The sequence below is a fragment of the Xenopus tropicalis genome, chromosome 5 (assembly GCF_000004195.4).
Source record: "Xenopus tropicalis strain Nigerian chromosome 5, UCB_Xtro_10.0, whole genome shotgun sequence".
In the NCBI taxonomy this organism is placed as follows: Eukaryota; Metazoa; Chordata; class Amphibia; order Anura; family Pipidae; genus Xenopus; species Xenopus tropicalis.
Window position 1 is genome coordinate 10,603,126 of NC_030681.2, and position 137,356 is coordinate 10,740,481.

At 43.4% G+C, this 137,356-nt stretch overlaps 5 protein-coding genes and 2 non-coding genes across 10 annotated transcripts; 5 read left to right on the top strand and 2 right to left on the bottom strand.

The window, feature by feature from the left end:
* Window positions 1-1,157: 1,157 nt before the first annotated feature.
* Window positions 1,158-33,578, bottom strand: iars2 (isoleucyl-tRNA synthetase 2, mitochondrial). Its single transcript, NM_001127043.1, is given in 23 exon segments — window positions 1,158-1,513; window positions 3,254-3,398; window positions 4,356-4,546; window positions 5,601-5,746; window positions 6,083-6,189; window positions 6,548-6,679; window positions 7,104-7,229; window positions 8,044-8,146; window positions 8,750-8,858; window positions 11,051-11,147; window positions 11,559-11,661; window positions 24,399-24,559; window positions 25,235-25,386; window positions 25,637-25,727; window positions 26,023-26,192; window positions 26,748-26,863; window positions 27,127-27,217; window positions 27,575-27,684; window positions 28,286-28,335; window positions 28,642-28,790; window positions 29,626-29,785; window positions 30,442-30,564; window positions 33,371-33,578. Coding segments are annotated over 23 exon segments (2,979 nt in total). The 5' UTR covers window positions 33,566-33,578; the 3' UTR covers window positions 1,158-1,361.
* mir194-1 (microRNA mir-194-1) lies at window positions 17,685-17,764 on the top strand. The gene has a single exon (NR_049601.1). It is a non-coding gene; the product is annotated as a microRNA mir-194-1 (primary transcript).
* Window positions 18,655-18,751, top strand: mir215 (microRNA mir-215). Its single transcript, NR_049612.1, has one exon. It is a non-coding gene; the product is annotated as a microRNA mir-215 (primary transcript).
* A 2,559-nt stretch (window positions 33,579-36,137) lies between the features above and the next one.
* On the top strand, window positions 36,138-49,869 carry bpnt1 (3'(2'), 5'-bisphosphate nucleotidase 1). Its single transcript, XM_002936016.4, has 9 exons — window positions 36,138-36,244; window positions 38,535-38,662; window positions 40,013-40,117; window positions 41,365-41,472; window positions 44,342-44,390; window positions 45,715-45,806; window positions 46,111-46,308; window positions 47,358-47,463; window positions 47,993-49,869. The coding sequence occupies exons 1-9, from the start codon at window positions 36,190-36,192 to the stop codon at window positions 48,139-48,141; spliced, it is 990 nt and encodes a 329-aa protein (XP_002936062.2). The 5' UTR covers window positions 36,138-36,189; the 3' UTR covers window positions 48,142-49,869.
* Window positions 49,870-53,188: 3,319 nt separating this feature from the next.
* On the top strand, window positions 53,189-92,398 carry eprs1 (glutamyl-prolyl-tRNA synthetase 1). Of its 3 annotated transcripts, XM_031903113.1 has the most exons (34): window positions 53,189-53,425; window positions 59,922-60,006; window positions 61,173-61,272; window positions 63,803-63,959; window positions 64,327-64,442; window positions 65,355-65,449; window positions 65,563-65,689; window positions 66,068-66,260; window positions 66,766-66,937; window positions 68,311-68,544; window positions 68,633-68,717; window positions 68,825-68,884; window positions 71,428-71,538; window positions 72,505-72,641; window positions 72,875-73,082; window positions 73,500-73,612; window positions 73,976-74,093; window positions 74,756-75,118; window positions 75,828-76,052; window positions 76,808-77,047; window positions 77,459-77,698; window positions 78,406-78,656; window positions 78,854-78,905; window positions 79,023-79,232; window positions 79,335-79,407; window positions 80,129-80,208; window positions 80,301-80,402; window positions 81,079-81,234; window positions 81,927-82,124; window positions 83,500-83,673; window positions 90,894-91,054; window positions 91,231-91,309; window positions 91,752-91,816; window positions 92,060-92,398. In XM_031903113.1, the coding sequence occupies exons 1-34, from the start codon at window positions 53,230-53,232 to the stop codon at window positions 92,208-92,210; spliced, it is 5,127 nt and encodes a 1,708-aa protein (XP_031758973.1). In that variant the 5' UTR covers window positions 53,189-53,229; the 3' UTR covers window positions 92,211-92,398. The 3 variants fall into 3 exon arrangements, with proteins under 3 accessions (XP_031758973.1, XP_031758974.1, XP_031758975.1); XM_031903114.1 differs by lacking the exon at window positions 76,808-77,047; XM_031903115.1 differs by lacking the exons at window positions 75,828-76,052; window positions 76,808-77,047.
* An 8,393-nt stretch (window positions 92,399-100,791) lies between these two features.
* On the top strand, window positions 100,792-102,377 carry LOC116410945 (serine/threonine-protein kinase gad8-like). Of its 2 annotated transcripts, XM_031902640.1 has the most exons (4): window positions 100,792-100,911; window positions 101,024-101,454; window positions 101,575-101,697; window positions 101,968-102,377. In XM_031902640.1, the coding sequence occupies exons 2-4, from the start codon at window positions 101,191-101,193 to the stop codon at window positions 102,103-102,105; spliced, it is 525 nt and encodes a 174-aa protein (XP_031758500.1). In that variant the 5' UTR covers window positions 100,792-100,911; window positions 101,024-101,190; the 3' UTR covers window positions 102,106-102,377. The 2 variants fall into 2 exon arrangements, with proteins under 2 accessions (XP_031758500.1, XP_031758501.1); XM_031902641.1 differs by having other exon boundaries at window positions 100,792-101,454.
* A 21,923-nt stretch (window positions 102,378-124,300) lies between these two features.
* On the bottom strand, window positions 124,301-128,795 carry LOC116410913 (protein kinase C delta type-like). The gene is made up of 8 exons (XM_031902529.1): window positions 128,342-128,795; window positions 126,818-126,891; window positions 126,515-126,676; window positions 126,293-126,384; window positions 125,824-126,107; window positions 125,570-125,728; window positions 125,335-125,457; window positions 124,301-125,120 (listed from the first exon to the last, which is right to left on the bottom strand). Exons 1-5 carry the CDS (start codon window positions 128,784-128,786, stop codon window positions 125,906-125,908), a joined length of 975 nt encoding a protein of 324 aa, XP_031758389.1. The 5' UTR covers window positions 128,787-128,795; the 3' UTR covers window positions 124,301-125,120; window positions 125,335-125,457; window positions 125,570-125,728; window positions 125,824-125,905.
* Between the last annotated feature and the right edge of the window lie 8,561 nt (window positions 128,796-137,356).

Genomic DNA, 137,356 nt, shown 5'->3' on the forward strand with positions numbered 1-137,356 from the left:
CTCTCACTGTTTGGCTTCTATTGCAATATAATAAATATACACTCCGGGGGGTATTAATGTTTATAAAAGTAATGTTTAAGGAGAAAGAAAGGTAAAACGCTATGTAAATACAGCCATAAGCACTCACAGAAACGCTGCACTGACTTCTCTGTCAAAAGATTTCTTGTGTCTGTAATTCCTGTGCCAGAGACACGCAGCTCTCTGCTCCCCCCTCCCTCAAGAATGCTAAGAACTCACTCTCCCACTTAGGAATGTGAATCTGAGCCAATCAGCAGGAAGCTGACTCATAGGGGCACATTTACTAATCCACGAATCTGAATTACAAATGGGGAAAAATCGTATTGGAAACGAAAATTTCGTAAGATCGCAAATATCACGAAAATGCTTACGAAAAAATCGTATTAGTCGCGATAATATCGTATTGGCGATCCGAAAGTCGCAAAATTTTCGTACCGAACAATTGTAAACAGCGGTAAAACCTTTCCGATTATTTCGTGAAAATGTCCGAAAAAGTCGTGCGTCGTACGAAAAAGTCGTGCGGACGCCCGAAAAAAATCGGCAAAAATACACTCGGAGCGTTCGCATGACCGATCGAGCATTCGTGCTTTTGTAAATGTGCCCCATGGTCTTACTAACTGCGCATGTACACTAGGTCTTGGTGCAGGAGCGAGGCATTATGGGAACTTTCTTTATAGAGCTCAGCGTTTTTTTTTCCTATGAGGCTTCTGATCATCTGAACGGGAGAAATATGGGGAGACTTAAGGGCACTATTGAGAGAACTGAAGGTATGCCTGCAGCTTGAGATTAACTCTTTATTAGCCTTTCCTTCTCCTTTAACTTCCTGTTCAAAAACAATTACTTATAAAGGCCCACCCCCCCACCCCACAAAAAAATATGAGAATTTGCGATACAAACATGGGCGGAAGTAGATCCCCTAAGTCTCCTGTTGTCCCTGTATGTTACAGCCCAGGGGGAAATACCTGAACCAATGAAGAAAATGTGGGAGAATTGCCCCTGGCAGACATAGTGCTGCCCATGCTGAGCGTTCCCCTATGCCCCATGCTCCCACGGTGCCACCCTGCAGCCGACTCAGCACTTCCTTCCGTTGCTACGGTTCCACGCCCCCAGCAATACAGTGACTTTACTTTCCCATATGATAAAAGGTAAAGAACATGATGAATATTTATTGTAAGGCGACACATTACTCCCCATCCCCTCACACCATCTCCTTCATTTGAGGCCCAAGTAGAAAATATAGACGTGTGACTTTCCCCAATCCCTCTGTACAGAATTGCTATAGGGAGCGCAGTCTCTGCTTAAATACACTGTACATTGCCCCTATGGGCACGCAACACTTGCCCCTACTGAGTCCATTTGCCCGCGATGGCTTCCAGACACCTGGCACAGGGCGCTAGGGACGAGGCAGCCGTGTACTTCCTGCAGCGCGGGCAGCGCTCCTTCCTGCTCGGCTGAACCACCACTTTATACGCCTCCTCCTGACAGATGTCGCCATCTGGGGAAAGAAACAACACAGACGCTTACCCATAATGCAAAGGAACTTCATCTGCCCACAGAAGCGCTAGTCCTGTATCATCAAACTAAATACATATTTGCCAATGCACTGGTACAAGAGCTCAGCCAATGACAACCCTAGATGTGACCGGAGATGTGACCCCCCCCTATCAGCCAATGAATGCTCACAATGGAGGGAAGAGGGAACCATATACTGGTGCTTATTAGTTGCTCACAGACACAGGCAATTCAATTGATTGTGTTTATGCGCATTAACGCCCAGAACAGCGCCATCGAGCAGAAAGTAGAACTTTGTGTTCTTATAAGAACTCGCCCCCCAATACAGTGCTGGGAGCTCTGACGGAAAGAAAACCAATTACTGAGCTGCTACAAAATGGCGGAGCAAAGATTCCTTTAGAATAAATCCCAGCAGCTGCCTCGCCCTGTTCTGTACCCAGCCTAAAGCTGCCCATACACTGAAACACGGCTGGTAAGACCCCGCATTTGGCAAGGTGCCCAAAAAACAAGCGTATCTTTCCCCAATATGTCCATCTCTCTGGCCAACGATCGGATCACACTGACAGGATGCAGGCCATTGGGCCAAGGACCGTATCAAAGAGCCAAATCGCTCCTCCCCCTGACAGGATAGGGCTATGGGAGGGCCCCATACAGGGGCAGATAAGCTGTGTATGGGCACCTTTAGGGAGTGAGGGAAGCACCCAGAGAAGGCATAAGGGCACCCCTTCCCCCTGTGATGTATAAAGGAGCCCATACAGGGGCAGATAAGCTGTGTAAGGGCACCTTTAGGGAGTGAGGGAAGCACCCAGAGAAGGCATCATAAGGGCACCCCTTCCCCCTGTGATGTATAAAGGAGGCCATTCAGGGGCAGATAAGCTGTGTAAGGGCACCTTTAGGGAGTAAGGGAAGCACCCAGAGAAGGCATCATAAGGGCACCCCTTCCCCCTGTGATGTATAAAGGAGGCTATACAGGGGCAGATAAGCTGTGGGCCAAGGACCGTATCAAAGAGCCAAATCGCTCCTCCCCCTGACAGGATAGGGCTATGGGAGGGCCCCATACAGGGGCAGATAAGCTGTGTATGGGCACCTTTAGGGAGCGAGGGAAGCACCCAGAGAAGGCATAAGGGCACCCCTTCCCCCTGTGATGTATAAAGGAGGCCATACAGGGGCAGATAAGCTGTGTATGGGCACCTTTAGTGAGTGAGGGCAGCACCCAGAGAAGGCATAAGGGCACCCCTTCCCCCTGTGATGTATAAAGGAGCCCATACAGGGGCAGATTTATGCTGCCAATTCAAGTCTTTCATACCAATTCTGCAGCTTATCTGCACATGTATGGGGCCCCCCAATCTATATCTGGCCTAAAATTGGCCAGATTTCAATCGGGCAGGTTTGATTTTCCCATGGGACTGGGCACTGCATCGGCTCATTGATGCCGACTCGGCCCGACGGCCCCTATACATAATTCTATCGTTTGGCACTAGCCTGATATCGGCCACCTTCGGAGGGCACTTTGGGAGAAGCTCCACTCATTTGGCGACCTGACCAAATCCCAACGTGTATGGGCCCCTTAATGCTAGCGGCATGAGGCGTACTCCCCGTTGTGGGTAACACTGACCTTATCACTACTGACTGCGCATTCCCCATGGCTCTCATGTCCAAGTGTCCTTGGAACTAACTGCAGAACCTGATAGAGGGAATGTGCCCGATAATTATCTTTTCTTACCTTCCAAGTTGATAAGGAATGAGCCCTTCAAAACAGAAGCTTCTGGGGGCAGATCCAGGGGTAGGTCGGACAGGAGAGAGGTCTGGGAGCACATGAGGAGCTCATTCAGCTGAGACGTACAAGAGCTCGGTTCTTCCTGTAGGGTCTGCGGCAAATTCAACATAATTCTCACTGTCATGGTCACCACTTCATCTGGTTTTTTCAAGTTTAACTTTACATTTATATCTATACTATCATAGATAGTCCTGTTCTTCAGCATTTATATCCCCCCCCACTGGTTATAGACCTTTATATCACCCAACCCCCGGGTACAGACCTTTATATCTGCTCCCCCCGGGTACAGACCTTTATACCATCCAACCCCCTGGGAACAGACCTTTATCTCCCCCCATCCCGGGTACAGACCTTTATATCTGCTTCCCCTGGGTACAGACCTTTATACCACCCAACCCCCCAGATACAGACCTTTATACCACCCAACCCCCCAGGTACAGACCTTTATATCTGCTTCCCCTGGGTACAGACCTTTATACCACCCAACCCCCCAGGTACAGACCTTTATCTCCCCCCGTCCCGGGTACTGACCTTTATATCTGCTTCCCCTGGGTACAGACCTTTACATCTGCTCCCCCTGGGTACAGACCTTTATATCTGCTCCCCCCGGGTACTGACCTTTATATCTGCTTCCCCTGGGTACAGACCTTTATATCTGCTCCCCCCGGGTACTGACCTTTATATCTGCTTCCCCTGGGTACAGACCTTTATATCTGCTCCCCCCGGGTACTGACCTTTATATCTGCTCCCCCCGGGTACTGACCTTTATATCTGCTTCCCCCGGGTACAGACCTTTATATCTGCTTCCCCCGGGTACAGACCTTTATATCCGCTCCCCCCGGGTACAGACCTTTATATCCGCTCCCCCTGGGTGCAGACCTTTATACAACCCAACCCCCCAGGTACAGACCTTTATATCTAAGCCCCTGGCAGAATTGCCCTTCATCACTTTAGTCTTTCACCTTTTCATTACGACAGTACTGCTTTTTTTAGGGGACGTCATTTCCCAGTGAGAAGCTGAAGGAGAAGGGCAAGTTCCTTCACTCACCTCCATTAACTCAAACAGCAGGCCTGGATCAATGACGATGGTGACTTCATACTCAGCCGCATTCTTGCCTGGAATGGATCCAAGGAAAGCATCTCTGATGGAGCAGGCAGCCTCTATGGCTTCCACCAGGCCCAGCTTCTTCCAGACTGTGTTGGGTTTGATCCACCCCGTACGGAACGCGCTGTCCGATTCTTTAGGGACAATGGAAACAAACTCAATACTGACAGTGCTGAGAAAGTGCTGCTGTGTATGTCATACTGGTTCTACAGCCTGACAGGTACTAATATCCTTATAATAAACTCCACGACCAGCCAACCACCACCAACTTCATACCAAATCGCTCAGTACAGATCCATGAAGTGCCTGCTTTAAAGCAATACAGACATGGGAAAACATGTTTTTTTAAAAACCCATCGGTTAATAGAGCTTCTCCAGCAGAATCCTGCATTGTAATCTGTTTTTCCCATGGGGCTAGCCATATTCTTCATTTCCCAGGGTGCCACAGCCATGTGACCTGTGCTCTGATAAACTTCACTCACACTTTGCTGCTGCGCTGCAAGTTGGAGTGATATCCCCCCTCACCCCCAGCAGCCGATCAGCAGAACAATGGGAAGGGAGCAAGATAGCAGCTTCCAGTAGGTATCAGAATAGCACTCAATAGTAAGAAATCCAAGTCCGGCTTGGGACTCCTCCAGTTACATGGGAGTAGGAGAAACAATAGGTTAGCTGAAAGCAGTTCTAATGTGTAGCGCTGGCTGAAAGCTCAGACTCAGGCACACTTTACTGCTGCGCTGCAAGTTGGAGTGATATCGCCACTGTGCCTTTATATGGGCACAGAACCCCTCAGTGACTTCTAATATCCTTATCATTTACAGTAGGGGGTACATTATCCCTTATAATACATGAGTGATACTCAGAGTTCCCTGTATAACTCAGCCTGCAGCCTTGTGCCTTTATATGGTCACAGAACCCCTCAGTGACTGCTAATATCCTTATCATTTACAGTAGGGGGTACATTATCCCTTATAATACATGAGTGATACTCAGAGTTCCCTGTATAACTCAGCCTGCAGCCTTGTGCCTTTATATGGGCACAGAACCCCTCAGTGACTGCTAATATCCTTATCATTTACAGTAGGGGGTACATTATCCCTTATAATACATGAGTAATCGTGGAAGAGTGAGGGGGCGGCATTCCCTAAGCCACCTCAGGGCTGCACTAGGGGCTGAAACGCCCGTCGATACCTTTTCTATAGGGCAGGTACTGGAACACTTCCTCTGCCAAATGGGGTAGAATGGGAGCGAATGAGCGCACCACAACATCCAGCGCTTCCGCTAATACAGTCTGGCAGGAACGACGTTTGGGATCCTTCTCTTCATCACAATAAAGCCTGTGAGGTAAGAGCAAACACCATAAAGAGGAGTTAATGATGGAAGGATACTGCCCCCTTCTTGTCTCTTGCTAAACTAGAACTTTCAGCAGCCCCCAGCTTGACATCACAAGCTTAGAAATGACACAGCAACTACGTAGGTCACAAATTCATGTATAACTGGGCAGCACCCATTTAATCAATGGGGGGTAGTGACCACCCAAATGGCAGCTCCAAGGGCCCCGATATGAAATACTGTATTTCTGTATTATGTTCAGTTATTGCCTTGTCCGCCCGTCTGGTCTGTGAATACACTGAGTATAGAGAGAAACACAATTATACACACAATACACGTACCTGTCCTTTATGATGCTGAAGTAAAAGCTTGATAAATCCCGTGTGACCAGGGCCTCCAGCAAACGAACCACCTTCCCAAATTCATAGCCCTTGTAAGCGTCTGTAACCTAATGCAAAGGCAACATGAATGTCTGCACTCTGACTATGGCACCCTCTGTCTGTCCCTACGTACACACATCTGTCCCTACGTACAAACATCTGTCCATACAGTTACATCTATTCTCCCTCACTCTCTTTTCTACATTCTAAACATTCTCAGCGGCGCCCCCTGGAGGAACTCCTTTCAGCAGGACAATAGTGGAGTCCCACACATAATAAGCCTCATGTAAAGCTGAAATAAATGCCCTATCGGGCATTTATTTCAGCTTTACATATGGCTTATTATGTGTGGAACTCCCAGAGCGCTATATATGCAGTTTCAGTAGCCAATCGGAGAGGAGGAGAAAGCCGAAAGCATGCACGTACCTTGCTGCCGTAATCTTGGAGGATATGAAGCATGTACTGGTCTATCACATACATCTCAGTGCTGGGGACCGAGTCCCTCTCTGGAGTAAAATCCGATAGATTTCCCAGCATGAAGCGCAGTGTATTCCGCAACTGAAACATGGAACACAAGAAAACATGGGAACATGAATCAATTTAATACCAATTGCAAGCTTCTAGGATCAGCAACTTTTAACCCCCCCCCCACTCCTTAACCCTAGAGAGGGTTACCCCTCACCACAAGCAAGTTGGGTGACTGGACTATGAGTGCTCTGTACCTTACATATAAAATGCTGACTACAAGCCCTACAGCACAAACAACCTGTAAAATATATCCTTATAAATGGTGCTTAGTGATGTCATGTGTCACATGACCCCCGGAAACTTGTGTATTATAAAAAAAAATGTACCCCTGGTAAAAAAAAAAATATGATACCAGAAGTCATGTTGGGAGGTCTTGGAGAAATACTGGGAGGTCTTGGAAATACCAAGAACCTGCCCCAGAATCCCTTGCAATAACTTTCTGATCACTGCTCACCTTGTTGATATCATCCCGCGCAGAATTAAGGACAGCTGGACCAATCAGCACTTCAGTGAAGACATTTGACTCTGCCACCCACCAGCGCAGCACATCGGCGCCATAAGCAGGTTCATTAACCTTGTCCTAATAGAGAGGTGAAACATGTTCAACTTTCTGCTATGATATTTATGGGGTACTTTTTATTTCTAAATGACACTGTTACACAGCAAATAATTCCCTCTGCCATTTAACCTTTTATTCTTGAACCAACAAATGTATTTGTAGCTGTAATATTGGTGTGTAGGCGCCATCTCAGTGCCTTGTGCCTGAGTCTGAGCTTTCAGCCAGCGCTACACATTAGAACTGCTTTCAGCTAACCTATTGTTTCTCCTACTCCCATGTAACTGTAGGAGTCCCAAGCCGGACTTGGATTTCTTACTATTGAGTGCTATTCTGATACCTACTGGGAGCTGCTATCTTGCTCCCTTCCCATTGTTCTGCTGATCGGCTGCTGGTGGGGGGATATCACTCCAACTTGCAGCGCAGCAGTAAAGTGTGCCTGAGTCTGAGCTTTCAGCCAGCGCTACACATTAGAACTGCTTTCAGCTAACCTATTGTTTCTCCTACTCCCATGTAACTGGAGGAGTCCCAAGCCGGACTTCTTCCCATTGTTCTGCTGATCGGCTGCTGGGGGTGGGGGATATCACTCCAACTTGCAGCGTAGCAGTAAAGTGTGAGTGAAGTTTATCAGAGCACAGGTCACATGGCTGTGGCACCCTGGGAAATGAAGAATATGGCTAGCCCCATGGGAAAAACAGATTACAATGCAGGATTCTGCTGGAGATGCTCTATTAATTGACAGTATTCCTATAAGAACCCGATGCATCCCACTGCCACAAATGATCCCTTCCGCCAGGTTACACTTTGCTCTCAACCCCATACACACAGAGATACTCACTTGTCCTCCGTTAATAACAACATCGGGGTCCACTACGTTCCCTACTGATTTAGACATTTTCTCCCCTTTTTCACTGAGGGTGAAGCCATGGACGATGATATTCCTTGCGGGAAAAGAAGAAATCATTAAGATTCTAATGACCTTTAGCTAATGGGGCTCCCACAAAGGAGAGATATTACAAAGTTACACAATGTGGCACACTAACAGTGCCATACATGGTAAGCGGATCTACTCCCCATATTCCCACCTAAGGTGGATTGTTTGGCCCTGGGGTGCCTTCGGATCAATGACTTGATGTGGTCCCCGATCCGAAGGAAAAATCAAACCTGCTCTATCGAGATCCGGCCAATTTTAGGCCAGATAACGGCTGGGTAGGCCCGTCAGGGGTGCCCATACATGGCCAGATAAGCTGCAGAATCGGTCTGAAGGACCCCAATCAACAGATAAAGTCTGTCCGTGTATGGTCACCTTTAGTGATAATCTCTTGAGGGGAACCACGGAAGGTGACAGGTGGATACCACTTACCAACACTCACTTTAGTAGCCACCATCAGCTGAGAATTTTCTGTGTTGCTACAAGAAGCCGGACAGACTCCCAAGTGCCTTAGACCTAAGCCTCTGCCTATATTATTCTGTCATTGTCCCCAATGCTGAGAGACAGACACAAACTAGAGAGACTGCCGGGGAATGTGCTGGGAGTTACTTACCTATACGGTGCCTTATTCCTGGCGGCCACACTGGTGAGCAGCGATGACTGAAACCAACCTCCCAGCTGGTCCTTCCCTTCCATATAAACATCCGCTCTCTGCTCTCCATCTGTGGGACAGAACAACCACAATCAACATCTTTGTTGAAGTACAACTCCTGGGTCCTGGAAACTGCAGGGCAACAAGCCCCAGACCTATAACCTAGTGTAAAGTAACTAGTTAATATTCTTATAAGAGGCTATAAGAACTTGTCCAATTGGGCCCTTTTGGACACCCCCCTGAAGTAGCAGGGTCTGCTATCCTCTATAGTTTATATTAGTTGATTATTAATGTGTTAAACTGACAATAAACAGAGGTGATTCTGTGCCGAGACAGAATGTGTAAAGGAAAGCAAGAAGCGAAAGAGCGTAGGAGTTTTATTCCTTTATTGCTAATGCCTCGGCTATTTCCAGGTTATTACATCTCGTACTGACAGTTTGCACTGTGATGTCAGTGGCCAAACAGGTCTGGAGCAATGAACCCTGTCCTGATAAGGCGGCTAATTGGGCGAAAAACACATGACTAAACATTTGTGCAGAGCGATAATGTGACTTATTCATGCCGGCACGGGCGCGAGAGCGGCTCCACTTTATATATCATTCAAACATTCCACATATTGTGAGAATACAGACTGTATATAAAGGGCTGCGCAGAAAGTAAAGGAGTGGCCCAGCGGTGATGCCACGGGCGCGGGTTTCACTGTGTGTATCTGCCCCTTGGTGCCACAAATACATTCGGATATCGGTTGTACGTTTAAATGCAACAATATAAAACTCACATTCATTGAAACTGTAGGATAAAGCCCTAGAAATAACCAATGGGAGGAGGTTCTGAGCATGAAATAGTTACAGGCACCAATCGTACCAAAGTGGCTGCCATTTTAGATAATGATAATGTACAATATGGCTGCACTGCCAGTTTCTGGGCTCCCATTCAGACATTGTGATCAGGAGGGGGATATAAATGTCATGTTTGCTCCGTATCTGCGGCTCAGCACTTACATGGCAACAGATAGGGGGGTTGTAAAATATCTATTACCCTGTTAAAAATTAAGCACACAATGCGCTGTGTTTGCCTACAAACCATTCTGCTGAAGTGACAACTACTTAATGGCATGTTTGTTTTCCCTTTATAGCCCCGATGCACAGCAGGAGAGAGGTTACCAGAGGAACAATCCCATGGCCGACATACAGCAAGCTTGCTTATTTACCAACTATCAGCTTTCTGTATAAATGATATATTACACACCCTACACACATTGCACACCCTCACACACCCCTATGAGTAGGTCAGGTATAGTAGACAAGTACAATGAAAAATACATACAGGTGCCAGGCCTGGGATTCACAATAGGTCCCATTAGCTTGCCTCATGGCAGAAAGGCACAACATGTGATCCCAGCATTTACCCTAACACCCAAAACTGACCATAACGCCCAACACTGACCATAACGCCCAACACTGACCATAACGCCCAACACTGACCATAACGCCCAACACTGACCATAACACCCAACATTGACCATAACACCCAACACTGATCATAACACCCAACATTGACCATGACACCCAACACTGATCATAACACCCAACATTGATCATGACACCCAACATTGACCATAACGCCCAACACTGACCATAACGCCCAACACTGACCATAAGGTTACGGATTTATTGATGACACTGTATCAGCCAATCAGCTACAGGTACAAGAATATCTGGCACTGGATATAAGCTAAACATGAGCGACACAGCATGGCTCTAAGTGTGAGGAGGATATATATGATATGCCTCTGATAACAAAACCAACATGGCAGCTCCCATTCACCCATGCAAATGCTGGGAATAAAGACTGTTTGCATGCACACAGTGAATAGAGGATAAACTCTACTTTTATCCAGGTCATAATTCCCTTTAATCATTAATGGCACGATATAGGAAGAGCCATGGCAGTCTGCCCAACTAGTCGCATTTATGGTCCTTACAACACACAAAGTAAAATTAAGGTTCTTTACACTTTCTTCTCTTTACAACCGTGACATTTGCCCATTTATTGTACATAGGAGTGGCAATACATCCACATAGGGAGCTGCTTCATGATTTACTTTGTGTTCCCAATAGAGAGGCAGATGCTAAGAGTAGGCTTCAGCCACCACAACAGACTGTAAGCTCCTTGGGCAGGGACTCGCTGTGCCTGGAGAGCAGCGCCATATACACTCAATCATTGTTATTAGGAATAAAGATAATAAGTAAAGTTACCTACCTTCCAAAACATGGGCCCACGACGTTCCACTGTCAAACCAGATGTCCAACACATCGCGACCTTGCTCATAATCACACGCATCTGAGCTGCCTTCCACCTAGCAAGGAGCCAATGGTAAGCATAATAATAATAATATTTATTAGCTTTTTATACCAATACAGCGCCATCACCTGGCCTCATTCTGTAGCTGAACCCACTCTTCCCTAAGTGCAACCAATAGGCCGCTGGCACTTACAGCACTTTCCTTTATTACTGGGCTCCTGATGGAGGCAGATTTTTGCTGCCCCTTCCACCATCTATCCATCTATTCTATTGTACATGCCCTCCTTATAGACAAACAGCACACAGACCATATCCCATTGCCCGGTATTTATTTATAAAGTGCAAGTGAAACAGACACAGAAAGATGCAGTTTAGTGACTGGGGGTGAAACACAACCCCCTGGGGCCGGACATCAGGCAGGGAGGGTGGGAAGATGGCTGACAGGCAGAAGGCACAGGAAAGATACCTTTTGAAGGACGGCTTTGGGGAGCAATTCTTCTAGCGGAAGGGTCCACCACACATCCGTCCCGTGCTGCTCTACCAGGCTCATAATATGCCCCACGCTGTGCCTGTTGGGATAGACAGGTAAGAGATGTGGGGACAGACAGGTAAGAGATGTGGGGACAGACAGGTAAGAGATGTGGGGATAGACAGGTAATTGATGTGGGGACAGACAGGTAAGAGATGTGGGGACAGACAGGTAAGAGATGTGGGGACAGACAGGTAAGAGATGTGGGGATAGACAGGTAATTGATGTGGGGACAGACAGGTAAGAGATGTGGGGACAGACAGGTAAGAGATGTGGGGACAGACAGGTAAGAGATGTGGGGACAGACAGGTAAGAGATGTGGGGACAGACAGGTAAGAGACAGAATCACATTAATAGGCAAAGAAGGATCATTGTTTCATTAACTAAATAGAATGAATCATGAGAATGAAAATGGCTCCCTGTGAACTTGGAATGAAAACAGAAAATATATACATACAATATATACATACAATATATACATACAATACATACATACAATACATACAAACAATATATACATACAATATATACAATGTGCCTCTCAGTTTATCACTTTATTCTCATATAAATCAGATACAACAACCAAGATCAGGAGTAAATGGAGTTACAGTCAGTGAAGAGCAAGCTATTTACCTGCAGTAAACGTGATGTTTGTAACGTTACAGGGTGCCACACTCCATTGTGCCCATCTGTTTCCCTGCTGGAGGCCCCACATTGCATTTAATGAGGCGGAATTTCCCTAATACAAACAAATATTTAGGCACACTCTATTTGCCACTTTCATGCCTACAATCCTGCAGTACAGTAAAGGTGCCCATACACGCCAAGCGAGCAGATCTTCTCCCGATATCCCCACCTACGGGTGTGCGATATAGGGGAACGTGTAGGCTAATTCAATCATTTGGCCCTGGGGTAATGGGCCAGTCGGTTCGGGGACCGCATCAACGAGCTGATGCGGTCCCCGATCCGACTGAAACTTTTAACCTGCCCAATCGATATCTGCCCAATTTCAGGCCAGATATCGGTAGGGTATGCCCTTCGTTTCTGCCCCTACACGGGCTGATTAGCTGCCAAATCAGTCCAAGGGACCCATATCGGCAGCTACAATCGGCCCGTGTATGGGGACCTTAAGGCAGACATGCTGGAGACCAACCCTACATCAAGGCCAACTCCATTTCCCTGATGTCACAATACAATGGGGGGGGCAGGCTTTATTTTCCCAATACAAACATACCCTACATTTAGCCAGACTCCATTTTCCCCCCACAGCAACCCTACTCTGCATTTAGGCAGGCTCCATTTGATTGATGGTAAAACAACCCTATACTAACGCCAACTCCTTTTTACAGGTTCTTGTATGGGTTTGGAGAATTCTAGTTATCAAGTAACTCTATAGCTGGGCAAATGGCTGCCATATTGCTGTGTGACTGCTAACTGAGCTTTCATTAGTGAGAGGGCTCAGAATGGGGCAATGTGAGAGAGTACAGAGAGGACAAAATGTATAAACGTCAACTGATTCCGTCCTGCGGTAGATCCCCCCAACCCACTAAAGGCTTATATCTTGTACATACAGGCTTACATACATGTGTTCTGGCCAAAATATTATTGTAGGATTGTAGGCCCTTAGCAATGCAGGGAACTCTGAGTATTACTCATGTATTATAAGGGATAATGTACCCCCTACTGTAAATGATAAGGATATTAGCAGTCACTGAGGGGTTCTGTGCCCATATAAAGGCACAAGGCTGCAGGCTGAGTTATACAGGGAACTCTGAGTATCACTCATGTATTATAAGGGATAATGTACCCCCTACTGTAAATGATAAGGATATTAGCAGTCACTGAGGGGTTCTGTGCCCATATAAAGGCACAAGGCTGCAGGCTGAGTTATACAGGGAACTCTGAGTATCACTCATGTATTATAAGGGATAATGTACCCCCTACTGTAAATGATAAGGATATTAGCAGTCACTGAGGGGTTCTGTGCCCATATAAAGGCACAAGGCTGCAGGCTGAGTTATACAGGGAACTCTGAGTATCACTCATGTATTATAAGGGATAATGTACCCCCTACTGTAAATGATAAGGATATTAGCAGTCACTGAGGGGTTCTGTGCCCATATAAAGGCACAAGGCTGCAGGCTGAGTTATACAGGGAACTCTGAGTATCACTCATGTATTATAAGGGATAATGTACCCCCTACTGTAAATGATAAGGATATTTCAAATTATGCAGGAAAAAGGATGAATATATGCCTTTATTTAGTAACTATGGGTACTAGGTCTCGTTACAAATATTTTGCTAATTACTATATTTTTTTTATCTCTAAAATTTCTCATTGCTAATGTACAAAGATTAATTATAAAAGCTTTATTATTGATAAGAGAGCCAAGCAATAAAAGTTGTAGGACAGAGCTATTTTACCTTTGACAGATTAAGAACCAGTGATTCACACACACGAGGATATAACCAGATAGTACAGGCTGCAAAATAAACATTCAGCCTGAATATCAGTGCAAACCTACCTCTGTTTTTACAGTGGCACAAACACAGCGACTAAGTCAAAGGGCGACGAAGTAGGCTCTCGATTTTATATGTATCCAAACGAGATACAGTTATAGTTACTCAGCTACATTTTAGTGCTTAAAGGGCTGAAATGCCCTAAAATGTTCCTGCTGAATTGTGCTTAGTACAGGGGAATCCCTATGTGCCATAGTTTTATGGTATCTCTCTGTACAGGCCATGAGCAAACTTAGGGGGCTGTTCCTGCTGAATTGTGCTTAGTACAGGGGAATCCCTATGCTGCCATAGTTTTATGGTATCTCTCTGTACAGGCTATGAGCAAACTTAGGGGGCTGTTCCTGCTGAATTGTGCTTAGTACAGGGGAATCCCTATGCTGCCATAGTTTTATGGTATCTCTCTGTACAGGCTATGAGCAAACTTAGGGGGCTGTTCCTACTGAATTGTGCTTAGTACAGGGGAATCCCTATGCTGCCATAGTTTTATGGTATCTCTCTGTACAGGCTATGAGCAAACGTAGGGGGCTGTTCCTGCTGAATTGTGCTTAGTACAGGGGAATCCCTATGCTGCCATAGTTTTATGGTATCTCTCTGTACAGGCAATGAGCAAACTTAGGGGGCTGTTCCTGCTGAATTGTGCTTAGTACAGGGGAATCCTTATGCTGCCATATTTTTATGGTATCTCTCTGAACAGGCTATAAGCAAACTTAGGGGGCTGTTCCTGCTGAATTGTGCTTAGTACAGGGGAATCCCTATGTGCCATAGTTTTATGGTATCTCTCTGTACAGGCTATGAGCAAACTTAGGGGGCTGTTCCTGCTGAATTGTGCTTAGTACAGGGGATTCCCTCTGCTGCCATAGTTTTATGGTATCTCTCTGAACAGGCTATAAGCAAACTTAGGGGGCTGTTCCTGCTTAATTGTGCTTAGTACAGGGGATTCCCTCTGCTGCCATAGTTTTATGGTATCTCTCTGTACAGGCTATGAGCAACTTAGGGGGCTGTTCCTGCTGAATTGTGCTTAGTACAGGGGAATCCCTATGCTGCCATAGTTTCATGGTATCTCTCTGTACAGACTATGAGCAAACTTAGGGGGCTGTTCCTGCTGAATTGTGCTTAGTACAGGGGAATCCCTATGCTGCCATAGTTTTATGGTATCTCTCTGTACAGGCTATGAGCAACTTAGGGGGCTGTTCCTGCTGAATTGTGCTTAGTACAGGGGAATCCCTATGCTGCCATAGTTTCATGGTATCTCTCTGTACAGACTATGAGCAAACTTAGGGGGCTGTTCCTGCTGAATTGTGCTTAGTACAGGGGAATCCCTATGCTGCCATAGTTTAATGGTATCTCTCTGTAGAGGCCTATTCCTGTTCCTAACTGCAGAAATAAATCAATCTGCTGCCTCTAGATGTTATAGAATTCCCTGCTTCTCACTGACAGCTGAAGCATTAGATTTGTAGTTCAGCAACATCTTGCCGGAGTGCAGAAATATGTGTGAGGTTCTACAGACAAAGGAATGAATCATGGCGCGCACAGTGCAGTGGGACACAGCTACGGGGAGTGGTGAGAAGGGCCGGTAGGTGAATATGTTTATATAACAGTAAAAAAAGTGCACAAACTGGTTAATCCTCTATAAATGCCCTTATGTCACAGCAAGTTCATCACATTTTTGGACTTCTGGGGGCAGATTAACTAACACTAGCGAAAAGATTGTCTATTGTTTTCAGTTTTTCTTGCCAAGGATGAATGCACTTATTATTATGATTGGTGTAAATGTGTGACACTCTTTACGCACGTATTATAAGGGATAATGAACCCCCTACTGTAACTGATAAGGATATTTGCAGTCACTGAGGGGTTCTGTGCCCCCCATATAAAGGCACAAGGCTGCAGGCTGAGTTATACAGGGAACTCTGAGTATCACTCATGTATTATAAGGGATAATGTACCCCCTACTGTAAATGATAAGGATATTAGCAGTCACTGAGGGGTTCTGTGCCCATATAAAGGCACAAGGCTGCAGGCTGAGTTATACGGGGAACTCTGAGTATCACTCATGTATTATAAGGGATAATGTACCCCCTACTGTAAATGATAAGGATATTAGCAGTCACTGAGGGGTTCTGTGCCCATATAAAGGCACAAGGCTGCAGGCTGAGTTATACAGGGAACTCTGAGTATCACTCATGCATTATAAGGGATAATGTACCCCCTACTGTAAATGATAAGGATATTAGCAGTCACTGAGGGGTTCTGTGCCCATATAAAGGCACAAGGCTGCAGGCTGAGTTATACGGGGAACTCTGAGTATCACTCATGCATTATAAAGGATAATGTACTGTATATTAAACCTTGTGTGCACAGAATAGCGCTACAATCAGCAGCAGCACAATACAATAAGAGTGCAGGCAGGATACAATGGATCCATAAGGGCTTACACACCCAGACAAGTAGCTGGCAGCAAGCGAATGCCCTGGGTATATATATATATATATATATATATATATTGTACCTCCACTCAGCGCGCTGAATAATTTAGTGGCAGAGCTGGGTGCCAGATTTCGATTTAGAAGCCCTGGGAGAGGAGAACACTCATCCCTTTCCTGGAAGTTATCAGGCACAAATCTGCCAGCTCCTATCTCAGTACCAGAGTCCACGGAGAGGCAATAAGGCCCTTGTAAAACTTTGCCCTGAGCACATAAACCATATCAGGGAGCTCGCATTACGTGTCATTTGCTGCTCTCCGGGCACTTAAAGCGACGCGCTGATATAAGCTTCCGTCACTCCAGCCAATCGCTCGGATATCGGCGGGGGCCCCTGGCTATTTAGGGCGTTTATCTGGGGCAGCGGGCAGAGTTAAAGCCCATTACTGGCAGATGGAGACAGCAGATCCTGGGTCAGGTTTCTTTCTCTTTCCCTGAACTGCGGGTAGGTGTGACTGTCGCCTGGCATTGGGCACGGCAGGGAGAGCGCGGGTAAGCAGAACGCACGGCTCACTACTCCCGGGAATGAAATGCAATAGGGTGGGGGCTTGCAATTTAATAAGTCAGGAATTTCCCCTGTCGGTGGGGACCCCAGCAACCACATGGTCTATTGAGTGTAGGAGCAGCGCTGTCCTGGGCACAGAGGGGGAAGAAAATGCAGCCTTTGGGATGTTGCTGAACTACAATCCTCACATAGTTGATATCATTCTTTTACTAGTTTGGAGCAGACATGTCGGCAGCTGCTTCTCTCACACACACACAGGCATAATTTTACTTTCACTTGCGCTACAAAGGGGCTGATCCCTTTTGGAAATGGTTTAACCAGTTGGCTGCTGGATCGGCACTGATTAACCCATTGCCCCGGCTCACACCTTAGCTACAGGGCGTTCCCTACCAGCAAGGGAGCCTGCAGCACGTGACCTGCTCCTTTATACCCTTCATTTCTGATTGATCACCTTTTTCAGGTGTGTCCCGGCTCCTGTGGAACAAGCACCGAGGCATCGGAACGTGGGGCCTAAGCGCAGGGACTCGGCGGAAAGGTGCGGGGAGTAGAAGAGCCTATAGTGTGTATCAGGTGTAACAGCAACTCCATGTGGACTTGTCCGTATTCCAGTGGAGATGCTGTTACTTTTGATGGGCACTTACTGACCAGTGACAAGAGGAGGATTCAGTGAGCCCCAAGCTCTGCGCAACGTCTCTCTGTAAGTTTCTACTTCCCTAAGGGCCTCTGTGTATTGTATAGAGAGGGGCTGCCAGGGGTACCCAGGGCAACAAACCCACACCCAGCCCCAATCCCCCCTAACTGGCCTTCAGGCTGGGCCCCCTTAGCCCATAACAAGGTTACAGATATATAGAAACATTGGGGTAACAGTCACCCTGCTATAGTTCCAGGGGTACCCAGGGCACAAATAAGCACTCACCCCAAATCCCCCCCTAACTGGCCTTCAGGCTGGGCCCCCTTAGCCCATAACAAGGTTACAGATATATAGAAACATTGGGGTAACAGTCACCCCGCTATAGTTCCAGGGGTACCCAGGGTACAAATAAGCACTCACCCCAAATCCCCCCTTAACTGGCCTTCAGGCTGGGCCCCCTTAGCCCATAACAAGGTTACAGATATATAGAAACATTGGGGTAACAGTCACCCTGCTATAGTTCCAGGGGTACCCAGGGCACAAATAAGCACTCACCCCAAATCCCCCCCTAACTGGCCTTCAGGCTGGGCCCCCTTAGCCCATAACAAGGTTACAGATATATAGAAACATTGGGGTAACAGTCACCCTGCTATAGTTCCAGGGGTACCCAGGGTACAAATAAGCACTCACCCCAAATCCCCCCCTAACTGGCCTTCAGGCTGGGCCCCCTTAGCCCATAACAAGGTTACAGATATATAGAAACATTGGGGTAACAGTCACCCTGCTATAGTTCCAGGGGTACCCAGGGTACAAATAAGCACTCACCCCAAATCCCCCCCTAACTGGCCTTCAGGCAAGGATTGAGTTGGGCCCCATAGCTCGGAGGCCAATGATCTAACTGGTAACCAGGAGGATGACCTATGAAATGACAGCCACTTCCATACCAAACATGTCTGTCATTTCTGTAGGCCAATATTCTGATTGCTTTGTTGACGGCAGAGAAACACAGATATATTATGAACATTAATCTGACTTTATACAGTGTGTTTGTATTAAGTATCAGTATCCAATGGACAGTGAAAGGGGGATGCACCGTTTTCAATAACACGTGAATATTCTATATCTAATGGAGATTTCCTCTTCTTATTTTGTATAAATGTGCAGTGAAACATGTGCTTAATCTCTTCTCTGCAGGGACATGTATTTATCTCGAGATCTGTGCTTATTCCTATGAGAGGGAGATGCCATACTGGCGTCTCTGACTCAGTGTTTATTAAACAGGTATCCACGGCTTGGAATAAAACTGAGCCCCCTGGTGGCCACACACACAAGTGCACAATCTATTCACAATATTTGATGTAGTATCAGCCTGGCACAAGCACATAATTTATGACATGATCACAACCAGAAGCCAAGGGTTAATGGAATAATAACACTGCAGTGGTCATATTTTATTAAAAGGACGTTTCTTTGATATTGTTCCATAATTCAATAGTGCTGTGTTATGATCAGTTACACAAATGATTAAGGTTACATAGAATTATTACTTCTATTAACAACATGGATATCTGTCTCACTTTGCTGCCTATTTTAATTAAAGGGATTCTGTCATGATTTTTATGGTGTATTTTTATTTCTAAATGACACTGTTACACAGCAAATAGTTCCCTCTGCCATTTAACCTTTTATTCTTGAACCTACAAATGTATTTGTAGCTGTAATATTGGTGTGTAGGCGCCATCTCAGTGCATTGTGCCTGAGTCTGAGCTTTCAGCCAGCGCTACACATTAGAACTGCTTTCAGCTAACCTATTGTTTCTCCTACTCCCATGTAACTGGGGGAGTCCCAAACCGGACTTGGATTTCTTACTATTGAGTGCTATTCTGATACCTACTGGAAGCTGCTATCTTGCTCTCTTCTCAATGTTCTGCTGATCGGCTGCTGGGGGGGAGGGGGGGATATCACTCCAACTTGCAGCGCAGCAGTAAAGTGTGAGTGAAGTTTATCAGAGCCCAGGTCACATGGCTGTGGCACCCTGGGAAATGAAGAATATGGCTAGCCCCATGGGAAAAACAGAATACAATGCAGGATTCTGCTGGAGAAGCTCTATTAACTGATGGGTTTGGAAAAAAACATCTTTTCCCATGACAGTATTCCTTTGGGTTTCCCAAAACAAAAGCAATATAAACAACTGACATACCGAGTCCTTTAGGAATAGGAATTGTGACTCATAAAAAGACTACTGTGTTACAAAGGCAGACTGAACCTTGAAGGAAAACTAGAGTATAACAAAGAACTGGACTAGAAATGCTACACCTCCTGCTTCTGTACCAGCCCAAGGCAACCACAGCCCTTTAGCAGGGAGGATCTGTGCCCCTGAAGATGCCCTCAGTAGCCCCCATCTTCTTTTCTGCTGATTCCCAGCACATAATCTGGGCCGCTGTCACTTACTTGAGCTTAGGGACCCACTCACAATTGAGTCAGAACCTACAACAGATGTAACCTCACTTTTTTCCCCACTTTTTGACCCTTAAGCTTAGCTTCTCAGCAGCAGCCCAAAGTACACTGAGCATGTGCAGTGCCACTGACACAAGATAGCTTAACAAAATCCAAGATGGAGACCTCCTCTGGACAACTTGAAGGGCCTGGATTATTCCTGTATTAGAGCTGCTGCAGAGTACGTTCAGCATATAAAATACAACAGGCATATTTTTGTAAGACCTGACCTTAGTTCTCCTTTAATGTGGGCATGTTCCTTATATAACTGAAACCCCAGCCAATCTGAAAGCAAGTTGTTAAGCTGGTTTAGGGCCTAGTTATGTATCACACACAGATTTTATGACACCATCAATAAATGTTTCAGGTTAACCTTTGTATCTCTTGTTTAAATACCCAATGAACTCTGCATGGAAGATATGAATGTATTGAAATATCTCCCAGCTTTATCACAATGTTCCATCTATTCCCTGTCCCAGAGGAGGCAGAAATGAGCAGCTTTAAACAATACATAATATAAAGATTTATCTCTCAAAAGAAACATAGTTTTGGTTATAAAGGTGGGCTGGAAGTCCCGTCTTGTTGCCATAAATGGTAACAAAACGGGTGAAAACAGGTGAAACAGGCGGCTGTATATCCACGGCACAGAACCTATAACATATACCCATGACACGGAACCAATACCACACCTTGGAATACCAAATAAAGAATCTCTTAAACCTTTGGCCCCATTACAGCATCCACCCTGCTGTGATTTCCTCCTCGCGATGCAATTACAGGAGAGGACTATCTCCCAACCATACAAAAAGGTGGAGTTAGCAAACTATTTAGGGCCCCAATTAAATTTACTCTGATGAAGCGAAATACCTTTCCCAAACAGAATTAATAGACAACAGATAAAATGGTTGGATGAATTTCAGTAATATAAGGCTGTGCAATGGCAACGCTCCACTGGCAGAATGCTGGCCGGAGCAGGGAGTCTATAGGAGGCCATACGTGGGTTGACGGGATGAATGAATGCATGGAGGATCCCTGATTTGGATTTCCACATAAATTACAGTGAGATGAAGCTGAGGTTTCTCTCACTTCTGGAACTGCCACTGCCTTACAGATACAGTGAGAAGAAGAACCGGCAGATAGAACAGGCAATTGAACCTGCCCTGTAATGCCCACAAATATATAAATGGTTGGGCATTAAGGGGAAAATCAGCATAAGTGCAGGACCAAATCTGGGTATGTATGGCCACCCAAACTTGCCTCGTTGATCCAGTCCCCGAACTGACGGACACCTATACCCGTCGTTCTAGTTCGATCATTTGGCCCCAGGGCCAAAACGACCGAATTAGCCCAATATTGCCCACTTGTAGGTGGGGATATCGGGAGATGATCTGCTTGTTTGGCGAGACTTACATACCATTCTTATACAGTAGCTCCTCACACAAGCAAATTCATTATTCATTCCTATGACCTTGCCCAAAGCTAATAAAGACCAGTTATTACTATGGTGACATTAGATTAGATCAATTAAATGTGTTTCAACCTCCAGTTGGACCAACTGATGCTTAGGTTAGGTCCAGGGCTAATGCCCAAAAGCTGGTCTGGCTAACAATCAGAGATAAGTGGTATATACTTCATATATGCCAATTATATCATACATGTGTAACTCTATTCTGCACTTGTCCTTGGCACAGGCCAAGTGCCTTAATAGAGATGCCAGAACTCCTATGCCTCTGACTCCTGGCACACAGAACCTCTACAAGAGCAGAATTGGCTTTGGGGTAAATTCTACTGGGCCTGTAGAATGTTTCTGCTCAGCTAGATCAATGCATGGATACAATGAACATACCCAAGGTACAACATGTTATAGCTGCTTCCTCTCTGGCATTAGAGCCCCACTGAATGTTCTATAACCTGTAGGACCCATAAACGGCCAAGTGCTCACAAACTGTACCTAAAGGTATGCAGGCTGTGTGGCAGCTCATACACACACTTGCATGAAGACAATGTTCTGCACAACAGTAAAGCAAGCCCACTGCCTACAGGTTTAATTGACACCAGATGCCTAGAGTGGGTATAACAGACTCAAAACTGCCTCATTCGCCTTTTCTTCTTTTTTTCCTCTTCTATTCTCCTTAATTTGTTCCTTTATACCAATGCTGTCCAACTTCTGTGGTGCCGAGGGCCGGAATTTCTCTAGCATACATAGTGGAGGGCCGTTAATGGAAGCCAGTTTTGACCACTCCCCTTTTAAACCGCACCCACGTTATCACAAGAGCTTTTAAGACCATACCTACATTAGTGGTATGGTGGTAGCGCAGCAAAAACCCAAATGGTTGGTGTTCACTGTAGGTATATCAACCATCATTCATATATGAAAGAATTATATTATGTCATATTAAGACACACACTTAAATCCATATATCTCCTCCTCCCCTGTGGATATCATAGCAACCCCCAGCACATAATTACTCCCAGAACAAACCCCTGCCAGGTTCACCTCCCACAGGCAGCATAGGGCAGGCAGAGTATGGCACACATAGGCACCTAAGGGCAGGCAGAGTAAGGCACACACAGGCAGTACTCTGCCTGCCCTATGCTGCCTGTGTGTGCCATACTCTGCCTGCCCTTAGGTGCCTATGTGTGCCATACTCTACCTGCCCTATGCTGCCTATGTGTGCATACTCTGCCTGCCCTATGCTGCCGGTGTGTGCCATACACATAGGCAGCATAGGGAAGGCAATACATACAGTGACACAATGCTGGCACTGCTCTGAGGTGTGAACAGGTGAACAATGTGCGTGCTTACAGTAGAGCTGGGCGGTAAACCGATATCAATTTTAAACATACCCCCATACCGGTGTGCGCGCCTCCTGCAATTTTTTCGAAGTATTTCCGAGTTGCGCACGTGACGTCAGCGCGCACGCTCTACAAAAGCGCCATCGCTAGGACGCATTACTCGGACGCATCACTCGGACATCACTGAACACCAATGTTTGGGGTGGCCAGCAATTTCTATTTATGTGGAGGGAGGGGGGATATTGTGCCTGCAAACTATTTAGGGGCCCTGGCCCCTGGCCACCAATTTTTATGTATATGGGGGGGGGGGTGCCTGCAAACTGGGGTTAACACCTAATCATGCATGGGGAAAAAAAAATACCGTCAAATACCGTGATACCGATATAATTTTGAAAAATACCGTGATATAAATTTTTGGTCATACCGCCCAGCACTAGCTTACAGTCTGAGCCTGAGGTGTGAACAATGCAGACATTAAATGGTGTGAACAACACAGGGCATCACATGTACAGAGGTTTACAGCCTGAATCTGATGTGTGAACAATGTAGGGGGCTAGTAAATCTCATTACTGATACTATTTAAAGCTTACACAAAGGTAAGCCATCCAAGCAGCCAGAGAGGTGGGGGGCCACACAGATGGAGGTCGCGGGCCACCAATTGGAAAGCACTGCTTTATACAATGTATTTGATGTTGTTATTGTTTAGCTGGAATGAGGCCATGAACCCTGTGACCATGGATCTCATGGTTATATTACTATAATGATATTTTATACATTCAGCTTACTGATCTGAATATCTAATACACTTGGCAACTCAGAGGCTTCTACTCAATAATTACAGGCATAATTACCTGGGAAGTAACAGAGAAAGATGGAAATTAATACAAAACAAACAAGCAGTTATTTCTTGGGAAGACTGAGTGCAATGTGCTGTAATGCGTTACAAGGCTACAGGATAGCCAGGTAGTATATCCTACACCTACACAACGAATACAGCTTGCAGGCTCTCAATACAAGCATCTCCATTTTTGAACCACAACTAGGGTTGCTACCTTTCTGGGTTTTGACCAGCACAGCCATGTTTTCGGAAGGGCTGTCTGGGTCAAAACTGCCTGCCCAGTTTCCACGATTTGTAAAACAGAGCAGGACTCTCTGAAACACTGTCATAGCCCCGCCCAGTGATTTCATGCCCCGCCCCCCTGCCCAGAAAGAGCGACTGCTAACCACAACAATCATCCTGTCATCCTATGTGTTCTTAACAGTGATCTGTGATATATATAAAGAATATTACAACACTGACAAAATTAAGAGCACACACTCTTAAGAAAAGTTCCCTTTCGGGGCTTACCGGTTAATGAGGGGCTTTCCTGTCTCCTTATGGTAAAACACAGGTATGGGGACACCCCAGCCTCTCTGCCGAGATATGCACCAATAAGTGCGACGGTCCAGCATTTCCAGCATTCTGGCAGCTGCTGAAGCGGGAACAAACTTCACTTTCTTTAACACATCCTGGAAAATGTAACCAGAAATAAAACTACATTGAAAATATTCAATTGGATGAAAAATGCCCGTTTAAAATGCAATTTTTAATTTGTCTATTAGTACATTGAAGTTCACAGATGAGATTTAACTGGTAGACTAGATTTTGGGCAGTATGGCAGGTTACGCTCATTAAACAATAATAGAGATAAAGGCTCTGTACACATAACCACCTCTGGACATACGCTTTAATGGGTTTTCTCCAAATTGTTATCTTGGTCCCCAGACTCTGCAACATCTAGTAAATACAGGGCAGATTTGTATTGCTATTATATTTTTTGGCCTTCTATTCAAACACTATCCTTTTCATCTCCTAGTCATTCATACCACTGGTTGCTAGGGTACATATTATCCTAGTACAGTGCTGTCTACATGTAGAGGGCCAAATACTTCTCATATAGCAATGGATTAAATAAAAAAGCAATGGATTAAATAAAGAAATCGTACAATGAAGTCTATGGAACCTTTGAGCAGTCATGGGGCATATCCAACCCACTGGACTTCAGTTGGACAGCCCTGCCCTAGTAAACAGATGTCAGCATATGTTCCAGAGCAAAAATGATGCCTGAAGTAATAAAAATAATGACCAATTTCAGGCTTGGAATGCTATTGTCTACGTGTATTGGACATACAGAAATCTTTTACCTGGGCTTTGTCCTTAATGTTTGCTGTATTGACAAACCACTGTTTACTGGCACGGATTATCACGGGTTTCTTTGTTCTCCAGTCATAGGGGTAACTGTGTACAAAACTCTCCTCCTTCAGCAGAGACTTGCTGGCATGTAGCATCTGTATGACTGAAACAGCATATAACAGTGAGACTAATATGGTTAATACTTAATTCATACACAGTGCTTGCTTCCCTATATACAGCATTAATCATAAGCTGTAGAATCTAAGCCCCTCTTTCTTTTTAGCATTCTTCTAAGCAACAGGTGGGTTGGCAAGTTCTGGAAACTCTGAAATAGAGTTCTTTCTTCAACACAACAATAACAATTAAAATATGATAGACAGATAGATTTTAACATTTTGCTGTAGGGCCCATACCTGTCTCATTTCCATCAGTAAGTACAGCTTTATTTTCCAGTTCAGCCCCAGCTCCAGTAGTAAAATGCCCCGATTCATCCACCAAACAGTCCTTGAAAAGAGCACATATATGTATAATCTATTAGTATGTATGTATATCTTTATTTATAAAGCACTACTTATGTACACAGCGCTGTACAGTAGAAATGGTAGGCCATGTTTAGAACTGAGGCCAAAATATAACACCCGGATCCTTCTCCAAACTAAGCCAACAAACCAATGTTGAAATATGTGGCTCTACTGAGTACAGGAAGTATATAAATACTGTGGGCAAATGTATCCAAAGTTTATAAGAGGGCAACTCAAAGGTTTAAATGGACATTCTACAACAATGTTCTTTTTCATACCACTGGGAGCTTGTGATGTGATGCAACACTGTAGTCTTCAATGCCATGGGCCGGTGCAGTGTGTACCAGGCCTGTGCCCTTTGCCATAGTCACGTGGTTGGCAGGCAAGAGAGGAGAAAGGCGATCAGCAATGGTGGGATGGAGACAGATGCCGCCCTCCAGATCTAGCCCTGCAAAAAAGGAATCTAGACTGAGCCCCGCACAAGGAGCAGCAATGCAGAACAGCAGTCACATCTACAGTATTTACTTACAGGTTGCTCTAACGAAAGAGCATCCAACAGTCTCATCAACTAAGGGTTTTTCTTATATCATTGTTTAGAGGCAACCGGGGGCGGGCTGGCAAAAAAGATCTAGTTATGATGTCCTGTGTGCATCTGTATTCAGGCTCACCTGTATATCTTAACACTGGGGAACGCCTGTACACTTGCAACAAATAAATGGAAATGTTGTATAAATTGGCTGTCCTCCTACGAATGTGTGCAAAATATACAGAGCTGTTAAGAAATGCCACAGAACCTGCCAGCATATTGAAACTAGGATAACAACAGCTGCAAGCATAGGAAAATGGCTTGTATTTAGCCTTAGACGACCATGCCACCTAGTGGGGAGATTCTGCTAAACTGTTTTTAGATAATACACATAATTTTAAACTCCAATCAAATCCAAATTTCTCAATTAAACCAACCTGTCTCAGTAATGGCAACCTATTGACAGATCATTATTACCTTTAAAGGTTGAAATGACTTGAAGCTGGGTACCCAAGGACAAAGCGGTAGATTCAATTCTATCTGTGGCTAATATGTACTGTTCTCCAGTATTAGCACACTTTGCTATGGCATACCTGTAGTAAAAGAGAAATATAAATATTGGATAAAATGTACTTTAAAGAAGAGACAAGTCACTAATATACTCAAGAGCAAGGGATAATGCTTTATAGACAGGCATGCTCTGCCCACAGTCTCCATGGGGGAGGCCAATATTATTCTTGGTAAGAACCCGTGTAACAGGAAAACCGGCAAGCAGCAGTACATCCATTAACATACACAATTAAATGAGGACAAACTATACACATGTAGCATGCAATAATAAAAGTAAGAGCTTTACTCTGTATCTGGCATATAGCAGATGGCCTGGTTAGCAGGAATAGTCCAAGGCTGGGTCGTCCAAACCAGAGTGCTGACTGCAGAGGATCCATCTAGAAACCAAATAATATGAAGGTAATGGTGCACAATGCTTTTACTTTATTTAAATTATATATCTAGTATTCTCATAACACACTTTATGTGACTGTTCCCTCACTGTATACTGTAGAAAACACATACACCACTTCCTGGTATATAAACACCAGGTCTGTGTAAACACTACCAAAAGCTAAAAATACCAAGAGAAACAAACTAGAACATAATATAGAGAATAAATCACTTACTCACAGTAAACTCCCTTGGTGCCAAAGGGAGAACATTAACATCTGAAATATGTAACCCATTCTGTGTATATAAAAAACATATTTAACTGTAATTACTGCATTCATCAGTTTAGCATCCCACTGTACCTATAATGGAGGCCAGCTTTGGAGGAGCTTTGTGCATTGGGAATTTGGCAAATATTGAGCGACTTATGTGCTCCTGGTTGTATTCCAACTCTGCCTCTGCGAGGGCTGTTCTACATGCCAGTAAAAAAAAAGAAAGAAAGAAAAAGGGAAACAATAAGAATAAAAGCATCTGGTTTGCATTGCATTCAACCTGGAAATACTGAATTTGCTACTTTGAAAGAATTCTCTATGTGAGAAATTTTATGTTAGCAGTAACAGGCCCATAAACCAGAACAAGGCTGTCCAATTGATGACTAGCAGACATCTGACCTACAGGTAAAGGTGGCCATGAGAAGACCGATTGTAGCTGCTGATATTGGTCCCTTAGACCAATTTGTCAGCTTATTAGCCCATGTAGGTTGTTGGCCCCGGGGCCAAAAGACAGAATTAGCCTAAATTCACCCGATATCGCCCATCCGTAGGTGGATCTTAACTTGTATGGCCACCTTAAGCCTTGGCTAGTCTGCAGACCCACTAGAGTAGACCTACAGTCATGATCACTGAATGCACAAGAGGCAAAAGCCTCTGACTATTAATATTCCCTAATTAATTCTGTGTTACAATGTAATACGTCATTGCCCATATACAATATAAGATCCCATTGTTAATTAATTACCTGTGCAGAGTCTGGGTCCAAATATTTCTTTGACAGAATACAAGCCTATTCCTTACCTTGTTGATGGAGACCAGAAGACAGGCTTGTAATCCTGGTATATGTGGCCCTAAAGACAGAAGTCAAGTAATCATTGATGGAAGAGGATCAGTCTTGCCATTACAGAAAAGCAGATGATGATGATTTTAAGCAACCACTAGGTTTGGTACTTGCCCCAATACTACCAACCTCAGGAAAAAAGACAGTGCAGCAACAAGACAATATATTCTAAAAGTTATAGTTAATGTTGTTTACAGGGATTTTATACATGTCATAATCTGCTTCTACTAGTTGTAGTTCCCAGCATCCCCTGGCAGTCAAATGGAGCAGAAGGTTGGCCGGCTCTATTCTAATCAGTATGTAAGTATCCACCTACCTTGTCATACATCTTGTAGAAAATGTCTAATTGTTTTGCTTCATACTTTGGATCGAATGTGTAATAGCACTTGTCCCAGTCTGCCATGATACCCCAGCGAATGAAGGAGGATTTCTGCTTTTCAATGGCTTTCTCTGCAAACATCTTGGCTAATAAGGAGAAAATACTATTTAAAGGACAAGAAAACCTACCCACATAGGTTTACCAACATTATCGTGAGCTGATGCATATTTCTTTCTTGGCAAACTTAAAACCCATCTTAAAAATGGGAAGCTGGGTATATGAAAAAAAAATGGTGGAGCACGCCTCATCCAATATGGTGGCCACTTGCTCTTCACTTATAGATAAGATGCATGGTAAATATCAGCATATCAACATGAACAGATCAACACATACCATGAAAATGGATTAGAGCAGGACATTTAGAAGTCCGGGATCCTACACTGACAGGCATGGTGGAGTTAAGTAAGGGGCCCCATGGCAAAGGGGTGCTGCAAGAGAAGAGAAGGTCCAATTTGCAGACTTCAAAGAGGGCAGGGCTTATGGGTGAGTGAGTTGGGTGGATCATAATCATGCTCACAGCCCATAACATACAAATAAGTTAGGCTTTCCTTTTTTTTTTTTTTTTTTACTAGGGCGCCACTCTACTCTACTAGACACCAAAGCTGTCTAGCTAGGGTGCCCTGGTGGGTATAAAGCTAGTGACTTGGGGGTTAACCCTATGAGGAAGGGCCCTGCTAACTAATAGTATGGGACACCAAGGTAAATTCTGATTAGATTAGAAAATACTGGCATAGACTTCCAGTTGCAAAATGTCTGATAGATCTTTTGGTTGACAAATTGTCAGTACTGGTCTTGTCAGGCATTTCCCATTTAAGAATCGTTATAGGTCTTATAGGTTATAAATATATAGCTTTTAATATATAGCATTTTGTTTCCCCATAGATTGTACAGTAAGACAAGACACTGATTATTCTTTTTTACCTTTGCGCCTGATCTCAGTGGGTGACATATTTTCGGCTTCCTCTCCAAGTTCCGCCAGAGCTTTTAGTTCAATCGGCAGCCCATGGCAGTCCCATCCTGGCACGTAGCTCACTTTGTAGCCTCTCATCATGTGGAAACGATTTGTTATATCTTTGAGGATCTTGGAAAATCAAGCAGTTTCATGGTATGATAAACTAAACTTAATTTCACAAAAATATACAGAATTATAATTGCTATACTAGCATGTACATAAAAAAAATTCCAGTAGCAAGTTGTTGGCTTCTGTCTTAAGTACAGGCTGATATAAGGCGCTAACTCAGAAGCTTCTGCCAATGTGTGAGGTCTGTGTAGCTAACATCTGACATAAAATCAGCCAACAGACATTAAATATCTATCATCAAATCACCCTGTAGACGGGGTATATTTTTAAACAACCAAATTGGTCCCTATTTGTCTTAGTACATAGATGGCCTCAAACAAGGAGCATTAGGTAACCATTTATTATTATTAAATTGCTGAAGTCTGCATTTTCTAATGGACCAAGCCATAAATGGAAATATCATGGCTACTGAAATCACAAACAACATTGAGGACCTGAAGGAGAACTGAGTTTTGTTATACTGTTTCAAGAGTCATTACAAATTAAACATGTTTAATGAATGAATATTGGGAAGCTGCTTAGAATTAGACTTCCTTTCATTAGGTAGAAAAAAGTATTTGGCTGGACATCCCTTTTCATTTTCTAAGCGAGAAATTCTTGTAATTGTATTGATGAGGCCAGCATTCACCAACCATAGTACGATCAAGCTTACCTACCTTATTAAGAGCATGGCCCACATGGGGGTCCCCATTGGCATAGGGTGGTCCATCATGAAGACTGAATTCCTTCTTGGTTTTCCTTTCCCTTTGCCAAGCATAGAGTTGCAGAAATCCACTTTCCTGTACAGACAACAGATTTTATTTTACAGATTTTTAATTTGACAGTTACTTTTGTACTTATTGACATCTACAATTATACTCTGGATTATAGGAGAAGGAAAGGTATGATCACTGGGAGATGCCAAAATGTTAGGCACCGCCCAGGGATTGTAATGACTTGCCTGATACCCTGGGCCAGTGGTCCTTTTAGCGGAAAACTGACCCAGCCCGGGGTAGCTGTGAGTGAGTGATCCTCTTCCTTCTTCTGTCTTTGCACGCTTGCGCATACGCAGTAGAGTGAGAAGCCAAACTTTAACAAATAAAATGGATTTTTCACTCTACTACGCCTGCACCGGCCCCGGGATCACAAAGAAGACAGGAGGAAGAAGATCACTTGTGTGCAGGTACCCTGAGCCAGTGCAGTTTTCTGCTGACAGGGGTCCTGGCCCAGTGTATCAGGTTAGTGATTAGAATCACTGGGGGAGGGGGGGGTCCTTAACATTTGGCGCCCCCCAGTGATTGTACCATTCCTTTGGTTTTCTAAGGGTGATGACACATGAGGAGATTACTCGCCCAACTATTAATCTCCTCTAGCAGTGGCAACTAGTCTCCTCTAAATGCTTTCCTACCGGTGACAAGCACCATTGAGCGAATGTCTTCTTCCACTCCTTCATTCTCTAATGGCCCTGGGTGGCTTTTTACTTTACTGTACATGCCCAGCCACCGAGAAGAAGTAGGAGGAAGATTGCTCTTTGGTGTTTGTTCAGGAGTACCCTCGGCAAGTGCAGTTTTCTGCAAACAGGACCACCACCCTAGTACCACCATTGGGGGGGGGGGGGGAGAGGGGGTACAGTTGTGCAGGGACCTCTTCCCGTAAGGAGGCCCGGTAGCATCATGAATATTAGGCACATTGTGTAAGTTACATATAAAGTTATGCCAAAATGTACGCAATTTACAAATCTTCTGCAAAAACTGCCTAGAAAACTAAGTAGGTTCCCTAGTAACTTACAGAACTTTCATATCAAGCAAAAAAATGCAGATAAGGTTTGCAGGGACAAACTCCACTGACCCCCAATAAATTGAAAAACTTATGGTAAATTGCACTGCCCCCAATGAACTGACTGACCTATTAGCATATGATTCATTTTAACTCTTTATATGAACTGCTTATTATAAAGTAACATCAGCTGTTTCAATTGGGATCTATTTACTGAATTATATCAGCACTTTCCAGCGATGGGAATGACTGGTTATTGGGCCCCACAGCAACATCAGTGGGCCCCTAAACTTACCCATTTAACGTAACAAAAACTTATGTTACTTTCAAAGAAACTTAGGTATAAACTCCACTGACCCCCAAATAAATTATTGACTTATTAGCACATCAATTATTTTTACTATTTTTATGAACTACTGCTATTTATTGGGCCCCTAAACCTATGCAGTTTACATAACATATATGAAAATATATGTAACTTCCATATCATTGACAGCGCAGAGCAGGGGCAGGTCAGTGGGAAGGGGTTAAAATTAGGGCAAACTCCACTTATCCCCTATAAACTAAATTAATTATTAGCACATTATTCAATGGAACTCTTTAAATTTACTGCTTATGATAAGATATAATTACCCCTTATTGGGGGCAGAACAGCCCTATTGGGTTTATTTCATGGTTAAATGATTCCCTTTTCTCTGTAATAATAAATCAGTACCTGTACTTGATCCCAACTAAGATATAATTACCCCTTATTGGGGCAGAACAGCCCTATTGGGTTTATTTAATGGTTAAATGATTCCCTTTTCTCTGTAATAATAAAACAGTACCTGTACTTGATCCCAACTAAGATATAATTACCCCTTATTGGGGCAGAACAGCCCTATTGGGTTTATTTCATGGTTAAATGATTCCCTTTTCTCTGTAATAATAAAACAGTACCTGTACTTGATCCCAACTAAGATATAATTACCCCTTATTTGGGCAGAACAGCCCTATTGGGTTTATTTAATGGTTAAATGATTCCCTTTTCTCTGTAATAATAAAACAGTACCTGTACTTGATCCCAACTAAGATATAATTACCCCTTATTGGGGGCAGAACAGCCATATTGGGTTATTTAATGGTTAAATGATTCCCTTTTCTCTGTAATAATAAAACAGTACCTGTACTTGATCCCAACTAAGATATAATTACCCCTTATTGGGGGCAGAACAGCCCTATTGGGTTATTTAATGGTTAAATGATTCCCTTTTCTCTGTAATAATAAAACAGTACCTGTACTTGATCCCAACTAAGATATAATTACCCCTTATTGGGGGCAGAACAGCCCTATTGGGTTATTTAATGGTTAAATGATTCCCTTTTCTCTGTAATAATAAAACAGTACCTGTACTTGATCCCAACTAAGATATAAATAATCATTATTGGATACAAAACAATCCTGTTGGGTTTAATTAACGTTTTATTGATTTTTTAGTAGACAAGGTATAGAGATCCAAATTACAGAAAGACCCCTTATCCATAATACCCTTGGTCCTGAGCATTCTGGATAATGGGTCCAATACCTGTATTTGTATCCCAGGGATGGGCTATTGACTTCCCCACTCATGCAATCAGAAGCATAACAATTGGGGGGGCTGTGGGAGTATAGGGCCCCCAATAAAACTTTCGGGTCACCCCCTGGGTAGGCGATAAACGTCTATGTATCCCTGTGCTTGCATGGCTCTCTGATACAAAGACAGGGGATATGAGTGTTGTAGTTGAACACTCTTTAGTCCATAAGTGCCCGCTGCCCGCCCCGCCTCCATACAGATGTCCCCTCCCACTGACCTCCTGCAGCCGTAGTTCGGTGCTGGCTGTCTCCCCCGGGCCCCGGCGGATAGGGAAGTCAGTGTGAGGGAGCAGCACGGTGTCCCGGTACTTCCTATTCCCGGGGCTCTCATTGCTGCTGGCCTTCTCAGAGGCGGCTCTTACTCCCCAGCGGTAGCGCCGAACTGGCAGCCGGCACCGGAGAAGGCGCAGCATGGCTTCAACCTCTGTGACAGCCCGAACTACGGCAAGCGGGCAGGGACCAGGGACGGAAGTGCGCGAACATGTAGTTCTGTCATGTGACTGGCACTCTAGCAACGCTGAGGGATACATGGGCTGGATGGGAATGGCGTCACTTAGCTGCCTTTGCTTGTCATTATGTATCATTTCTAACCATTTACATACAATATAATTTGTATCTTCAACTCCAGGCACACAAGGAGCTCCAGCTATGGGGGAACCAGGAGAGTCAGGGCCAAGTAAAATGCCATTTAACCCCTGAGTGCTTAGAAACGCCTTTAGATGTGAAAGCATTTGCTCTTTAACTCTGTCACCTCAGGACCCTCAGCCATACTGACCAGAACAGTATTACATTACCTCAGGACCCTCAGTCATACTGACCAGAACAGTATTACATTACCTCAGGACCCTCAGTCATACTGACCAGAACAGCATTATGTTACCTCAGGACCCTCAGTCATACTGACCAGAACAGTATTACGTTACCTCAGGACCCTCAGTCATACTGATCAGAACAGTATTACGTTACCTCAGGACCCTCAGCCATACTGATCAGAACAGTATTATGTTACCTCAGGACCCTCAGTCATACTGACCAGAACAGCATTATGTTACCTCAGGACCCTCAGTCATACTGATCAGAACAGTATTACGTTACCTCAGGACCCTCAGCCATACTGACCGAACAGTATTATGTTACCTCAGGACCCTCAGCCATACTGACCGAACAGTATTATGTTACCTCAGGACCCTCAGTCATACTGATCAGAACAGTATTACGTTACCTCAGGACCCTCAGCCATACTGACCGAACAGTATTATGTTACCTCAGGACCCTCAGCCATACTGACCGAACAGTATTATGTTACCTCAGGACCCTCAGTCATACTGATCAGAACAGTATTACATTACCTCAGGACCCTCAGTCATACTGATCAGAACAGTATTACATTACCTCAGGACCCTCAGTCATACTGACCAGAACAGTATTATGTTACCTCAGGACCCTCAGCCATACTGACCGAACAGTATTACGTTACCTCAGGACCCTCAGCCATACTGACCGAACAGTATTACGTTACCTCAGGACCCTCAGCCATACTGACCGAACAGTATTACGTTACCTCAGGACCCTCAGCCATACTGACCGAACAGTATTACGTTACCTCAGGACCCTCAGTCATACTGATCAGAACAGTTCTAAGGTTCCTTAGGACTCTGATTATCAGGAATAGATATCTCCTCAGCTAATGACTTCTTAAAACAACTTAGTACTACACATGCTGGCACAGTTCTGGTTCACTGGTACTTTTTTTGGATCAACAGTAGTGACCAACCATGCTAACAAGCTAAATCCAACCATGCTAACAAGCCTCTAGAGAAGCTGGAGGGCAAATATGTCTGTGACTAGTCACTGTGTAGTGCCAGCAAAATTCTCTCTTGTTTTTATGTAGTCTACCTGTGGGGGAAAACACAGCTTAGAGAGGACATTGGGGCACCAGACTAATGAAATGGCACCAGTGTGAAATACAGCAATATTAGAAATGCTACAAATGCAGTGCAGTTTTCATTCAGAGACTTGTGCAATTTTCCTTGTGCAAGACCACAGAGGTCCAAACATTGGGCAATACCACAAATGTCCACCAGGTGTACCTAGTGTTATCCATGTGGCCTGCCCCACTATAAAGGAAGCAATAAAGCCTATATGCAGCTACCAATAAATTTCTATGTAGCTTGTAATGAAATGAAATCTCCTGTTTGATATTAAACTACAGGCCACTATCCATAAATTGCTGGTGCTGCTGGGAAATGGGCTAAAATAGGCTTAGTGCTAGAAAAGTTTAAAATGTGTGATCACTCAGGGTCAATGTGGGATCCTATTTACTGTTCCATATGCATTCTGTCAGTTTAGACCATTTTAAAATGAAAATATTCCCCCTTTTTTGACAGACTCATTCAGCTATGCTTATGTAGAAAAAGTGCATAAACTCTATCTGAGCTTTCAGAAATAAATGTATTTTTTTTTAAACAGATATACCTGATGCAAGGAAAGCATGATACTCATATAAGCCATTTCCCCTGCCCCTTAGGCTCACAGAGTCATGTGTCCCCTCCATCACTGTATTGGATTCTGGAGCCTGAAGAACCTGTGCACCATCCACAACAAAAAAAGCAGAGGTCCCAGACTTTGAACTTAAGTTGGGGGGGGGGGGGGGGGGTTATGGTTTGCATGATTTCCTTTATAACTGTCTGGAATCATGTATGTCAGTGTAAACAAAATACATTTATATTTATTTCTGCAGGTTTGAGTAGCATTTATTTATTTTTCCTCATTTCTACATAAGCATATCTGAAAGAGCGCATGTCAAATAAGGGGGTATATTTTCCCTTTAAAACAAGGGATAGCAGGAACTAGACATCAAGTGCTTACACGTTAAGAGAGAGACAGTTTTATTTAGGCTGGCAAGCAACAGAGTGGAGCTAATCTGAGAATACAAACATGGTGGTTTTTAGGACCCAGGAGAATCCTGCTACAACCAGGAAGTGGCTGCATTCCCGCAAGCTGATTGGTTGATCAGACAGTGGGGTAGTTCCTAGTCATGCTTTGTACCTCATTGCACTTACTGAGATCAAGTTGGAGCAACCAGCGTGCAGGTAGGTACTCTCCCTCTGATCATGGAGCTGGGAAGGAAGGGGACCTAGAGGGGTCCCTGGTAATGTAACATTGCAGGGAAGGAAGGGGACCTAGAGGGGTCCCTGGTAATGTAACATTGCAGGGAAGGAAGGGGACCTAGAGGGGTCCCTGGCAGTGTAACATTGCAGGGAAGGAAGGGGACCTAGAGGGGTCCCTGGCAGTGTAACATTGCAGGGAAGGAAGGGGAACTAGAGGGGTCCCTGGTAATGTAACATTGCAGGGAAGGAAGGGGACCTAGAGGGGTCCCTGGTAATGTAACATTGCAGGGAAGGAAGGGGACCTAGAGGGGTCCCTGGCAGTGTAACATTGCAGGGAAGGAAGGGGACCTAGAGGGGTCCCTGGCAGTGTAACATTGCAGGGAAGGAAGGGGACCTAGAGGGGTCTCTGGCAGTGTAACATTGCAGGGAAGGAAGGGGAACTAGAGGGGTCCCTGGTAATGTAACATTGCAGGGAAGGAAGGGGACCTAGAGGGGTCCCTGGTAGTGTAACATTGCAGGGAAGGAAGGGGACCTAGAGGGGTCCCTGGCAGTGTAACATTGCAGGGAAGGAAGGGGACCTAGAGGGGTCCCTGGTAATGTAACATTGCAGGGAAGGAAGGGGACCTAGAGGGGTCCCTGGCAGTGTAACATTGCAGGGAAGGAAGGGGACCTAGAGGGGTCCCTGGTAATGTAACATTGCAGGGAAGGAAGGGGACCTAGAGGGGTCCCTGGCAGTGTAACATTGCAGGGAAGGAAGGGGACCTAGAGGGGTCCCTGGCAGTGTAACATTGCAGGGAAGGAAGGGGACCTAGAGGGGTCTCTGGCAGTGTAACATTGCAGGGAAGGAAGGGGAACTAGAGGGGTCCCTGGTAATGTAACATTGCAGGGAAGGAAGGGGACCTAGAGGGGTCCCTGGTAATGTAACATTGCAGGGAAGGAAGGGGAACTAAAGGGGTCTCTGGTAATGTAACATTGCAGGGAAGGAAGGGGAACTAGAGGGGTCCCTGGTAATGTAACATTGCAGGGAAGGAAGGGGACCTAGAGGGGTCCCTGGTAGTGTAACATTGCAGGGAAGGAAGGGGACCTAGAGGGGTCCCTGGCAGTGTAACATTGCAGGGAAGGAAGGGGACCTAGAGGGGTCCCTGGCAGTGTAACATTGCAGGGAAGGAAGGGGACCTAGAGGGGTCCCTGGTAATGTAACATTGCAGGGAAGGAAGGGGACCTAGAGGGGTCCCTGGTAATGTAACATTGCAGGGAAGGAAGGGGACCTAGAGGGGTTCCTGGCAGTGTAACATTGCAGGGAAGGAAGGGGACCTAGAGGGGTCCCTGGCAGTGTAACATTGCAGGGTATTAAGGGGAAGCTTTTGAAACACAGAGCAGCAGAAAAAGTTCTACTGAATGTACCCAGGTTATGAGGCAGCATGGTAGTTGCATTTACACATACTACACAGTTGTATGCTATAAGAGTGGATTATTTATATAGCTCCTCTCATAGACACTGCCCATGCTTAGGTTTCCAGTTCAGCAAGAGCTGAGGGGCTATAGGCTGGACACATTTGTTGTTAATGACACTGTAATGCTGGTTAGCATGTTTTCCTTGTGACATTTTTAGATATTTATGCACAAAGCTGGGTCATATTGAAATACACCTTTCCTTTGTGTTCACATTTGCACAGTGTGTGTGACTCAGGGTTCTTATTTAGTAGTGCAAAGGTTATTGGAGACAGTGACTGCTGTGTGCTGTCAGTAGTGACACTAAATGGAATGAATATACCAGAGCATGTTGTACAGATTGTATTCTTGGAAATGTTATATTCTTGGAATAAGAATATTCCAAGAATATAATATTTGTGAGGATCACTGAGACTGGGAGCCAGGTAGTTGGGACAACTGTATAGTTTCATCTCTATAGCTGACATAGTTCATAGACCCCAGCAAATGTTTGATTGATGAACAATGTATGAAAAAATGCCCTAAAACTCACCTGTAACTGTCAGAGTTAACTGCACTTGTAGCAGTGTCAGAGAGGCTTGAGAATAAATTACCCCTTAGCTCCAAAATAGCTCCTTTCCTCCAAAATATGGAAGAAATTTCCATCAGAAATAAAGTGCAGGCCTCATCACAAGTGACTGTGCTCAAACGGATGAATTATTTTTAAGGGGCAGATTGATCTCTCTTCACTCCTATGGGAATTTTAGAAGTGTATTTATAAAATGGTAAACTCTACATTAATAAAGCTGAATTTCTGCTAACCCTATATATTCCCTTTCAGCATTTATCATGGCTTCCTCTCCTGATTTACTGATGAAGCTGGTGGCGTCTGCCTATTCTGTAGCAGAGAAAGCTGGAACAATAGTCAGGAATGTGATGAGCGCCGGAGACTTGGGTATAGTGGAAAAGGTATGCTGCTTTTTCATTGTGTGATGCAAGGGCAGGCAAGAGGTATAGATTCATGAGAGGAGAGAGGAATACTTTACCTTTACAAAGCACTGATAAGGCCCCATCTAGAATATGCAGTGCAGGTTTGGCCTCCAGTGTTTATTTGATGTTACTTATTTAGAGAGCAAACAAGGGGAAAAAAGAATAACATTATAAATATATGAGGGCTTCATACAATTCTGGTGATTTATTTAACAATACATCCTTCCAGCTGAAGTGGCTGTACTGGCAGATACATTAGATAGCTTCAAGAAGGGGTTGGATGGGCAAGGCCACTGAAACTAAAGGTGGCCATACACCGAGGTGGCGAAGTCGCCAAGCAAGCGGATCTTCTCTCGATATTCCCACCTACATGTGGGTGATATCGGGATAATTCGGTTGTTTGGCCCTGAAGCCAAACGATCGAATTAGAACGACGGGTATAGGCGCAGTTGGCTTGGGGGACTGCATCAACAAGCCGATGTGGTCCCTGATCCGACTAAATTTTTAAACCTGCCCAATCAAGATCTGGACGATTTCAGGCCAGATGTCGTTAATGCCCCCACACGGGCTGATAAGATTCGGCCCAAACCCCGAATCCTTTGGCCAAATACCGAACCGAATCTAAATCCGATTTTGCATAGTCAAATTAGGATAAGGCAGGGTTAAAGAGAATAGTTGAAAAATGTTCAACTATTGTGTTTATGGACATAATTTTAAGAATTCGGTTTGGCCAGAGGCATGCATTCGGCCGAATCCTGCTGAAAAAGGCCAAATCTTGGCCGAATACAGAACTGAATACTGGATTCGGTGCACCCCTAATAAAAAATATATATTCATTTTGAACAAATTGCCTTGTTTCATTAAGACAAAAATGTTGAACTTACTGAACGCGTGTCATTTTTCAATCTAAATTATCTAAATCGACTAAATATATATAATGAGAGTACAGCTAGCAGGTGATGGGTAGTCCCAAATATGTAAGAAGGACATGGTTCAGTTCTTATGTGTTTGTCAGTTTTGTGGGAAGAACAGTACTATGTACTTTATTCAAAAATTCTGAGTCTTAATCTCCAGCATTGCACTGGGTATTCAGAGCCCTGACATTTAGCAATGAGCAAATTTCACCAGTGCATGTTACATATATACAGTGTGGCATACATAAAAACAGAACATATGTACATGTATATGGCTTCAGAAACTGACTGTAACAACAATGCATACCTTGTGTGTTTTAAGATGGACCCAAGATATATGGACAGCAATGCATAGATAGCTAACATCACATAAAGATATGATATACGCTTCATGATGTCTCTTTGTCCTACTTAGACAGGAGCAAATGACCTGCAGACCGCCGCTGATCGCCTGGTGCAACAGAGTATATGTTCATCCCTAGCAAAGAAATTCCCCAAGTTGACCATCATCGGGGAGGAGGTCAGTGGTCAACACTTGTCATTTACTTTTGGGCTGGTTCACATTAACATATGCATATTTCTATTTGTATAGCGCTACTTAGGTACACAGCACTGTACGGCAGAACTATAAATTAATAAACAGGCAGGGGCTCATTAAAATAATAGATACATAAATACAGAGTACAATAATGATTACAAATAAATAAAAAGTACAGTTGCATTAAAGATTCCATGGAGCTAGTTGACAAGAGGATGGAGGTCCCTGCCCCGTAGAACGTAAATCTAAATGGTAGGGCAACTTACAGACACAAATAGGAGAGTATAAGTGCTGCAGGTTGCAGTGGGTGACACTGCAATACAAGTGCAAGTCCTCTGCAGCTTTAGTTTGGTAGACATTTTTTCTTTTGTGGCAGTTCACAGTGGATTTACTGTTAAACTGTATCCACCCCAGAGCATCAGATCTCGGCAAATGCCCCTTTCAGTCAGCACTGTGCTTATTTATTATAAAGCAACAATGAAATGTGCCTCCTTTTTAAATGATCCAACTGTTTTTATACGTGCAAAGTTGTTAGGGGTAGCAGTTCATCTTTCATACAGTATATGTACCTATTCATACACTGGCATATTTTTATAAAGCTGTGTCCACACTAGCAGTTGATTGACACTGAGCAATGTGATCCACCATGTATGTTTCCAGATTGGTCAGCTCTCTGCCAGTTGGGCGTTTGGGCTGAATGGTTGATCTGCCTTTGTACTCTGCTTTAAGGTCCCCATACACGGGCCGATAGTAGCTGCTGATATGGGTCCCTTGGACCGATTCGGCAGCTTATCGGCCCGTGTATGGGCACTTCCGACGGGCCTGCCCGACATCTTGCCTGAAATCGGCCAGGTTACAAAATCTAGTCGGATCGGGGACCGTATTGGCTCGTTGATGCGGTCCCCGGACTGACTTTACCTATGCCCGCCATTATAATTCGATCGTTTGGCCCCAGGGCCAAACGATCGAATTACCCTGGATTCTCCCGATATCGCCCACCCATAGGTGGGGGATATTGGGAGAAGATCCGCTCGCTTGGCGACATCGCCAAGTGAGCGGATCTGCCAGTGTATGGGGGGCCTTTAGTTGTGATTTCTTGTTTATTTAAGAAATATGAATGCAACTGAAAAGCATAGTACATGTTCTATCCATGTTGGAAATGTATAGGTGGTTGCTTCTAAAAAGCCAAAAAGGACAGTTTTTGTAACTGCAGTTATTCCCTCTGGCAGGATCTGCCTTCTGAGGAAGTGGAAGACAGCCTGCTTGCACTGGGGCAATCTGAGGACATTCTCAAGCATACCTGCCCCTCACAGTACAGTGGCATCAAAGAAGAAGAGGTAGGTACAACACTGTTGCATATGGGCAGTGCTGTTACTCCCACCGTTAAAATCCCATTACTAATTTTTTTTATTTTACATGAATACCAGCTGAAAATATGATTTTATATCCTACTGTGTGTTTTACTGATTTTGCGAAAATCAGGGAGGGACACTTCTTTTCCCTACTCCTCTTAGGCTCACAGGTTAATGCAACCCCTCCCTCACCTTGTTCCATTGTGAAGTGATGGATTCTGGCACATGAAGTCCCTCTGCTTTCCAGAAAATCTAAGTGTGACACACTATGGAGAGCAGAGGGGCTTCAAGACCCAGAATCTATCATGTTACATTGGAACAAGGTATGGGGGGGGGGGGGGGGGGTGTTACATTATGAGCCTAAGAGGGGGTTGGGAATTTATACAAGTTAGGAGTAGACTATCATGGTTTCCTGTAAAACCAGGTATGTCTGTTTAAAAAGCAACATTTATATTCTGAGTGGGTATATTTTTCCTTTAATCTGACTGCACAGTTTATTTTCTAGCATTTTTTGAACTCATGGACCACATAAGATTCGAGTTCTCCAATTTATTATATTGCAGTTGATATCTGTCCTGCCCTTATCAATTGCTCAAATACCAATTACAGCCAATAAATCATATCTGACACCATTGCTAATGATTAGCCATTGCAGCTGCAACAAAGTTCAGTTTCTTTTTTTTTAAATAAATGACTTACAAGATTCACGAGAGGGATACATGTCTACCCCATTCTGAATTATTTAGTGGCTGCTGTATGCTTAGTGCCATCAAACATTTCTGCAACACAGAGCTGCAAAATAATGCATACATATTATTGTATCTAAGGGTATAAATGACCTCTAAATCTAGACTTCAAGTAGATACAACAGGGCTGGAACTTGGGGTAGGCAGAAGAGGGACTGAGGGGGGGGGGGTATGAGGGAGCAGTCTCTGGCTGAACAAACAGTGGGGCAGCTGGGGGGGGCCCAGAAAGTATAGGGGGACCAGTCCAACACTGACTGGTAAGCAGTTTCTATAAATATTTATTTAAAAGAAATTATCATAGGCCCTAAAATGATTTTGTTGTTAGGCCAGAAAATGCCCTGTGTGGGTTGGCCATATTTGGTCAGACACAAGTGCAAAATGAGTAAAGGTGGCCATACACGGGCAGATCCGCTCGTTTGACGATGTCGCCAAGCGAGCAGATCTTCACCTGATATCCCCACCTACGGGTGGCGATATCGGGGAGGCATGTCGGTGAATTTGATCGTTTGGCCCTGGGGCCAAACGATCGAATTCTGCAAGCAGCAATGGGGCAGTCGGTTCGGGAACCGCATCAACGAGCCGATGTGGTCCCCGATCCGACGGGATTTTCTAACCTGGCCGACCGATATCTGGCCAATTTCAGGCCAGATATCGGTCGCCCAGTCCGATCGTTTCTGCCCCTACACGGGCCGATAAGCTGCCGAGTCGGTCCAAGGGACCGATATCGGCAGCTTCTATCGGCCCGTGTATGGGGACCTTAAGTCTCCTGCTTTGCTTATTAATGCTCATTTGTGTGTGACATCACATGCACGTGCATAGTAAGTGAGCTGGGAGACTCCGCATTATTAGCATGCTTAGAGTGTCGATGCGGCTGTCTGTTCTGCCCTGGTGTGGGACAACATTTTCTGCTCTATTAGCTCGCACCTCAGGTGGGGGAAATAATTTTACTGCACAGATCCCTTTTAAGCCAAGACCCACAACTGACTTTTCTGAGGTAGCAACATCTAGTAGGAGCTGCTCATTCAGAATCAGATATATCTAATTAGCCCTATTGGCATATACCAATAAAGGTGGGTTTATGCACATTAATGAAATTGCCATTAAATACTAATACTCTGTGGTACAGTGGATGGAGGCTACTGTTGATCATTCCTATTCCAACTGAATATAATGACTGCAGTGTACTATTATGGAGCCTTTATACAGAAATTAATTACAGGAAGGCCATCTCCCGTTTTAAAAGCAAATAATTATTTTTATAAATCATGCCCTTTTCCTTTGTAATAATAAAACAGTACGGTGGACTTGATCCAACTATAACCTGTACTTTGGTGAGTCTGCACACCCATTTCTGCAAACAATGGAACAATGGGTATATGCGTGTATATATAATATATATGAGAGAGAGAGATGTATACGTGTGTGTGTGTGTATATGTATATTACATAAGTGGCACTTCATGTTAATGGTTCTTTTAAGAAAACAATATGTCTTAGCAAATGCTTAATTAAAAATTAACCGTCTTCACTATATCCTCTTGCAGTCGCTGTGAGAGAGTGTTCCATGATACGTCCTATACCCTAGTTATAGATTAAAGGGCATTTAGACTCTGTTCCTTGACCCTGAGCCCTAGAAAGATTTTGCAGTGCATGACCACTCACTGTTCTGTCCTGGAACCAAATTAGTATATTTTTCATTTTAATTATTTGGGCTGATTTTGGGGGTGTTCCAGTTGGAAACATCCCATTAATATTATTGACTAGCCTGTAACTGATTTACGCATTTTGATTCTGGGTTCAATTCAGCTATGGTGTGTTGCCACATCAAGTCCATGTTGGTGCGTCAGTAAATATAGATTTACTATACACAGGTATTATTAGGTACTATTGATTGGAGGAATTACTTCAGCTTGAGTTAAACGCAATCAGCAGACATTGTTTATCTTGTGCCGTATTAGCTTATCTAGGTGCGGCAGATCAATAGGCATTAATTCTGCTGAACAACGTTCCATAAAACTGACTGATAGGCATTGCAGTGATAATAAAGCTCTCTGTTACGAAAAAAATGACATGTATAATAACCTGAACGTTCTGTAATTTTTTTTTCAGATCGTGGTGTGGGTAGATCCTCTGGATGGCACAAAAGAATACACAGAAGGTTGGTCTACTTTGCTATCCTGCTTTAAAAGGGGAGCACGTTTTCTATATGTTATATGTATTGGACTGGGGTGTCCGGATGTGACCTCAAGGGCCTTCCTCTTGACATCCGCCACTTCCCCTCCATACTGTGTACATTTACTTCCTTCCTCCTCAACTTTGTGGCTGTGATTGGGGTAGTGAGGGATGAGGTAATTAAGTGGGGCCCATGAGGGATGAGGTCCACCTGTTTTTTTCCTGGTGTCCTGCTGGCCCAGTCTGACCCCATATGTTATCCCCTCTCCAGACCCCAAGAAATTTGGCCAAAAAGGTGGGTGTGATCTTTGTGATGTTGTATGATCTGTGCTGGCCAATCTGCACTTCATGGTTAAATTCTAACCCCAGGGGCTGCATTGTAAATCCCAGTTGCACAAAAATGTAACCTGATCCGCCCAGTTGGTTGGTTGGCTAACTTCAAAAGTCTGTCCTTGTGTGACCATGAATTTGGTGCCTTTTCCCTGCATTCAAAGAGTGCCATGACCATATAAAGGCGAGATGTCGCACGTTATATCTAAGCATCGGTTATAGATTAAAGATATATTTCACAGGTTATTCTTGGCTTTTGTGTATTATATATGAATTAATGGTCCCCCCCTTTTGTAAAATATGCAGATATTAGAAATCACCAAGGCCAAAGGGCAAGTGCTGTAATACAGGTCATGGAAGGTGTCTGCATATTTTACAGTAAGGGGGTTCCTTATTTTTGATAATAAGAAGGTTTTAGTGAGTGATGCGACGCAACACTCTAAGGTAAGTTGTTCATTGCTCTTGTGTTTATAATATTATAACTACATTATCCATCAGTTGCTAGGTTTACACTACACTACTGAGATGAAATGATAGTAATAATAATAATGACTAATACCTTTAAAATGAATTTACCAACATATTTTACATTTATCCCCCTCCCTAGCTATGTGAATGGCAAGAAATTAAACCCCCAAAATGTGTATCGGACCACAAACAGAGGAACTGTCACTGTAATAAAAATTGGTATACGGGATATTAAATAAATCTCTTTAACAAACACTCTGTAGCTTTTTAAAACTTTAATATTTAACAACTCATTTGTAAGTTCTTCACCCTAATATTTTTTCATGTTGCTGTGTTTCGTTTATTTAGTAGTACAACCATTTTTAAGGTTCCATCTATTGTATTGTGTTTATTCTACCACAGCCGTTGTCAGTGGCATGGCAAGGTGAATTGCGGAAGCATGGTTTTGTGCCAGATTCTTAACTAAATACAATTCAACTGATTCAAAATTTTTTCATATCATTTCTTAATAGGTTTGCTGGACCATGTGACTGTGCTAATTGGAATTGCTTATGGAGGAAAGGCCATTGCTGGGGTGATAAACCAGCCATATTATAACTACCAGGTAAGGACTGGCCCAATGTACTGTAAACTGGTTCAGCCAGTAGAGTTTTATCTTGTAGTCCAGCAGCCAGTAGTAATATATGTGTCCCTTGTAGCACTGTTTTTAGAATATGCCACACAGTGCAGCTATGGAGGCCATGCACTAGAATTAAACCTCATAAATGTGTTTCATTTATAAAAATGCCTAAAAATATATTTTATGAATGCCTGTTTTTTAAAAAAACATAATCTTGTGTTTTAGATTTTTTTTTAATTACTCCCTCTACCGTCCCATTCATCTTTATGGCCCAAACTTGTTCCTTTAGGCTGGTAACAATGCAGTGCTTGGCAGAACAATCTGGGGAGTTCTGGGCATCGGTGCCTTTGGCTTTGAGCTGAAAGAAGCGCCTGCTGGGCAGCATATCATCACCACCACGCGCTCTCACAGCAGCAAGCTTGTGAATGACTGTATAGCTGCCATCAACCCAGATAAGGTGGTTCGAGTGGGTGGAGCAGGAAATAAGGTGGGTTAAGAATAATCCCTTGTGTATAATACCCTTGTTGTTTTACAGATAGGTCTTCCTTACTGGGAAAAAGTTTCATATAATATTCTATAGGAATTATGGACATATGAACAGACCCTGCAATGCATTTGCTTTTTAAAAATGATAATACATCTCCAATACATACATTCAGATTGATGATTGTGATTCACATGTGTTGTTAGTATTCAGAACCAAACATTCCAAACACAACTACTCTGGCACTGTAATCAGAAATCATTTTGCCTATTGAAAAATAAATGGAAAGAAACTTTCCCATATACAGTCATGTGGGGAAAAAAGGCACAGTCGTTGGGCAACTTGATGCCATTTGGTAAAGATGCTGACATCCAAAGCCACTACTTGACGCCTGAGCATCTTCAGATAGAAAACCGTCACTCTTGATTGGTGACAGGCAGTTTTTATTTGTGTGAATGACAAGCGGCAGCAGGGTGGGGGTTATTGAGTATCCCTGAGCCATTAATCTGAAGCTACTTAGAATAGTTGTAAAGTGCAGCTCAACTGATAAGCTACAGATGGGCATGGTGACTTCTGTATGGAGAATATACATTCTAAAAAATGACTTAATTTTGTTACATTAATGTAAAATTGTGGGGTATCCTGAAGGATAGTACAAAAGAAGTACAGTTAGAAACCACCAAAATCGGGAGCAGCTTGGCTTGCTCTGATCATAAAATTGCAGAATTGAATCTTCTTTGTAGAATAGAGGTATTTAGAAAAAATAATAGAAATCCTTTGCAAGGCTAGGATGCACAATTAGTCTGTAACTACTGCTGCTCGTGTCATGGCTGGAATTTTTCTCCAAGTATAATACAGTGGGAAACTGTCAGGTAAGACTTAGGAGCATATTGTACTGGAATACTGGAATTCTCTATATGTAGTGTATCAGGCCACCCCCCCCCCCAGTCCACTCTAAACTTCCTCAGATAAATGACAAAGGCCTAAATGAATCACCTTTCGAATGTCAGTTATTGGTAACACTGCTGACTGTGTAAGTGTCTCTCTATCAGATCATACAGCTTATCGAGGGCCAGGCATCGGCCTATGTGTTTGCCAGTCCTGGCTGCAAGAAATGGGACACCTGCGCTCCAGAAGCTATTCTGCATGCAGTAGGAGGTGAGTATGCATAAACTTTTCTGAAATACTAATAGCAGCCTTCTCCTTATATATCCTTACTAAAGGATACAGCTGTGCATTTATCCCTAAGTTTCAACTGTTATCCAAAGACATGCAGAACACTAAGGTCAATGCAGGTATTGGGTAGTTGGAACCCGTTGCATATTAGCTACACTAAAGGGGTAATTTTCTGTTCCCCAGACCACAAGTGCTAGAGTGCTAAGGGGTGTATGAGTGAACCTCTTAGTGCCCATCTAATAAGCAATTGCACTGTGGGGAAAGCTGCTCCTCTTGCCAGGTAGCACAGTGCAGAGGTGCAGATGAGCCATGTCTATTTGTGGTGTGTCCATGTTTGCCACCTATATATTTCAATATCAGTATACAGAGAGGAAATGCAGTGTTTGGACCAATAAGCTTGTTTGAGTTTTGCTGTCAAAGGGTAAATAATTGGAGGTCCATTCTACTTCCATCGTTCATTATGAGTTAATACAATTGCATCTTTTGTCTAATGTCATTTTCTCGTTTCCAGGCCAGCTCACCGATATTCATGGAAACCCATTCCAGTACCAAAAGGATGTGAAACACATGAACTCAGCAGGCGTGTTGGCTGCTCTGCGCAATTTCGACTATTACTTCTCCCGTGTCCCTGATTCTGTGAAACAAGCGCTGGTGCCTTAAATTCAAAGACTTCTGGGAAAGTAGATCCTAAAGCCAGGCTTCCTTCCTTTACACAGAGTAGCCACAGAGCCATAAAGGATGGCTTGCTTTAGTGAATATATTCCCTGTCCCCCATTCCCCATTTTATTGTCAAAGGGACCAGCCGCTCAGAGGATATTGCAGCCCTCCCTGGCATAAAATATTTTACATATAATAATTTGCTTATAATGAATATTGAATCAAATTGGCAGAATTACTTTTGCTAGAGAGATCAAGCCATTGTTGAAAGCACTGATACTTTTAAGTTACAGAATGTTTCTGTGGAAACGTATATTGAAATACTGTTGTTTTTTTTCATAGAGCAATACACTAAATACAATGATTTTACATACTTGAATATGTGGCCATATTTGGGCAGATTTCAGCTGCCTGTTCAGGTCCTTCAGACTGATTCGGCAGCTTATCTGCCCATGTATGGGCACCCACGACAAGCCTACCCGACTGATATCTTATATGAGCAGATTTCAATTGGGCAGGTTTGATTTTCCTGTCAGTTCAGGGGCCACATCGGCTCATTAATGTGGTCCTTGCTCCGACGGCCCGTGTACCCGCCATTTTAATTTGATCAAATTAGCCTTATGATCGAATTAACCTGCCTGTTCCTAAAATGCAAAGTAGCACAGCAGGTCTGGCAGTTGCCATCTTGCACCTTGTATTTTCTTTTTGAAATGATTGCTCACACTGAAGGTGTCAAGGTCACTGCTGAAGTGCATGCTCAAGATGCTGAAAGGGTAGGGCAAACAGGGCTTTATTTAGGGGGGGCGCACATTTTAGGGCTAGTTTATTTTATACCTGGCTTTCATTCTCCTTTAACACCCAAAAACTGAAATGAACTTGTTCTGTACCAATAGTGTAATGCGAGATAAAATATTCCCTCTGGGCTTTTTAAGTAAATTTGTGTTTGCCACAAACAGAGTCCTTGATAACACTTACACTACTGTGCTTTTGCCAAACAGGATTCCCGTTTAAACGACACATAAAAAATCTGTTAACCCCTTGCAGACTGTTGCACATGAGCGCACATTGAATTTCTTTTCCAAGAATGCTAGGTGCCTCTTACACTACAAGTAGAATTAAGTATATAATAAGTATATATATGTATGTGTATACGGATAGTATTGTGTATATATTATATATATAATATATATATATATATACACACATACACAATACTACCCGTATACACATACACAGTGTCTATGCTAAGTTATGGAAGATGTTACACCAGTACCCGTTAAGTCACTGAAGGAGGATAAAATCTGTGTTTTGCGACTAAGTTCCAAGATGACCGGTCACAGAGTACAATATATTAATTCTGGGTCTTGGACCATTTTATCCACACACACCTGTCCAGAGTACAAACTAATGGCATAATGCTGTAGTTGCCTGATAGGATGTAGCCAAATAGAAATCTGGCTGATCACTGACAATACAGTTGAAGCTGAAACCTGAAGTTGTTCAGGCTGTCATGTTGGTCTCATATAGAGACTGCCAGAACCGTCAGCCTATGTTAGCTACTGTATGATCAGCTTAGGTTTGTGTGTGTGTGCCTTTTTTTTTTTTTTTTTCAATATGCAAATCTGTATGCGTCGCACAATCAGACATTCCCTCTAGCTGCCATGTGATGTTTTAAAAATTGTATTTTGATTGGTTAGTGATGACACAAATAAAAATTTGGTGTTTATCTAATGAAACTGCTTGTCTGTTTGGGTGCTGATGTTTTCTCACAGGATCAGACTGCAGGAGCCAACATGCAAATTCAGAGTAACCATGATAATTTGTGATGTTCGAAAATGTCACAAAAATTCTTTTGTTGGTCTTACGAAAATATTGTGGTTGTGAAAAAAATTTTTTCGGATCCGAACGATCGTAAACAGTGCAAAAACTTTCTGGCTTTGAAACCTTCAATGCATGATTTTGAAAGCCTTCCATAGGACTCAATGGCACTGTACAGATCCAACCCGGCCCAAGGAAAGTCTCCCATAGGGCTCAATGGCACTCTGCAGCTCCAACCCGGCCCAAGGAAAGTCTCCCATAGGGCTCAATGGCACTCTGCAGCTCCAACCCGGCCCAAGGAAAGTCTCCCATAGGGCTCAATGGCACTCTGCAGCTCCAACCCGGCCCAAGGAAAGCCTCCCATAGGGCTCAATGGCACTCTGCAGCTCCAACCCGGCCCAAGGAAAGCCTCCCATAGGGCTCAATGGAACTCTGCAGCTCCAACCCGGCCCAAGGAAAGTCTCCCATAGGGCTCAATGGCACTCTGCAGCTCCAACCCGGCCCAAGGAAAGTCTCCCATAGGGCTCAATGGCACTCTGCAGCTCCAACCCGGCCCAAGGAAAGTCTCCCATAGGGCTCAATGGCACTCTGCAGCTCCAACCCGGCCCAAGGAAAGTCTCCCATAGGGCTCAATGGCACTCTGCAGCTCCAACCCGGCCCAAGGAAAGTCTCCCATAGGACTCAATGGCACTCTGCAGCTCCAACCCGGCCCAAGGAAAGTCACCCATAGGGCTCAATGGCACTCTGCAGCTCCAACCCGGCCCAAGGAAAGTCTCCCATAGGGCTCAATGGCACTGTACAGATCCAACCTGGCCAAAAGATAGTCATGATACTAAAGCTTAAATGAATTCTGAAAAGTTTGTTGCGAAAAATACAACTTTTTTGTGGAAGTTAACAAAAACCACGAAAAAAAGTCATGGAATTATAATGAAAATATCATGGACATTATGAAGTCTATGAACTCCTTATTGTCTCCATTCCTAACATGAATTAGATACTTTACAGCAGTATTTGTATTAATTTGTGTGTGTAGCACTGCAGGTATACAGAGTGCTTTACAAGGCATATACACAAACAGGCACAGTTAGCATAAATTAAACAGTAAGGTTACATTCTCTGACATTATAGCACAAAGGTAAATACCTATTTATAAAAAAAAAATATATATATATATATATATATATATGTAACACCTATTTAGCTATAACATGGCCAACCCAGGCTAGAAATTGGTATAGAGCATGTGTTACATGCGACCTTAATGCACAGGAGTGGGCCTCCGCTAAGTGGGAGGTATTAATGGAGCTGAGGGTTTTGTTGAACTACAACTATATAGAGCTTGTGTAGTGCAGATAGAATAATGGACGCCAGAAAGGTTCTTGATGATGAACTATAGTACAGGTTTATTGGACAAAACACATATAGAATAGTGCAACAGGGTATATACTCACAGACACAGCAGTATAGGATTTTAGTCACAATGGAGAATGCAGATGTGACCTTTAGGAACAGTATAACCCACTTGAAGGATGTACAGAGATTAGCTGGATACCTGAGATGAAGACCTTTACAGTAGGTAGTGTTCCAGTCGACTAATTGGTCCAGGGGCACAGCACCTGCCTGAATCCTGTGTCTAAACCGGTCCCTACAGAAAGACAACAGAGCCGGGGTAGACTAAACCCTTGTTATAAACTCCTGGATGGGGCTAATAACTGCCCTTACTAAATAAGCTGACTGTTCTCACCACTCCTAGAGGGTGCTATTAAAAGACTGACTGTTCTGGCTTTCTCTCGTTCACGGGGCCCTGTCCCCGACTTAATATAAAGATGGTTCTCTTTACTGGGGCTTTATGCCTCCAGGCTCAATGGTGTGAAGCCAGAGACAACAGCAGCCAGAGAGGAAGACACTCCTCCTTGCAAGACACTATATAGTCTGCAGAGGGGAGTGGTCAACCTGGGCTAAACCTATAGGGAATAATAATTAAAATGGTTAAATTATTCCCTTTTCTCTGTAATAATAAAACAGTACCTGTACTTGATCCCAACTAAGATATAATTACCCCTTATTGGGGGTAGAACAGCCCTATTGGGTTTATTTAAGGGTTAAATGATTCCCTTTTCTCTGTAATAATAAAACAGTACCTGTACTTGATCCCAACTAAGATATAATTACCCCTTATTGGGGGTAGAACAGCCCTATTGGGTTTATTTAAGGGTTAAATGATTCCCTTTTCTCTGTAATAATAAAACAGTACCTGTACTTGATCCCAACTAAGATATAATTACCCCTTATTGGGGCAGAACAGCCCTATTGGGTTTATTTAATGGTTAAATGATTCCCTTTTCTCTGTAATAATAAAACAGTACCTGTACTTGATCCCAACTAAGATATAATTACCCCTTATTGGGGCAGAACAGCCCTATTGGGTTTATTTAATGGTTAAATGATTCCCTTTTCTCTGTAATAATAAAACAGTACCTGTACTTGATCCCAACTAAGATATAATTACCCCTTATTGGGGGCAGAACCGCCCTATTGGGTTTATTTAATGGTTAAATGATTCCCTTTTCTCTGTAATAATAAAACAGTACCTGTACTTGATCCCAACTAAGATATAATTACCCCTTATTGGGGCAGAACAGCCCTATTGGGTTTATTTAATGGTTAAATGATTCCCTTTTCTCTGTAATAATAAAACAGTACCTGTACTTGATCCCAACTAAGATATAGTTACCCCTTATTGGAGGCAAAACCTATTGGGTTAATTCAATATTTCAATTATTTTTAACAGACTTAAGTTATGAAGATCCAAATTACAGAAAGATCCCTTATCCAGAAAACCCCAGGTCCCGAGCATTCTGGATAACAGGTCCTGAGCAGGTAAAATGCTGGCCCTTAGTCAAACCTGCTTGTTTATTTCCCTATTAGTGATGAAAGAGAAATCACGCTTACTATACCGAAATATATGCAATTTCAATGTCTGCTGTGACAGAAAACAAAGGCTTGGGTTAAAGCAGATCCATAAAATGAGTTATTTTGTTATCTGAGGTTACTCTTTACCATGCAACACTAAGCAACATTTTATTCAGTGGGAGGATAAACCAACAAACAGTTGGACGGTTTCCCCCAAAGGCTTTCAGAACCACTGGTAATAACATCTACTAAGCCAAAAAAGTAACTCGCAATAGTCTGCAATAACTATGTTTGCCCAAACCCAATATGGCCGACTCTATGTTTCTCATAGTCTGTTACACTGAGCTGCCAGTAATCAAAATGTCTACTAGCCCTTCCACACAGGAAGTGAGGTTATTGCCAGGGCAGTGCTGGAGCGTGTGTGAGCCGGAAGCGGGCTGTACTCTGTCTCATTCAGCCAGGAGCTTCGTGGCAGCCGCTGGGATAAGCAGTAGCATCGCTGGCGGAGACAGCATGGCGCTTACCTTGACCGTGTCGAGCTCCAGCCCCTCTCTGGGTAATGGCCGCCTTGTCCCTTCCGCATGAGTGTGTGTATGTAAGCACCTTGCAGTGCTGGCTGAGGGCAGAGTGAGACATGTGGCAGTCCTGCACAGGAGAAGTCAGCTGCTATTCTTAGTGCTGGGCTAGTAATCCCTAATGCACTGGGGTGCTGTATATGCCATTTATAGCCAGCCTTAGATTCCTGCTATTGCCCCCTGCTATTGCCCCCTGCAGGGTAACCACTGCCATTTACCCACGGTTGCATCATACAACCTTCCCCCTCCTCTCTGCTTGCCAGTCACTTATAATTAGCCTCATGGTGCATCTTAGCACCCACATTCCTCATTTCTCTTTCCATTTTCCAAGTTTGATCACTATTCACAAACCTGTAGGCTTGGCTGGGGATCAACAGCTGTTGTTGAACTTCACCCCCCCCCCAGCCCATTGTGAAGCCTTCGCCTGTCACTGAATCTTATGTGTCACCCACAATCTGATATGTCAGTACAACACTATGGCTATCACAGGATGCTGGGAGTTGTAGTTTCACAACACCAGAATAACTACTTGTTATTGTTATGTGACCTTTAAATTAGATGATGATTTAAAGGACAAGTTCACTTTTTTGATGCCCGTGCCGCTCCTGACACTACGTTGCTACTCCCTTATCCACTGAAATACCTGATGCCCACAGAGTGCTTCCTTAATTCATTTCTAATCTAGTTTAACATACCCTCAGTGTGCTGCTAAAAGCAATTTCTCAACCCTTTCTCCTTGTAGATTGTAAGCTCTTTTGGGCAGGGCTCTCTTCCCCTCTTGTATCGGTTATTGATTGCTTTATATGTTACTCCTTGTAGAGTGTAAGCTCCTTTGGGCAGGGCTCTCTTCCCCTCCTGTATCGGTTATTGATTGCTTTATATGTTACTCCTTGTAGAGTGTAAGCTCTTTTGGGCAGGGCTCTCTTCCCCTCTTGTATCGGTTATTGATTGCTTTATATGTTACTCCTTGTAGAGTGTAAGCTCCTTTGGGCAGGGCTCCCTTCACCTCTTTTATCGGTTATTGGTTGCTTTATATGTTACTACTTGTAGATTGTAAGCTCTTTTGGGCAGGGCTCCCTTCACCTCTTGTATCGGTTATTGGTTGCTTTATATGTTACTACTTGTAGAGTGTAAGCTCCTTTGGGCAGGGCTCCCTTCACCTCCTGTATCGGTTATTGGTTGCTTTATATGTTACTCCTTGTAGAGTGTAAGCTCTTTTGGGCAGGGCTCCCTTCACCTCTTGTATCGGTTATTGATTGCTTTATATGTTACTCCTTGTAGAGTGTAAGCTCCTTTGGGCAGGGCTCCCTTCACCTCTTGTATCGGTTATTGGTTGCTTTATATGTTACTCCTTGTAGATTGTAAGCTCTTTTGGGCAGGGCTCCCTTCACCTCCTGTATCGGTTATTGGTTGCTTTATATGTTACTCCTTGTAGATTGTAAGCTCTTTTGGGCAGGGCTCCCTTCCCCTCCTGTATCGGTTACTGATTGCTTTATATGTTACTCTGTATGCCCAATGTATGGAACCCACTTATTGTACAGCGCTGCGGGATATGTTGGCGCTTTATAAATAAATGTTAATAGTAATAATAATTTCTAGGGGGTCACATACATTTTAGGGAAGGTATCCCACCCCCACACACTTTTTCAGCCTTGCAGGCTTAATATATTGGTGTAATGTTGGGTCTGTTGGTGCTGGGTGCTCACTTAGCAGCCGAGCAGGTTTTGGTGCTGATTGTGGCAGATGGTGCAAAGGGATTTATACGCTGCAAAGGATTCTGAGATTTATTGCTGATACTTTTATGTGAATACAGCGGCTTCTTATTCTTGGGGAAGTGCTGATAAAAGGAACGATCTGGCTTTGCCCATGGATATTTTTGTATGTGGGATTAATGTGGCAACAATATGTTATTATATCATTTTTGTTTGGAGATTTTTTATTTTTTTTTTAAAGAGGATATTGTGATTTTTTTATACTGACACAGGGGAAATGTATTTCTTGGAGCTTGTGAGTCTGGCAGCAGTGCTCTTGGGATATAGATAAAGGTATGGGACCTGTTACTGTAATTGTTCTGCCTCCAATAAGGGGTAATTATATCTTAGTTGGGATCAAGTACAGGTACTGTTTTATTATTACAGAGAAAAGGGAATCATTTAACCATGAAATAAACCCAATAGGGCTGTTCTGCCCCCAATAAGGGGTAATTATATCTTAGTTGGGATCAAGTACAGGTACTGTTTTATTATTACAGAGAAAAGGGAATCATTTAACCATGAAATAAACCCAATAGGGCTGTTCTGCCCCCAATAAGGGGTAATTATATCTTAGTTGGGATCAAGTACAGCTACTGTTTTATTATTACAGAGAAAAGGGAATCATTTAACCATGAAATAAACCCAATAGGGCTGTTCTGCCCCAATAAGGGGTAATTATATCTTAGTTGGGATCAAGTACAGGTACTGTTTTATTATTACAGAGAAAAGGGAATCATTTAACCATGAAATAAACCCAATAGGGCTGTTCTGCCCCCAATAAGGGGTAATTATATCTTAGTTGGGATCAAGTACAGCTACTCTTTTATTATTACAGAGAAAAGGAAATAATTTCTAAAAATTACACAAATTTTTTTCAAATAGAGTCTAAGATGGCCTTCCCGTAATTCTGAACTTTTTCTGTATAATGGGTTTCTGGAAAACAGGTCTTCTATCTGTTCAGCATCAAACACAGCAGCAGTCTCAAAAGAGATTCTGGGGTCCATTTACAAACACACGTGCAGTGATCAAAGTGCAGTTTTCGGCACAATTGACACAATTAAAAAAAATTTTTTTTTTGTTTTATAACCCTAAATGCAGCATTTTTATATAATATCAGCGTAATTGTGTCTTCCCTCAGTTGCCTTTGATTCTTTAAAACAGATGCTTGCATTTTGACAAAACAGGTGCAAGTTATGTAGTGGATTTTCTGAGAGGGGGTTGCGTCACTTCTGCAGGGCGCATTCAAAGCAGCTTTGCGTCCCATTGGGCTAAAGTTTGGGGTGCCTATTGATGCAGTGCTTTGTGGGAGCACAGGAGTTACTGCCACCCTGGACCCAGCGTCAGTAGGCACAGTTGCACGCCATTCATCAGAAGAGGCAGCATGGCGTGTAGGGGCACGTATTTTATGTTGCATTAAAGGGAAACTATACCCCCAGAATGAATACTTAACCAACAGGTAGTTTATATCATATTAAATGGCTACTAAAGAATCTTACCAAACTGGAACATATATATATCAGGAAATATTTGTTTGTGAGAGTGAACGGATGAGTTGCTGGGCAAGGTTTATATTACATGCAATGTGAGCTCTGACTGAGAATTTCCTATGCAGTTGCATTGTATATGTGCTGAGTTGGATGCATGGAAAGATTTCCACATAGGAGCAGAAGGCCTGGCATGAAATATCTTGGTTAGTCCTTTTCCTTCTCTAGCCATACCTGTAAAGAGAGATTCCCATACATGTGTGTAGCCTATGACATAGCTATGCCAGCTGTAGAATTCCCCCTGTGTTACCGGTTAGTTATAGGCCTGCTCACAGCACTGACGGGATAGCAAGCATACATCGAATTATCCCTGGCTGCAGTGGAGTTTTATTCCTGCTTGAAAGCAATGTTTGGTTAATGGGGTAGTTCATCTTTAATTGTACTTTTAGTATTAGTACAGCAGGTATGGCATCCCTTATCCGGAAACCCGTTATCCATAAAGTTCCGCATTATGGAAAGGCCATCTCCCATAGACTACATTATAAAAATATAATTCTAATTTTTAAAAATTATTTCCTTTTCTCTGTAATAATAAAACAGTACCTGTACTTGATCCCAACTAAGATATAATTACCCCTTATTGGGGGCAGAACAGCCCTATTGGGTTTATTTAATGGTGAAATGATTCCCTTTTCTCTGTAATAATAAAACAGTACCTGTACTTGATCCCAACTAAGATATAATTACTCCTTATTGGGGGCAAAACAAGCCTGTTGGATTTGTTCAATATTTAAATGATGTTTTGGAGATCCAAAATTACGGAAAGATCCTGTATCCGGAAAACCCCAGGTCCCGAGTATTCCCGATAACAGGTCCCATAGGGACAGCCACAATAATGCTTATTAAATCCTTTGTTCGCCTTTCTACTGTCCCATTGAAATCAGTGGGATTTGCTAGTATTGAGGAGGCACCTATTCGCCAATAAATCCATTCAGTTAAGAGGTGTGGACTGCCCTTTGTAACAATAGATTTAAAGGGGAACTGTTCATATTTTGTTGTGCTGAACCAGTCATTAATGTTTACACGATATACCCAAAGCTTGTTTCGCTTCCTCGTGTTTCTGTGCTGTACAGATATATACCCTAAGGCAGAAATTCAGGGTGAGCGACCAGTCAGCATTAATATATCCTTTCCGCTTGCTAGCATAGCGATGCATTGTCATCGGGATAATACTGAACATTTCATGAACAAATGCGCTAAGAATTATATTATGGATTTGGGTTTGTATTTGTCCCGCTGCTAAATAATTGATTGGCCGATAGAAGCAATGGGTATGACTCTCCTGCTGTGCTGATTAATGGAGCCGGCTATGCATTATGTATTTCTGCTTCAGTCCAAAAAGGAAATCTATTGGGATGCTAATGGGCCCATTCACATAAGAGCGGTACTGCCAGGCCGGTTCTGCTGATGGAATAATGCAGCGCCAGGTTCTGCGGCCTACCAACCATTTATTGTGTTGCTGACGGGCTCTCTGTTTAGGGGGTTTGGATACCTCACAATAAAAGTGATATGGAGTAATGATAAATTAAATATAACATTTGTATCTGGGCGGCACACAGGCAGAAATAAAAACACCCATGTTTTTCTAAATAGAGAGGCGCGTTCTTTAGCAAAATGACTGTTTGTAGTTAGTATATTTTCCTGTCAGAGGCGTTTCCATGTTTGATACTTTGCCCGGAGCGCGTTTGATTCAGTAAACCTGTTTTTTAACCAAACCTGACTTACTCTTTTCTGTAAATGAACCTAGTCGCTAGATTGTGTAAAGGGAAACTATACCCCCTGAATGAATACTTAATCAATCAATCAATTTACATCATATTTATCGGCTTATTAAAGAATCTGACCAAACTTGAATATATATATCAGTAAATATTGCCCTTTTTCATCTTTTCCCTTGAGCCACCATTTTGTGATGGGCTGTGTGCTCCCTCAGAGATCAGCTGACAGGAAGTGATGCAGCTCTAACAGAAAGTAGTGTGGGAGCAAAAGGCAAAAACTTTGTCCATTAATTGGCTGAGGTGGCCTAGTATGTATGTATGTATGTGTGCCTTGGTTTGTTTGAGTGCATCCCAAATCCTATGATCCCAGGGGGCGGCCCTATATCTGTGTGTGTGGTGTCCCGCCAATCCAACCTATACCTGTCTGTATAGTGCCCCGCCAATCCAACCTATACCTGTGTGTATAGTCCCCCGCCAATCCAACCTATACCTGTGTACGTGTATGGTGTCCCGCCAATCCAACCTATACCTGTGTGTGTGTATGGTGTCCCGCCAATCCAACCTATACCTGTGTGTGTGTATGGTGTCCCGCCAATCCAACCTATACCTGTGTGTGTGTGGTGTCCCGCCAATCCAACCTATACCTGTGTGTGTATGGTGTCCCAACAATCCAACCTATACCTGTGTGTATGGTGTCCCGCCAATCCAACCTATACCTGTGTGTGTGTATGGTGCCCCGCCAATCCAACCTATACCTGTGTGTGTATGGTGTCCCGCCAATCCAACCTATACCTTTGTGTGTATGGTGTCCCACCAATCCAACCTGTACCTGTGTGTGTATGGTGTCCCACCAATCCAACCTATACCTGTGTGTGTATGGTGTCCCACCAATCCAACCTATACCTGTGTGTGTGTATGGTGTCCCACCAATCCAACCTATACCTGTGTGTGTGTATGGTGTCCCACCAATCCAACCTATACCTGTGTGTGTGTATGGTGTCCCACCAATCCAACCTATACCTGTGTGTGTATGGTGTCCCACCAATCCAACCTATACCTGTGTGTGTATGGTGTCCCACCAATCCAACCTATACCTGTGTGTGTATGGTGTCCCACCAATCCAACCTATACCTGTGTGTGTATGGTGTCCCACCAATCCAACCTATACCTGTGTGTGTATGGTGTCCCACCAATCCAACCTATACCTGTGTGTGTATGGTGAGAGTATGATTGGCCCCTGCATTGTAAGGCAAATCCCGTGTGACAGCTGATTGGATGCCAGTTATTTGGAAATAAGAGCGCAAGCGTTTATTGAAAATGCCAGTGCGATTGGTCGAAAAGGTATATTCCTGCGTCTGGTTGGAGAGCCCATGTATATACTTCCCCTACATTCTGGGGTGTATATTGATGGCTTTGGTTGCTGGTTATTCTACTTACTCTTTGTATTTGCTTTCCTTGCAGCTGTCCTCTGGACCGTGGAACACCTAAAGGGCCAAATACAGATCCATGTGCAGGAAGGGAAGGACACCCACCTCCGGGTAACAGAGTAAGTCTTCTGCCTATTCTCTGTAATATCAGTTGAAATATCAGATTTACATCAGTTGAGGGGGGTATAGCAGCAAACACACTGCCAAAGTAAAGTTCATTTTTATAATAAATTAAATATTCATCTCGAGTTCACTTTATGTATGATGTAGAGAGTAATGTTCTGTGGCAATTTGCAGTTGGTTTTCATTTTTTATTTATTTACATTTTTGCTCAGCAGCTCTCCAGTTTGGAGTTTCAACAGCTATTTGTTTGCTAGGGTAACCTACCAACCAGGGAGTGGTTTGAATGAGAGACTGATATATTTATAGGAGAGGACCTGAATAGAAAAATATATTATATAAAGTAACAATAATAATAATATTGTAGCCTCAAAGAGCAATAGTTTTTTTGGCTCCCTGGGTCAGAAACCCCCAAAAGCTGCAAATAATTCAAAAACAATAAGAAATAAATAATAAAGACCAATGGAAAAGTTGCTTTGAATTGGTCATTCTGTAACACACTTAAAGTTAACGTAAAGGTGAACTACCCCTTTAACAAGTATTTATAAAGCACCAACATACTGAAGTGCCAACAGGAGTGCGTATACAGGTATGGGACCTGTATCTCCACACCTTAAGTCAGTGGCCCCCAACCAGTGGCTCAGGGGCAACATGTTGTTCACCAACCCCTTGGGTGTTTCTCCCAGTGGCCTCAAAGCAGGGGCTTATTTTTGAATTTTGGCTTGGGGGCAAGTCTTGACTGCATAAAAACCAGCTGTACGCAGTAAGCAGAGGAGGCATGCGCCCCCGTATTGTCGGGGTGGGGGGTGCTAGGCACGTAGCTCTTCTGTCTGCCTACCCATAGGTCAGGGTCCTGGATGTTCTGTTTCCACTTCAGCAATCACACCCGCCTCTGGCATCACCATCTCGGGGGGGTCGATCACACATTGCCTTGGGTTCACGCTTTTCTAGATCCAATGCTTCATATTAAATACAAACACTGACTGATACACGGGGTAAAGAGGGCCCTGTTCCTTAGGGGTTATAAACACAGGAGAGAGTATGATACTTGACTTTTATTGGCCTGTGTATCGCCATTTTTATGATATATTTACTTATAATTGCGGTGTGGGGGACCTGCATCCTGATTGGATAGAATGACCTCTGATCCCAACTTCTGTTACAGCACTATCTCCTTCACTGATGTGCACTCTATCGTACGCTATCTGGCCAGACTTGCACCGGATAAAGGACTGAGTGGGTCACATCTCACAGAGCAGACAGAGGTAAGGATTTAATGTCTTTAATAATGTGCCATAGGGGCCACCATGTTAGATAAGCTTTTTCACTTTGTTGATTAAATGGTAAGCTCTGTGGGACAGGGAATGTTTTGTATTTGCAGTTAATTTTCCAGCCCTTATTTATGTAACCGTTTGGCCATCAGATCTTAAGCTGTTGTGTAGAGCTCTTAAGAATATAAATATAATATTGTATACAAATGCAGATTCCTTTTAAAGGAACAGTTAAGTGTAAAAATTTAAACTGGGTAAAATGTACAGACTGCACAAAATAAAACATATTTATAATATAGTTGGTTAGGCAAAAATGTAGTCTATAAAGGCTGGAGTGGGCAGATGTCTAACATAATGGCCAGAACACTACTTCCTGCTTTCAGCTCTCTAACCTCTTGTTTAGTCAGTGACTTTAGGGGGCGCCACATGGGACATAACTGTTCGGTTACTTCGTGAGCACGCAGGTCAGATTCAAAAGCAAACTAACTGAACATGTCCCATATGGCCCTCCTCAAGTCACTGATTGGCTACTGACTGACTAAGAGGTTAGAGAGCTGAAAGCAGGAATAGTGTTCTGGCTATAATGTTAGACATCTGCCCACTCCAGCCTTTATAGATTACATTTTTGCTTAACCAACTATATTAGATTTTTTTTTTTTTTTTTTGTGCAGTCTGTCCATTTTACCCAGTTTTATTTTTACACTGAACTGTTCCTTTAAGATTCAGGAGCAATGAAACTGCCCCCAAATGACCCCTGTCCCTAACCTCACAGTTTGTACAGCCCCCCATGTGTTACAAGCCGGAATGTTTTAACTCTCTGTACAGCTGTTCCTGCCGCGTTTTATTCCTGGCAGCCGAGGTCTCTGGAACCTGCTCTAGGCTTTAACCCTTGCATGCTTCTGGGGTGTGTTTTATAAATGTCAACCCCATTGCCAACCGGAAAGGCTTTTGTGTTCTGCTTTAACTTCTATATATCCTACTTCTTATCTTGGACTTGGAATGGGACTCCCTAGCCGGAATGACTGAGAAGGATTACTCCTAGTTTGTCCCTAAAATAAAGCTTTTTTTACCTTTTTATGGAGCTGAATCTTTAGCAATAAGTACAAGAGGAGAGGAGAATATAGCCTTGGAGCATCTGCCAGTAGAGAGGGAGATACCATTCCTCCTCATACACTCAGTCTAATTAGCACTGTAATCTGTTCCTTCAAAAAAGTATGAATAACTACCATTTTTTATGTTGAAATCCAGCTTTCTGAATCATTTGAGATCCTGGCGGGGAGGAGGGACTAAAACATTGATGTTAAAAATTGTAACAACTTCTCCACAGCTTACAGACAGCATGCAGTAGCTACGTAACCCACAATGCATTGCACTGTAATGTTCCTTTGCCTTATTGACATCACATGTGCAGCAGGGAATTGTGGGATTGGGAGGATGCAGGCTGAGGGACAGGCGACTACTGTTACATTTTATTTGATTCTCAAAGTAGTCAGCCAGATCAGCAGGGGAACAGGGGGCGGGGCTTAAGGAACTGATCCAAACCATATTATTACGTTAATAATCATGAAAAGGCTGCATATTTAATTGATGTATATTGCAGAGTTGTTTAAAATTATGTTTACTTTTCCAAAAGTTCAAGTTGTGTTTGGTTTGAGTTCCCCTTTAAAGAAAAATCAATTTCCATGTTTATAATATGGGTTTTTCCACATTACAGGAAACCTATTTGTTTTTACTTGTGCATGATAGTTTTTTTTGTTTGTTGGTGTCTTTTTTAATTTTTTTTTTATTGCTTATTGGGGGTCAGTGACCCCTGACAACCAGATAATAATAATAACAATAACAATAGTTTATAGTATTATTATCATTATTATTATCATTATTATCATTGTTATTATTTAATTATTATTATTATCATTATCATTATTATTACCATTATCATTATTATCATTATTATTATTATTAATAATAATAATAATATAATATAATAATCAGTGCAGAGTAAAGAAGACCAACTGAAACAGAATGGATTCTTCATATTATACTAAGATTGAATATAAATGTAAACTTCCCTTTGATCATGGATCATGGATCATTTCCTAGTAGTGCCGACATCAGGGGGTTACAGGGGGGTGGGGGGGGGGTTTACAGTCAGGGGCCCTGTGGCAGTGTGGGGCCCCAAGAGATGAAAAGGTGTCGTTTGTATTTCGCAACAGTTGCATGGTTTGAGCAGATTGTGGGCGGAGTTTAGTTACAATGGGGCGTGGCCATGCATGCAAAGGACGTTCTGCTTGTTGCCTATCTGAGTTCGTCATGTTTAAAAAAAATTCAGCTTCCGGGAGGTACTCTTGAAGCCACGGGGACCATATTTTTATACATTTCTCAGTTCAGCCTTTGCAAGTATGTTAGGCTGTACATAGGGATACTAGAGTTTACTGCTTTTTCCTCTGCTGAATTTAGTTCTGAAACCATTGCGAAAGGGCAGCCATATTTCTATCTTATTTTTTTATTTATTTATTTTTTACAGGTGAGCCATTGGATGGAGTTTAGTCAGACCAAACTGATGCAAAAGGGCGAGTTTTCCACAGGCCTCCAGGAGCTCAATCACTGCCTGTCTCTGCGCACGTACTTGGTGGGGAACGCCCTCACCCTGGCTGATATCTGTGTCTTCTCTGCCTTGGAAGGTGATTACCAGCATACCGATTGCCCCCTGCATTCTCAGCAATAGGTGTTCATCTGCGTTTCTTGCTTCTTAGAAACTCTTTCATATTACCTTGTTCTAGGATCTTTCCTTTTAGAAAGGGGAACCTGTCCCTGCTGATCAGTTTTGGATTTTGAAAACTAATGTATGTCCATATATCAGCTTCTAGGGGTGCTAATTTATTTGAACTGGTAAAGCTTCATTATTGCAAGTCCATGTCTTGGCTGTATATCTTGGGGCAGAGGCTGATGCGAATGATTGACCCTTGCTGTAAAGCGCTGCGTGAAATGCGTTGATGAAATATATAAAGGAAAAAAATATGTCTTATTTGTATTATATTTGTTTACCAGCAAGCAGTGAATGGCAGGCACTGGTGCAGAAGGGCCAGACCCCAGTAAATGTCAGAAGGTGGTACAGCTTTCTAGAACCCCAGCTTGGTTTCTGGAGCAGAACAAACAACAAAGTGGTGAGTGAATATTTGAGTTGGAGAGCACGCAAGCAAAAGGTTCCCAGGGGTGCCAGATATAGGCTGTGTTTAGCTGTTGGTAGACTAATAGCCTATAGGAGGCTCTGGTTGCAGATGGTTTTGATGCCACTAATGCTTGCCTTCAAGCCAGGAATTCAAAAATAAGCGCCTGCTTTGAGACCACTGGGAGCATGGTTGGTAAGCAACAAGCAAACCACTGGTTGGGGATCACTGTTCTAGAACTACAGGCTTTAGGCTTTTATGCATACCCTTGAGTCCTTGGGTGCAAGAAACAGTTGTGATGTCCTTGTTTCCTGGGAACTTTTTACCAGTAGCTCCAGGAATGGCTCTCAGCATAGTTATGTAGGGTATAGTGTGGGGATCACTGGTTCAGTTCCTTCCCATGTTGATAAAGCAGACTATAATTGCTCTTCTTGTGGGCATTGGTAGTCTAAGCTTCCCTTACGCTTTTCATATGGCTTATTTATTTAAAAATGTAATTAGTGTAAATGTAGTGGTAGACATGAATGGGGAGCCGAGAGCATGAGGCTGAAGGCTACTGCAAAATAGAGGAGATTCAGAGCCAGGGTGAGAATCAGCTGATCTGCTGGCTTCTGCTACCTTCTGTGTCTGCACTCGCACTACCTTGTCCTGGGTGCAGGCACGTGGAGCGGATATGAAAACACAGACTGAGAATCATCATCATTAGTCCTCCATTCATGTCTACCTTTACATTAGCACTAATGGCATTTCTAATTAAATATAGATAGCTACTTTTTATGAACAACATATATAACAACAGGTTAGCTTGATATGTGGTGGATATGTGCTTTCAGCCATATTTTTAAGATTTAAATACCAAATGACCAGCACAATGGCAAATTTATGGTGATTTCTTTCTATTTTCTATAGCCCAGTGAAAAAAAACAAGATGTTGGAAAGTTTGTAGAGCTTCCAGGTGCAGAGATGGGCAAGGTAATCGTGAGATTCCCTCCTGAGGCCAGCGGGTAAGTAAATATAACTTGCAATATTGCATTTTAGGAGATTCCAAGGAACTGTGCTGGGCAGTGAAGCAATATCCATGTTGAGAGTAAAGGAAGAGTTCTTCTTTATCTTCTAGCTACTTGCACATTGGCCATGCCAAAGCCGCGCTCCTCAACCAGCACTATCAGGTCACCTTCAAAGGAAAACTTATCATGAGGTTTGATGACACCAACCCAGAAAAGGAGAAAGAAGACTTTGAGAAGGTAAATGCTCCTTTCCTCTACTGCAGTACTCAGTTTGCATGTGAGGGGGTAGCTATTTGTCAGGCTCAGGAAAAATTCACCACTAGGGTATACTTCTAACAGTCATGCCGCCATTTTCAGCCACTTCCCACATTCCTTTTGTCTGTCTGGGACAACACGCCTGCACAGTACAGTAACATTTTTAATTTTGACTAGACTAAAAAGAACCATGATTCCAAGCAGCTAAAGGTTGCAAGGATCTGCCAGTGGTTGCTATGCGTTACTGCCCTAGGGTTGGTGAATTTGGCCAGTGTTAGTGAATGAGCCTGACTGTGTATATACTGTAGTATGTAAGGTTGTGGGGTGAAATTAAATGTGACGTCCCTCTGTTACCCGCAGGTTATACTGGAAGATGTTTCCATGCTGCAGATCAAGCCGGATCAGTTTACGTACACCTCCGATCACTTTGACACCATCATGAAATACGCAGAGAAGCTGATCCAGGAGGGAAAGGCCTATGTGGATGACACCCCGGCAGAACAAATGAAATCAGAGCGAGAGCAGAGAATAGAGTCCAAGCACAGGAGTAACAGTAAGTGCAACACCCTGTTATAAGTAGCTCAGTGGCCACGTGACCAGCTGACTGCTATATTTCTGTTGTAGGCTCACATGACTTATTTGTTATTTAATTCCCTGTGTCCTTTCCTTTAGTGATTTGTTTATTTCTTGAGGAGGGTAATTGTCATTAGAGCTAGAAAATCTTGAAAGCAGTGTAATGAGTTTGGGGAATTTGCCCGGTGGAAGTTACATTGATTATAAATGCTCAATGATTTGAAATTAATATAATTGTTATGGGAAGAGCTTCTGTCTGCCCCTTACTATTCTTTGCAGTAGCTCTTGGCCCTAGCAAAGGGCAGAACCCCCATATCCCAAGTGCCATTGTTTTTAGGGCTCATTTCCATTACTTACACTGTTAGTGTAGAGCGTTGGTTTCAGGCTGTGAAGTTAAATTAACTGCGTTTTCAATTTTTAAAGCTGATCTGACTGATATTTCTTTAAAAGCTGCAAAATAAGAACAAAAAAACTATTTTTTTCAGCCGTGGCAAAGAACATGGAAATGTGGGAAGATATGAAAAAAGGCACAGAATACGGTCAGACCTGCTGTCTCCGAGCTAAAATCGACATGAATTCCAACAATGGCTGCATGAGGGACCCCACTTTGTTCCGCTGCAAGAATCAACCCCACCCCCGGACAGGAAGCAAATACAAGTAAATGGGCAACAAGCGAACATCAAGCTCCTGATCCCCCCTTCCTCAGACAATTCCCCATTCTGGTCACACACCACTGCCCCATCCAAACCCCCGCCAAATATAATCTGACCCTTTGCAGGGTGTGATTCAGAACCCATAAACGATAGGCCCCTGACGGTGGATCTTTACCACCCATCTGTCTGCTGTTGTTAAATCAGCTGACCCCACCTTGATTATTTCTATCTTTAGAATATCAGGATGACATTCAACTAATAGCTTATAGGAAACAAAAGGAAAGCATTTAAAAACTGCAGGTTTTTAAGGTGACTGTAAACACTATCGCCTAAATCAGGGAGGCAAAGATAGAAAATGAGGAAAAGTTTGCAGCAGAGGCTAAGACTAACCCCAAAAAATTATATTAATAGTAAAAAGATGGGGGTTGAGAGTGTGGCTCCATTAAATTATGGAAATAATGTGGTTATAATGGATAAAGAAAATGCAAATGTACTTAATAAGTTATTTTCTTCGGTGTATAAAATAAGAGAGTCAGAGTTTCCAGACCCAACTCATAAGGGCCACTAATGGCTCAGTCTAGTCAGTGGGCGATGCAGGATATGGTACATAAAGGTTACTTAAAATAAATGCGAACACTGCACCAGGCCAGATAAAATACACCCTCGGGTCCTGAGAAAGCTTAGTTTAGTTTTAGCCAGACCTTCATTTCTGATTTTTTCAGACTCACTTTCATCTAGTATGGTACCTGTAGGTTGGAGAAATGCTGATGTCATTCCTATATTTAAAAACTGATTTCGATCTCTGCCTTGCAATTATAGGCCAGTAAGTTTGACATCTGTGGGGGGCAATTTATTTGAAGGCTTGTTAAGGGATCACATCCAAAATTATGTTCTGGAGAATGGCATAACGAGCAGTAATCAGCAAGATTTTATGAAGGATAGGTCATGTTGATGTAAAACCATGGCACAGGAGTTTTAATAATTGCCCCCCCCTCCAGAGGCTGAAAGGGAATTTTTTATGGTGTAGTGAAAAAAACAAAGATCAGATCAGGTCTAATAACCAACAGCAGCCACTTGAATGTTTCAAACAGGTGACCACTAAATGCTGTTTTGTGTTTAATAACCTTGTCTTTCCTTACTAATTCTAGTTAGTGGTTATATATATTACCAGACCGACTGATAGAATTGGGAGCATTCTTTGTCCTCTATTTGACAGACAAGTTGCAAAAAGCACTTCACTGTAGAAAATCCAGGAATACCCAAAACAAAAACAACTTGTGCCACCAACATATCCTATACAGACATATTTACTGTGTGTGATACATGTGTTCCTCTGTCCTATTGATGTACTCATTGGCGTACTTTGTGTCCTTGTAGTATCTATCCCACGTATGACTTTGCCTGCCCCATTGTGGACAGTGTGGAGGGTGTCACTCACGCTTTGCGCACAACAGAGTATCACGACCGGGACGAGCAGTTCTACTGGATTATCGATGCCCTGGGCATCCGGAAGCCATACATCTGGGAATACAGTCGCCTGAACCTCAACAATACCGTCCTCTCCAAGAGAAGGCTGACCTGGTTTGTCAATGAAGGCCTAGTGGATGGCTGGTGAGTGTCAGATCCCCACTGACTTTTCTTGATCTTTACAGTTTGCTGAAAGGTACGTAAAACTCTCGTGTCCCCTCTCTCCCCCCAGGGATGACCCAAGGTTCCCTACAGTGCGTGGGGTTCTCAGAAGAGGAATGACAGTGGAGGGGCTGAAACAGTTCATTGCAGCGCAGGTCAGTGGCAGAACTCAATGCATTCTCTTTGGATAGGTGCAGTTAAATTGTTGCCATTTGTTCAGCTTTATCCATCAACCTTTTTTTCTTTTACCCCCTCCCCACAGGGCTCTTCACGATCAGTGGTAAACATGGAGTGGGACAAGATCTGGGCATTTAACAAAAAGGTATCTAGTAAAGGGGCAGCCATTCCTTTATATGAATCATTGAATTTGCCCCACTGCTGTCCCCTGTTCTGCTGTAGTGGCCTGCAGGGCATTGTGCTTTTATACACTCCCGGGCAGTACAAATAGATTCTCATCTTCCCTCCCCCTGAATTTAATCATAATCTCACTGACTCGCCAAAAAAAAAAGAATACAGTTTGACTTATGGGAACGGACCTTGCCATGAATTTTGAATCTGAAAACTCTGCATTTCATTTTTCTGCTTTCAAGCTGCGAGCTATCTGTAAGAAGGTATTACCTAACGCTTTCCGTTTCCTTTCCTTTTTCTTTAAATGAGCTTTTTCTTTTCTTTAGCCTTTGGCATATAGCTTACAGTCATGTAAGCACACGTAGCTTACTCCATCATTTGTAGCTTCTCAGCACAATCACATCGCTTTAGCACCTAACACTCCTCTCATAGGCTAATGGTCTGTAGCTAAAAACAAAAGGGCATTCACTGATAAAGGTTACATTGGCTGTTAACTAAGGTTGGAGATTCTGTGGGCTCAGGTCTTATTGATCTATAAGGCACACAGCACACCAGTCATTTGTTCTAATGGTGCATTTCCAACATGGAAGAATTGCCCAGGCTGCTTTCCATAGACACTTATCCAACCCCCTGTCACCAATGTGGCAACGAAATCCTCTGTAGAATTACCATTTACTTCTATATTAGGCAGCCTAAGCAGCACCAGGGACTTCTCCGCTGGCTAACTTACCAGCAAGGCCTTGTCTGTGCCTTAGACCTAATTTTATTGCACTGCATGCTTTTGGCAGTCCAAAAACACAGCTCCAGAGTCACCCTCCCATTACCTTACTCTGTTATCTTTTGAAAGCGTATTTCATGCGATTTACTCTAATCATTGGCGTGTTGCTGTGGCCATGCCCATAATTCCTCTACAAATCAGAGCTGCTTACAAGGAGTTTTTATTTTTCCAGTACAGCCCAATAGAAACAATCAGTGCAAGCATAAAACACTGGCCGCGTAGCCACATAGCACTGGCCTCGTAGCCCTACGGCACCGAGTGCGTAGCCCTACAGCACCGACCATATAAACTTTTATGACACATTGGGGAAATATCGGTGTGAAAGATCATAACATGTTTTTCCCTCATATATAAAAATAGTTTGGTGCGCACCATATCCAAATTCTTACACTTATTCTTTTACCAAAACACGCCCAACTGACTTTAAACATTTCTACTGCAGGCAGGGGGTTGGCAAAAAAAAGTACCTGAATTGTTCTACCGAGACCTGTGATTGTGTTATGCCAAGGGGCTAGCTGGCAGATTAAGGACAATCATCCTGTACTAGTCCATAGGCTCACTGATTTGTCAGATGCTTTAAAGATTCCATGGAACTAATGCATTTGCTGCTTTGGAACCTCTTTATTAAATTTAGCCGTCACTCCATCACTTATCCTGTATCTGTATGGATAATCCTACTTTGTGTGCCTCATAATAGTTGTGCTGCTAATACTGGTCCCATATTGATATCCTGGGCTGTTGTGCCCATTGGTCCCACCTCCAGGCCAGCTAGCCCCTCATTCTGCCATTCTTGCACTTAAATCTCTGCTTATTTTTGTTCTCATAATCAGATATCAGTTTATTTTCCATAGTTTCTGCTTGTTTTGGCATGTGTCCCCTTTATGTTCTGCCTTTTTCCATGTGATTAACACTAACTGGCCCTGGATGTTGCTGCATGCTGTAGGAAGGCAATGCCGACGGGCTCGGTAGGAAGAGGCTGATGAACCATGTGAGGGTGGATACCAGGCCGTGGCAAAAGAGAACCATTTCAGGGTCTACAGAAATGCCCACTTACTGGTGCAATGATGCTTATGTAATGGGAGTCTAAGCTAATAGGTCCAGTTCTTTAGTCTGTGAGACATATTATATCTATGAATATAATTATCCACCCCTGCCATAACACATAGAACGAGATTGGGTACAGATGTAACAAAGGGGTCCAACGTTTCATACAGCTGTTAAACTAAAAATCTCAGCATCCAACAACAATGCTGTCCTCAGGGGCTGCTGGGAGGTGGAGTTCAGTAGTAGCTGGTGGGCTGCAAACTGGACATCGTGGCTATGATTCTCATTAGAAAAGTCCTGTGACTCCCCATATGAACTATAAGTCCAAGAATTCGGAGAGATATGGGATCTCTGCTAGAGGAATGCTTCAGTATTAGTATAAGGAACATGGCATAACACTAGTAAAAAAGGCTTCTGTAAGATGGCAATGGTTATATATTTGTATATAAGTAGAAAGATATATCTGTTATATTTATTTTATTCAATTACTACTAGCTACTCCAGGGGAAAGCCTATAGAGAAACAGAGACTATAGAGAACAGCCATTTTATTAATTAAAACTCAAGTTCATGGAGCAATATACAGAAGCCCAGTTAATGTTAACTTATTTATTTATTTTTCCTTTCATGGGGTGGGGCTTGTTCTTACCTGCTAAGTGTAACTGCTTGAATTGGCCCTGTTCTTGCTTCTATCAGGTGATTGATCCCGTGGCCCCCCGATACTCCGCCTTGCTGAAGAGCCAGGCCGTCGCTGTGAACATTCCCGACGCTAAAGAGGGGATGGTGGAAGTGGCCAAGCACCCAAAGGTTTCAGATTTTCCATCTTTATTTTGCTTGGTATTGGGAGCTTGTGTGCTGTGTACAGGGGAGATCTTTGGGAATTAGCAACTTCATTTTTATGTTCATTCTGACACGTCTAGACATTTTTTAGCTGGCAAAGAATATACCCTTGTGCCATGAGGTACCTTAGACTGCTGGGGGGGGACCATTGCCCCTAGACCCTTCTCAGTCCCCTTTAGTTTGTTCCTGTGCAGTCAGACACTTTTGTTTTATTAGTGTCTTGTTAGTCTAATATCACGCCGGTGCTTTCTTCACTGGAACGAACAGAGAACGACAATATCAACTGGCTGCAAAGAGAACTCCACCCAATCACAAAGTAAGCTTTTTGAAAAGTAAACATAATTTCAAGCAACTTTGCACTATACATCAATTAAAAAATATGCAGCCTTTTCATGATGTTTAATGTAATAATCTGGTTTGGGACAGTTCCCTAAGCCCCGTCCCCTGTTCCCCAGATGATCTGGCTGGCTACTTTGAGACTCAAATAAAATAACAGTAGTCGTCAGTCCTCAGCCTGCCTTCAGCCTGCCTCCTCCCAATCCCACAATTCCCTGCACACATGATGTCAAAAAGGAAAGGAATATCCTTTTGTAATGCATTGTGGGTTATGTAGTTCCTGCATGCTGTCTGTAAGCTGTGGAGAAGTTGTTACAATTAGTAACATCAATGTTTTAGCTCCTCCTCCCCTGCCAGGATTGCAAATGATGCAGAAAGGAAAGAACTCTTTTGCAAATGCATTTCAGCATATAAAAATGGTATTTATTCATACATTTCAAAGGAACAGATTACAGTGATAGGGGTTTCTGTGTTGTGTGGGGCTCTTCAACAAATTTTGGTTTGGAAGCCAAAATTCCTGCTTAATATTCCTTCTTGTGTTACTATGTACTGCTGTGGGGGTTGGTTTTTGATAGAGGCTTTTGTTTGTTCCCACAGAACGCAGAGGTGGGCCAGAAGCCTGTGTGGTACGGCCCCAAGGTCCTCATAGAAGGTGCAGATGCAGAAACCTTGTCAGAGGGGGAGACAGTCACATTCATAAACTGGGGAAATCTCATCATTACAAAGATTCACCGGTAAGGATACACATATATATGTTCTATAATAATAATTACTCTGCGTCTGGTATTTATTTATACAGAAAGTAAGAAATATAGGCCTGACTCGTATATTGAATACAATCTTTTTAGAAAGCTATATTTTTCTTTAATTTGAGGGGTGGCGGTAGCATGGCTTTCCTTGTATACCTTTCTCTGCCGTAAACTCTGATACAGTTGCCTGGTTTGTACAATTCATTCCATGTCCCCAGGGACCAGAGTGGGAAAATCCAGTCCCTCGATGCCAAGCTTAATCTGGAAAACAAAGATTACAAGAAAACCACTAAAATCACCTGGCTGGCCGAAACCCCCAAGGCACCTTTTATCCCAACATCCTGTGTTAATTACGATCACCTTATTACCAAGCCAGTTTTGGGCAAGGAGGAAGACTTCAAGCAGTATGTTAACAGAAGCAGCAAGGTAATGTGATAGTGTGATCACTGACTTTTTGAATTGAAGGGCAACTAAAATGTCCTTAATACTTTCTCTTTGCATTAAGGGAATACTTAGGTGCTGTATCATTGGGAAACTTTGCTTGCTTTTCAAGACTGTGTCTTCTTTTTAGCCATTTACCCACTAAACCCAGCCTGTCTCCCCTGCTTTCTGCCTGGCCCAGACTGGCAATCTGTGGATTCTGGCAAATGCCAGAGGGGCTGCTGTAAGATGCCATAGACAGTCACTATTTACTGGGCTGGTGGGGAGGGAGGCTGTTTGGGCCTCTGTGAAATGCCAGGGCCTATTTGAATCCCAGTCCAGACCTGCTTCCTGCCCATAAATGTGTTATGCATTTAAGCCTGTTATTACTCTATTCAATGACTTTATTTTGTTCCATTGCAGCAAGAAGAAGTGATGTTGGGTGACCCCTGCCTGAAAGATCTTAAAAAGGGAGACCTCATCCAGCTTCAGAGGAGAGGCTTCTACATCTGTGATGAGCCTTATGAGCCAATCAGGTATCTGCTTATCCTTATTTGATGCTGCACAGTAGTCACTTTGTTCTTATCATGCCAATCGGTGCACATGTTTTTTTGATGTGTGTTGCCAAAAGGTGCGGGAGTAGTGAGCCAGACATAAAGCAGAGCCCTAGGCCTAGTCATATACTTAGAGAGAGAGGAGCCACAAGTTGCCACTGTATGGACTTGTAAATGGACAGCTAAGTTAGGCAGAGTAGCCAACACTACAGACAGCAAAGGCTGTCAGTCAAATTTTGGGATTCTGCAGCAGTAGGGTGTTATAGGTATTTAGTGACCTAGGGAATAAAGAAGGCTAGGTAGTTATTGCTGTTTCTTACAAATAACTGTTCTGTTTGTTTGTAGCCCTCACAGCTGTAAGGAGGCCCCATGTGTTCTGATTTACATCCCAGATGGACACACCAAGGAGATGCCAACATCAGGCTCAAAGGAGAAGTCCAAGACTGAGGCTACCAAGAAAGAGGTACAGAGCTAGGCATGGCAGCATTCCTGGTAGTCTTGCTAAATGGAAACCAACTGATTCTTGGCAATTGTGAATTTCACTCGTTAATGCAGTGCTGAGGGCTGCCAGCCTGTGCTTGTGCATATGTCACCCCATTCCAAATATATTGAAGGGCAGGATTTATTGCTCTGTGTATAATAATAAACTAAAGGTATCGCCAGTAGGGGGCTGTTATTGCTGTCTATAAAGTCTATAAAAGATTTATCAGGTAATAAAGCAGGTCTCATTAATTTCTGTGGAAATCCTCAATCTGCCCTTTTATTTTATTGTCTAAAGAGAAAGTAATGGTCGCTAATTTGTATTTTAAGGTTGATTTTTTTACTGTACATTATTGACCAGTCTCCACTTTACTAAGGTAGGATTTGAAATGGAAACAATATCTAAAGTAGAACAGGGAGCTGTTCTAAGATACCAGTTTAAAAATGTGCATCAGTTTTTGGTATGCCAGTGCCAAAACAAGTGGGGCTATAATTTTATGCCAAACTGTTTTCAGGTGAATACTGTGTATAATACAGTGCTCAATCAGACTGGGTGGCAACAAGAGAGCATTGAAACTGTTGATAAAACAGGTGTTTTGTAAGCCTTGTGTGCTTTCCTTAATTAAGAACTCTTGTGTGTTATAGACCCAGCCCAAATCGAAGGGTAAAGCTGCAAATGTGCCAGTAAGTGTGGCTCCTCTAGCATCTCCCGAAGAGGATCCTGTGGCTCTGTACAACAAGGTTTCTGCACAGGGAGATCTAGTAAGGGACCTGAAATCAAAGAAAGCTGCAAAAGCGGAAGTCGATGAAGCAGTTAAGCTCCTTTTGTCTCTGAAAGCACAATACAAAGAAGTCACAGGGCAGGAATACAAACCGGGCAGTGCCCCGGCACAGAAACCTGCTCCCAGCCCAGCAGCCAGCAGCAGTGGTGATGCAAAAGCCATTTACGAGAAAGTGTCTGCACAAGGGGAGACGGTCCGGAAACTAAAGACAGAGAAGGCACCAAAGGTAAATATGCACAGACATGGCAAAGGAAAGGTATCTACGCATCCTATGAGGCCTCTGCCTCTAGTATAGACCTCAGTGATGTTCCATTTCTGGCGGTGGCGTTCCTAGACTGCAACAGGCGCACTACAAATAAATCTTCGAAGGGTCCCAGTGTGCAATGCAAGCACTACCTGCCTTGCCCCTCCCTCACATCCCTTTTCCTGGGTTCACTGAAGCTATAGAGGAAGCAGACCCTGCAGCTCGGCCCCCTGCACCCCCTCCTCTAGTTACGCCACTGATTTCTGGACTATTTGCAGTAACTGTGTTGAGCATCCCATGTAATTTCTCTGTATCTCTTTATATCCTGTGTTCTTCTCTGTCCTAGCTTAGTCTCTGCTTTGTCTTCTGTTGCTAGAAGTGCACATATACCCTCCAACACAACAATAATGTATAATATTTTTCCTATTCGTATGTAACTCAAGTGCCCCCTGTTGTTCTTTTGGGGCCTTGGGCAAACAAAAGGAGAAAAATAATCTTCATAAGTGCTTGAAGCAGAGACAAGACAGGGAAGGCTGCACCTAAGTGTTTAACTTTTTGATGCTTGGGAAAAAGCAACACGTGCTTCATATTCCTTTACTTGTTTCCAGCTTTCTGTATTCTGCCTAAGGTTCTGTTATCTTCTCTCTCTTCCTGTCTCTCTCCATGTGGGTCTTTCCATCCTGAACCTAAGGATCAGGTAGATGGAGCTGTGAAAACCCTTCTAGCTTTAAAAGCAGAATATAAACAAGTAACAGGTCAGGAGTACAAGCCAGGGAGCCCTCCAGTAGTGCCAAGCAGCTCTTCTCCACCTCCCGCTAGTCAGAGCTTCTCCAATACCTCAGATCTGATATTGTACAACAGAGTGGTTGAGCAAGGAGAGGTGGTCCGACAGCTCAAAAGCAAGAAAGCCCCCAAGGTACGTTAGTGACTTTCTCTTCTGCTTGTAACAGTTGCCATTTTCCTAATACCTTTGTTTACAGCAGGTACAGAAACTTTCTATTTCCAAAGCATTTCATCCTGGTGACTGCAACATTTTTTCCCAAGAATGATTTAGAAATGCTACAACTTCATTTTGGGCTGTTCTGCCAGCCAAAGGCAACCCCAGCCCTTTAGCAGGGAAGATCTGTGCCCCCAAAAATGCCCCCAGTAACCCACCATATTCTTTTCTGCTGATTTAGATTACTGTGGCAGGCAGCGGCAAGGAAGAGGATGTTTATGGTTGTGGGAGGAGGTTTGCATTGGGGAGGAGGATGCAGCAGCAGGGAGGTATGCATTGGGGAGGGGGTGCGCTGAGGGTATACAAAATAGGGATGGGAGGCCTCAGTGGCAGTCCTGGACAACCCAATCCAACACTCACTTCTGAGCTTAACTTCTAAACAGCAGCCTAGAACATACTGAGCATGTGCAGTGTCACTGACACTGTAAACAGGATCCAAGATATGGAGCTGCTTTTGCCAACCTTGATAACTGGGATCATTACTCTTTTAGAGCAGCTGAACCTCTGTTCTGGTACTGGATGTTTGGCTCAGTATATACAGTGCAGCATTCTAGCCATATTCTTGTTCTCCTTTAAAACCACTCTCTCTCCTATAACGCTCTATTTTTCATACATTCCTTTGCTCTTTCTGTTTCCTACCTTGGTCTCTTTCCTTTCTCTCTCCGCTCCTTCAGGATGAGGTAGATGCAGCCGTGAAACTTCTTTTGAAACTTAAAGCTGAATACAAGCAATTGACTGGCCAGGAATATAAGCCTCAGACTCCACCTTTATCTCAGCCATCAAGTGAACCCTCAAAAGTTTTGTCTGGTTCAGAGCCAGCGGCCCTCAGTTCTACTGACTGTGCAAGTCTGTATGAGAAAGTAGCTGAGCAAGGCGATCTGGTCCGCAAGCTTAAATCTGAGAAAGCGCCAAAGGTAACCATTTGGCTAGATGTTTATAGCCTGGTTGCTAGGTTAAATTGGACCCTAGCAACCAGATAGCTGTTTAAATTTTATACTGGAGATCTGTTACATTAAAGCTTAATAATTTAAAAACTGCAAATAAAAAATGAAGACCAATTGCGAATTGTCTCAGAATAGCTCTTTAAAAGGTCTTTTAAAGCTCCTTTTATTTAAATCACTTCCCTTCTTTCCCCCCTGTAATTATATGTTTTTATACACAACTCCTACACTTTTACCAAGCTGCAGTTTTTGTCAGCCGTTATCTGGCAGCTCATTATACAGGGGGGTTATCGGAGGACTGATCAAGCACTAAAGTCAAAATGCAAGGTCTCCCAGATATGGGCGGAATTTGTTTTTCTCAGCAAATTCATTTTTTTTTAACAGGATAAAGTGGATGAGGCTGTGAAACTGCTACTGGCTCTGAAGGCTGAATATAAGGAGAAGACAGGGCAGGAGTATAAACCAGGACAGACCCCGGCTGCTGCTCCCACAAAAAAGGCCCTGGAAAAACCCACAAGTTCTCAGGCAAATGGCTCACACAGCGCCGAGGCAGAAGAGCTGTATAACAGAGTGGCCAGACAGGGGGAGGAAGTACGCAAAGTGAAGTCTGAGAAAGCCGCAAAGGTAAGATAGGAAATGGGGAGAAAGGATGGGAAGAACTTATTCCTCTTTAAGGAGAAGGAAAGTTACAATGACTGGGGGGTGCCAAAATATTAGTCCCCCCCCCCAGTGATTGTAATCGCTTACCTGAAACTCCCGACCGGTGCTCCGTTACTGCACATGGGTGTATGCAACGGAGAGATCCTCTTCCTTCTTCGGTCTTCACGTATGGGTGAAAAACCGAACTTTAACAAAAATAGCTGGCTTTTTGCTCAACTGCGCATACACAGGCCCCGGGATCTCATCAAAAAAGTAGAAGGAAGGAGGATCGCTGGCCTGCATTAAACCCTGAGCGGGGCAATTTTCTCCTAACAGGAGCTTCGATCGGGGGTTTTAGGTAAGCGATTACAATCACTGGGGGTGACAAACATTTGGCACCCCCCCCCCCCAGGGAATTTAAATGAAACTTATGTTTATAGATAGATAGCTATATTATGTCTTGCACCAAAAGGGCAATATGAAGCCATTTTTTTTTTCGCTAGGTGATTCTGCACACCAGTGTTTAAGTGTTTTTCAGCTGGAATAACATAAATTCACTTCTAATTCCAGTTTAAGTACAGTGAATGGTTAGGGTGCACAACTTCCCAACATGCAGTGGCAACTTTATTACTCAGTACTTTTTAGCAGAAAGCAGTATGGCAGCAATATATTCTCTTTTTCCCATTGACCAGGACAAAGTGGATGCTGCCGTAAAGGAGCTTCTAGATTTAAAGGCTCAATACAAAGCTTTGACGGGCACAGAGTACAAACCAGTGGCTGCCCCAAGCTCAGAGGAAAAAAAGCACAAGGAGAAGGAGAACAAGTCTGAGAAGCAAAGCAAGCAATCAAAGGCTGGAGAAGGGCCCAAGAAGAAGGATACTTCCAAAGATCAAGGGGACAATTCTGCTGCTGGAGAAAGTCAAGGACCTAAAAAACAGACCAGGCAAGTTAAAGCCGTTGATGTCCATTTCTGTGATATGTCGGTGCTACGGCTTTATTCACTGTCACTTTCCTGCCATCTTGGTTTTGACCCCATTAGACCAGAACTGTGCTTGCCTGGATGTATGAAAGTACTAGGGGAACACTGCCATTATATCTGCCTACGTCTGCTCAGTGTCCTCCTTTTGTTTTTTTTCTCAGGTTGGGATTGGAGGCTAAAAAGGAAGAGAACTTACCAGACTGGTATTCCCAGGTAAGCAACACCATTGCTAAAAACTGAACAGGTCTCTTGGGTGGCAAAAGTTTTTGTTGGTTTTGGGCACTCTACTTCTCATGGGTGTTGGTTCTAACCAGGAAGTTCCTTGTGCAGGTGATCACCAAATCAGAGATGATCGAATACTATGACGTCAGTGGCTGTTACGTGCTGCGTCCCTGGGCCTTTGCCATCTGGGAGGCCATTAAAGAGTTCTTTGATAAAGAGATAAAGAAGCTCGGTGTGGAAAACTGTTACTTCCCCATGTTCGTGTCTCAGGCTGCGCTGGAGAAGGAAAAAACCCACATTGCAGATTTCGCTCCAGAAGTAAGATACCCAGTTCTTTGAGTGTTGGCTCTATAATTTAAAGTTCTCATATGGGCTCCATGTATGTTTGACCTTGCTTGACTGTTCATTTCTACCCACAAGGTTGCCTGGGTTACAAGGTCAGGAAAGACAGAGCTAGCAGAACCAATTGCTGTACGGCCCACAAGTGAAACTGGTAATTACAGTATGTCTGAAATAGAGAAATAAATATATAAGTGTATATGTAGATGATACTTTGTCTATCTGCCTTCTTCCCTGCTTATTCTTCTGTCTTTCTTTGGTCAATACTCAGCACTGTTGGCCCATTGCTTTCTTTGTTGGCCTTTTTTTTCTCTTTGGCCAATGCTTTATTTTAGGCCTCTGTAGGCCTCTCCCCTGTGTTGGCCTCGCCCCTCTGCCTCTGTAGGCCTCGCCCCTCTGCCTCTGTAGGCCTCGCCCCTCTGCCTCTGTAGGCCTCGCCCCTCTGCCTCTGTAGGCCTCGCCCCTCTGCCTCTGTAGGCCTCGCCCCTCTGCCTCTGTAGGCCTCGCCCCTCTGCCTCTGTAGGCCTCGCCCCTCTGCCTCTGTAGGCCTCGCCCCTCTGCCTCTGTAGGCCTCGCCCCTCTGCCTCTGTAGGCCTCGCCCCTCTGCCTCTGTAGGCCTCGCCCCTCTGCCTCTGTAGGCCTCGCCCCTCTGTCTCTGTAGGCCTCGCCCCTCTGCCTCTGTAGGCCTCTCCCCTGTGTTGGCCTCGCCCCTCTGCCTCTGTAGGCCTCGCCCCTCTGCCTCTGTAGGCCTCGCCCCTCTGCCTCTGTAGGCCTCGCCCCTCTGCCTCTGTAGGCCTCGCCCCTCTGTGGTTATAGTGACTAAATTATATTGTACTGTTATTTAATTGTCATTATGTTGTGTTTCTCTCCTTTAGTGATGTATCCCGCTTATGCCAAATGGGTGCAGTCCCACCGAGATCTCCCCATTAAGCTGAATCAGTGGTGTAATGTAGTGGTATGTAGAACACATGTATCTTGCTTATGGCTGTATGTGGGTGTGTATATCAGTCTGGGAGCTTTGGTTAAGTACTTTGTTTCTTTGTTTAGAGGTGGGAATTTAAACACCCTCAGCCTTTCCTCCGAACACGTGAGTTCCTTTGGCAAGAAGGACATACAGCGTTCGCTACATACGAGGAAGCTGCAGAAGAGGTAAGAGACCGTTTATTCTGGTATTTGCCCTTGTGAATTTATTTAATTATTTGTCTCTTCTCACAACACTTATATTATCCCTCTCAATAAGTAGCAATTGTTTTAATTTACCAAGCTCTGTAATTGCATTAAACAGTGCTGGGGAGTGCAGCTGTAGAAAGGTTTTTCTCCTTCCCCGCACCTAATAATGTTAGAAGGGTGAGAAGATATTTCATTGGATTATGTCTTTCGGTTTAACCTCTTTATCATAAACTCCTAATTACTGACTATGTTTTAATTAAATATGCTCATTCCATAGAGCAGGGCTGTCCAACTGGAGGCCCGTGGGCCTGATGTGGTATTTCAGTGGCCCCCATTCTGCTCAAGGGCTCTATAGACTTTACTGTATGACATAATCATTTTACTATAATTTGGCCCTCAAACATGCTGTATGAGAAAAAATTGGCCCACTAAATGCAATAAGTTGGACAGCATTGCCATAGAGCAGAGGTACACATGAAACTATGATCCTTGCTTACATTCATACTAATTAGTTGTTGCTGTCAGTAGGAGTGCAGCTGCCATAATGCTAAACAAATAAGCACTGATAAAAAATTCATTCTCACATTAAAAGTGGACATAAATTAAAAAGAGGCTTAGAGTTACTCTCATTTTCCAGTTCTTCTCTCTGTCCTAGGTCTTGCAGATACTGGATCTTTATGCCCGTGTCTATGAGGATCTCTTGGCTATTCCTGTTGTAAAAGGAAGAAAGACTGAAAAAGAAAAGTTTGCAGGTGGGGACTACACAACCACAGTGGAAGCATTTATATCGGCCAGCAGCCGTGCCATACAGGTACTTATTCTATCCGCCCTGCTATTCAATGTCATTCTCATGGGGATTTAGCAATACAAATATGACAAACCTTTTTTGTGGAAACCTAGAAATTTGTTTCCAGGGATCCATTTGCTACCCTGCAACGAGCCCCTAGGGGGCAGCAAACAGCTGATATTGGGTACAATGTACTCTTGAGCTAAAGACCAAGTACTGCTTGTGCTGGGTCATGTGGCTCCTGAATTGGGCAATGGATACCCTTTCAGTGTTTCTAACTGTCAGACAGAGATGTCATGGTGTGGAATGCGTAGGGTAGAATCTACATGGCGTGTTTCATAGGAAGTAACCACTTATTCTTATAGTTACAGCTCCCTTTGTATGTATGTATATCTTTATTTATAAAGCGCTACTTATGTATGTATCGCTTTACAGTAGAATACATTAATACAAACAGAGGGTTATTAAGATAATAATAGATAAATACACAGTATAACAATAAATACAGATAAATACAGTTGCAACAAGTTAAGAGTCAAAGACACAAGAGGATGGTGCCATTTGGTCCCTGCCCCATAGAGCTTACAATCTATATGACAACTTGACAACAAAGATTCTGGTTTGCTGATAAACTTTGCAGCAATAGTGAGAAATCTGACAATAATGGAATAATAACCTGTATTTTGTGTGTTTTTTTTTATTTATCTTCTTTTTAGGGTGCAACATCACATCACCTTGGCCAGAACTTTTCCAAAATGTTTGAAATTGTCTTTGAAGACCCTAAAACTCCTGGGTTAAAACAGTATGCGTACCAGAACTCATGGGGTCTTTCAACTCGCACAATAGGAGCAATGACCATGGTTCATGCAGACAACATTGGGATGGTGCTCCCACCCAGAGTAGCCTGTGTGCAGGTATGTGTGTCACTTTTCATGTCTCTCTGGCGTGGAATTGTCCGTTCCTCAGTGCCCCTCCTAACGCATGTGAGATATTTTATGTTGCTGATCTGTTATCCACAATTCTAGGGACCTGGGGGTTTCCAGACAAGGGATCTTTCTGTAATTGGGATCATCATATTTTATGTCTGTTAAAAATAATTTTCAATAGTTTTGCCACCAGTATGGGTTCATGCAGCAGTTACCATTAAAGGGGTTGTTCACCTTGGAGTATGGTGTAGAGAGTAATATTCAAAGACAGTTTGCTATTGGTCTTCATTTTTTATTATTTGTGGTTCAGAAACTATCCAGTTTGGAATTTCAGCATTTATATGGTTGCTAGGGTCCAAATTACCTTTGTGACCAAGCATTGGTTTGAATTAGACTCTAATTCAACCTCCCCAACCAGTGGCTCGGGGGCAACATGTTACTCCCCAACCCCTTGGATGTTGCTCTCAGCGCCCCCAAACCAGGGAGTTATTTTTGAATTCCTGACTTGGGGGCAAGTTTTGGTTGAATAAAAACAAGATTTCCTACCAAATAAAGCCCCCTGTAAGCTGATAGGGTGCATAGAGGCACCTAATAGCCAATCACAGCCCTTATTTGGCTCCTCCATGAACTTTTATGGTGCTTGTGTTGCTCCCCAAGTCTTTTTACATTTGACTGTGGCTCACGAGTAAGAAAGGTTGGGGACCCCTGAATTAGAGACTGATGTATTTATAGGAGAGGGCCTAAACAGAAAGAAAAGTAATAAAAAGTAACAATAACAATAAAATTGTAGCCTTACAGAGCAATTGTTGTATGGCTGCTGGGGTCAGTGACCCTTATATGAAATTTGGAAAGAGTCAGAAGAAGAAGGCAATTAATTTAACTAATTGATAAATTTGACTACAAATAATTTGACTACAAAAAAAATAAATGATGAAGACCAATTTAAAAGTTGCTTAGAATTGGCCATTCTGTGACCTACTTAAAGTTAACTTAAACCACCCCTTTAAGTACAAGGTATTGCTTTATAATTAAACAGAAAAGGGAATTTACTTTTAAAAATTACAGTAATTTGGAGCTATCTGGATAACTGGTTTCCAGTTAAGGCATCTCATACCCGTATATAATATGGTAGAGCAACCATTGAACAAACATATGCCTGTAGCCTTGATTATGTTACCGTGTATATATCACCTTCCATTGAAGTCGTATATTGTAAAATCATATACAAGATAATATAACCCAGTATGACTGATTCTTGTGTAAAATCAACTCTAGTAACTAAAGTTTTATTAAATACACACAATGTTGTCATTTTTTTAATCCAAGCAGTTATGTCAGTTGTTCCTGTGCTCCTCTCCTGTAGGTAATAATAATCCCTTGTGGCATCACAAACACCCTTTCCGAGGAAGACAAAGATGCCCTCCTAAAGAAATGTGACCAGTATCTGAAGCGCCTTCTCAACGTTGATGTACGGGCACGCGCAGATGTGAGGGACAACTACTCCCCGGGATGGAAGTTCAATCACTGGGAGCTCAAGGTCTGATTAGGATTTTACCATCCACTGTGTCTCTCTATAACACAAAACGGGGGATTGGACATTTCTGTAATTGAAGAAAATGTAAAACCCTCAAAACAAATAAACATGAAATTGCTCAGAACTCCCTTCTGAGCTAATGTAATAAATCTAAAAAGAGCCCCCTGTTCAGTTCAGCTGACTGGCCACAGCCGGCGGAAAATTAAGTTGTTGAAAAGAGGAATGTCTTGTGCTCTGCTTTACAAATAAAGTTAGTGAGCAAACAAGAGTCATGTGATGTTTCTCAGGTCAGTTATAAGCAGACCAACATCACAAGACTTCCCAGTAGCCAGACCAAAATGAACAACAGGTGCCTCTTTTGTCACTGTATTAGTATAAAAACTGATGGAAATTCCAAAAGTACTTGGAAGAGTGCTCTGCATCATTTTATATTTATATCTTTTAATGGGTTGCATTTCATGGGTTGTGTTTTACACCCTGGCTTATGATTTATAGGGTTGTTTGAAAGCTCATATTAAAAGAGTTGTTAAAGGAACAACCACCCAAACACAACTTGAGCTTTTTGGAAAGTAAACATAATTTCTCACACAATAGCTTGGGGGACACAGGGACAGTGGGTATAGCTCCACCTGCAGGAGGCAGGACACTAGGTAGGAATTATTAAGAAGAATGCTCCTCCCCCTAGCTATACCCCACAGCACAGCCCACAGAGGCTCAGTTTTTTCTCCTAGTGTTAGGAGGTAGGACCAGGCTTAGTCTGCCTGCACCTAGGGAAAGTCCAGGATTAGCCTGGACACTTGGGGGCTGTTCTAAGACCTTAAGCAATAGGTCCCTCTTTAGATTCCCCCCACCGTTGGATTCCCCTTGGGGCCAATAAGTCGCTGCGGCGCGGGCCACCTAGCAGCATTCCTACCCTGGTACAGGGATAGACGGCTAGCCAAGGGAGCGCTCAGCCTTGATCCGGGCTGCACGGGTAAGTAAGCGCCTCTTCTCCGGAGCGGCGCTGGCGGGACTTCCAGTCCCTTACTCAGCCGGCCATCCGGGTTCTGCTAACCCGAAGCGCCGGGGGCCCCACTTCCGCATTTGAAAAGGGCGCGCTCAATCCCTGCCCTCCCATTGGCCCATACTTCCTGCTTCGCGCCCTCCGTCATTGCCGCCCGCCCATCAGCGCCTTTCTTCGCGCCACTCTCTGTGCTGTAGCTCCGTGGCGCAGCTCCTGGGGAGATCTTGCGTCGCAAGTGCAGCGACTCTGCAGGGATCAGCCAGCGGGTATTGCTCTACCTGTAGGTAGGCCAACCTTTTTCTCTCTCTCTCCCACTTGGCACAACCCTGCAGCGCAGCCTCCCTTAGCTTCACGATTTCTTGGGGGCACTATTGGGGGCAAATATGGCGGAGGGCAGCAAACAGCAGCTATTCCCCCGGGGCTCTGCCTCTTCGGCCAATATTAAATTCCTGGCCTGTGCCAGATGCAAAAAGCGCTTGCCCTCTGGGCACAAAGAACCCATTTGTGAGTTATGCAGGCCTTCTGAGTCTGCCCCAGCAGCTTCTCAGCCCAAGGCCTTAGACACTGCTGAGCCCTCAGGCTCTGTTGCCTCTCAGCCACCAGACCAGGCTCCACCAGTGGCCACTGCCCCATACCAGCTTGCTCCTGAGTGGGCCCTCCAACTTTCTAGCGGCATTCCCAGACTCGCAGAATCCCTTAACAAGTTATTGGCCAAGCTGGACGCTCCTAAATCCACTTCACACAAGCGTCATGCACCTCCTTCATCCGATGAGGAGAGCGACACTCCATTCACGGCAGATTCTCCCGTTCAACCAGATGCATCTCTAAGCGAGGGCGAGCTCTCTGCGGATTCAGATATGTTAGGCGAAGACCTACCTAAATCTTCTTCTGAGGAAATTGAGGCCCTTATTGCCTCAGTCATAGAAACTCTCAATCTAGGGCCCTCCTCCAACCCCGCTGATGCCTCCAAACTACTTTTCAAGAGGCACAAGAAACAATCCGTATGTTTCCCCTCACACGCACAATTAGATAATATTGTGCAATCTGAATGGGATAACCCTGAGAGGCGATCCCAGGCCAACAAACGTTTCCAACGCCTCTACCCCTTTCCGCAGGAAACCGTGGACACCTGGTCTTCTCCTCCGGTCGTCGATGCTCCGGTGTCGCGCCTCTCCAAAAACACAGCCCTTCCGGTCCCTGATGCGTCCTCCTTTAAGGACGCGATGGACAAAAAATTGGAGGGTTTCTTGCGCTCAGCCTTCTCTGCTTCCGGTACAGCCTTGCGCCCTACCTTCGCAGTCGCTTGGGTTAGCAGGGCAATCCAGTCCTGGTCCCAAACCCTTCTGGACAGCATCCTCTCGGGAGTTCCTAGACAGGAACTGGTTCCCATGGTGTCTCAGATCAAAGAGGCTAACTCCTTCATCTGCGAAGCTTCCCTTGATGCGGCCCAACTAACCTGCAGGGCCTCTGCCCTCACAGTGGCCGCTCGTAGATCTCTTTGGCTTAAACTCTGGTCTGCGGACCTTTCCTCCAAAAAATCCCTAACTTCCCTTCCCTTTAAGGGTAAGTTGCTCTTCGGTCCAGAATTGGACAAGATCATAAGCCAAGCCACAGGTGGGAAGAGTACCTTCCTCCCACAAAACAAGTCCCGGCCTTCCTTTCGCAGGGGGAGATTTTTTCGTGGCTCCGGATACAGATCCTCCAAGCCTTCCGATTCCTCTCAACCCTCTTCCTCTCGCGGCAAATTCAACAACAAACCCGGAGGAGCATTCCGCTCCACCTGGCAGCCCCGGAAACCCACACACAAACAGACGGACAAGTCCACTTCTGCATGACTGTCCGTCCGTCTCCTTGCAGCAGGCTCCAGTAGGAGGAAGATTGCAGCTCTTCCGTGCTCAGTGGCAGACCCACGCCCAAGACTCCTGGGTCTGCGAGGTTATAACGCGAGGCTACCACCTCGAGTTCATAGCCCCCCCTCCTCACCGCTTTTTCATGCCCAGAACTCCCGGGGACCCTCGCCTTCTCCAGGCTTTCCAGACGGCTATACAAGACCTGCTATCTGCCGCAGTAATCTCCCCAGTGCCTCAGTCCGAGAGGTTTCAGGGATTTTATTCCAATCTGTTTCTCGTCCCCAAAAAGGACGGGTCCTTCCGACCGATTCTCGACCTCAAGGGCATAAACAAATTTATCCGCTACACCAAATTCAAGATGGAATCCCTGCGTTCGGTCATTGCGGCCATGGGTCCACAGGAATTCCTCACCGCCCTGGACGTGAAGGATGCCTATCTTCACGTCCCCATCTCCCCTCGCCATCAGAGATTCTTGCGCTTTGCCTACCGCAATCTCCATTTCCAGTTCACGGCTCTACCGTTCGGCCTCTCTTCAGCTCCTCGTGTCTTCACGAAGATCATGGCGGTCACGGCGGCAGTCATCAGGTCCAGGGGGGTTTCCATCACCCCATACTTGGACGACCTGCTGATAAAAGCTCCATCCTTCCAGACAGCGGAGGAGCACCTTCGCCTGTCCATGAACATCCTACAGGACTTCGGCTGGAAGATAAACCTTGCCAAATCTTCGCTCCATCCGAACCAGGTGATGACCTTCCTAGGACTGACATTCGATACCAGAGCTCAGAGACTCTTCCTCCCCCAAGAGAAGGTGCTTCGCATCCAAGCCCTAGTCCGGCTGCTTCTTTCCTTACCTCAACCATCTCTCCGGTTTTGCATGAAGGTACTCGGATCGATGGTGTCCTCCATCGAGGCCGTGCCGTTTGCTCAATTCCACCTCCGACTCCTACAGTGGAACATTCTCTCGGTATGGCACAGGAACAGGAGCCTCTCTCAACAGACCCGGCTATCCACAAAGACCAGGACGTCCTTGCGGTGGTGGCTGAACACCACCAACCTTACACGCGGCCGTTCCCTCGCAGAGCCTACCTGGCGCATTCTCACGACCGATGCCAGCCTATCCGGCTGGGGAGCAGTCTTGGAGGGACGGACAGCCCAGGGCTCCTGGTCCCATTCGGAATCCCTGCTCCCCATCAATATCCTCGAGCTTCGGGCCATCCGCCTTGCGCTGGTCCATTGGCAGACTCTCCTCAACGGCCAGTCGATCCGCATTCAAACGGACAACGCCACTGCAGTGGCCTATATCAACCACCAGGGCGGGACAAGGAGCCACCAAGCCTTCACAGAGACCTGTCACATCCTCAGGTGGGCGGAACGTCACCACACCCTTCTCTCGGCCATTCACATCCCCGGGGTAGAAAACTGGGAGGCCGACTATCTCAGCCGGCAAACCATGGACCCCGGGGAATGGTCTCTCAAGACCAGTGTCTTCCAGTCACTCACGCAGAGGTGGGGTACACCAGAGGTGGACCTGATGGCTTCTCGAACAAACCACAAGCTACCACGATACCTGGCACGATCAAGGGACCCCCTGGCCGAGGCAACAGACGCCATGACGACACAATGGTCCTTCCACCTGGCATACATCTTTCCCCCACTACCAATGCTCCCTCGAGTTCTCAAAAAGATCAAGCGGGAAAAGGTGAGGACCATCCTTGTGGCCCCCTACTGGCCGCGCCGGACTTGGTTCTCAGACCTCCTGTCTCTGTCTCAAGAAGAACCGTGGCATCTGCCTCGGGATCCGGACATCCTGTCCCAGGGTCCCTTCCTCCATCCAAATCCAGGGTCTCTGCGTTTGACGGCGTGGCTACTGAATCCCTGATCCTCCGGAGAAAAGGGTTCTCAGAACCAGTGATCAAAACACTCCTCGCGGCACGCAAGCCTGTTTCCTCTCAGGCCTACCACAGGGTCTGGAGAATCTACCGGGACTGGTGTTCCCAGGAACATCTCTCCTTCCAGACCCTCTCAGTACCCACCATATTGAACTTCCTTCAGGCTGGCCTAGACAAGGGCTTAGCCCTGGGCTCCCTCAAGGCCCAAATATCGGCTCTTTCGGTCCTCTTCCAGGAGCGCCTTGCCCTCCTGCCGGACATCAGGACGTTCATGCAGGGCGTCACGCACATCAGGCCTCCTTTTCGATTTCCTTGCGCCCCCTGGGACCTTAATCTAGTTCTAAAGGCCCTACAGGAGCCCCCCTTTGAGCCCCTCGCCTCCATTCCCCTCATCTGGCTCACTCGCAAGGTGGTCTTCCTCCTGGCTATTGCATCAGCCCGACGCGTGTCCGAGCTGAGCGCGCTCTCTTGCAAGTCTCCCTTTCTCATCTTCCACTTGGACAAGGCGGTACTGCGCACCGTACCGTCCTTCCTCCCCAAGGTGGTGACCAAGTTTCACATCAACCAGGAACTGACCCTCCCCTCCTTCTGCCCCAATCCCAAATCGCCGAAGGAAGTCGCTCTCCATTCATTAGATGCAGTACGTGCTCTCAAATTCTACATCCACCGTACGGAGGAATTCCGCAAGTCTGATGCCCTCCTGGTCAGTCCCACGGGCACCCGTCTAGGGCAACCTGTCTCTAAGTCCACCATTTCCCGGTGGCTCAGAGAGACTATTCGTAGAGCCTATATATCCAAGGGAAAACAGGCCCCTCAATTGATCAAGGCCCATTCCACCAGATCTGTCAGTACCTCTTGGGCGTTCAGAAACCAGGCCTCAGCTGAGCAGCTGTGCAAGGCTGCCACGTGGACCTCCATACACTCATTCGTTAAGTTCTACAAATTTGACGCCTTTGCTGCATCTGACGCACGCTTTGGACGCAAGGTGCTGCAAGCAGCGGCAGTCTAGTTCCGACTCCGCTTCCTGCCCACCGCTCATTATGCTCAGGGGACTGCTTTGGTATGTCCCCACTGTCCCTGTGTCCCCCAAGCTATTGTGTGAGAAAAGGAGATTTTGTGATACTCACCGTTAAATCTCTTTCTCCTCAATGGCTTGGGGGACACAGGGCTTCCCTCCCCCGGAAGCGGAATCCTCTTTGCGCCATCTGCCATGTTATGTTACATTGTTATAACGGTTTTTATATGGTTATTCTAGTTACCTCTTTGTTAGACAAAACTGAGCCTCTGTGGGCTGTGCTGTGGGGTATAGCTAGGGGGAGGAGCATTCTTCTTAATAATTCCTACCTAGTGTCCTGCCTCCTGCAGGTGGAGCTATACCCACTGTCCCTGTGTCCCCCAAGCCATTGAGGAGAAAGAGATTTAACGGTGAGTATCACAAAATCTCCTTTTCAAGCAACTTTGCAATATACATCAATTAAAAAATATGCAGCCTTTTCATGATTTTTAATGCAATGATATGGTTTGGAACCAGGGTTAAAGGGGAACTCCACCCAAACACGACTTAAGCTTTATGGAAAGCCCCCCACACCCCCTTGCATGTACATGTTATTTAATACCAAAATAGGAATTATTAAGAGTTATTGATTGTGACATTCTTTTGATGGCCTGTTTGGAAACTGTTTGTACTCTGCTTCTCAAAAAAACTTTTGTAAAAAAAAAAAAATTTTTAACAGTCGTCGACTGTCCTCAGCCTGCATCCTCCAAATCATGCAATTCCCTGCACACGTGATGTCAGTAAGGAAAGGCACATCCCAGTGCAATGCATTGTGGGTTATGTAGTTCCTGCGTGCTGTCTGTAAGCTGTGGAGAAGTAGTTACAATTTGTAACATCAGTGTTTTAGTCCCTCCTCCCCTGCCAGGATTTTAAATTATGCAGAAAGAGAAGAACTGTTTTGCAGCTGGATTTCAGTACATAAGAATGGTATTTATTCATATTTTTTGAAGGAATAGGTTACAGTGATAGGTATATTAGGGGTTTTTGTGTTGTGTGGGGCTTTTTAACAAATTTTGGTTTGGAAGCCGGAGTTCCTCTTTAACATACCATAACATACTTATATTTTTCATTCTGTCTATACCTCACACACACCCCTTAAACCTTTGGCTTTGCCCCTTCCCAATGGCAAATATTATGTTGTGAGCCAGTGCTGCTACTTTAGGGCACTGATACAATAATTGTTGTACTGCCTGGAATTGTACCCAAAGTAACTGACACCATTACAGCAGCATGAAAAGAGGGGGGTATTAAGATTGAAAACACCTTTTATATACATTGCTTGGTGTTCATATTTGGACAATAAGGATCCATGTTTCCTCTTGTATCATTCCTTCTAGTTCTTATATGCACACTGTAATCCTGTTTTTGTGTCTGTCTTGTTAAGCACAGTGGTACATTTGGTTCATCTGTTCCTTACCCCCCTGCAGGGTGTTCCAATCAGGCTTGAGGTTGGGCCACGAGACATGAAAAATAAGCAGTTTGTAGCAGTCAGAAGAGACAATGGAGAGAAACAAACCATCTCAGAGGACCAGGCCGAGACGCGGTTAAAGGAAATCTTGGAGGAAATTCACACAAATCTATATAACAGGTAACTTCCCAGATTTCTGCAATTAGTTAGACATTAGGCTTTGGCTACTGCTGTTCCTTGTGGTAAGAATGTACCAGTAATCTGCTTTTCACTTTGAGGATTTGGTATCCATAGTACATAATGTAATGGAAGCTGAATTTCCCCAAACCACTAAATACTTCTTGCGTCTCTCACAGGGCGCTCAGTGATCTGACAAGTAACATGGTGGTAGCCAACACGATGGAAGACTTCCAGAAGAATTTGGAGAAGGGAAGGGTAAGTTCTGATAACTGCATAATCTAAATGCTACCTGACATTTGGTTACTAGACTTGGTGCCTCTGCTGAGTAATAAACTGGTTAATAAACTATTACCCTCTCCAGACAGCATAAACTACAATTTGTAACTTAATGGGTGTTGCAGTTCATACCAGTACTGTGGCAGAGATATCAAAATTAGATTGCAAGGTTCTAGGTACTACATACTCCCCGAGGGGCACTTCTTTGTAGAGAACTGTGCCGAACTGAAAGGGTTGGCAGGAATTCTTTTGGAAGTATAACTTACACCGATAGGTGGTAGATCATGAAAAAGTTAATTTAGTCTAAATCCCTACCCACCAATGAATTTAAGCACGAATGTATATTTTACCTTTAAGAGGATAAATCTTGAGGAGCACCATTAGCACTTCTCATGACCTTCCTGCTCTGTTTCTCCTGCAGATTGTACAGATCCCATTCTGCGGGGAAATTGAATGTGAAGATTGGATAAAGAAGGTAACAGCAAGGTAAGTGTATCCTCTGAGAGGTACTGAATGTAGCAGAGTGGAGAAGGGTATAGGGTGGGTTATGGGAATTTTAGAATTTCTTAAGTGCTTAGATTGACTGGTAGGTCAATCTAAGCACTAAGTTACTGATGGTAAAAAACAAAACGTACAAGTTACCTACGTTACCAGGGTTCTGCAGGAGTGATGGGGCCTTTCTTTGGGATTCTGTGTGAATTAATGTCATATTGAATTTTATTGCAACAGGGATCAAGATCTGGAGCCAGGAGCACCTTCCATGGGAGCCAAAAGCCTCTGTATCCCCTTCAAACCTCTCAGTGAGCTGCAGCCCAGCGCCAAGTGTGTCTGCGAGAAGAACGCCGCCAAGTTCTACACACTATTTGGCCGCAGTTATTAGTGGATGTGACCTTTTTCCCACTGTAATAAGCTCTTTATTTTTAATAAGAAAGAAAAAGATTCTCAAAAAACAAAAAAAAAAACAGATATCAGGACCCCCATCCATTGTGTAGTTTAACTGTTACCATGGCTACACAGCAATGTTTTTTTCCTGGAAACATCCATAATAAAGTGTACTATGAGATTATACTCTTATTTGTTCTGTTTATTTTCGGTGAGAAGCGGATGATGTCCGTGTCAGTGTATCAAGGAAGGCTTTGATAATAATAATTGGAAAAATTTTTTTACACCAGCACACCCTTACCTCCTCCAGAGAATTACTACTTGGTGCACAGCCTAGAGAGTCGGCACTCTCCACACAGTCCGGTCAAAATATTTCAGCCAGCACAACAAGTAAAGTGCAAGCAGGGCTTAGCCCCTGCGTGTTTATTCAAAAAGCAACGTTTCGGGGGCGTACCCCTTTGTCAGGCATACAGACACACCAGTGCACATGATTAAATAGTCATTTAACATTAACATATGTGATTGTTTGGTTGATATATTAACCTTTAAAACACTCTAAAAAACTTTATCCAAATTGTGCAATACATAATTCACAAAAACTTTGATGAATTATATTATACAAAATTAACCATCCTTCCCAGTATTCAGTGTCCATAAGTGAAACCTCCATAAGCAAGGCATAATTCAATAATGATAATAATAAGCAACTTGGGTGCTCAATGTTCATCATTGCCATTGCTTGTCTTTGAGAGTTTGTAACAGGTTACTACACTGCTCGAAAAAATAAAGGGAACACTTCAACAACACAATGTAACTCCAAGTCAATCACACTTCTTTGAAATTAAAGTGTCCACTTAGGTAGCAACACTGATTGACAATTTCACATGCTGTTTTGCAAATGGAATAGAAAACAGGTGGAAATTATAGGCAATTAGCAAGACATCCCCAATAAAGGAGTGGTTCTGCAGGTGGTGACCACAGACCACTTCTCAGTTCCTATGCTTTCTGGTTGATGTTTTGGTCACTTTTGAATGCTGGCGGTGCTTTCACTCTAGTGGTAGCATGAGATGGAGTCTACAACCCACACAAATGGCTCAGGTAGTGCAGCTCATCCAGGATGGCACATCAATGCGAGCTGTGGCAAGAAGGTTTGCTGTGTCTCTCAGTGTAGTGTCCAGAGCATGAAGGCGCTACCAGGAGACAGGCCAGTACATCAGGAGAGGTGGAGGAGGCCGTAGGAGGGCAACAACCCAGCAGCAGGACCGCTACCTTCGCCTTTGTGCAAGCAGGAACAGGAGGAGCACTGCCACAGCCTTGCAAAATGACCTTCAGCAGGCCACAAATGTCCATATGTCTGCTGAAACGGTCAGAAACAGGCTCCAGGAGGGTGGTATGAGTACCCAACGTCCACAGGTGGGGGTTGTGCTTACAGCCCAACACCATGCAGGACGTTTGGCATTTGCCAGAGAACACCAGGATTGGCAAATTTGCAGCTGGCACCCCGTTCTTCACAGATGAAAGCAGGTTCACACTGAGCACATGAGCACTTTATATGTTATACTTTTATTGCCTGCAGAGCTAGATGCGTACAATGAGGCTTCTCGGTTTTAAAAATAGGATCTGGGGACATTACATTACATGTGACCATAGGTATACTTGGGGGGGGGGGGGGTAAGGTGGTGGGGTAACTTATTCCCCCCTCCTAGAGTTTTACCCTTAAACACAGCATGAACAAGTGCCCCCATTCCACATAATGGTGTCTAGAATCTCAGTAAGTTAGTACTGCAGCTCTCTCTGCCTCACACTTGGTACTTTGTTTCTTTTCTGAGGCCCAGCCTGGTCACATGATGCTGTGTGTGTGTGAGGGAGACTGTGTCACAAAATGGCTTCTTCCATTTGTGGGAGAGGCTAAAGTTCTGTGTGTGTGAGAGATTGTGACTAACTGCTAGTATGTGGGGTGTAAATTATTGTACGGGGGGGAGGGAACCCACCAAATCCAGGTCTGTGCCCCTCTGTATTCATTCTGTGAGGAGAAGGTAGGTGCTATTGTGTGTTTGTCACTCCCCATAAAGTCTCTTATGTTCTGACTCCGTCCCACATTGATTAGAAACTCTTTTCCATTTCTGCTTCTAATCTGTCCCCATCAGTGTCTTTATATAAATCTTTTGTCAACCAAATATAGTGAATAATGTCCCCCCTATTGTATTGTATACAGGTAGAAATGCCACCTTTTCTGTAAAAAAAAACCCAAAAACCGTCCTTCCTATATTTTTATGTTTTCTCCCTATTAATGGCATTGGCATCAAGCATAGTTTTTACCAGCCAAACCAGTAAAATACCAGTTGCCAGATGGTAATACTACGTCTCATATATGTGTCGTTTTGGCCTTTATAATAGTTACAGCTTGGATACCCACTTATGTGACAGCTTTTGGTCAAATGTATGTAGGTTTATATTCTGTGTTATGTAACCTTGCTAGGGAGACGTGTGAGTGTTGTAGTTGAACAGCGGCCTGTTCTGTACATTTGGGCTGAATGCAATATAATTTGGCTATTCAGTCCCTTCTCAGTAAGAGCTACTAAAGGTTTAACATTATGTACAGTATCTTTAAAGTGATCATGTGGCCCCCCATGCGCTTTGCTATCATTGCCCCAGCAGTCCCTGGATATTTACTATGCGGCCACCAATGGTTGGGGGCAAGATATATAAGATGTATAGAGTGATATTCGGAGACAAATTGCAATTGGTCTTAATTTTTTTCTTATAGTTTTTTTGGTTATTTAATTTTGTTCAGATACTATATATAGAAAATTGCATTGTAGAATACAAGGGTATTATAGGCCACCAATGAGTTGCCTAACCCTATAAAAGCACAGGTCATGGTGTTTGAAGGTGACATCTAATATCCCTATATATGCAGTAGGGAATACATTATTCACTATATATAGTATGTCGGTGCTAAAACAGGTACTACAGAGGGTTCTACATTGGGTACATATTTTTTTTATTTTAAAAATACAAAAGTTTCTGTGAATCGTGACATAAATTCCATCACTAAGCACTGATTATAACAGATGACATCACTAAGCGCCATTTATAAGGATAACATAATACATTGCAATGGGACCCTACAGTGACTGAGGTGGCAGGGCCCTATCCTAAAGACAGCTTGGCTTTCAGAACAAATAAGAAACAATAAACTGCTTCTATATATGGAGCCATCACATATAATGAAGGTTAAAAAACATTTTTCATGTCTACAAGGGGTCATAGTTAGTTTTTTTTCTGTTTTTATTGCTGCTTATTGCCTTTCCCCATCCGGTTATAAATGGCTGTAAGTAAAGGGTAAGTGGCGAGTACAATTTGTTAAAATAAGAAACTCTTTGTACTTTATGTGTGACTAATTAAAGAGCTGGACTCCTGTCGTGTTGAACATTGCCATTTAAGCAGCAGATGCAACATTGCTGTTAGGAATTTAGGGAACAGAACAGTACAGGTATAGGACCCGTTATCCAGAATGCTAGGGACCAAGGGTATTCCGGATAAGGGGTCTTTCCGTAATTTGGATCTCATTTGTTTTTCATCCAATAAGGATTATTTATATCTTAGTTGGGATCAATTACAAGGTACTGTTTTATTATTACAGAGAAAAATGGAATCATTTAACCATTAAATAAACCCAATAGGGCTGTTCTGCCCCAAATAAGGGGTAATTATATCTTAGCTGGGATCAAGTACAGGTACTGTTTTATTATTACAGAGAAAAGGGAATCATTTAACCATTAAATAAACCCAATAGGGCTGTTCTGCCCCCAATAAGGGGTAATTATATCTTAGTTGGGATCAAGTACAGGTACTGTTTTATTATTACAGAGAAAAGGGAATCATTTAACCATGAAATAAACCCAATATGACTGTTCTGCCCCCAATAAGGGGTAATTATATCTTAGTTGGGATCAAGTACAGGTACTGTTTTATTATTACAGAGAAAAGGGAATCATTTAACCATTAAATAAACCCAATAGGACTGTTCTGCCCCCAATAAGGGGTAATTATATCTTAGTTGGGATCATGTACAGGTACTGTTTTATTATTACAGAAAAAAGGGAATCATTTAACCATTAAATAAACCCAATAGGGCTGTTCTGCCCCCAATAAGGGGTAATTATATCTTAGTTGGGATCAAGTACAGGTACTGTTTTATTATTACAGAGAAAAGGGAATCATTTAACCATTAAATAAACCCAATAGGACTGTTCTGCCCCCAAAAGGGGGTAATTATATCTTAGTTGGGATCATGTACAGGTACTGTTTTATTATTACAGAGAAAGGGGAATCATTTAACCATTAAATAAACCCAATAGGACTGTTCTGCCCCCAATAAGGGGTAATTATATCTTAGTTGGGATCAAGTACAGGTACTGTTTTATTATTACAGAGAAAAGGGAATCATTTAAACATTAAATAAACCCAATAGGGCTGTTCTGCCCCAATAAGGGGTAATTATATCTTAGTTGGGATCAAGTACAGGTACTGTTTTATTATTAAAGAGAAAAGGGAAATCAGTTTTAAAATTCTGAATTATTTTATTAAAATGGAGTCTATGGGAGATGGGCTTTCCGTAATTTGGAGCTTTCTGGATAATGGGTTTCCAGATAAGGGATTCCATACCTGTATAATGTACAGGTGTAAGGTTTGAAGAGGTTTTTTTCTTATTTTGATAAAGGAGAAGGAAAGGATAAATTGGCTATTGGCTATGACAGTATGACAAATTGGCTATTTTGTTATACAGGTATAGGATCCCTTATCCAGAAACCCGTTATCCAGAAAGCTCCGAATTACAGAGAGCCTGTCTCCCATAGACTCCATTTTAATCAAATAATTCAGAATTTTAAAACTGATTTCTCAACTAAGATATAAATAATCCTTATTGGGGGCAGAACAGCCCTATTGGGTTTATTTAATGGTTAAATGATTCCCTTTTCCCTGTAATAATAAAACAGTACCTGTACTTGATCCCAACTAAGATATAATTACCCCTTATTGGGGCAGAACAGCCCTATTGGGTTTATTTAATGGTTAAATGATTCCCTTTTCTCTGTAATAATAAAACAGTACCTGTACTTGATCCCAACTAAGATATAATTACCCCTTATTGGGGGCAGAACAGCCCTATTGGGTTTATTTCATGGTTAAATGATTCCCTTTTCTCTGTAATAATAAAACAGTACCTGTACTTGATCCCAACTAAGTTATAAATAATCCTTATTGGATGTAAAACAATCCTATTGGGTTTAATTAATGTTTTAGTAATTTTTTAGTAGACTTAAAGTATGGAGATCCAAATTACAGAAAGACCCCTTATCCTGAATACCCTTGGTCCTGGGCATTCTGGATAACGGGTCCTATACCTGTATACTAAAAGTTAACTTTATTTTGCCTTTATTTGCAATCTGCTTGACCTAAGATTGCCTCTGAGGCAAAGTTCTGTTACACAGTATTGGGTCACGGATCAAAAGCCTCTTAGGACCCCTTCGCAGCCTGGCCAAGTTTAGATAACAGATAGGTACAGAGTAAATGCAATAAGTTTTATCTCCAGTATAAAATACCGGGGGGTCAAGAACCTCACTGTGTGCATCTGATATAGTGACGCCGGAGATTCAAAAGTGTTTTTGCCTGTCAGTGGGGCCATAACAGTTTGATGGGAGAGACAGATTTTATTGCCCCTATTGCTGTTTCCTTATCCGGTTATGATTGGCTGTAAATAGTAAATTATGAATCTAAATGTATTCAAATAAGCCACTTTTTGCACTTTATGTGTGACTAATTAGAGAGTTACAGTCGTGCTCGTTAATCATTGTCATACTGTCATTATTCAGCACAATATACTTCATAAATATGTTCTCTGGCCTATGTGCAAATGCACTCAAGATATGGTTTGTTCAAATGACATGAAAATGCTACAGTCTTTATAATTTCACTCTCTAATAAGCCAATAAACTATTTTTATTCCCATTTCCATCCATTTTCTCTTCTAAGGCTCTGATTTTTAACATGACCCCCTTTTCAACAGGGTTCCCCAATATTTCAGCCCTAAAGTGACAAATGGGTGGGGGGGTAAGTTTGAGTTCTTTTCGCAGATGTTTATAGAAATCATTGATTATGGTGACTATCCTGCTTCTGTAATATCTTCCATCGACAGGAGCCCTAAGCAGTATTGTTATTATTAACATTTATTTATAAAGCGCCAACATATCCCGCAGCGCTGTACAATATGTGGGTTACATACATTGGACATACAGAGTAACATATAAAGCAACCAATAACCGATACAAGAGGTGAGGAGAGCCCTGCCCAAAAGAGCTTACAAGTATAAAGGGGAGCTTATTATCACCACTAATTAACTCTTGGGATATGTTAGACTGAACAATGACAAGCAAATCTTCAACTGGTCATTATATTTTTACTTTTTAAAAACGTGTTTCCTTTTCTGTGCCCCTTTTCATACTGAAATTCCAGTTGGTTTGTTTTGAGCCAGGATTCTAAATAATATTATATATATAATATATAATAAACCTGTCTTTTTTATAACTAAATTATATTCAATTCATAGTTTTCTTAAGTAATTTCTCATCCTGACATTTTTTCTTTCTCTGTAAACAACTTATGCATTTGGCAGCTGAGATTTCAGATCAGCGGCTGATGCTGGAAATGACCAGTAACATCTCTAACTGCCCTGTCCTCTCCCAACTGCCCCTTCTCTCAGTCTGGAAGGAATAAAACTATAAGACAAAATAGAATATTAGCTCCGCGCAATTAATATTCACAACTGAGAGTCTAATAAGGGATTTTATATTGCAAAATGCAAATGTGTGTATGTTGCGCACTTTTGTTTTGTTTACACATAAAGCTGTCACATGTCTGTCACATATCTGGTGATGTTTGTTTGTCTGTTGATCAGGACCATTGTGACATCACTCATGACAGGCGGCTTAGTATCGGCCGCAGCTCAGATGAAGGTCGCTGTAGGAAGTGGTAGGAGTGGACCTACAGTGCTCTTCATTTTCTTATATTTTCGACTATATTTTATATAGCTATGTTTTCCAATAAAAGAAAATTCAATGAATCAATATTAAATCAAGAAAGCAAAGAGGCTGAGCCAGAAGAAGTCAGGACAAGCAGTTTTTTGGGGTTCAAAGATAGAGTTTTTGCTGTCCTTAGAAACCTTGGCAGAAATATTGCATCTGCTTTTAAATTACCGGCTCGGAAAAAGGCTCGGAAAGCGAGCGATGAATCCAGAGTGGATCAAATGGCGGAAAAGCCAAAGAATGACCCTCATAGAAAGAGGAAGACAGAGGAATTCTGTGATAAAGAGAGTGTCTCACAAAAGAAAAGAAGGACCGAAACTGAAAATAATTCAGATTTACAGCTACAAGCTAATGCCCCAGGTGATATGGTGCAGACTGGCCAATATGAAGGGTCCTTTGAACCTCTCCCTCTCTGCCACGGAAAAAAGCGTGGAAGGTCAGGGGAAGAGGATTCTAAAGCTGAAAATGTGAAAAGATTTAAGGATGAAAAAACAGAGAATAAAGAGACACAATCAAGTAAGTAGCAGGACATTGGGAATATCACACTAATGGGGAGTGTACAGCATAATAGTGTTTATCAGCAGGGTCAGGGTTATAGGAGAGAGGTTGGGTTGGGAACTCCAATAGCAAGTCACCTATCTAACTGACTCACAGGTTGAGCGCTTTGACCCTTTATTATCTAGGTTTCCTTACTGTGGATGTTAAGACATGCTTTGTTTTCTTTCTCTAATAAGGTGGAATTGCCAGCCCCGTGTCAATCAACAGGTTCCTGTTCTACAGAGAACTTGGAGCAGGCTCCTTTGGAACGGTATGTTATTTACTCAAATGCATATAGGCCTTTTGTTTAGTAACTCTAATCCCACTCCAAGCCTTTATTAGCACCTACTGATTGTTATATATGAATTTTATAATGACATTACAGCCCTGTTTCTCCTCAATGTGTTCTCCAGGTTGCACTGGCACAAGACAAGGTGACAGCTGAACCAGTGGCTGTGAAAGTGATAAACAAGGACAAGGCTTATCCACACCTTGTGATGAGCGAGAGGCGAATACTAGAAGCTGCACAGGACTGCCCCTTCCTCGTGCATGGCAAAGCCGCCTTTCAGACTGAGGTACCGATATCTCTATCAATCTCTTCCCTGCCATAGGCCCCAGTGATGCATGGGAATTTGTGCTAAATATTCTGTGGGGACCCTGGTCTTGGCACTTTCCACTAATGTTTTGTAACTTCTACCCATTATTTCTGGTACAGGATGCCATCTATATGGTGATGGAGTACATCCCTGGAGGAACTTTATCAGATCTTATGGATGCTTTTGCTCCTCTTGATGTGAACAGTGCACGGTGAGTCCTGGCTTTCTGTGAGCAGATGTAGGAACCATGTAGTGCTAGTGTACATGCAAAACCTTTCAAAAACTATATATTAAAGGGCCTACTGAAACTGCTAGAGGATTTCACTAGGCTTTCTGTTCTTTATTTTTATGGAATATTGCCATGGTGCTTAATCAAGTTATTGTGGAAATAAAGCTGTATTGTTCTTTTCTTTAGGATCTTGGCTGCTGAGATAGTGTGCGGACTAAATTTCCTCCATTCCCGTGGCATTATTCATCGGTAAGGGATGTTATTTTGTGTACCTGATCCCAGGCTGGTAGTGCAGAGGTCAGTTTTGGTGGTTCTGTTGCCTCGTTATCTAATATCCACATCTCACATTGTCTCCTTACAGGGACCTGAAACCAGAAAACATTCTGATAAACAGTGCCGGCCACATTAGGATTGCTGATTTTGGTCTGGCAGTAGAGAATGTGTTTGGGGACCAAACCACCAAAGGCTGGGCCGGAACATATGATTACATGGCCCCTGAGGTAAGAATATTTATATATTTGAATCGTTATGATGATTATGCAGAGAAATAATTCACAAGTTACATTTGGGCCTTTCTTTCATACTGCATTATATGGTTTAGTAAGTAGTTTTCTCAAACTGCTTGTGTTACAGATAATTTGGATGGCATATGATTCCTGTGTGGACTACTGGTCACTTGGAGTCATATTGCATGAGATGCTCACTGGGAGAATACCCACCTTCTCCTGGTTCAGAAAGACCCTACAATGTCCAGAGAACCTAAACCCCGAGGCAAAGGACATTCTTATGAATGTGAGTATGGGAAGGAATAAGTTATATCCTCTTTAATATGATAAAGCAGATGTGTTTGGCCTGAGAAGAGCACAGCCATAGCACCTATATCATATATAATGATCTTGTCTCTCTTTATAGCTGCTGACATACTCTCCATCTAAAAGGCGTAATTTTGTTGGCAACATCAAGCAGCACCCCTTCTTTAAGCCAATTGACTGGAAGGCCCTGGAAGCTGGGAAAATTAAGCCACCTTTTATACCGGTAAGTACTTGAGCCTTATACGGCCCTATTAGTTTAGGTCTAATGGTGTCCCCATAAAGCAGCAGGTTATGCCAGCCTTACAGGTCAGGAACTAAAAGTAAGAACTGGAACCAACCATGGCCCATTGGGGAGCAACCTGCTTTGAGACTGCGCAGTTGGGGCAAAGAGTTTTGAGAGCTTTAAATATTTACTGATGTCTTTCCCTGATGTTATCTGCCCCAAGTGACCCTTTTGACTTGTCGGGAGATTAATTGAATCTTCTGTCTTTAGCCACCAGCAAGTGACTTATCTGGGCCCTGTTACGAGATGTTACCACCTTCTGAAGTAGAAGATGTGGAACATTTAAATCATTTGAATGGACTTTCGTTTGTGTGCAAGGAGTGGAGGAGCATCCCACCCAAGCAATAGCTTTTGGCCTAAATGTACAGAGAAGGCAGAAGCAGCAAGCAACAAAGATGGAGTAATCGGGTGCAGTTGGATCCATTCAATCAGAAACTTCAATTCTGTGGGACCTGAATACAGAACAAGAGGTGCCTGACAGTTTATTATTATTATAATTTGTAGCTCTTGCATTTTATTACATACATAGAATTTTTTTTTCATGTAATACAATCTGTGCAAAGTTATGTTTGTCTGCTAGTCACAACTTACTTATAACTAATAACAGAATATGATGTAACAGTTACAGATCATGCAATTCATTATTGGCCCCCACATTGACACATATACACTTTTCCTGTTTCAGAGGCAGAAACAAAGAAGAAAATCCATGGAAATGTATTGGAGGGATAGAATGGCTCAAGTTGCATTGCCAACGTCAGATTTCCTCCTGTAATGATAATATGGCCTCTGCACAGCCCTGTTAGTCTGTAACGATGAGATTGTATATAGACTGCTACTCATCAGAGCTGCCACAGATGGATCAATGGGCAGAAATCGCTGTGCCAGTTTATTGTACTGAACATTTACAAAAACTTAAGTAAATGTAATTCTGAATTACAAGGTTTGCGTCTAAGAAGGGTCTGTGACTGGGGTGGGGGCCCCCTGAGGCGATAGCCCTGGTGGCCCTATAACACCCCAGTCTGACCCTGCCTAGTTACACCAGTGATAGCAAAATGTAATTGTATGTGTATAAATGATAAATGAAAATCAAAATGTCAAAATAAAAATACATTTTTGAAAAATAAAAGTTGTTATTATACTCTTTTGATTTTTTTTAATTGAAAAATAATACTTTAAAAAATGGCAAACTACCTACATTGAAAAGGTTACTGTAAGGAGAAGTGCCTTACCGGCACGGCGGGGACGCCCGCCGCGCTACCATCGGCGGGGACGCCCGCCGCGCCGTCTGCTCCCTATGCCTGCTCCTTCATAGTGTGCGCGCGCGCGCACTTCCGCATATTTAAAGGCGCAGGCGCGCTGACGGATGACGTCATGACGCATGGCGCATGACGTCAGCGCGCAATGGCGCCAAATTTGAAATATTTAAAGGGCCTTTCTATTGTTACTCATTGCCCGTGATAGGATTTGATTCCTGGTGCCTTTCTGAGCCTTGTGTATTTTGTTCCTGTATCCTGCTTGTTGCCTTCCTGTGTTTTTGACCCGGCTTGCTCCTGACTATCCTGATTATCCATATCTGACCTCGGCTTGTACTTCGATTACGATTTCGTCTCATCCTGCTGTATTGATTATTCCGGTTTGACCCTTGCCTGTCTGACTATCCTTGATTGCTGCCCGCCCCGACCTAGCCTGCCTGACGACGACCTTGTTTAACCCTATTTGTACCGTGATCTTCGGCCTAACTGACTTTATCTACAGTCGTGCCCCTTTGCTTGCCAGAACTCCTGCCTCGTTCCCCTCGTTAAGTCCAGGTGGCATCTGAGTAGCTGAGGGCTCCTCCCGAAGCCAAAGGCGGTCACAATACTGGTGAAGCCAAGCCGAGACAAGGGAACTTGGCATCTGTTCTGGTTTAGGGTGCCGACCGTGACATTATCACGGGCCATGGAGGACCAAGATCACGTTGAGTCCGCTGCTGCTCCTCCCACTACATCTGCTACCACTGAAGCGCTTCTTACTGCCCTGCTACAGCGCTTGGAGGATCAGGAGCAAAAGCAGAATTATCTCCTGCAGGGTTTCCACAATCTAACCCGCCAGCTGGAGACTACGCAATCTTCGCAGCAGCAACCTGTTCCTTGTTCTTCCCCTTCTGTGGGGGCATCTGTTATGGGAGGTAACACCTATAGGCCCCAGGAGCCTAAGATTGCATTTCCCGAGAAATTCTCTGGGGACAGGTCAAAGTTTTTCGTCTTCAAAGAGGCGTGTAAATTATATCTTAGCTTTTTCCCTCATTCATTCCCTTCTGGTGAGGAGAAAGTAAAATTTGTTATGACCCTTCTTCTGGGAGATCCCCAAGTTTGGGCCCTTAGGCTGCCTCCCTCTAATCCAGCCCGCTTTTCCCTTGATGTATTCTTTCATTCCATGGCAATCCTTTATGATGACCCGGATCGTGCATCATCTGCCGATTCGGCGATTCGTAAACTGCGCCAAGGGAGACGGGATGCAGAGGTGTATTGCACAGAGTTCCGCCGGTGGGCAGGAGAAACTGAGTGGAACGATGCAGCCCTGCGCAGTCAGTTCCGTATCGGGCTATCCAACTCTATTAAAGATAGCCTGGTGAATTACCCCTTGTCGTCCAGTCTGGATGATCTCATGTCCCTAGCCATCCAGATTGATAGGAGACAAAGGGAAAGAAGGAGTGAAAGGGGTCATACTAATTTTTCTGGGGTTACTTATATGAGGCCTGACTTAGTGACCAATGTTAAGTCTTCGGCTTCCCCGGTGTCTCCACCTCAGGAGGAGCCTATGCAACTAGGCCTATTCCATCTCTCTCCTGAGGAAAAGACACGCAGGCGGACCCTTGGGTTATGTTTATATTGTGGGGACAAGGGTCACTTTCTCAAACAATGTACCAAGAGGCCGGGAAACGCCCAAGCCTAAATGAAGAAGGGGAGCTTCATTTGGGTGCAGGCGTTTCCTCTCCCCAATTTGCCTCCAAGGTTCAGCTACCGGTCAAACTGTCCTGGCCTACGGGCTCCGTTAACTTGTCCGCTTTCGTGGACTCTGGGGCAGAAGGTAACTTTATTGAGGCCAGATTTGCTGCTAAACATGGCATTCCTGTAGTCCCTCTCAGTGTTCCCATGAGGTTATTAACGGTGGACAAAAGACCTTTAGGGTCTGGTGTAGTAAATAAGAAAACTGTATCTTTATCCTTATGTGTGAACGATTTCCATGTTGAAGAGATAGTCCTTTTTCTTATTGAAGGTGCCTCTTCTCCACTCATTTTGGGTTTACCCTGGCTCCAGGTTCATAACCCCCAGATTAATTGGGTTACTGGGGAGGTTTCTCAATGGGGTTCTTGTTGTAGGGGTATCTGTATTCCCTCAACTATAGCAGCCACCTCACTTGAGGGGTTACCTGCAGCCTATTCGGCTTATGCCGATGTCTTTTCCAAAAAGGCGGCCGAGACCTTACCCCCACACAGACAGTATGACTGTCCCATTGATCTGGTTCCAGGTTCCTCTCCCCCTCGTGGTCGTACATACCCTCTTTCCCTACCTGAGTCCCAATCCATGAAGGAATATATCCAGGAAAACCTCGAAAGAGGTTTTATCCGGCCTTCTAATTCTCCTGCAGGTGCTGGGTTTTTCTTTGTGGGTAAGAAGGATGGGGGTCTCCGTCCTTGTATAGATTACAGGGGCTTAAACAAAGTCACTATTAAAAATCGCTACCCTCTCCCTCTAATTTCTGAGTTATTTGACCAGGTTAAAACAGCCAAGATCTATACCAAGCTTGATCTTAGAGGTGCATACAATCTCATCCGCATTAGAGAGGGGGATGAGTGGAAAACTGCTTTTAACACCAGGGACGGCCACTACGAGTATTTAGTAATGCCCTTTGGGCTCTGTAACGCCCCCGCAGTTTTTCAAGAATTTGTCAACGACATCTTTCGTGACCTACTGGGGGTATTCGTAGTGGTCTACCTCGACGATATTCTTATTTTCTCTTCTAATCTAAATGAACATCGTAAACATGTGTGTGAGGTCTTAAAAAGGCTAAGGGAGAATAATCTGTATGCAAAACTAGAGAAATGTACCTTTGAAGTTTCTACTGTTCAGTTTTTGGGTTTTATTATTTCCGGCAAGGGTCTAGAGATGGATCCAGGTAAAGTGAGAGCTGTCCTAGATTGGGCCCAACCCTTTTCGTTACGCGCCATACAAAGGTTTCTTGGTTTTGCCAATTATTATCGTCAATTTATTAAGAATTTTTCTCTAATTGTAGCTCCCATCACGAATTTAACTAAAAAGGTCGCTGATCCCAGTATATGGCCTCCTGAGGCTGTACAAGCGTTTGAAACCCTCAAAAAAGAGTTTAGTTCTGCCCCTATCCTTAGACCTCCCGATTCCGCTCTCCCTTTCATTGTAGAGGTAGATGCCTCTGAGGTAGGAGCTGGGGCAGTCCTGTCTCAAAGACACCCGATAACCAACAAGATGCATCCCTGTGCCTTTTTCTCTAGAAAGTTTTCACCTGCAGAGATCAATTACGACATAGGGAACCGGGAATTGCTGGCCGTGAAATTGGCTTTCGAGGAATGGCGCCATCTTTTAGAGGGGGCTAAACATCTAGTTACGGTCTATACCGACCATAAGAATTTACTTTATATTGAATCCGCTAAGCGCCTGAATCCAAGGCAAGCCAGGTGGGCTTTATTCTTTTCAAGGTTCAATTTTTCTTTAACTTTTAAGCCCGGTTCAAAGAATACCAAGGCGGATGCACTCTCTAGGAGTTTCGACTCAGTTTCCTCCGACTCTAGTGAGTGCACTCCTATCATTCCCAGGGAAATAATTGTGGCAACCTTGAGGTCTGACCTCTCTTCCTTATTGTCCCCTTTACAGTCCTCTGCTCCTGCTGAAACCCCATCTGGTAAATTGTTTGTTCCTGAAGTACTTAGGGAGCAAGTATTAAGAGAGGCTCATGATTCTAGGGTGGCGGGTCATCCAGGTATTGCAAAAACCATTTGTTTATTGTCCCGACATGTTTGGTGGCCCTCCTTCAAACAGGATGTTAAAACTTTTGTCAGTTCCTGTTCAGTCTGCCAAAGGTCTAAGTCATCTCATCATCGGTCCCAAGGTCTGTTAAATCCCTTACCCATCCCAGAGAAACCATGGTCTCACATTTCCATGGATTTTGTTGTAGAGTTGCCCTCTTCTCAGGGTAAAACAGTGATTTGGGTGGTGGTTGATAGGTTCAGTAAAATGGCTCATTTTATTCCTCTTCCACATCTCCCTTCTGCTAAGACCCTGGCTGATTTATTTATTATGCATATTTTCAAGTTTCATGGATTTCCTGAAAATATTGTTTCTGACAGGGGGGTTCAGTTTGTTTCTAAATTTTGGCGTGCTTTCTGTACTTTGATTGGGACGGAATTATCTTTTTCCTCTGCCTATCACCCCCAAACTAACGGTCAAACTGAAAGGGTGAACCAGTCCCTTGAACAGTATCTCAGGTGCTATGTATCCGATAACCAGTCCACATGGTCTGAACTGCTTCCCTGGGCAGAATTTGCATACAATAATGCTACCCATTCCTCCTCAGGGAGGTCTCCTTTCTTTGTCGTTTATGGGTTACACCCCAAAGCATTTTCTTTTTCTGGCTCTAATTCCCCTGTACCCTCTGCCAATTCCTCTGTCTTAAGATTTTCTGAAGTCTGGTCGCTAGTTCATGATTCACTATCTGCAGCTTCCCTAGCCCAGAAAAAAGCTGCTGACAAATCCCGTAGGGAGGCTCCCCTGTACAAGGTGGGGGATTTAGTGTGGTTATCAACCAGGAATATTAAGTTAAAGATTCCCTCTCCCAAACTGGGTCCCAGGTTTATTGGTCCATATCCCATCATTGCAATAATTAACCCATCTTCTGTCCGTCTTCAGTTACCTCCTAATTTCAGAATTTCTAATACTTTTCATGTTTCTCTCCTTAAACCTGCTGCTAACACTCGCCATCAGTCTGTTCCTCCCCCGGTGTTGATTGAAGGTCAGCCTGAGTATGAGATCCAAGAGTTCCTCGACTCCCGCCGTGTGAGAGGTAAACTTCAATATCTTACTAGGTGGAGAGGCTTCGGGCCTGAGGAGAACTCTTGGGTCTCAGTTGATGACATCAAGGCTGATCGCCTCAGGAAACAATTCCATTTAAAGTTTCCTGAGAAGCCTGGGGGTCCAGTGGCCCCCCCTAGAGAGGGGGGTAATGTAAGGAGAAGTGCCTTACCGGCACGGCGGGGACGCCCGCCGCGCTGCCATCGGCGGGGACGCCCGCCGCGCCGTCTGCTCCCTATGCCTGCTCCTTCATAGTGTGCGCGCGCGCGCACTTCCGCATATTTAAAGGCGCAGGCGCGCTGACGGATGACGTCATGACGCATGGCGCATGACGTCAGCGCGCAATGGCGCCAAATTTGAAATATTTAAAGGGCCTTTCTATTGTTACTCATTGCCCGTGATAGGATTTGATTCCTGGTGCCTTTCTGAGCCTTGTGTATTTTGTTCCTGTATCCTGCTTGTTGCCTTCCTGTGTTTTTGACCCGGCTTGCTCCTGACTATCCTGATTATCCATATCTGACCTCGGCTTGTACTTCGATTACGATTTCATCTCATCCTGCTGTATTGATTATTCCGGTTTGACCTTTGCCTGTCTGACTATCCTTGATTGCTGCCCGCCCCGACCTAGCCTGCCTGACGACGACCTTGTTTAACCCTATTTGTACCGTGATCTTCGGCCTAACTGACTTTATCTACAGTCGTGCCCCTTTGCTTGCCAGAACTCCTGCCTCGTTCCCCTCGTTAAGTCCAGGTGGCATCTGAGTAGCTGAGGGCTCCTCCCGAAGCCAAAGGCGGTCACAATACTGGTGAAGCCGAGCCGAGACAAGGGAACTTGGCATCTGTTCTGGTTTAGGGTGCCGACCGTGACAGTTACATAGTTCATTTAGGTTGAAAAAAAGACCAACAATCTATAAAGTTTCATACGAACCCAGTGCACATATATACACATACCTGTACAGACTTATTTAATGGGTAAAATGTGATTTATCCTGGTTTGGGGGGATCAATGCAGTAAGTATGACATTACTCCCCTAATTATGGTATTACTAACACACTGCAACTATCCTAGTCCCCTCCATAGTCATACAGTCGGCACAACGGAAAATATTTTACTTTATCTGGCAAAATAAAAGTCCAAGACTATCACCCAAAGTTCTATGTACCCCAAAAAGGAAGGGTTACGTGTGCCCTATCTGATGAAGTTCTATAAATTGTCTTATATGCCAACCTCCCCTCCTCGTGCATTTTATTTTTCTCCCATATTACCACACTAATACTATCAATAAAACTTAATATGAAGGCAAATGTAATTAATATCTCTCCATTTTTTAGCAGGTCCAGTACTGAGAAACCCAATTTTCATTCCAGGCCTTCCAAAATAACCCTTACTTTTGGTGTACGAACATATATGTTAAACACAATGATGATCTTAATGGTACTTGGACATTATTAGTTAAAATATAATCCCCAGAATTATTTAGATATTGGCAAATTATGTATTTGATCTAATCCCAGTCCCCTGGTACCCCTGCAAGTTAATTCTTTAAATCACTTGGTATTCTTTATAACTAAAGGTGGCCATACATGGCGATTTGCTCGTTTGGCGAGGTTACCAAGCAAGCAAACCTTTACCCAATATACCCACATTAAGAGGGATACGAGAAGTTCAAGGGAGGACCGCATCAATGAGCCAATGTGGATCAACATGTGGATAAACTTTGGCCAGATATCGATCTGGGAGGCCTGTTGGAGGGCCCCATACATGGGCAGATAAGCTGCCAAAAGGGTCTGAAGGACCTGAATCTGCAGCTTAAATCTGCCTTTGTATGGCCTTCTTAACTCTCATTATCGGCCTTTACCTTACATGGTGGTGGTGAGAGAAAGAGGGAGAAATATTTAAACTACAGGAATGGAGCCGAATATAACTCACAATAGTGCATTATTCAGTTCAGGGCACTTCTACCATAAGGCAAGATGAGAACCAGGGGCACAAAAAGCTGCAGGAGAGAGGGGGTGGCATTGGGGCGGTTGCCTCAGGTAGCAGCAGCCCCACAATCACAGCTGGTTTGGTTAATATATCTTTATTAAAACCTGCATATAAATCCTTATCACGTTGATATATGACTCCACCAGGCTTACACAGAATGAATCCAATATTGGGTTGTGGAGGTGAAGGCATGGTTCTACACATGGGTTACATCATACTAAAAGTGCCCCATCTGTGCACAAGGGTATATCATTTGACCCAGCCCATGACTAACAATAATCTTAAGAACAACCCAGCAGCAACCCTGCTCTATTAGAAGATGATGAATATTTACACTTTCTCTTGAACTTTAATAGGCTATAGGGCTCATTTATGTCTGTAGACGTAGTGGGCAACTGTATCAGGCACAACGCCCACTTGCGGCCACAATAATGCTGGCAATCTGGGGAAAAAATGCTGCATTCTCAGATTTGTGCTCAAGATCGCACTTTGCACGCTGCATCTGCAGGTGTAAATGAGCCCTAGGGTAACAACTGTGAGATCATTACATTAAACAAAATGGGACATTTACCAAAAGTCTGCATATGACCCACCTTCCTGTGTTGCAGCCGCGCCTTCTCCTCCTTTTATGAATGACCTATATCAATGGGGAGTAGGAGAAAGAGCGGCACATTGGGGAGTAGGAGAAAGCGGCACATTGGGGAGTAGGAGAAAGCGGCACATTGGGGAGTAGGGGAAAGAGCAGCACATTGGGGAGTGGGAGAAAGAGGGGCACATTGGGGAGTAGGAGAAAGAGCGGCACATTGGGGAGTAGGATAAAGAGCGGCACATTGGGGAGTAGGGGAAAGAGCGGCACATTGGGGAGTAGGAGAAAGAGCGGCACATTGGGGAGTAGGATAAAGAGCGGCACATTGGGGAGTAGGGGAAAGAGCAGCACATTGGGGAGTAGGGGAAAGAGCAGCACATTGGGGAGTGGGAGAAAGAGCGGCACATTGGGAAGTAGGAGAAAGAGCGGCACATTAGGTAGCAGGGGAAAGAGCGGCACATTGGGGAGTAGGAGAAAGAGTGGCACATTGGGGAGTAGGAGAAAGAGCGGCACATTGGGGAGTAGGAGAAAGAGTGGCACATTGGGGAGTAGGAGAAAGAGCGGCACATTGGGGAGTAGGGGAAAGAGCAGCACATTGGGGAGTAGGAGAAAGAGCGGCACATTGGGGAGTAGGATAAAGAGCGGCACATTGGGGAGTAGGGGAAAGAGCAGCACATTGGGGAGTGGGAGAAAGCGCGGCACATTGGGAAGTAGGAGAAAGAGCGGCACATTAGGTAGCAGGGGAAAGAGCGGCACATTGGGGAGTAGGAGAAAGAGTGGCACATTGGGGAGTAGGAGAAAGAGCGGCACATTGGGGAGTAGGGGAAAGAGCAGCACATTGGGGAGTAGGAGAAAGAGCGGCACATTGGGGAGTAGGAGAAATAGCGGCACATTGGGGAGTAGGAGAAAGAGTGGCACATTGGGGAGTAGGAGAAAGAGCAGCACATTGGGGAGTAGGAGAAAGAGCAGCACATTGGGGAGTAGGAGAAAGAGCGGCACATTGGGGAGTAGGAGAAAGAGCGGCACATTGGGGAGTAGGAGAAAGAGTGGCACATTGGGGAGTAGGAGAAAGAGTGGCACATAGGGGAGTATGAGAAAGAGTGGCACATTGGGGAGTAGGGGAAAGAGTAGCACATAGGGGAGTATGAGAAAGAGTGGCACATTGGGGAGTAGGAGAAAGAGTGGCACATTGGGGAGTAGGAGAAAGAGTGGCACATAGGGGAGTATGAGAAAGAGCGGCACATTGGGGAGTAGGGGAAAGAGCAGCACATTGGGGAGTAGGAGAAAGAGTGGCACATTGGGGAGTATGAGAAAGAGCGGCACATTGGGGAGTAGGGGAAAGAGCAGCACATTGGGGAGTAGGAGAAAGAGCGGCACATTGGGGAGTAGGGGAAAGAGCAGCACATTGGGGAGTAGGAGAAAGAGCGGCACATTGGGGAGTAGGGGAAAGAGCAGCACATTGGGGAGTAGGAGAAAGAGCGGTACATTGGGGAGTAGGAGAAAGAGCGGCACATTGGCGAGTAGGAGAAAGCAAAAATATATGGAAACTGAGGGGTGGAAAGTTAAGATTTTTGTGCTTTATTTGTATATCTGTGTTTTTAATAGTGGGTAATATGCACAGTTTGCCTAGGGTGTCAGAACACCCACAACCTACAATTTTGCAGTAACAGCTCCCTATGTCTGTTCATAGTCAGAAATAAAGATGCTGTAAAACTATACTAATATATTGTATTACCCTATACTTAGCATAATAGTGCAGGAATAAACCTCATGTACAGATGCTCCGAAATACAGTGGCACCCCAGGTTTTAGGTGAAAAAAATACATCTGCAAATCACTGTTTGTCAAAACAGAAATTCAGAAATTCTTTTACTGCCATAGCTGTCTGTATAAGCACAACAGTGCAGGAAGCTTAAATCATGTACAGAGATACAATGTAACTATGGCAGCATAGGGATTCCCCTGTACTAAGCACAATTCAGCAGGAACAGCCCCCTAAGTTTGCTCATAGCCTGTACAGAGAGATACCATAAAACTATGGCAGCATAGGTATTCCCCTGTACTAAGCACAATTCAGCAGGAACAGCCCCCTAAGTTTGCTCATAGCCTGTACAGAGAGATACCATAAAACTATGGCACATAGGGATTCCCCTGTACTAAGCACAATTCAGCAGGAACAGCCCCCTAAGTTTGCTCATAGCCTGTTCAGAGAGATACCATAAAACTATGGCAGCATAGGGATTCCCCTGTACTAAGCACAATTCAGCAGGAACAGCCCCCTAAGTTTGCTCATAGCCTGTACAGAGAGATACCATAAAACTATGGCACATAGGGATTCCCCTGTACTAAGCACAATTCAGCAGGAACAGCCCCCTAAGTTTGCTCATAGTCTGTACAGAGAGATACCATAAACCAAATCTAACATAACGGGTTTATGGTGTCTTTCTGTACAGGCTATAGACAGTTATTGTCCTGTACAAGATATTCTGAAGGAATCTGTGCCCCTTAAATCTGCTGTGTGAGAGGCCGGGCAGTGCTCTCTATGCACGTCATGGCTAAACGGTGGCACGCTAGGCTTCAGCTGCAAAAATACATTGTGCAATTCACTGTGGGGTCAAAGCAATTTGCAGAAATTCTTTTATTGCCATAACTGCTGTTTCCTTCCGTAGCTATAAATGACAGTAAATGGTAAATTCTAAAGTAAAATATAATTAAATAAGTGAATTCTCAAAGTTATGTGTGACTGATAAGAGAGTTAAACTCTAGTACAGCATTCTCATGTAACCAGCTCCTATATCAGCCCTATACATTCTTCTGAGCAAATGGCCTGCATAGTGTCCTGTATGAACAATAAGTGGCCCTGTAAATATACAGTGGTGTGAAAAACTATTTGCCCCCTTCCTGATTTCTTATTCTTTTGCATGTTTGTCACACGTGAACGTGAGGGGGGTGCGCGTGCATGCACGAACAGCGCGGGGGGGGTTGCAAGCGCGCATGCGCCATAGGCCATAGGCCAAATTTGACTTGCATACGGAGCAGTTGGGAGAAGTCCCCATTGCTCCATATGGGAACACAAATTTTTAGATCTTTGTGCGGCGGGGCGGCATGCCGCCCCCACGTTTCTGCCGCCCTAGGCCTGGGCCTTTGTGGCCTCTCCACAAATCTGGACCTGTATATTCTGATATCCATTCTCTGAGTTCATCATATTATTCCTTTTATGACAAAATATTATCACCCCTTACGGAAACCTTATGGTCAGGCCCCCATCAACTCTAGAGGGCGCTGCTGCTCTATGTATGCAGGGCTCTGAGGCCTCTTGGCATGTTCAACTGATCCCTGTTTTACTATGTTTGAAACAAACAACCTTCAGTTGCATATGCCTTATCCTTTACCGATTCTCAGCAGCAAACCTGTCACTATGAGCCCAATAAATTGGGATTGTTTTCATTTACAGTTTAAAGAGTGTAGGGGACTGCAGCCGAAAAAAGGTCTTATCTTATCCGCATCCCCACCTAATAAAGTTGGACAAGAAGAGGGTTAATCAGATTCTTTCTCCTGTTTAAACCCTCATTTTCCAGTTCTTCTCTATGTCTTAGGTCCTGCAGATACTGGATCTTTACGCCCATGTATATGAGGAGCTCTTGGATAATATTGTTGTAAAAGAAAGAAAGGCAGAAGAAAGAAAAGTTTGCAGGTGGGGAATACACAACCACAGTGGAAGTATTTATATCGGCCAGCAGCCGTGCCATACAGGTACTTATTCTATCCGTCCTGCTATTCACTGACATTCTTATGGGGATCTAGAATACATTGAATACCAATCACAAATTCAAGACGGGGGAAGTTTTCTACCCTGCAATGAGCCCCTAGATGGCAGCAAACAGTTTATATAGAGCACACACTATACGCTATCTCCCTCTAGAGGCCAAGACTGCAAGTACTGCTGGGCCTTATGATTGCAAGTGGGCAATGGATACCCTTTTAACATTTTTTAACTAACAGACCCAAGTGTGATTGTGTAGTAGGCACAGGGTAGAATCTGCATGGCTGGTTCATAGGAAGTAACAATGAAAATCTCATAGGACTCATGGGGAATAGGAGAAATTACCAATGTTCATGGATGGGGGTGTATCACTAAAGACAACACAACACATACCTGAACATGAGCTTTTCTGTGTGTGTCAATCCAGAGAAGCCTGTGTCCAAGTATGTGTTGAGTTGTCTCTAGTGTTGTAGACATGAAAGGCATGTCTCAATACCCATCATAGGGCATATGATGTTAAGACAATATGTGTCTCTGGGTACAAACCATATCTTGGGCTGTCTGTGCATCAGCCTTTGATGGGGATTTTACAGTTCTGGAATTAAGTCACAAAGGTTTCACGATCCCTTTCACTGCTTTTATTGTACCATATACTCTTATATAGCTTATTGTATCAATACCCCACAGGTAACCTCCGATTTTGCCCTTTCCTTGTGCAGTTTACTTTCTTCTGTCAGGAAATATCTAAGTTATGAGCCCTTGTTGTTACTTTCATGTTTCCCCTTTTTAGGATAGGAACCTACGACGAGGGTCAGGCAGAGATCTATCGCGGGCAACTAACCGCCCTGAAATGGCTTTCCACTGGCAACAATAAGAGTCGCTGGTGGAAAGCCCTTTGCATGGCGTTGTTATTCGGAAGTTATTCAGAAGTTTCCTCCTGCACGCGACTTCAGAAAATAAAGCAATGTGACGGGCTTTCCACTGGTGGCTCTTATTGTTGCCGGTGAAAAGCCATTTCGGAACAGTTAGCCGCCAGCAATATCAGAGATCTATCGCGGGCGACTGAACCGCTCTGTGGGTCCTTACAATTAGGCCCAACACAAGGTTTCTACTACTTCACAGCAAATCACAGTGTTGCAAACAATCAGCATAATAGACGCCCAGGCTTCCTAACCAATAAACACCGGTTTATTTACAACTAGTAGCACACAGAGGTAGTACTGATACAGTGCAGTATTGTCCTACAGGTATATGATAATTGTTCATGCACCTCTATGGAGACAATTGGCAGGTTTCCACTTCACCTCTGAGATACCCTTTAATGGGAGAGATACCTCTATCAATCCTAACATAGTCCTGCTCTTTCTAGCTTGTCTGCCTAGCTTACACTCCTGGATGGTACTATAACAGATGCTAGTAGTTTCACTATCTAAACACCTCATTTATAGAAGCCCTGTTCCCTGACTTATGCTGAAGAGATGGTTTTGGGCATTTTCCTTGTGGGGCCTTGTAGTCTCAGGCTCTCCAGCAGACCTCTTCAACAGGTGGAGGCCAAACCCAAATATGTGTTCACTATATTAAACACGAACAGGAAACAAATCATACCTCCCTGGGCTCCTCCTCAGGGAAAACGATCCCACCCAGGTATCTAGGTTACAGGTACCGGGACTTAGTAAATACCTATAGTGCAAAAATCATACTAGTAGGGGATTTAACCCTATGGGGCCCATTTACTTACTCACGAACCGGCCGAATGCGTCCCATTGCGTTTTTTTCGTAATGAACGGTATTTGGCGATTTTTTCGGAAAATTATCGTGACTTTTTAGTTGCCATTCCGAATGTTGCGCAAAATCTGGCGATTTTTTCGTAGCGTTAAAACTTGTGCGAAAAGTCGCGCCTTTTTCGTAGCCATTCTGAAAGTTGCACAAAATGTTGCGATTTTTTTCGTAGCGTTCGGATTCATTCAAGCTTCAGTATGGTGACTTTTCTTGGGCCAGGTTGGAGCTGCAGGGTGCCATTGAGTCCTATGGGAGACTTCCAAAATCATGCTAAGTCTGAAAGTTTCGCCCGCCGCTTACGAGCGCTCAATACGAAAAAGTCGCGACAAGATACGAGCGAATCGTAATGGCTACGAAAAACTCGCGTTTTTTCGCGCAAATCGTATTGGTAACGAAAAAGTCGAGACAATTTCCGAAAAGTCGTAAAGGCGCCGAAAAAAAAAATACGAAAAAGTCGCAAAATGTTCGTTTTCCAATCGGAATTTTTCCAATTCGGATTCAAATTCGTGTCTTAGTAAATCAGCCCCTATGAGTCCCTAGATTTATATTTTTCTTATATTAAGAAATGGGAACATGGTGTTTGTGTGGTTTAGAAATTTTTAATCAGAATAGCACAATAAAAGCTTACATTTTTTAAAATGTTTGTATTATTTAATCTAAACCACAGAATCTATGTATTCCTGTTCCAGCCCTTCGGCAACTCTGAGTGGTAGCCCGCACAGAAAGCAGCAGCAGAGCATTTATATATGAGAATTTATTAGTAACAGTGCTCTTAAATATAAAACAATAGTTTATTACAATAAAAACTGCACGTCTCCACTTGATTTTATATACAAATTCAGCAGTGCATAAAAGACATTCGGCTACAGAATAAAGGGTAACACACAAATCCAGCAATATACAGAGGGCATTTATCTACAAAATGAAGGATAACATCTTCCAAGGTTTAAACTTAATGTGCCAGTATATCCAGTGGTTTGAAAAAAATCTCCATATACTAAAAATTATAAGAAGATATAAGCCCCAAACAGATACACAATACATGCGCAGATTTTATCCTTTTCCAAATGAAATTTTCTAACCTGGCCGATCAATTAAACAACCAATCGCAGTCGATTGTACGAAACCAAAATCTGCGCAGTATTGTGTATCTGCCGATACCCTTGGGGAACCTACAATGGGAGTCACTTTGGTACGATTGGTGCCTGTAACTATTTTTATGCTCAGAACCTCCTCCCATTGGTTACTTTTAGGGCTTTATCCTACAATTTCAGGCTGAATGTGAGTTTTAGATCGTTGTATTTAAATATACGATCGATAGCCGGACGTTCCTTGGAAGTAGACTAAAATCTGATTGTGTATGGCCAGCGTTAATCTCAACTACACTGGGGTGATATCACCAATGTCCTCTTTGGATATGGTTGAGTACCCTACTTGTTAAGTTAGGGATACATTTACTTGTAACTGTAAATGTCCAGTAAAATAGACTGCAACAGATTCTTCTGCCCAGTGAGCCTGTGGTAGATGCGACTGATGAGCAGCAGTTTACGTGCAGTCTCATCTATACAGTGTAACAGTGCTGTACAGACCCATATCTTCATTAAATAGGGTAAACTGGTGTCAGCAGAAAAGTAAATGTTTCTGAAAGGTGGCTTAAACTCAGCTTCCAGGCTCTGCCAGTCAACTGAATTAAAAAAAGGGGGTTGCTTAATAATAAATAATCATTTTCTTAAAAAACAAATGTAAAAAAAAATAAAATATATATTTCTTAATTATAGCCTAAATATAGATATGAGAATTAATAATATAGCAGCTGGGGTTTTTTTTTTGGCTAAAGTGAAAAATAAATACAATTTGGCGTTTTATTATCATTTTAAGTATAATTTATGTGAGACGGGGGTTAGTTGTTGCGCTGGTAAGGACTGGAAAAGGTCTGGGCCTGGTAAGGCCACTTAGATACAGGGCTATATATATATATATACAAGACTGAACGGAGCACACCCTATTGTAGTTCAAATGCCCTGGGTGCTGGAAAAAACAAGGAAATATAAAGGCAGAGAGCCGCACACACAGGGACTTTGCAGTAAGTGAAAAAATTATTGAAAAAAATCCAATTTTTTTCAATAAATTTTTATATATATATATATATATATATATATATATATATATATAAATGAAATAATCTGTGGCCGGCACACCCGTAAAATTCAAAAAAATCTTTTTATTGAAGACTCATTGTTCAGAACCAACGTTTCGGTCCTCATTAGGACCTTTATCAAGGATCCTTGAGGATCCTTGAAATAAACCCAATAGGGCTGTTCTGCCCCAATAAGGGGTAATTATATCTTAGTTGGGATCAAGTACAGGTACTGTTTTATTATTACAGAGAAAAGGGAATCATTTAACCATGAAATAAACCCAATAGGGCTGTTCTGCCCCCAATAAGGGGTAATTATATCTTAGTTGGGATCAAGTACAGATACTGTTTTATTATTACAGAGAAAAGGGAATCATTTAACCATTAAATAAACCCAATTGGACTGTTCTGCCCCCAATAAGGGGTAATTATATCTTAGTTGGGATCAAGTACAGGTACTGTTTTATTATTACAGAGAAAAGGGAATCATTTAACCATTAAATAAACCCAATAGGGCTGTTCTGCCCCCAATAATGGGTAATTATATCTTAGTTGGGATCAAGTACAGGTACTGTTTTATTATTACAGAGAAAAGGGAATCATTTAACCATTAAATAACCCCAATAGGGCTTTTCTTCCCCCAATAAGGAGTAATTATATCTTAGTTGGGATCAAGTACAGGTACTGTTTTATTATTACAGAGAAAAGGGAATCATTTAACCATTAAATAACCCCAATAGGGCTTTTCTGCCCCCAATAAGGGGTAATTATATCTTAGTTGGGATCAAGTACAGATACTGTTCTATTATTACAGAGAAGGAGGAAATCATTTTTAAAAATTAGAATTATTTACTTATAATGGAGTCTATGGGAGATGGCTTTATGGATAAGGGGTTTCTGGATAAGGTATCTCATACCTGTACATCACTAGTAGGTGGATATAGGAATTAAGAACAGATGGTTCATGTTTTTTATATATATATATAAGAACCCAGAGGCCTGTGCATAGGACGGCAGCATTTGGGGGCGGTCCTTGGTCGCTTATATATAAGATTTTTCTTTTTTTAAAAAAAAAATCCATCCAGACCACGCTTTTCTATGGAAACCGCTGATGGAGCTAGTGGGGAATGGGGTTTTTACGGCATGTGATGTCACTCCTACGGAAGTGATGTCATACGCCACTGGAACAGACGCCACTAACACACTGTGTGTGATGTCACTGCCACAGATAGCTGTGCCATTGCACTCATGCCTTGCAGAGACTGTAGGTATCTACGATTTATGGCGCACACCTCCTAGAATATGGGATGGCTAGGGAAACATCCGCCATTAGTATTTCAAGGAACTTTAGGGTGATGCTTTCCCTTTAAAATAACAAAACCATTTAGTGCAGACGCAGCCGTCATATTATACAGTATATTGCATTGAATATAACTTATAACACGGCAATGTTTAACGACAATAAATGGTTTAATTAGTCACACATAAAGTGTAAAGCGCTTCTTTTTCCAAAACATTTTTATTTGTAATTTACAGGCAATCATAACCGGACGAGGAAACGGCAATTACGGCAATAAAGATCCCGCTGCAAACAAATTGTTATGACCCCACAGACCGAGGGGCAGGTTTATGGCCTATCGTATTTATTTAACAATCAGTTGCCATCGTTACCACTTGGTAAAAAAAATACTTTAAGATTTATTTCTAATGGAAGAAGTTTACCCAATCAGGTCCTGTCCCATAGACTTACATTGTATTAAAATAACCTTCCAGTATTTGCACTTGAAGAGCAGGGGGGCCTCTCTATCAAACCTTAAGACCCTGATTGTAGGCATCCCGGGGGCAGGGATTGATACAAATCATTTCATACATTGTTGCTCTATAAATAATTGATAGAAGTAGGTGATGTAGGGCACGTGGGCAATGAGCAATTTTAAGCATTGTTGCAGTTTGTCCAAGACTGGGGCAGATTAACGAGGGGCACTTATTGTTAGCAAAAGTAGGTACAGTGTAGAATCCTGGGGATCGCTGAGAGTTGTAGTCAGAAAGCCACAAGTTTCCACACAAATCACTTGTATTGCATATTGGAGGTGTATGTGTACTCCTATTAGTGGGGAAGATTGCAGCCATTATCCTGTCTATGCAAAGGGCCATTAACCTGAGCCTGTAACTTTCCTTTTCCTTTTTCCAAAACTGAAAGGTGGGATCTAATATGATATAATAGAACAACAAGCAACATACAACACATACAGTAATAGTGGTTAATATAATCTGTATCACCCATCCTGGGCATTATTACCGCCATCTTATAGAACAATACATGAGGGAACACAGCCAGATCCTTGCTGTGAGTAGTATGTTGTCTATCAGCCCTAGTAGGCAAACCACTAGATCTACTAGTCATGTACCCAGTATGTTGTCTAGGGTCTCCATTATGATAGCCCAGATCTTTTATATGATGGGGTTGGTCCAACCCATATTAATAAAGTTGGCTCCTATTGAGTTACATCATTGGCAAAGGTCACCTGCCTTCTGGGAAATCTTTCTAGTTTGAGAAAGGTTACGCTTAATGGTGAAATTTGTACTGTATGAATTTGTCATAATTGAAATTAGGAAATTGTAGACGGTGCCATAGCTTCTGTAAAGCCAGCCCCCCCACCGCTCTGTAGTGGTGGCCCCAGTAGCCTTTTCCAGGAAATACAAGGGCTTTAATTCCCCAAATAAATGGTATTATGACACTTATTTAGTTTTTTTGAAGAATGGACTGGGAAAAATAAATGGCGTGTTGTAAAATATGTAAAGAATTTTATTTTAGGACATTTTAATGCTATTTACAACTTCTCATAAGGAAAGCAGTATTTTGGTCCAGTTGTGAAGGGCTAGGGATAAGGAGTCAGTAATGGGGTTTAGACTGAGCTGCATAAAAAAGTGGGGATCTAGGTGTTTGTAAAAGCCCAAGTACTTTATTGATGTAACCATTTTAGCCATAAGACAGGCGTCGATACTATTCCGCTGCAACTTGTCCCAGTTGTAGAGGGCTGTTGCTGCTTAGCCAGTAGGGCTACTAATTTGCTATTTCTGTCCCCTTGGTCAAAAACTTGTTGGGAAGTATAAAGTTTTTCTGGCAATGTTGGTCCATGTCAGTCCATGGTCAGGGCTGCCTGGAACTGTGGTACCTCATATAAGGAATCTATGGACTGTTATTAGAGTGCAGCTGATGGGCCTCCAGCAACCTCCTCTCTGCTTTCTTGGCTGATTCCATGGCTGCTCTCCTAGTGGGGCTAATAACAGCAGTCAGTGAGCCCCATGCTACCGCCTCAGAGGCTTCCCCCCCCGTCACCTTAAGGGCAGACCCTGGGTTTAGTTTCCAGTATACCTTATATGCCTTCTTATTAGTTTCTACTATTTCATTATTCTCAAGCTAAAGTGGGCTTAAGTGCCATCTGGGGACTATGGGTATGCTTCTTTATACCTCCATGCAACCATTCATGGGACAGTTGGCTTCAGAAACCTGGTCCCATAGCTTCAGAAGTCTAAGTGGGCATCTGTCACACTAGAGAAGCGGTTCTCAACCTGTGGGTCGGGACCCCTTTGGGGGTCAAACAACCCTTTCACAGGGGTCGCCTCAGACCATTGGAAAACATTTCCGATGGTCTTAGGAATAATTTTATGGTTGGGGGTCACCACACCATGAGGAACTGTATTAAAGGGTCGCGGCATTAGGAAGGTTGGGAACCACTGCACTAGGGCATGACTTTTCTCCTTCAGGGTTGCCTTTTAAATAGGAAGGAGGCATACATGGTCAGTCAGCTAATAACGTACTGCTATGTGTATAACCTATGTATATCAGGTTCTGATATTACTTTTAAATGAGCAATGGCAAGATACCCCTTTAAAGAGAGACATTGGTCTGACCCCCCCCCCCATCTCATAATAAGGTTACTGATGAAAACATGGACGTATTTTAGGATAATTGGCAACTAATAATTCTTGTGTTTTGTTTGATTATTTTGCAATGTCTTATTTTATTCTCTTTTCATCCTTGAATCGTTTTACTCCAGAATGCTGTCTTCTGATTGGCTGCGCTTTTCTCCCTGTCTTTGCCCAGCCTGCACAATATCATCACTGGATTGAGCCTGAAGCTCTCATTCAGCTCTTCTCTTCTTCTTTGAGTCACTCTCTTTCTTTGCAGAGTTCCTCAGCCTTCCTCTTTCTTTTTGGGTCAATATACTGCTTTTCTGGCAATTTCTCCACACTGCTTTCTACACTTACATTGCGCGTCTTTTTCTGACCTGGCGAAAAGAAAACAGAAACCAACTTTATGTGAAAGCTTTGAAGGACAGTAAAAACCTTATCTCTGAACCTAGAAGTGTTGCTGGTTCCAGCTTCTTCCAGCTTAGCTTCCTTGCTTTCCTCATTTAAGCTCTTAGTAGTCATTTTTTAGTTAAATAATAAAATAAAAGTCACTGATAAAAAAAAAACTAGAGGTCCACTCCTTCCACTTCCTACAGAACTCTGGCACTCAGGGAGCTTAAAGAATAAATAAAACTTTTTTTTAAAATTTAAAATTTAAACAGCCTCCAGAATTACCTACCTTTGTCCCAGCATTCTCTGACCTGGTTCCTCAGTCAGAAGGTATTCTTTATTGTTGCATCCTTGTGCAGAGTGAAGCCCCGCCCCCACTTCCTGTTCAGTTCTCTCTTCAATTGGACAAGGTTGTCAGAGTGGAGAGCCTTGTGCACATGCCTGGAGGCAGCAGGAGCCAGTCTGTGCATTAGCTGTTTTTTTTTTTTTTTTGATGAGAGACCTGAACAGGAAGTGGGGGGTGGGGCTTCACTCTGCACAAGGAAGCAACTATAAAGAATACCTTCTGACTGAGGAACCAGGTCAGAGAGAATGCTGGGATGAGTGTTTCACCCCTTACATTGGGGCTTCATCAATTGCCTTGATAAAGCCGCAATGTAAGGGGTGAAACGCGTGTTGGCGCTTTTTAGTTTCATGTCAGGCAGGTTCTATCTCTTTTTATTATTTACCTGATGGGGAGCTTTCCTTTGTAAGTACTGGGCACTGGGGAGTTGTTTGCATGAGGGGCAGGTCTGACCCATTTCTTGCCTCTGAGACTCATTACTGGTGAGCGGGGTATTGGGTCACTGTATGGAATGTGTGTGGGTTTGGTGGGATTTCACACATTGATGGCAGGATCTTTTAGCCACTTTTCTAGACAGTGAAATCTGAGTTATAGTTCAGGAATCCAATATATAATCCAGCATTCCTCGTGTGTTATATCCCAGTAGTGCAATTGGTTACTGACTTGTTTTCTCCCTTGGGAGTTGGATCCCCCTTACCAGGTAACCCTGCGCTGTTTTGATCATTTTAATATATCTTATTTTTTTAAATTTTCTGTTATTACACCTACTGGTCTTGGACATCCAAGAAGGGGAGGTGCATCTTTATGGTCGTTCTTTATCTTTTGCAAAATAATAGATTCTTAAACTACAGCCCGCGGGTTCATATATAATATAATATAATTAAGATCTTGCACACCTTCTTTGATTAGTTTTAGCCTTTGACATTGTGGTGGTGCTCCCCCTTGCAGTAATTGTATAATTCGTAGTTTATGGATGCCTGCACTAGGGCATGACTTTTCTTCTTTAGGGTGCCCTTTAAATAGGGAGGAGGCATTCATGGTCAGTCAGCTAATAACGTACTGCTATGTATATAACCTTCCTCAACTTCTGATATCACTTATAAATGAGCCATGGCAAGCAGATAAGCAAAGCATGAGATGAGAAGCTTTCAAACATTTAGGGTTCAGCTACCCCTTTTAAGGGAAACATTGGTCTGACCCCCCTTATCTCATGAAAACACGGTTGTTGCTCACACTATCCTATAGTTCCATGAATATCCAACATAGAAAATATGCTTTTCCCCCTCATATTTGTCCTCATTGCCCATCAGGCTGAGCCCCACTTCCTCTGCTCTGAGCCCCACTAGTTGCAAAGCCTAGGAACCTCTTGTGCCGCGTATAAAATAAAAATGGAACATCTCTATATATTAAATAAAAAAATAATAAAAAACTAGCAGGCAATTTTAGTGTTATAATTACCTGATACGTAAGTAGAGCTTCTCGAGTATAAGCCGATCCGAATATAAGCCGAGGTACCTAATTTTACCTAAGAAAACTGGAAAAACGTATTGACTCGAGTATAAGCCTAGGGTGGGAAATGCAGCCGCTACTGCTAAGTTTCAATAATCAAATTATTTAATAAAAGGACACTCAGGCATAGGTATTTCAGCTATCGTGGAATTCAAACCATGTCTATTTAGGGGACTGTATTTCCTCACCAGCTGAAATGCCAAAGGTTGCCCATTTCTGCACTAGTCATACACAGTATGACTACACGCAAGGTGTGTGAGGCAGCGAGCGGCCCAACAAGTCCCGGTCACTTCCGTGTCGTAAAGTCACGCTCCGGTGCATTGCCATGGCATCGCGTAGCGCGCAGTGCAAGAGTCTTGGATTCCTATTCCCGGTGCACCGCTCTCCCCATGCTCCGCCCCAGCATGCCACCCCAGCATGCCGCCCCAGTACATACGGACACACGTCGCGACTCGCACTGGGGTGGTGCAAGTTACCGTATATACTCTAAAAGCGCCCATGCAGTTTCACACGGACACGCGTCTGTCTGGGGGGGGGGGTGTTTTGCGAGCAAGGAGCAGCGACTTGGGACAAATGCAAACTTATATATACTTGAGTATAAGCCGAGGGTTACTTTTTGAGCACATTTTTAGTGCTGAAAAACTCGGCTTATACTTGAGTATATACGGTAATTACTATGTTACGCCTTCGTCTTCCTCCTCCGTGGTCTCTTCTTAATTTTTCTGGGTTGGTTGAGGCTACGTGGTGGGATGTGCTGCCACTGCTTGCACACAAATGATAGTCCTTCTAAATCATTTAAAGGCTTTACAATTAGTTCTTCAGGGTGTAGGGCTATCTCATAGCATGGTCCAGATAATTCTTCTGGCCCCTATTTGGGATAGAGAAAAGCAAGGGATAAAGAACACTTATGGACAGTTGTGCTAAATATCACTTTGTCTTTATAGAGATCCAAAAATATTTAAGGTCTATTCAAACTATTTGTCCAGTTTTCCCAACTTCTCAGCTTCAGCTAGCTCAAATTATTTTGAATTTAAAACGCCAATTAAATAAAAAAAACTGCTGACCATTGAAGTTATACTTACTGGTAAAAAAGGCGGCTGAATTTCCCTAGCTTCTAGGGCCTGCCAGTCAATCATCTTGAAAAAGGGGTGTTGTCTTATGTTACGAACAAAGTTCCGTCTTTTGGGTGGAAAGTAACACAAGAGCTGCAAAAAGAGACAACAACATTAGGTTTCATACAGTGTATGTGATTGAGTCACAGCTTAGTTGGAAGACTTTGCCTTTATCACATTAATTATCATTCCTTCCCATACTCACATTCATGAGCATGTCCTTTGCCTCGGGGCTAAGGTTCTCTGGACATTGTAGGGTCATCCACCAGGAGAAGGTGGGTTTCCTCCCAGTGAGCATCTCATGAAGAATCACTCCAAGTGACCAGTAGTCCACACAGGAATCATAACTTATCCAAAAACGAGCCTGAAAAATGGGTAGCAAAATAGTCAAAACACCATTCAATGGAGGATGAAACCATAGCCCAAGTGTCAAATGTCCCTGGACATTTATTTTCTTACCTCAGGTGCCATGTACCCAGGGGTACCAGCAAAGTCTGTGGCCGTTTGGTCCCCAAACACATTCTCTACTGCCAGACCAAAATCAGCAATCCTGATGCGGCCGGCACTGTCTATCAGAATGTTCGCTGGTTTCAGGTCCCTGTAAAAAGCAATGTAAGATATGCCTGTTAGATGATATGAACCTAGAATAAAGGGTAATATCACAAAATAATGTCACTTGCCGATGAACAATGCCACGGGAATGGAGAAAGGTCAGTCCGCACACTATTTCAGCAGTTAAGATCCTAATGAAAAGGAAAAAACAAAGAGCATGAAGCCTGGAGCAGTTTTTTGTCAACAACCATATTATACCCTATATATTATCTAACAGAAGGGATTTTTAATATAGGCTTCAGGAAAGGTGCTGTATTGTATGTCGGGTTTGTTGCAGCCACCAAATGAAACCGTTTGACCCTAAGGCAGGACTTACTGTGCGCTGATTTCATCAAGGGGTGCTTCTGTATTTATGAGGTTTGATAAGGTCCCTCCGTTGATGTAATCCATCACCATATAGATGTTGTTCTGTACGAGAAACAATAGACGGGGTTAACAGAAATTGCAAAGACCAAGGTCCCCTTAATACATTATAGTTTATATAAAGATATAGACTTGATGCATTGGGCAGGGAAGAGATTGATAGAGATATTCATACCTTAGTCTGAAAGGCAGCTTTGCCATGCACGAGGAAGGGGCACTCCTTTGCAACCTCTAATATCCTTCTCTCGCTCATCACAGATTGTAAATGTGCCCCGACCTTGTTTATCATTTTCACAGCCACCATTTCAGCTGTGACTTTGTCCTTTGCTAGTCTAACCTAAAGAACACAGTGGGGAGAGACAAGATGGAAATGTAATTATAGAGTTCAAATATTCAAAGCATTAGGCACTAATGAAAGTGGCTTGGCGTGGAGTAAATGAAAAGCCAATATACATTTAGGGGGCAATACATGACATACCATTCCAAAGGAGCCTGCTCCAAGGTCTTTATAGAAAAGGAACCTGTCGAGTGTCACAGGTGTGGCAATTCCACCTTATTGGATTAAAAAAAAATTAGCACTGGGAATAAAGATACATACACAATAAAGGGCTACAGTTCATAACATAGGTGTCAACTACCATGGTATTAAGCTAGTTAAATAAGGACTCCAACCCAACCAATAAAGGGCTACAGTTCACAACATAGGTTTAAACTACCATGGTATTAAGCTAGTTAAATAGGGACCCAGTTCAGTTCACAACATAGCTTAAACACCATATATAGCTAGTTAATAGGGACTCCAACCCAACCAATAAAGGGCTACTAGTTTAAATAACTCCAACTAAAGGGCATGGGATTAAGCTAGTTAAATAGGGACTCCAACCCAACCAATAAAGGGCTACAGTTCACAACATAGGTTTAAACTACCATGGTATTAAGCTAGTTAAAGGGACTAACTCAAGGGCTACAGTTTACATCATAGGTTTAAACTACCATGGTATTAAGCTAGTTAAATAGGGACTCCAACTCAACCAATAAAGGGCTACAGTTCATAACATAGGTTTAAACTACCATGGTATTAAGCTAGTTAAATAGGGACTCCAACTCAACCAATAAAGGGCTACAGTTCATAACATAGGTTTAAACTACCATGGTATTAAGCTAGTTAAATAGGGACTCCAACCCAACCAATAAAGGGCTACAGTTCACAACATAGGTTTAAACTACCATGGTATTACTAATACGATTTGCGCGAAAAACGCGAGTTTTCCGTAGCCATTACGACTTGCGCGAAAAAACGCGAGTTTTTCGTAGCCATTACGACTTGCGCGAAAAAACGCGAGTTTTTCGTAGCCATTCCGAAAGTTGCGCAAAATCTGGCGATTTTTTTTGTAGTGTTAAAACTTAAAAGGCGCGAGTTTTAACGGTACGAAAAAATCGCAACATTTTGCGCAACTTTCGGAATGGCTACGAAAAAGGCGCGAATTTTCGCGCAAGTTTTAACGATACGAAAAAATCGGCACATTTTGCGCAACTTTTGGAATGGCTACGAAAAAGTCGCGACAATTTTCCGAAAAATTGCAAAATAAACGCAATCGGACGCATTCGGCCCGTTCGTGTGTTAGTAAATGTGCCCCTTAGTGTAGGCAAAAGCACTAGGTGCACAAATAGCCACAAAATGGCACCACTGCTCCTGTATGTATTATTATAACTTTCTCCACCCCGTAATTAAGGGGGTAGTTTGCCCTTAGAACGACATAGACAGCCGTATTCTAAGACAATTTGCAACTAATCTTTAGTTTCTATTCTTGTGTTTTGTTTGATTCATTTTGCTATTTATTTTGTCATGTAACCTTTAGGCTGTAGAATTTGGAGAGAATTGGAGTGTGGGCCCATGGTCTAAGGTTTTCTGGTGGCCCCTGGGGTCCCAGTCCGACACTGATTGGGCCTTTTGTGTTCTTAGCCATATTTCACATCTGTTTAAGGTTGCCCTGCTACTTACTTGGTCCACTCTCTTCCTTTTCACCTTTGAATCGTTTCGCTCTTTCTAATCCAGAATCCTCGTCTTCTGATCGGCTGCGCTTTTCTCCCTGTTTCTGCTCAGCCTGCACAATATCATCGCTGGATTGAGCCTGAAGTTCCAATTCAACTCTTCTCTTCTTTGATTCAGTCTCTTCTTTGCTGAGTTCCTCAGCTTTTCTCTTTCTTTTTGGTTCTGTATTCTGCTTCTCCGGCGATTTCTCCACACTGCTTTCTACGCTTACATTGCGCGCCTTCTTTGGAGAGAAAACAGAAACCAACTTTTTGCGAAAGCTTTGAAGGACAGCAAAAACCTTATTTCTGAACCTCGAAGGTTTGCTGGTCCCAGCTGCTTCCAGCTTGGCTTCTTCGCTTTCCTCAATTAAGCTTAATTCTTTGAATTTTCTTTTCTTTTTGTTTTTAGTCATTTTTTAAATAATAAGTTAAATATAATAATAATAATATAAAATAATACTATTAAAAAATCGCTGAGAGCACTGTAGGTCTTCTCCTTCCACTTCCTACAGAACTCTGGCACTCAAGAAGCTTGTGAGTCTCAAAGCCTCCTGCAACTGATGATGTCACAGTGCCTATGATGTCACAATGCCAAACACTGATGTGACAACAGAAATGGTCTGTAATGCTGCTGTTTGTTTTCTGGCTTGTGAAGCCTTTGAGAAAACTATATGATAATATTAGTATCAGCTTACAGAAATAGATGTGTGTGCATGAATGACAGTTCAGTTACAGCACATAGGCACAGGGAGCACAGACCAGTGATGGATCTGAAATAACTGCCTATAACCACCAACCAACTCCAAGCAGCAATGTGGCTTCAGCTACAGTCAAACATCCATTTCCACATCCCACACCATTTTACTGTAATCCTACCAATTCTAATTCATTTTGACTATATCAAATTCATATCCTTTGACTATATGAAATTTATACTTGACGCTTAAGTTGACACATTTCTCAGGGACCAGGTTTGTGAGAAGGAAAGACATAAGTGCTAGGGGTAATGGTTTGTTGTTTCTGAATTAGAAAAACAACAACATTTGTGAAATAAAGAATCAAACATTTATGAAGCTTCTAAGAACCGTCTGATACTTGTAGATGAGGGTGGGTGGGCTCAAAAGGAGCCAAGACCACCAGTATAGAGGCAGAGTGATCCACTGGCATCTGGGACACCCCTTCCCAAACTTATGGGTATGGGATCCCTAATCCGGAAACCCGTTATCCAGAAAGCTCCGAATTACGGAATGCCCATCTCCCATAGACTCCATTTTAATCAAATAATTCAGAAATTTAAAACTGATTTCCTTTTTCTCTGTAGTAATAAAACAGTACCTTGTACTTGATCCCAACTAAGATATAATTACCCCTTATTGGGGGCAGAACAGCCCTATTGGGTTTATTTAATGGTGAAATGATTCCCTTTTCTCTGTAATAATAAAACAGTACCTGTACTTGATCCCAACTAAGATATAATTACCCCTTATTGGGGCAGAACAGCCCTATTGGGTTTATTTAATGGTGAAATGATTCCCTTTTCTCTGTAATAATAAAACAGTACCTGTACTTGATCCCAACTAAGATATAATTACCTCTTATTGGGGGCAGAACAGCCCTATTGGGTTTATTTAATGGTTAAATGATTCCTTTTTCTCTGTAATAATAAAACAGTACCTGTACTTGATCCCAACTAAGATATAATTACCCCTTATTGGGGGCAGAACAGCCCTATTGGGTTTATTTAATGGTTAAATGATTCCTTTTTCTCTGTAATAATAAAACAGTACCTGTACTTGATCCCAACTAAGATATAATTACCCCTTATTGGGGGCAGAACAGCCCTATTGGGTTTATTTAATGGTTAAATGATTCCCTTTTCTCTGTAATAATAAAACAGTACCTGTACTTGATCCCAACTAAGATATAATTACCCCTTATTGGGGGCAGAACAGCCCTATTGGGTTTATTTAATGGTTAAATGATTCCCTTTTCTCTGTAATAATAAAACAGTACCTGTAATTGATCCCAACTAAGATTTAAATAATCCTTATTGGATGCAAAACAATCCTATGGGGTTTAATTAATGTTTTATTGATTCTTTAGTAGACCTAAGGTATGGAGATCCAAATAACTGTATCTGTAATACCCTTGGTCCCGAGCATTCTGGATAACAAGTCCTATACCTGTATAAGATTTAATCCAAAACAAAATGGCTAGCGTAACACAATACAAAGCAGAGCAGTCCAATTGGATGTTCCCTTCCAAGAAATGATTTTGGCACCCAACTATTTTTATATTTTTGATTTATTTGCCTTCCTCTTCTAACTCTTTCCAGTTTTCAAATGGGGGTCACTGACCCCTGCAGCCACAAACTATTGTTTATTGAAGCAACAATGTTATTGCCATTGTTGCTTTTTATTACATATCTTTTTATTTAGGCCCTCCTCTATTTATACTCCAGTCTCTCTTTTAAACCACTGTCTGGTTTCTAGGTCAAATTGGACCCTAGCAACCAGATAGCTAATGAAATATGACAAACGACAACTGCTGAACAAAAAGCTAAATAATTCAAAAACCACATATAATAACATCATACTAATTTGAGGGTGAACAACCCCTTTTAAAGTTTGAGAACCATTTCCAAGAAAGAGCGACTTGCCCTTTAAAAACAAAACTTCTTCATCTGTTCATAGGCCAGAGAACATATTTATGAAGTATATTGTGCTGAATAATGACAGTATGACAATGATTAACGAGCTCGACTGTAACTCTCTAATTAGTCACACATAAAGTGCAAATAGTGGCTTATTTGAATACATTTAGATTTATAATTTACCATTTACAGCCAATCATAACCGGATGAGGAAACAGCAATAGCGGCAATAAAACATATCTCTGCCATCAAACTGGGCAAAAATATTTTTGAATCTCCAGTGTCACCATATCAGATGCACCCAGCACCCTGCGAGGTTCTTGACCCTCCAGTATTTTATATCGGAGATAAAACCGAAGATAACAATTGTTTTATTGCATTTGCTTATGTGCGTCTGTTATCTAAATGGTCAGGCTGCAAAGGGGTCCTCAGAGGATTTTGCTTTGTCGCCCAATAACACAGAACTTTGCCTCATAGGCCATCACAGGTCAGGCAGATTGTAGATTAAGGCAAAATAAAGCACCCATGTCTTACACATAGGGGCACAGCAGGCCATATCCTTATACATAGGGGCAGAAATTAGCCTGCACCTCCATTCCCAATTATTATAGGCCCTGTGCATTTAGGGGGCACAAATGCAATTGGGTTGCCCAGTTGTCCCCCCGCACAGGCCATGCCAACAACCTGACCTCAGTATCTTATACTGAAAAAACTGTACTTGTATCAGGTTGTAGACCAGAGTCAGAGCAATGATATAACTGAATAATGTCAGTGCAAGGGGGCTTTTAATTCTGTGTTGTTTATACAGCTCCTTCCCATCATGTCCAACAACCAGCCTTCCCCGGAAGCAGCCTAAGCAATACACTGAGAAATGTAACTCTCTAATTAGTCACACATAAAGTGCAAATAGTGGCTTATTTGAAAATGAATCCTTGCATTACTGTTCCCTCATCAGTGGGACCCTCTCTTTCTGTGCGCCCACCCATATTATTAACTCTATTCACCGGCAGCCATCAGTGGGACCCTCTCTTTCTGTGTGCCCACCCATATTATTAACTCTATTCACCGGCAGACATCAGTGGGACCCTCTCTTTCTGTGCGCCCATCCATATTATTAACTCTATTCACCGGTAGTCATCAGTGGGACCCTCTCTTTCTGTGCGCCCACCCATATTATTAACTCTATTCACCGGCAGCCATCAGTGGGACCCTCTCTTTCTGTGCGCCCACCCATATTATTAACTCTATTCACCGGCAGCCATTAGTGGGACCTTCTCTTTCTGTGCGCCCACCCATATTATTAACTCTATTCACCGGCAGCCATCAGTGGGACCCTCTCTTTCTGTGCGCCCACCCATATTATTAACTCTATTCACCGGCAGCCATCAGTGGGACCCTCTCTTTCTGTGCGCCCACCCATATTATTAACTCTATTCACCGGCAGCCATTAGTGGGACCTTCTCTTTCTGTGCGCCCACCCATATTATTAACTCTATTCACCGGCAGCCATCAGTGGGACCCTCTCTTTCTGTGCGCCCACCCATATTATTAACTCTATTCACCGGCAGACATCAGTGGGACCCTCTCTTTCTGTGTGCTCAGCCATATTATTAACTCTATTCACCGGCAGCCATCAGTGGGACCCTCTCTTTCTGTGTGCCCACCCATATTATTAACTCTATTAACCGGCAGCCATCAGTGGGACCCTCTCTTTCTGTGTGCCCACCCATATTATTAACTCTATTCACCGGCAGCCATCAGTGGGACCCTCTCTTTCTGTGTGCCCAGCCATATTATTAACTCTATTCACCGGCAGCCATCAGTGGGACCCTCTCTTTCTGTGTGCCCACCCATATTATTAACTCTATTCACCGGCAGCCATCAGTGGGACCCTCTCTTTCTGTGTGCCCACCCATATTATTAACTCTATTCACCGGCAGCCATCAGTGGGATCCTCTTCAAGAAGTGGTCCCAGCCCTCCTTGTAAGCCCACCTACATTTCTGATGTGCAGCTCTAGTTATTTCCTTTATTAGCCATTAGCCACCACATATAGTTGTCTCCATGTTCCATTTTCTAAATCTGGAAGCCTCATCCTACGCATCTAGCAGTGAAGGCAATAAAAGTAGCAAAATATAGAAAATGTATAGTTACAATATATTTATATTAACTTACAAAGTCTAACAGCAATATTGCATCCGTCGTTTAAATAACAATGTTTAACATGAGTTGAACTCTAATTAGTCACACATAAAGTACAAAGAGTTGCTTATTTTAACAAATTGTACTCGCCACTTACCCTTTACTTACAGCCATTTATAACCGGATGGGGAAAGCAATAAGCAGCAATAAAAAAAAACCTACCATGACCCCTCTATGAATATTTTTCTAAGCTTTATTCCATATATAGCACCATTATGTTGCTTGTTATGGGTTCTGAAGGGCCAAGCTTTAGTAGGGATAGAGCACTGCCGCCTCAGTTACTGTATGGTCCTATTATGTATTCTGTGTGTGGTCCTATGGCAGCCATGCACATTCAGATGAACTCTGTCTGATGGGGCAAGTTTGTCACAAATAGCAACCTCAGCCACAATCCAACCGGCCGACCCCCAATTTATATAACCAGGATTCCCTTTGGCTTATAACAAGGTGTAACATATTTAAAAATGTTGCTGTTATGGCCATTCAACAGTAAATCAAACCCTACTAAACTTAAAGATGGTATTGCAGGAGTATCTAGGAAAACAAATAGGCACTTTGTCCAAATCTCATCCCAAGTGGTCTTAAGTCTGTGTCCCCCTATGTCAAGGCTCTGGAACTCACTAAGGAGGTACCAGTCCCATAGTTTGGGAATCCCTGGTTAATCAGGTCTAATTAATCTCTATAGGCATGGGTTTACAAGGGTATTGGCTGTGAATGAAGTGGGTCCTCTAGATGTTTGCAGGGTAATAATGAGCAAAGAATCTAATACTCCATTCCACCATCAGACATCAAAGCATCCAATTCCTTCAGATGTTCATCCTGCTGCCTGAAGTGGTATCATTTCAGGCATTAATGGTGCATTAACAAGGGATGGAACCTTGAGGGTACCATGTTTGATATCACTGTGCCTGTATGTAATGAGAACAGCCCATAAACATAATGGAGCCATATGCACATAAATATTGACAGACTCAGGGAAGCCAAGCAATGGCAATAATGAACACTGAGCACCCAAGTTGCTTCTCATTATAAAATTATTTCTGGACACACTGACGTGGACCTCATCAGCTTCTCACCTCAAATAAAGATTCGAGTATAATTTCACAGTACTCTTTATTAAGGATATTTAACTGCTGTGGTAGCAGTTTAACTACCCAATGGTTGGGTCGTTATATCTGTATTTTAGGAATCTGGTTCTGTGTTATTAAAAATAAAGAGCTTTTTATAGTGGGCAGAGGGTAACTGCGGGCAAATAGTGTGTAGAACTTGGCGGGGTTCTTCTCGCAGACGCACTTGGCGCCGGGCTGCAGCTCACTGAGAGGTTTGAAGGGGATACAGAGGCTTTTGGCTCCCATGGAAGGTGCTCCTGGCTCCAGATCTTGATGCCTGTTGCAATAAAATTAAATATGAGATGAAATCACACAGAATCCCAAAAAAAACTCCCACCACTCCTGGTGTATCCTGGGATTATGGCTGGGCATGTAAATCAGTACATTTGGTTTCTGCCATTAATAAGCATACTGGAGCAATTAAGCAGTGATATTAGTATACAAGCCCTATCAAGTTATACCCCACCCCCTACCAACCCCTACCAATCCCTACCAACCCCTGCCTGATTGGAACACTCCTGTGTGTCCAACCCAAAAACCCTCCCTGCCCGAAATCACCTTTCAGGGTGCCTGGGGAAGCTGCATAGAGCAACTAGATGGGACGTGTATTTTCAAGCTTACTAGCCCCTCAAAAGCTTATTTTGGCTTCTTGTGCATCATTGCATGAGCAGAATGTACAGCAATTACAAAAGTATGGATTTCAGATTAGCCAATCACAAGCTATTCAAGTGCCACAACCATTTTATTTTTTATTTTTCGCTTTGCTATTGTCTAATGGAAATAATAAGAGGTTGTGTATAATAACTGTCTCTCAGGTTGTCTTGTCACCAGCTTCCTCATCATCTTAAAGAAGCTTCAAGAAGGGGTTGGATATCTTTTTAGCAAGTGAGGGAATACAGGGTTATGGGCAATAGCTCTCAGTACAAGTGAGGGAATACAGGGGTAGGGGGGATAGCTCTCAGTACAAGTGAGGGGATACAGGGGTAGGGGAGATAGCTCTCAGTACAAGTGAGGGAATACAGGGGTATGGGCAATAGCTCTCAGTACAAGTGAGGGGATACAGGGGTAGGGGAGATAGCTCTCAGTACAAGTGAGGGAATACAGGGGTAGGGGAGATAGCTCTCAGTACAAGTGAGGGAATACAGGGGTATGGGAGATAGCTCTCAGTACAAGTGAGGGAATACAGGGGTAGGGGAGATAGCTCTCAGTACAAGTGAGGGAATACAGGGGTAGGGGAGATAGCTCTCAGTACAAGTGAGGGAATACAGGGGTAGGGGGGATAGCTCTCAGTACAAGTGAGGGAATACAGGGGTATGGGAGATAGCTCTCAGTACAAGTGAGGGAATACAGGGGTAGGGGGGATAGCTCTCAGTACAAGTGAGGGAATACAGGGGTAGGGGAGATAGCTCTCAGTACAAGTGAGGGAATACAGGGGTAGGGGAGATAGCTCTCAGTACAAGTGAGGGAATACAGGGGTAGGGGGGATAGCTCTCAGTACAAGTGAGGGAATACAGGGGTAGGGGAGATAGCTCTCAGTACAAGTGAGGGAATACAGGGGTAGGGGGGGATAGCTCTCAGTACAAGTGAGGGAATACAGGGGTAGGGGGGATAGCTCTCAGTACAAGTGAGGGAATACAGGGGTAGGGGAGATAGCTCTCAGTACAAGTGAGGGAATACAGGGGTAGGGGAGATAGCTCTCAGTACAAGTGAGGGAATACAGGGGTAGGGGAGATAGCTCTCAGTACAAGTGAGGGAATACAGGGGTATGGGGGATAGCTCTCAGTACAAGTGAGGGAATACAGGGGTATGGGATATAGCTCTTAGTACAAGTGAGGGGAATACAGGGGTAGGGGAGATAGCTCTCAGTACAAGTGAGGGAATACAGGGGTAGGGGATATAGCTCTTAGTACAAGTGAGGGAATACAGGGGTAGGGGGGATAGCTCTCAGTACAAGTGAGGGAATACAGGGGTATGGGATATAGCTCTTAGTACAAGTGAGGGAATACAGGGGTAGGGGAGATAGCTCTCAGTACAAGTGAGGGAATACAGGGGTATGGGATATAGCTCTTAGTACAAGTGAGGGAATACAGGGGTAGGGGGGATAGCTCTCAGTACAAGTGAGGGAATACAGGGGTAGGGGGATAGCTCTCAGTACAAGTGAGGAAACAGGGGTAGGGGATAGCTTCAGTACAAGTGAGGAATACAGGGTAGGGGGATAGCTCTCAGTACAAGTGAGGGAATACAGGGGTAGGGGAGATAGCTCTCAGTACAAGTGAGGGAATACAGGGGTATGGGAGATAGCTCTCAGTACAAGTGAGGGAATACAGGGGTAGGGGGATAGCTCTCAGTACAAGTGAGGGAATACAGGGGTAGGGGAGATAGCTCTCAGTACAAGTGAGGGAATACAGGGGTAGGGGGGATAGCTCTCAGTACAAGTGAGGGAATACAGGGGTATGGGAGATAGCTCTCAGTACAAGTGAGGGAATACAGGGTTATGGGAGATAGCTCTCAGTACAAGTGAGGGAATACAGGGGTAGGGGAGATAGCTCTCAGTACAAGTGAGGGAATACAGGGGTATGGGAGATAGCTCTCAGTACAAGTGAGGGAATACAGGTTATGGGAGATAGCTCTCAGTACAAGTGAGGGAATACAGGGGTAGGGGAGATAGCTCTCAGTACAAGTGAGGGAATACAGGGGTATGGGAGATAGCTCTCAGTACAAGTGAGGGAATACAGGGGTACGGGAGATAGCTCTCAGTACAAGTGAGCGAATACAGGGGTAGGGGAGATAGCTCTCAGTACAAGTGAGCGAATACAGGGGTACGGGAGATAGCTCTCAGTACAAGTGAGCGAATACAGGGGTAGGGGAGATAGCTCTCAGTACAAGTGAGGGAATACAGGGGTAGGGGGGATAGCTCTCAGTACAAGTGAGGGAATACAGGGGTAGGGGGGATAGCTCTCAGTACAAGTGAGGGAATACAGGGGTAGGGGGATAGCTCTCAGTACAAGTGAGGGAATACAG

Bases quoted from the DNA above. Each gene is read 5' to 3' on its own strand.
- bpnt1 (XM_002936016.4), top strand. From the start codon at position 36,190: ATGCTTTGTACCTCATTGCACTTACTGAGATCAAGTTGGAGCAACCAG. The intron at 38,663-40,012 runs GTATGCTGCTTT...TGTCCTACTTAG, and splicing joins ACTTGGGTATAGTGGAAAAG to ACAGGAGCAAATGACCTGCA. The intron at 46,309-47,357 runs GTGGGTTAAGAA...TCTCTCTATCAG, and splicing joins TGGGTGGAGCAGGAAATAAG to ATCATACAGCTTATCGAGGG.
- eprs1 (XM_031903113.1), top strand. From the start codon at position 53,230: ATGTCTACTAGCCCTTCCACACAGGAAGTGAGGTTATTGCCAGGGCAG. The intron at 65,450-65,562 runs GTAAGTAAATAT...TTTATCTTCTAG, and splicing joins TTCCCTCCTGAGGCCAGCGG to CTACTTGCACATTGGCCATG. The intron at 80,209-80,300 runs GTATGTAGAACA...TTCTTTGTTTAG, and splicing joins ATCAGTGGTGTAATGTAGTG to AGGTGGGAATTTAAACACCC.
- LOC116410945 (XM_031902641.1), top strand. From the start codon at position 101,191: ATGATGATTATGCAGAGAAATAATTCACAAGTTACATTTGGGCCTTTC. The intron at 101,455-101,574 runs GTGAGTATGGGA...CTCTCTTTATAG, and splicing joins CAAAGGACATTCTTATGAAT to CTGCTGACATACTCTCCATC. The intron at 101,698-101,967 runs GTAAGTACTTGA...TTCTGTCTTTAG, and splicing joins TTAAGCCACCTTTTATACCG to CCACCAGCAAGTGACTTATC.
- LOC116410913 (XM_031902529.1), bottom strand. From the start codon at position 128,786: ATGACTAAAAACAAAAAGAAAAGAAAATTCAAAGAATTAAGCTTAATT. The intron at 126,892-128,341 runs GTAAGTAGCAGG...TAATCCAATAAG, and splicing joins AAAGGAAGAGAGTGGACCAA to GTGGAATTGCCACACCTGTG. The intron at 126,677-126,817 runs GTATGTCATGTA...TGTGTTCTTTAG, and splicing joins GAGCAGGCTCCTTTGGAATG to GTTAGACTAGCAAAGGACAA.